Source organism: Terrapene carolina, unplaced genomic scaffold, assembly GCF_002925995.2.
Source record: "Terrapene carolina triunguis isolate 2854851 unplaced genomic scaffold, T_m_triunguis-2.0 Scaffold31, whole genome shotgun sequence".
Lineage (NCBI taxonomy): Eukaryota > Metazoa > Chordata > Testudines > Emydidae > Terrapene > Terrapene triunguis.
The window spans coordinates 9,187,964-9,305,292 of NW_020664382.1; the positions used below are offsets into that span (position 1 = coordinate 9,187,964).

General features: G+C 43.5%; 2 protein-coding genes across 3 annotated transcripts; one reads left to right on the top strand and one right to left on the bottom strand.

Annotated features, from left to right (window-relative positions):
* Positions 1 to 1,965: 1,965 nt before the first annotated feature.
* LOC113406609 (SR-related and CTD-associated factor 4-like) lies at positions 1,966 to 74,771 on the top strand. Of its 2 annotated transcripts, none has more exons than XM_026652247.1 (20): positions 1,966 to 2,190; positions 21,588 to 21,671; positions 22,273 to 22,317; positions 24,913 to 25,074; positions 26,183 to 26,318; positions 29,435 to 29,574; positions 30,837 to 31,013; positions 34,912 to 35,012; positions 36,694 to 36,802; positions 37,394 to 37,561; positions 42,334 to 42,419; positions 47,247 to 47,437; positions 50,151 to 50,251; positions 51,358 to 51,471; positions 52,158 to 52,314; positions 53,562 to 53,716; positions 63,186 to 63,351; positions 63,479 to 63,559; positions 63,669 to 63,857; positions 73,164 to 74,771. In XM_026652247.1, exons 1-20 carry the CDS (start codon positions 2,161 to 2,163, stop codon positions 73,997 to 73,999), a joined length of 3,228 nt encoding a protein of 1,075 aa, XP_026508032.1. In that variant the 5' UTR covers positions 1,966 to 2,160; the 3' UTR covers positions 74,000 to 74,771. The 2 variants fall into 2 exon arrangements, with proteins under 2 accessions (XP_026508032.1, XP_026508037.1); XM_026652252.1 differs by having other exon boundaries at positions 34,915 to 35,012.
* A 3,241-nt stretch (positions 74,772 to 78,012) lies between these two features.
* LOC112109125 (superoxide dismutase [Cu-Zn]) lies at positions 78,013 to 87,170 on the bottom strand. The gene is made up of 5 exons (XM_024203522.3): positions 86,990 to 87,170; positions 84,078 to 84,171; positions 83,269 to 83,338; positions 80,298 to 80,415; positions 78,013 to 78,331 (listed from the first exon to the last, which is right to left on the bottom strand). The coding sequence occupies exons 1-5, from the start codon at positions 87,062 to 87,064 to the stop codon at positions 78,221 to 78,223; spliced, it is 468 nt and encodes a 155-aa protein (XP_024059290.1). The 5' UTR covers positions 87,065 to 87,170; the 3' UTR covers positions 78,013 to 78,220.
* Positions 87,171 to 117,329: the final 30,159 nt, after the last annotated feature.

Below are 117,329 nucleotides of genomic sequence, written 5' to 3' on the forward strand. Positions count from 1 at the left end.
AAACAAAAGAAAGTATTTCTTTACACAATGCACAGTCAACCTATGAAACTCATTGCCAGGGGATGTTGTGAGGCCAAAAGTATAACTATTTAAAAAAGAATTAGATAAGTTCCTGGACAATAGGCTCATCAATGGCTATTAGCCAAGATGGTCAGGGACACAAACCCATGCTCCAGGAGTTCCTAAATCTCTGACTGCCAGAAGCTGGGACTGGATTTTAAATTGCCCTATTCTCTTTATTCCCTCTGAAGCATCTGGCATCATCCACTGTCAGAGATGGGATACTGAGATAGACAGACCACTGGTCTAACCCAGTATGGCCATTCAAATGTTATCATCCTTCCTTCACTCTCCCCAGACTGGTGGTGGCCTGCCTCCTTCACAATCCAAATCTGACCCAAGCCAAAGAATGTCAAGGTATTTTCATACCCGACCTGAACCCAATACCTGTAGTTGGGTTCTACAGGGTTTGGCACAGGTTGCAAACTTCTAGCACCCTGTTTTGATTTGAAAACTTCAAGAAATGGGAATCTACCATTTCCCTTGATAGTTTGTTCTAATTTTGAATCACCTTTCCCTTTGCCCTATGCCTTTCAAATGTACATTCCACACTTGCTGAATCTGTAGATGAACTACTATCCCTCAAGGTCTGTACAGACAAGGTGGATGAGGTAATACATTTTACCGGACCAACTTCTGTTGATGAAAGAGACAAGCTTTTGACCTTACACAGATCTCTTCTTCAAGTGTGGGAAAGATTTGTAGTCAGGGTATGACTTTACAATCCAAAATAGCAATGGGAACACAGGGGTCTCAGGGAATCACTACTGCTCAACCAAGCATTCAAAAAATCATAGGTCAGTCCCTCCACCTCCAAATGATGAGACTGGCTTAAAAATCATGAGTTAAAATAATTAATGTTGGGTTCTATTTATTTTCCTTCTGGCTGATGAGCTCTTAGGGTGCTCAGAGTCAGCTTTTCTCTTCAACTTTGAGGGCTAGAAAGTTGCTTAAAGAAAAAAAACTGAGCTTCTCCTGTAATCCACTGACTATTATGAGCTGGGGTGTTAAGAAAACACCAAATATCATGGAACTCACAATAAAAATCATGATATTTAGCAACACCAGAGCATCATGATAGGGGGGGGGAAGGCCCCCATTAAAAAGAATACTGTGGGGCCGGGAAGAACATCCCACTGTCTCTCTGAATAAACGCTGACTTCTCCAATACTCTGGCATCAGTACTTTCCTTGGTAACCCTACAAAGGTATCCAACAGAAAGTCACAATGGTCCCTCAAAGACTTACATCGCTATTGAAACACAGCCTTTGCTGACCACGTACTCAGTATGACTTAGGACAGAAAACGGGCCTCCAGCCTAGTTTGGGAAGCCCAAACGTACACATCTCTCTCTGTGACCCTAGGTACTTTGCTCACCTTACTCACAGCCCCCGCCGTACTTGGAGCTATTGCTATGCACGCCTCCAGACCAGCCCAGCAGCCCCCAGGGGCTCCCCAAATGCTAAACCCATTGGCCCATATTCATCTGGGTAGCCACCTTCCTCGGGACACCGGGGCCAGCTGCATGCACAGGCAGAGCTCCCTGTGCTTCGGGAGCGCTGGGCCATTGCTGGCCTTCTTGCACTGGGGCTCCCCTCCTCCCGGGGGCGGGGGGGGGAGCAGAGCGTGCGCTCTCTCTCTCTCTCCCCTTCCCTTTGGCTCGGTGAACCTGACCCCTTTCTCCGCCAGGCAAACACCCCCTCTGGGCGGGAAGCGAGGGATTTATCTCCCCCCGCCCCGCCCACTGCCCCCTCTCCCCGGGGGCGGGGCCGCTGCTGACATGGCGGGGCTCAGGATAGTAACAGTGGAGGGGGGTGGTCACGTGGCGTCCCCGCAACCGCGCCGCGCGCGCGCTCTCTCCTGTGGGTGGCGCGGGGCCGGGAGGCCTACGCGATCCCAGGGTGCTGTGCGCGGCGTGGGCTCCCTCCGCCATCCCGCTGGGAGAGACGATCTGTGCGGGGCCCTGCCAACGAGACGCCGCCTGCGCGCAAAGCTCCGCCGCCGAACGGACATGTTAGCGCGGAGCCCCTGAGCGGGACCGAGCCTCCCCCCCCCGCGCGCCTCACGCCGCCGCGGGCACCCGCACCAGCCGCCGCCAACATGGAGGCCGTGAACGCCTTCAACCAGGAGGTGGGAGCCGGGAAGCGCGGGGGGGAGGCCGGGCCCGGGAATCGGTTCTGGGGATCACGAAGCCGTTATCGCGGCCGCCTGCCCCGCTGCTTCCGGCCCCGGGGCGAGGGAGAGGCCCGGCCGAGGCCTCCGCGGAGCCGCAGGTAGCGGCCGGCCTGCGGCCTCCCCTCGCTCCCGAGGCTGTTCGGGCCCCCTGGGTCTGACGGAGGCCGGGCGGCCCAGGAGCGGCCAGCGCCGCGTTACTCCGGGAGAGGCCGGGGGCTCACCTCCCCCTCCCTGCCGCACGCACAGCGCGCGGGCCGCCCGGGAGCTGGGGAGCGCGGCCGGGCCCTCGCGCCCAGGCGTTACCCCGGGCGCGCTGCGCCCCGCGGGGGCCGGGCGGTTCACAGCCGAGGCGCCTTGTTCCCTGCCAGCGCTGGGGGAGGAAGCGACCACGTGAACGGGCGGCCGATAGCACTGGTTGGGCAGCCCCAAACGAAGGGGCTGCCTGCGATCGTGCAGGAACTTCTCCGTGTGTGGGTACGGAGCAGCGTCTGGGGAAAGGGTCAGGTGACAAGCCCCGAAATGAAGCATGTGGCGGGTGGGGAGAAGTAGGGAACGGTCTCCTTTCATGAGGCATGGAAGGCCCTTGTGCCATCTCCGTCACTCTTCTTTCGGCTGCTGCTGCTTGTTGCAACTCTGCCTGATCTGAAAACTCTCTAGCTAGGCAATAATATACCAGCGATTGTGTCTTCCAAATTGGACATCAAAATAGGCCGGATCCTGATGTCTAAATTTTTTTTCCCCACCTAAATTTAAAATGAATGTGTAGTTGGAGAGAACTTTAAATATAAGTTTTGGTGCATAGAATGTTCTTGCAAATCATTTTAGGGCTACACAAGGTGTTAATTGTAGTGTGTTTTCATTGCAAGTAACCTGCCAAATCTAATCCTATCTTAAATGTAAGGTTTGCAAGACTTATTCCAGAATGTGTAATGCATTTTGAAGCTTAGTGTGCTGTGAGTGGTTGCTGAACAGAAACAGTAAAAATGGCAGACTGCTCTCATGTGACAAAGTCATGCTGTGTAAAGTTCATTCCTTGCATCTGCTTGTCAGTTGCACTAGACTAGAGTATCATTATGAACACAATTACATACCTACATACCTTTACTCAATAACTGACTTTGTATTTTTCTCTTTATGGTATGATTTTTCTATTCTATTCGTGGGGTCTTTACATTTTGAAACAATACAGATAACTCCATAGCTAAGGAGTGAATTTTGAGTGTGAATTTTAACCATCACTTTTCATTTAAATTGTCACGTTCCTTATTTTGACACAGTTGGCAGTTTGATGGCTATCCATTTTCCACATTTCAGGCATTTCAGTGCTGGTGTTTTTAAACAGAAATCTACTAAATTAAATTAATTGGAGTTAGATTGCACATATGATGTGCTTTCTACTCTTATTAGCACGTAGGACAGAAATAGCTTTTACCTGTCTAAATATCAGTGGAGATACTAGCAGTGCTTGCCATTTCATTCATCTCATTATATTGCTTCCTTGTACGGCTTAACTTTGCTGATATTGGACAAAATGCCACTCATATAAGTATACAAATTTTATTTGCTGACCCAAATGATTTAGGGAAATGTGTTAATTTAGATAACCATCAGTATCTCTTGGTATTTTAAGTAATCTCATTCCGATGTATTCAAAATGGATATGTCTTAAATAACACATCTGGGTGCCCAAGAAATAGTAAATGTATGATGCCTGACTCTGTCAATATTTTACTTCTGGATACAGAATAAAAAAGAGTACTTGAACTTCTGGTAATTCTGCAGAATTTCAGTTTGATAACTTATGTGAAGACTAAATTTTATTAAAAAATGTATCCAGTTGAGATTTTAATATGATTTCCCTCACAAATGGCTTATTCTGTATGGTTCCAATTCTGCAGTCACTTGAGCAGTTGCTTAACTTTATGCTCAATGGGATTTACTCATCTGTTCAGTTCAACATTTAGTTTCCTGGCTTTCTTTTGATGCCCACAAGGAATTAGTTTATATATTTGAAAACTAAATAAAAAACTTGGCTCTTAATCCCTTCTCTGAACTTCCCAGTTTGTCCTTTCGTCTATATCTGTATGTTGGATTGTAAACTGATTTGGGAAAACACTAAATTTTCTACAGCAATAAGCACATCGTTTGTGCTAAACAAACAGTTATTCTGCCTATTATATTTTTACTCAAATTTTGAGCAGATATTGCCAACTGGTGGTATTTGGTAGCCCAGTAATGTAGTGTATTACCCTTCAGCTAACTAGTTTGAACCAGGTACTCCTGAAACAATGAATTAGAATTTGTGAATTTTGTTAAAGTATACAGTTTTGTAGTTAAACATATAGTGAGCATAACTAATGGGTAACATGTTGAAGTGCAAAATCTTACTAACACATTTCTTGAGAAAACTAGTATACGAAAAAGATGACCTTGACACCCATGTGAAAAAAGCATGTAATGTTTCTTTTCCAATGTTCAATTCGGTTATATTTTGGTTTGGCAGTGTAGGATTAGCTTTTGAATTTGAAAAAAAAATTGGTTAATTTAGCAATTATAAAAATTAGGGACCAGTACTGCTTATTATAGGCCTCTGCACAGTAAGGCCATGTCTGCACTAGAAATGCTGCAGTGGCAGTGCTGTAGCACTTCAGAGTAGACATGCTACACCGACAGGAGGGTTCTTCCGTAGCTGATCCACCTCCCCAGGAGGCAGTAGCTAGATCGATGGAAGAATTCTTCCATTGACCTAGCACTGTCTACACAGGGAGTTAGGTTGGCTTAATTACATCACTCGGGTGTGTATTTTTCACACCCCGAGTTACGTAGCTGGGTTGACCTGACCTTTTAATGTAGACTTGGCCTAAGCTTCTGTACTCAGCTTTGCCAATGAAAGTAATATAAGAGCCAACAGACTGATAATTGTGCATTGTTATAATTTTATGATTGTTAAGAACCAAGCGGTGTCATCACTCACTTCTACATGTGACTCAGGGTGGTGATAAAGACACTGTACTTCAAGTCAATAACTCCTCCTTCCCCCCCCCCCCCCCCCCCCAATCAAGAGAATGGATACTTGGGTGGGCATTTCTTCTTTGTCTACAACTGTAGCTTAGTTCTTTATTATTTATACCTGGGCAGTTGACCAGACAATTGAATATTTGATCTAGTATAGCAATCTTATGCTAATGATTGATCTCATTTTGCAATGTCAGTGTACCTCTATCTTCTCCTCCCAATCTTTTCCCTAGTCACTCACCTGTTATCACCTAGCATTATTTCCTTACATGAAGAGCGCAGTATTATAGTGCAATGCTAGCTCTGCTATAATTAAAGTTAGAACAGCTTTCTGTTTAAAGCCTGACTCTTTTAAATGCTCTAAAATCCTCATCGTTACTTGGATTGCCTCGAAATTTGGTTTGCTCTGTGGAGATACAGAGTAGAGTAAGTGATCCAAGTTTGGGGTAATTTGATCATGCGGGATACTGAGAGAAAATCTCTTCCCCCCCCCCCCCCCCCCCCCCAAAAAAAACAGCTTTTCTAAAGGTTGATGGAGTCTGCCAACATATTTTTGTTCAGAGCCAAGGAACTGATCGTGCCCAAAATGGTCTCCATTGCAGGATATGTACTCCAGCTATTGCAGGGAATCCACTGCCCCTTGAGGGGAGCAAATTGAAAATAATAGCAAGAGAGTTCAGCTCTCTAGTTAGGCATATGCCGAACATTCAGGCTTACTGGCCAGCAAGTTTTCGCTACAGCTGGGTAGCTAAAGGGGATATACAGTAGCCATTGAGCCAGAGCTACACCCAGCCAGTGTGAGTTCAAGTCTGAAACTAGAGCAGAAATCTGAAAAAGATTGGAGGCATGTTGCTAAAGTATGTCTGTCAGGTGTGTTTTTGGGGAAATGTATTGAACCAGAAAATAAATTCTGCATGCAAATGCTTGCTGGGATGGTAGTGGGGTTTGGGAGCGGAGGAGTGGGGGGGATAGGGGTGTGGAGCTGCATTGAGGGTGGCAGGAGGTCAGACACTGGGAGTGGTGACATGGAGGTGGGTGGCACAGCAAGAGAGAGGTTTGAGGGTTGGGGAGGTGTGGAGTATTGGTGCTCTACAGTTAAGATTGAGACGATTGAGTGCTATAAAATCCACATATGTACTTGTGTTGGCTTGACTTTTCCTGTGCTTCATGGGGATGTGAGGTGGGGACAGTGAATCAAATTGGGGTCATTTGAGCAAGAGGTTCCCAAGATACAGCATCCCTGAAAAATGTTTTTATTAAAGTTCACAGATTCTACCAGCATTTTTTGTGCATACCTGGCTTCTGAAGTTCTGATGGCTCGATGGGACAACAAGGGGAGGGTGAGCTGGAAATGATGGAGGGGGCTATATGTTGCTGGGGTGTTATCTATTCCCCCCCCCCACACACACACACACACATCAATTTTCTCACCGGTCCTTAAAGTTACTGTAACCACTGTGTAATAAAACTCAACTTTGGGGGGCATATAACATGTGTGAGACTTCTTTCACCGTCCCTGTTAGCAATTACACACTCCAAACATTTTAGAGCATGACCATTATTCCTATTCCACAATAACAAAGTGGTAGGGGTGATGTTGGCCAAGTCACGTAATTTCTCTGTGTGTCAGTTTCCCCATCTGTACAATGGGAATAATGACATTATCCTCTTAGGAAAGTGGTGTTGAGATCTACTGATGAAAAGTGCTATGTAAGAACTAGGTACTATCCTTACCTGGCCACAGTAGCATCCTTACAGCAAACCTACATGATAAATACAATTGCCTAAATGACCATCAACTCTTACCAATGACACATCTTTCTGTTTGTTTTTCTTTCTGTTGAAAAAACTAGAAAATTCACTGGCAAAAAAATTAATTAACATAGAGTTAAGGTTGCCCAGTGATGTATTGTGCCTTTCAAGAAAGTCAAGTTCAGCAAAACTCAAACATGTGAAAACCAAGTATTTCAAACTCAGACTTCTGAAAAGCAGGAAGTAAGTAAGGACTACCACAACTTTAACTCTCCCCTCCTTTGTGCTGGCAATAGCTTCTGGGAATTATCTGCATGCATTTCAGCTGCATTCATTGTGTTAGGTGTAGCTGTACTGAATAGTGGAGGGATTAACTGGAGTAGTTTGGAAGAGCTGTGATTGTGATATGAGAAGATCTGGAGGGCTGTGCCCTTGTAGTAGGGTGTCAGTGCAAAGGAAAGAGATGCATGTATACCCTGAGATCCAATATTCCTCCTTTCAAGTATTGAGTCATGTAGGTTCTGTCAGTAGCAGGGCACAGGCTGGTGGGAGATGAGTGTGATCTGTGGATTTAATTAAAGGAATGTTACATGGCATCTTGTGCATAAGGGAGAAGGGGTTATAGATTTTAGCAGATGAAGTGTTCTTTCTGTAGGGTAAGCTGTGTGTCTAAATGTAGAGCAGATGTACGTAGCTCCTGTTAGGTACCATGCAAAAGAGAATGCATGAATGTGTTATGGGCATATTGGGGCATCACTCAGAGAAAGCAGAGTTCAGGTTATGTAGGTGTGTGCCTAACCTCTGTATTTCCCACTTTTCAAAAGTTTGAGTTTGAAGCACCTTAATGCTTTATTTTCTGTTTTTTGCTGAACCTGGCATTCTGAAAAGGCATGATATACCACCAGGCAACCTTAGTTTCACGTTGACAAAGTTTTTGTCAGTGATTTATGTCTGCGTTCAAGGTTTTAAACTTGGTACAGAAACATGGGTTTCCTGTGTTCTGTTCCCCCCACTCCATACCCTGAGAGATCCTGCACAATATTTCCCCAGCTAGTGCAGTGGTATATGGAAACTGATGCAGTCCTAGTTATTTTATGCTTTGTTGTATGAAAGAGCAGGAGAGGCATAGTTACCAATCTCTGATGCTAGGAAAGACTAACATTGCTGTTTCTCTCTCCTGGCCATCTTGGTTCAAAAGGCAGTTGAAGGTCATGCCTTTGTTGCTCCTGCAGAAAGCATGTTTCCCATGTCTGCAGGGGCAGTAGAGTGAAACAGGCTAGGCGCTTGTCTACACTGCATCTCAATGCAGACTATAGCGGTGTGAATTGCAGAGTACACCAAAGAGTATCTTAATGTGAACTACTTTTTAGTTTGCAGCAGTAGCATCCACATGGGGCAGTTAAAGCACAACTCTGGTGCACTCTGCAGTTCATGCCTCTGTAGTCCGCACTATGGCACTGTGTAGGCATAGCCTGGGATCATGCCAGTGTTACTCTTCAGATATCCTTAGGGGTTATTCTGAGTGCATAAGCAGCAGCAGTGGATGTACATTGAGGGGAGAGGGGTGCAAGGAAGAGGAGGAGTAAATATATGCAGTTAGAAGGGTATGATAGTTGCAGTACATCAGAATTTGGGATTAAGCTTGGTCCTTCATTTACTGTACTACCAGGACTGAGATTATTGCAGCAGCAGCAGCAGCAAATTCATCTTCTGGGGTAAGGAAGGTGCTTTGCATTGCTTTAGTGGCCACTTCAGAGCAACTGAAGGAGCAGTATCAGTGTGATCCTGAAGGATCACATTCGTTCTGAACAAGAGACAGAGAACAAGAAAGGTGGAGGATCCTGTCAGAGACCAGCAGAAGTAAAAAAAAATGGGGAAATGAAGAGAAGCAACCTTCAAGGGGAGTAGGAAATTTATGAAGGTAGAAAGAAATTAATAAATTGATCTTAGTAGGCAGATAATGTTTCAGGTTTTGGGCTACTGAACTAAGTAGTTCATACCAAAACTAAATCCTCTCCCACATACTTTTTCGTTTCCATTTGAAAGTGTTTATAAAGAAGTTTGCTCCAAATGGACTCCTAACTTTGTGAGTTTATCCTTCTAGTCAGCAGGAATACTTTAGTGGACTAAGTCTCATGTATGCTAGACTGCCCTTGATTTATCTCTGGACAAATTAGGCTGTGGCTTCATCTTCCAAAGAACATAAACTGACAACTGTGCAGTTTATGATGGTCTCTTACCTTTGTCAGCAGCTAGTAGTTGCTAAGCTTCACAGTTCACATATCAGAGGCTGATACTAATGATGGATCCTCTGAGCCACAGCCCAAGAGCAGAAATTTTGTAGGAATTCCAACATTTCTCTTTTCTCAGTAGCTCTGGGGATTTGTGGTAGGGTAAGGACCAGGCTTCTAGCCAGCAGGTAGACCCTGGACCTATTCATTTTTTATGTCTATCTCTAGCTAGACCTTTTCAGTCTGATAATCCAGTAGTATTACTGGTGCTTTGTTAGCATAAGTATTTTGTTGTTTTCTTCTTTCCTTCCTCCTCCATCCCTTCCTGCAAATATTCCGTTAATTTTGCATAGGCATATGAGCAAATATCTAAAATTGTATTTGAATAACCTATAATATTGTCAGTGAAAAATATTTCTAACTGTAATTCAAATGTATTCAATACACTTGTAGAAAAAAAATCTGTTCTTGGATTCCTTATGTGCTAATTTTTATGAAGACTTCTTATTTATATGTTTAGAACAAGACTGTACAAGCAGTCAAGCAAGCAACAGCATAGTACTGTATAGGAACACATACTTTAATGCAGGGGTCGGCAACCTTTCAGAAGTGGTGTGCCGAGTCTTCATTTATTCACTCTGATTTAAGGTTTCGCGTACCAGTAATACATTTTAACGTTTTTAGAAGGTCTCTTTCTGTAAGTCTATAATATATAACTAAACTATTGTTGTATGTATAGTAAATAAGGTTTTTAAAATGTTTAAGAAGCTTCATTTAAAATTAAATTAAAATGCAGAGCCCTCCGGACCGGTGGCCAGGACCCGGGCAGTGTGAGTGCCACTGAAAATTAGCTCGCGTGCCGCCTTTGGCACGCGTTCCATAGGTTGCCTACCCCTGCTTTACATCTTATCAGGTGCTGAGACATTAATGTAGTAGGATGATTTTATTACTAAAGGTAAAGATTTTTCAGAGGTGCTCAATGCATATATTGCTCATTCGCTTCAGTGGAGTTGTGTGTGCTCAGTTCCTTTGAAAGTCAGGCCCTGGCTGTGTATGTAGAAAGACATTCTTCTTAGTCTTAGATGCCCAATTTTCAGCATTTGCTGCTGGCCAATTAAGTAACTGATATTGATGTGAAGAACTATTAACTCGGAAGTTTGAGACTTGTCACATCAGACACAGACCTCTTTTTCTAAAAAGTGGGTAATTGTTCGAGCTCCTTAAAGCAGTTTGCAAAGCTTCACAGCTTCATGTTTGTGTGCCATGGTATTTAATGCTGGTGGAAGCTACTGAACCTGAACAGGGTTCTGTTCAGTAGTATCGCAAAATGTATAATTATTTTTCACATTTGGTATTTCCCAAAAGATACAGGTGTATGTGGTACTTGTATTTTTTAAAGATCATGCCCAGCCCCAAATATATTTTTTTTCTTGTCTTTGCAAACTTCAATTTAAAAACTTTCAGTGTTTACCACTATCCTTTGCCCTAACTTCATATGGGGATTCTTGGTATTTCTGCCTCTGTTGTTCCTTGTCAAAATTTAAAAAAAGTGGTCTATCTTTATCATTGTTTCTGGAATTGTCCCCTACTTCCTTGCTCTTTGATATTACGTTGTAGTTGATGTACTTGTGTGTGTGTGAAAACGCTTTCAAAGTCTGCTTCATTATATTTCCTTGATGAGTTGCCTTAAATTAAAACTTCCTTGTGCTAGAGAAGGTGATTTGGAACTTGTGGGTAAGTGGCAGTATACATGGACTATGGAAGACCTGCTTTTGGAGAAATTTTCTTCAACGTGTTTGTTGGAAAACTTAGACTCACTTAGGAACATTCTTTGATAGTCTGCTGAAGATATCTATAATATGTTGGACTATTTTCTCTTGATCCTAAACAAGGCTTGAAAAAAATCACCAGAAACTTAGTAGCCAGTAGTCAATATCAAAGTTGGGGGTAGAGGGTTCAAAGGCAATATCTTGTTGACAAAGGTCAGCTGCTGGTGTTTAAGCCTTGTCTACACTGCGGAGTTATCAATAAAAGTTATGCTGCTTTAATTAAACCACTGTTGCGTGTCCACGCTATCTGTGCTCCTTATGTTGGCAGAGCGCATCCACACTAGCAGCTCTTAGAATCGTAGAACTGGAAGGGACCTCGAGAGGTCATCTAGTCCAGTCCCCTGCACTCAAGGCAGGACTAAGTATTATCTAGACCAGGGGTCTCAAACTCAAATGACCATGAGGGCCACATGAGGACTAGTACATTGGCCCGAGGGCCGCATTACTGACATCTCCGCCCTCGGTCCCGCCCCCATTCCACCCCTTCCATGAGGCCCCGCCCCTGTCCCGCCTCTTCCCACCCCTTCCCTGCCCCCATTCCAACCCCTTCCCCGAAATCCCCACCCCAACTCTGCCCCCTCCCTGTCCCCAGGGGGTGCAGGAGGGGTGTGGGGTGTGGTGGGGGCTCAGGGCAGGGAGTTGGGGTGTGGGGTGCAGGAGGAGTGAGGGGGGTACAGCAAGGGTGCAGGGTGCGGCAGGGGGCTCACGGCAGGGGGTCAGGGTGCAGGAGGGGTACAGGGTACGGCAGGGGGTCAGGGCGCAGGAGGGGTGCGGCATGGGGCTCAGGGCAGTGGATTGGGATGCAGGAAGGGTGCAGGGTGCGGCAGGGAGCTCAGGGCAGGGGGTCGGGGTGCAGGAGGGGTGCAGGGTATGGCAGGGGGTCGGGGAACAGGATGCGACGGGGGTTCGGCTGCAGGAGGGGTTCGGGGGGGCAGGATCTGGCCCGGCGCGTACCGGGGGCAGGGCAGGCTCCCTGCCTGCCTGCCCCGCCCCCGGAAAGGGCCGGGAAGGGGGGGAAGGGGGGGCGGAGGGGCTGTGTGTTTCTGTTGCTTGAGGCACCGCCTCCAGCAGCTCCCATTGGCCGCGGATCCCCGTTCCCGGCCAATGGGAGCTGCTGGGGGCGCTGCCTAAAGCAACAGAAACACACAGCCCCTCCGCCCCCCCTTCCCCACATTCCAGCCTCTTCCCGGAGCGGTGTGGGGGCAGGGCAGGCAGGCATGGAGCCTGCCCTGCTCCTGGTGCACGTCCGGCCGCCGCTCTGGTAAACACTGGGGGAGGGTGAGGAGGCTGTGAGGGGCTCGCGGGCCGCATGAACAGAACCGGACCCAGAACCGATCCCTGCAGGACCCCACTAGTTATGCCCTTCCAGCATGACTGTGAACCACTGATAACTACTCTCTGGGAACGATTTTCCAACCAGTTATGCACCTACCTTATAGTAGCTTCATCTAGGTTGTATTTCTCTAGTTTGTTTATGAGAAGGTCATGTGAGACAGTATCAAAAGCCTTTCTAAAGTCAAGATAATGTTTTCACCTCTCTCTACATCTACCGCTTCCCCCCATCTACAAGGCTTGTTACCCTGTCAAAGAAAGCTTTCAGGTTGGTTTGATATGATTTTTTTCTTGACAAATTCATGCAGACTGTTATTTATCACCTTATTATCTTCTAGGTGTTTGCAAATTGATTGCTTAATTATTTGCTTCATTATCTTTCTGGGTACAGAAATTAAGCTGATTGGTCTATAATTCCCCGGGTTGTCCTTATTTCCCTTTTTATAGATGGGCACTATATTTTCCCTTTTCCAGTCTTCTGGAATGTCTTCCGTCTTCCGTGACTTTTCAAAGATAATTGCTAATGGCTCAGGTGTCTCCTCAGTCAGCTCCTTGAGTATTCTAGGATGCATTTCATCAGGCCCTGTTGATTTGAAGACATCTAACTTGTCTAAGTAATTTTTGACTTGTTCTTTCCTTATTTTAGACTCTGATCCTACCTCATTTTCACTGACATTCACTGTTAGACGTCCAATTGCCACTAACCTTGGTGAAAACTGAAAGAAAGAAGTAATTAAGCACCTCTGCCATTTCCACATTTTCTGTTACTGTCTTTCCCCCCTCATTGAGTAACGGCCTACTCTGTCCTTGGTCTTCCTCTTGCTTCTAACATATTTGTAGAATGTTTTCTTGTTTCCTTTTATGTCCCTAGCTAGTTTGATCTTGTTTTGTGCCTTGGCTTTTCTAATTTTGTCCCTACATACTTGTATTATTTGTTTAAATTCATTCTTTGTAGTTTGACCGAGTTTCCACTTTTTGTAGGACTCCTTTTTGCGTTTTAGATCATTGAAGATCTCCTGGTTAAGCCAGTGTGGTCTCTTGCCATACTTCCTATCTTTCCTACGCAGTGAGATAGTTTGCTCTTGTGCCCTTAATAATGTCTCTTTGAAAAACTGCCAACTATCATCAGTTGTTTTTCCCCTTAGACTTGCTTCCCATGGGATTTTACCTACCTACTCCCTGAGTTTGCAAAAGTTTGCCTTCTTGAAATTCACTGTCTTTATTGTGCTGTTCTCCCTCCTACCATTCCTTAGAATCATGAACTCTACCATTTCATGATCACTTTCACCTAAGTTGCCTTCCACTTTCAAATTCTCAACCAGTTCCTCCCTATTTGTCAAAATCAAATCTAGAACAGCCTCTCCCCAGTAGCTTTCTCCATCTTTTGAAATAAAAAATTGTCTCCAATACCTTCCAAGAACTTACTGGATAATCTGTGCCCTGCTGTGTTATTTTCCCAACAGATGTTTGAGTAGTTGAAGTCCCCCATCACCAAGTCCTGTGCTTTGGATGATTGTGTTAGTTGTTTAAAAAAAGCTTCATCCACCTCTTCTTCCTGGTTTGGTGGTCTGTAGTAGACCCCTACCATGACAGCACCCTTGTTTTTTACCCCTTTTATCCTTACCCAGAGACTTTCAACAAGTCTGTCTCCTATTTCTATCTCAACCTCAGTCCAAGTGTATACATTTTTAATATATAAGACAACACGTCCTCCCTTTTTTCCCTGCATGTCCTTCCTGAGCAAGCTATACCAATATTCCAGTCATACATATTGTCCCACCGAGTCTCCTTGATGGTAACTATGTAATAGTTGTGTTTATTTAATAGCATTTTGAGTTCTTCCCCATACTTCTCGCATTAGTATACAGACATCTAAGATACCAATTTGATTTCCCCCAACCCGCAGTTCTGTCTTGCCTCTCCCTTATTTCTACTATAACAGCCCATGCTCCCCCCCAGATTCCGACCCTTCTCCCAGGTCTTCATGTTTTTGACTTAACTGTGGGCTTTGGTCACCTGTTTTTTCACACCCCTGAGACAGAAAGTTGCAGCGCTGTAAATTGCCAGTATAGACAAGCCCCACCATTCCACATTAATGGTTCTGATTCCTTCTTAGTTCTCCCACAGCCTCCTGAGCTGCTCTGTGAGCTCCCACACTGAGGAATGTCAAAGCTTCCAGAACTTTGAAAGAAGAGGGGCACATGTCTGCAGGGCAGCCGAGTTCAAAACAATGAGCAGAGCAGTCACGGCAGGCTTTGTGGGATACTGGGGGAGGCCAGTTATGTTGACATAATGGCAGCGTGTACACTGATGCTTTGTCACTTTAACTTTTCTGAAAAAAACTCTCTCTCATCGAGGTGGTTTTATTTTGTCGCCAAAACTGAAGAGTTTTGTCACCAAAAGTGGCATTGCGGTATGTATAGCTCCACAGTTTTGTCGGCAAAAGACAGTTTTTGGCAGAGGAAAGCTGACAGAATTCTTACATTTTGTTTTGCTGCTCTTTTTGGGATCTGCTATGTACAGAGTTGGACTTTTTCCTTGGGGTTCTGAGATCAGGCCATGGGTAAAAAAATTCTTTTTCATCCTTTGTCTCAGAACACTGCTCCTCTACTGCTTCCAAACATAGTAGGTCCTCAAAATAAGTTGCGGAATGAAATTAATGCAATTCTTGTATACTTTGTTATGAGGGAAAATTTGTCAGGTACTTTTTTCAAGCTTTGGATATGAGCCTGGACAGCTTTTACGCTGAGTTAGGAAAGACCTGGTAGGTCATCTAGTCCATTCTCCATTATTCCCTACATTATTTCCTCCTTTTGCACAGATATTGACATTTGTAAGTTAGTCAGTATGACTGTTGCCTGTTTGACATTACCTATTAAAAGTCCAGTAATGTTCATAAGTTTGGTTCCTCTTGTTTGGTTGTATTTATTAGCCTGGAAAATGAGGTGGTAACTCTTCTCCTTCTAAGCTTTGTGAGCATTGGTTTTGTGAATATTTTACCGAACACTTTATTTGCTAACAGTTTAAGGAAGAGTATGCAGGATTGCATATGAATTTAAGTACTTTACGTTCAGCTGGTTTAAGTTCAGTAAGCTATTTAAGTAATATTGCTTTCATTTTCATAGCACAGTAGGTTGCAGAAGTAGCAGTAAAAAAGAAAAGCAGGGCTTTAATTTCACTTGTCTGTAAAAAGGCTCTCATGCTTGCTGTACTCCCACCACACACTGACTTTCAAATTTAAATAAGTTTTGGAATTTCCTGTTAAACTCTAATTTGAGGATAGTATTTGAGACTGTGCAAAATAAAAATCACATTCTTTTCCTACTATTGTTACTAGTAACAATTAAGATTACTAATAAGTGAAAGGTTAGAGAAATTTTCTTTTCAGCTTTTTACTTCATGGATTTGACAGCATTTGTACATAGTCAGTTTTCCCTATTGTGCGAAACGCCCCCACAATAAAATGGGAGAGAGAAACATATATTTTAAAAACACTGAAATCAGCAGAATTCAGGAGCAGGGCTATAATACTTCAACCCTCCATAGTCTTCAGGCTGACAGTATCCCTTTTAAAATAAAGCAGCTTCATTTTACTTCTGTCTTAACCTTGACTTTTTTTTATTAACATCCTAGATGACGGGGGTATTTTTTTGTTACTTAGTTCCCTCCCCAGTGCCTCAGCTTGATTCGAGGTGTGGCTTTGATTTGTCAAACTGAGTATCTGTGGCTCCAAGCAACCATGGGGAGAGGGGAGGAAATGGAACATGCTGAGAGGAGTTTGGCTCCACCTTTCATTTCTTTAGTCCATGAGGCCAGTAGCTGTGGATGGGGTTGGGGAACAGCTATGAAACCTAAGGTGTGATCCACATGGAATATGATTGGCTCCACTGCAGAGTGAGGAAGGAGGAAAATCTACTGTTTTAGGTACAGTTGCCTGGGGGAGAGGATTATAGGGAAAGATCCCTGTTATGAAGTAGTCAACTTAAAGTACTCTCTAAAGCTTTAAATTGGTGTCTTTTTGGCTAATTTTATTAAATATTCATTGTCATAAAAAGTAAAAACTTCAGTTTTTACATGGTTATCCAAGTGCTGTTTCTTAAACTGATTAAGATGTTGAATTTTAAGACACTTTTCAGATTGAGAAATTTGACATTTCTTGTAGGTAATTTTGTTGGAATGATGCTCTTCTCTACTGATTTGTGACAATATAACTTTTCTGCATATACCCTGATTTGGGTTCAGTGTATATAACAAAAGATCCAAAGTTTAGCGGGACATTCCCACTCACATGTGTGGAAAGGACATAAACCTCATTGTAACATATCCCTGTTGTAACAGTGAGATTTTACGCCAAAACAAATTTAAGGGGTTGGTAAACACACAATTTGATTTTTTTTCTTTAAAACATGGTTTTGCCACATTTTTATTTAACTTCCATAGTTTAGCAATCACAATCAACTCTAAAATTGCAAATCACTGTGTTTATTTTAATGGGGTATGTGAAAATTATTAGGGAAGGAAACAGATTTTTGTTTATTCCATCCCATGGGCTAGTTACAAATTGTAGGTGCAGTTTTTTAAGTAGCTTGTCTTCATTAATTTAGACTTGCATTTAAATTTGATCCATATCTTTCCTTCCCCAATTTCCCCATGTATGCACTTTCAGAGTCCCCTTTGGGAATATTGCTTGTGGTATCCTCATCACTTTCACTCTGTTCATGCTGTTGTTGCTTGGGAAGTGCTATCTGCAGCAACACAGGCAGTATTCCCAAGTCCTCTGCCCAGCCCTGCTTTCCTCAAGGCCCTTGTTCATTTCTTTCTTTCTAGTGGATTATTTTACTAGGCCTCAATTCCTGCTTCTCTTGCTCCTTAGATAATGGCCCCACGTTATCAACTCCTACCACATACACTTCTTCATATTTGGTTTCCCACTTCCTACCTGCTGGGTGCTTGCCTGCTCCTTGGATCCTTCGCTGGTTCCTAGCTGTATCCTATCAGTCTCTAGAAGCAGTCTCCTGATCTTCAGGCCTGGCTCCTACCTCCTCCTGGGTCCATGGCTACCTTCTGCACTCCCCGAGTTCCTTGTTTTTTTATTACACTCCTGAAATAACTGCTGTTCCTGAGGACAGTGCCTTGAGACAGGCTTCTTTTGCACTCATGATGGGAGGTTGGTTGCTTTCTCGGCTGGAACAACTCCTCCTTGGTCTATGGGAAGAAAGAGGTGGCTCCTTTATACAACATGGCTCCTTGTACTCTTCTTTCCTTCTGTCAGCCTCCTGGCCACAGCTGCCTCAAGGGAGTAGAATCTGCTCTTATGTTCTACCAGGAAGGGCAGGTGTGAGGATCACAATTTAGAAATCTCTATGCTAATGGTTACTTTGTCTTTCAATATTTTTATGTTAATATTCAGGAGAATCAGTGTTGGCATTCTCTTTGTTCACCCAACAGTGACTTCAAAGAAGGAATGTGTAATAATTTAGCAAAAAAGCGACTGAGCTTCAAAATGATAAAGGAAAGGAACACATTCATTGTGTGAAGCTAACTAGCAGGTGACATGAAATGTTTTGTTAGCCATACTAATCCTTCCCGGCAGCCAGAGATGGATGCTAGCTTGGAATGTATCTATTGGTTTGAAATGTTGACTGGTTAAAGCCAATCTGGAGCTGGAATTTGCCTTGCGTGGAAGGGTTATCCAAACTCCTGGGTTAAAAATTATCTGTCTCAAAGGGTTGATGATAACACAGAGAGAATGGATTCAACAGCTGTATGTGGTGGCTGGCTCTTCTATGTTACTGGGCTACTAGCTCCTGAAGGAAGATGCTGTTGAAAGAAAAATACTTTCTGGACTAGGAATCTAGTTAAGGAAACAAGCATGTACTTGTTTATTCTTCCTGTATTTAATTACTGCCAATGTTGGTTTTTTTTGTTTTGGTAACTATGCTGGAAGCTTGGTGGTTGTTTTCTGAGACTACAAGTATTTAGTCCATAATTTTGTTATTTAACTAAACCTATTTACTTTTGTTTTTTCTTTCCCTTAGTAATTGAAAAGAGAGGAGAAATCTGTTTAATCTGACAGCCTCTGAAATGGGCTATTAAACATCTTACCAGGATCTCAGACTTTAACAATTATACTAGGAAAAAAGGGCTAATATGGTGGCTACAATTCTATTTTGGGTTAAACTGTCCAAAAGAGAATTCTCCGTTCCTTTGTTGTGTTTGGCTAATGGGTTCTTATTGGAGATGAGGATCCTGGTATTAGGCCTTTTTAACTGGTATTTCCTAGGTCCTGATGCCTGTATTACACAGCCCTGAGGAATAGAATCATTTTATATAATAGCTCATTTATTTTCTTTCTTTTTGAAATATAGCTGTATTTTTTACCTTGAACTCTCCCATGTGTATAGGATATTTTGAGAGTTGCAGGCTTTTCAATTACAAGAATCATGTCAATTACATACTTCTGCCCATAGTAAGCAGCAATTTAGGGCCTGTCTGCATTGCCCCACAGTTCATACTAAGGGGATGTGACTAGCAGGGCACACCAGAGTGCTGTGCTATAATTTCTCTGTGTGGACGTCCAAACTCAAGACCTTATAAGTTTGTGTACAGACGGGGGAGTTAGAGTGCAGCACTTTGGTGTGCTCTGACCTTCATATCCCCTTAGTCTGAACTCTGGGATACTGTAGACATGCCTTCAAATAGCAAGGGCAGTGTAGGGAAGGAGCAGCAAACATTCATTTTAATAGACTGGGAGATCTAGAAATAGACTTAATGACAGAGGGCAGGAGCTAAAAGGGGGAGGATAAAAAGTGGTGGTGCACCTCTTCTTAGGTTGGAGGGGGAGCAAGAGTGGCATTTCCTCAAAGGGTGCATCTATGCTCCAGTAAAAAACGCATGGCACAGCCTGTATTGGCTGACTCAGGCTCAGGCTGTGGGGCTGTAAAATTGCAGTGTAGATGTTCGGACTTGGGCTGGAGCTCAGGCTTTGAGACCCCACGAGGGGGAGGAACTGAGAGCTTGGGCTCCAGCAAGCCCAAACATCTACACTTCTATTTTTAGCCTGAGCCAGCTGACCTGGACTCAGACTCAGTACCATGATTTTTGCAGTGGGGCCTGGGCGAGGAGGACAGGCAGGAGGGAAGGAGCTTTTGGATCAGGGATGTGCTGTCAGAAGTGCTCAGTAGAAAATAGAAACTGTATCAGAGCCTGCCATCTCATAAGATATTGGGGCAACTTTGATGGTATAGTCTTTCTAGTGAATTATTCTTTGAGGTGACATAGATGATCTATGTGTATATAGACTTCAGTATAGTTATTAGCAAAAGCAACACAGTTTAGTGCTGGTGTGAAGTAGCTGTTGGTTGTTTCTCTTCTCTTCTGCACCTGTTTCTACCCACCTGAACAGTGGTTGTCTCTAGGGCTTCACTGTCTTCAGCAGTCTGAAGAGTCAGTGTTATAGACGCTGAAGTACTGCTGTGTGGGCATTGGGAGAATTCTACTGTGATTAGGTGGTGGGTGAGGGTGGGGAGGAGTGCTGCTTCACCCCTTCTGTGCCAACAAGGAGAGAAGATGCTTGAACTTCCTCTCCTGGATCTGTTACTTGCTTTATAGTCTTGTTCAAATCACTTAGGGCTTGTCTACGCTTACAGCGCTGCAGTGACATAGCTGTAGCGCTTATTGAAGATGCTACCTTCGTACAGCAACAGGAGAGTTTCTCCCATCGGCGCAGGTATTTCAGCTCCCCGAGAGGCAGTAACTGTATCAATGGTAGAAGCTCTCCCATCAACATAGCGCTGTCTACGCTGGGAGTTAGATTGGTATAACTGTGTTGCTCATGGGTGTGGATTTTCCACACCCATGAGCAATGTAGTTATACTGATATAAGTTTGTAGTGTAGACACAGGCTTAATCTGGGTTTATAAATTTCCCTCTATACAAAATGGAGATAATACTACTCTGCCTTTCAGGGTAATGCTCATCACCTTGAAGAGGTAGAGTACTGTGTGTGTGTTTGTTAAATACCTTGACTCTAAGAGAAAACGGTTCCATTAAGTTTTTAACCTTTCACACATCAGGTGCTGTTAAATTATAGAGGTGCCAGTTGTGGATCCACATTTTAAGGTTAAGTTGATTTTGTCCTTGTAGTAGTTTGAATCCCTGTTTTATTATGCATGGGGAATACAATATATCTTCCCCAAATTTACAGAACATTTTGGGTACTAATGCATTTTCTTAGAACTTACAAACCCATTACAGTTAAAATTAATTTTAAAATAGGTATTTAAAAAAATTTAACACTGTCAGGCCTTTTTTTGTCTTTAATGGTGGTGGTAATAGAATAACACTGACAACTTTTAATGTACTTAAAACAGAAATGTTGTGCTTAGATTATATTTGAAGAAATTAGTTAATCCTGAAAATCAGGCTCTCGAGATGCCTCACATTGGTCATTCAAAGTCAGTAATTACTTTTGAAAATCTTGGCCCTGATTTCTGAGGAACTTATAAATAACTTCCCCTCTGGGTAATATTAGCATGAAGAGTAGTTCAGTGTATGAAAATTTCCAAAGCAATTGATGCAGTTAGTTTCTGTGGTAGTATTTCACCCTTACTATTGCAGGAATGTTAAATGAAGGTATTTAGCATATATACTGCTATACCTATATGTAACAGGATGAATAAGAGATGGGATATTGGTTTGTGATGGTCTCAATGGTTAAAAGTTTGTGCTCATGGGAAAACCTTTTTTGGACTCCGGAGTAGTATAGAAGTATAAACTGCAAGATCAAGCTCAAACTGATGATGATCAGGTTCATTAACTTTAAGTCAAACTACAGTTCCCTGGGTTTCAGATTGTTTCCATGAAATAGTTTAGAATTTGGGAATTAATGTGTACCTAGTTTCATAACTGGTAAGTCAGACACAGATGAAATCTTCTGACAACAGCCGCTAAATCCATGGATGGGGCTTTTAAAAAAAAAAAAAAAAAAAAACTGACATTAATTGTACAATTTCAGACATTGGCTTTCAAGTCAGTAATTGCATTGTTGAAGTGGCTAATCTCTTGATTTCAGGCCTTGTTATAACACAATCTTGATTGCATGACCATTGCCAAGAACCTGCATTGATTGTTATGTTGACTGACTTGCTTGCTTCTTTCAGAATTTTTTTTAATGTTTATTTTCTCTGTTTAGCTCTTTTCACTCATGGAGATGAAACCTCCTATCTCCCGAGCAAAGATGATTCTCATTACTAAAGCTGCCATTAAAGCTATTAAGGTAAAGAAAAACAGAAAAAGACCACAAATTCAGACCATACCAGTAGCATTATTTTTGGATTGTACTTGATTTCTAAAAAATGCATATCTTTTACATGATTTCTAAAATTTTATAGCTTGGTAAAGATTTCTTTTATTTGACTTTTGGAGGGTTTTTTTCCCCAAAGGAAAGTGAGTGAACGTTCTTTATCTTGAGTTATGCTGCCAGTATCTCTGCAAAACCGTAACACCAACTTGTTTTTAAGAAAATGACATTTTCTGATGCTATGGTTTACAGTCTTGTTATGATTTGTATATGATAAAATCAAAATGTTGTGACATGTAACTACATCCCATCGCATCAAATTTAACAAAAAAATGTAAAAACAAAGGAAAAAGTACTTGTCACAATAGTACTGCCTTCATGTTATGTATGTGTGATGTGAGATGCTTCCAATGGCAAGGTCAGTTTTATCCATGAAAACTTTTTAAGGAATGTTTGAGATGAAGTGCATCACACACTAGAATATATTTGTTTTCCTAATTGTTAATATGTACAAAAAATTAAAATACCTCTGAAATCATACATCACTGATTAAATAGATCACATATCTCTTTTCCAGCTCTACAAGCATGTAGTACAGATAGTAGAGAAGTTTATCAAAAAGGTAAGTGCTTTTATAGTATTTTTAATATTTAATATTTACTTAATGGGATCCTGGGCACTTAAACATCCACAGCTCTATCACTGTTTTTTATTAGCTACAGTAACTCCTCACTTAGTCGTCCTGGTTAATGTTGTTTCGTTCTTACGTTGCTGATCAATTAGAGAACATGCTCGTTTAAAGTTGTGCAATGCTCCCTTCTAACGTCGTGTGGCAGCCGTCTGCTTTGTTCACTGCGTGCAGGAAGATCAGCCCATTGCAGCTAGCTGGTGGTGGCTTGGAACCAGGGTGGACCAGCAGCCCCCCTATCAGCTCCCCACTCTCCTAAGTTCCCTGTGCAGCAGCTGCCCAGCAAGCTATCAATTGCCAGCAGTTCAGCTGTCCCTCCCCCCATTGCCATGTGCCTCTCCTGCCCTCTGCCTTGGAGCTGCTCCCCGAGACTCCTCCTTGCTGTGCGGCGGGGAGAGGAGGAAGAGGGGGGCTGATTAGTGTCCCCCTCTCCCCTGCTCCTGCACCCTGCTTACCCCATCTTCCATAGAACAGGGGGGGACACACGACAGGGCTCAGGACGGAGGGAGCTTGCTGGAAGCAGCTGCGGTCTCAGCAAGCTGATCTAATTAACAAGGCAGTGTACTTAAGAGTATGGTCAGCATACTTAAAGGGGGTGTGTGTCTCTGTCTGTGATGCTGTCTCCCCTCCCTCCATCCCTGCTGCCTTGTAGAGTGTGGGAGTTAACCCTTGAGGGCTCAGCCAATTGCTAGTTCATCATTTAGCAGTAAGGCATTCCCTGGGAAATATCCCACCCTCTGATTCCTCCACCTCAACCAAGCTTCACAATCATCATCACTGTGTACCAGGATTAAATTGTTTGTTTAAAACTTATAGTGTGTGTGTGTGTGTGTGTATATATAATATAGTCTCTTGTCTGGTGAAAAAAATTTCCCTGCAATCTAACCCCCCCGTTTACATTAATTCTTATGGGGAAATTGGATTCACTTAACATCGTTTTGCTTAAAGTCCCATTTTTCAGGAACATAACTACAACGTTAAGTTAGGAGTTACTGTAGTAATACTACAAGTATTACCTAAGGCTGCTTACTGTACTGAAAAATCAGAAAAAAACTCTGTTTTTAGAGAGAACTTTTTTCAGCGTTTTTTTTCTTTGTGCATTTGACAGCAATTTGTATATAGTCAATCATTTCCCTCTGTTCATGTGAGTCTTTCATACAGCATCAGGAGATTGAAAAAAAAGTATGATTGTAAAAACCACAGAAATCATCAGTGGGATTTAAGGATAGATATAGTGCTTGAAATGCAAATTCTTCTAATTTTTCAAGTTGATTGTGTCTTTTTACTACTACTGTTATGATTGATGTTTCCAGAAAATGTAACTTACAGACCCTGGTGCCTGGAAACTTAGAAAAATAGGTTAAATACATCACCGTCCACAAAAGTAGACCAACAGGCATGTTAATTTAAGTTCCATTAGACAAACCTGAAGAAATAGCAATATATGCCAAATGAAAAAAGGCAACATCAGAAGGATAAATACTTTTTTTTTTTCAAGCATCTAATTAATTCTAAATTAGTGGAAGGAGACTGAAAAGTGAGTGAGAGCTAGCTTGATGTCCCAGTGGTGGTGGTCTATATTGGAAAGTAAGAGAGTTGTGTTCAGGTCCCAGACCCTGCTTCTTAAGGCAGCAAAGGAGACAGTGCATCTTTACTACATAAAGGCACACAAACATCTTTCCTCTATTCTGCCCTAGGTCCCAAAGTAACTCCTTCCTCCCTACCTCTGCCACCAATTAATTTTAGTTACATTTAGAAACATTACAGGACATAATGCTTATGTAGCACATGGAAGTCGTCTCTTTTTTACATTCTTGATTTCTACATTTGCTCATTTAAACAATTTTCATTTCACAGTATCTACTGTTTGTGGTCCTGCTTTCTCCAAGTTATTCCAACCTTTTTTATTACATTCAACAGAACTAGCTTTTTGCATTATTAAGATCAATATCTCATGCACTACTTCCTCTTACATATTTATCATCTTAACTCATTTCAGTCCTTACATTGTCCTCCCCCCCAAATTAATTAGTATAAAATTGATTTAAATAGTAAAACTTTTGCTGCATCATGTGTATAAATAGGCTTGCTGCAGTTCATTCTTTTTCCTGTAGGTTGTCTTTCAATTAGTGGGAAGGCCTAGATAGTTATTGTTCATGATTAATCATATTTTAAGTATTTGCTTTATGTAAGTGTTTTTATTCAAGTTTAAATTGTATTGCCATGCCAGTCTTTCTCAAAGATAAATATTTTAACTACTTTGTTTATCAGGGTACACATTACTAACACATTTTGCTATTAGATTTAGTAGTGTTAGACATAGCTCCTTGTACAGCCCTATAGTACTGGTAAAAAAGAGAACTGTAAATAGTAGAATTCAAGTTTTCTATTGGGACCTGCAGGAAAATATTAAGTACAAGGTGCAGGTTGCTTGTAGCGATTCTGAAACCTATTGGGGCATTAGGGGGGTTATGCTGTTAATACTATATATGCTACCCTGCAATAACTGGGAACAATCTATCTTTTCAGTGCAAACCAGAATATAAAGTCCCTGGATTATATGTTATTGACTCTATTGTTCGTCAGTCTCGTCACCAGTTTGGAACAGACAAGGATGTTTTTGGGCCAAGATTTTCTAAAAATATAACTGCCACATTCCAGTATTTATATCTCTGTCCATCTGAAGACAAGGTATAGCTAAAACTTCCTGAATGTTTTGAATTGCTGAATTCTTAATTGTGTGTTCCTGCTTATATGAAAGCTAATTTGGTGGTTCTCTGCCTTGACTGCAATGCCATAGTCGTCTTTGTGTGGGTAGTGGTAATATTAGAGGTAATACTTCAGAGGAGATCCTGATGATGATAAATTCTTTTTTAACTTATTCTCTGTTCTTTGTGTTCATGTCTTTGTCCAATTGGAGACCATGCCAAAACTATTTACTTTGCAGGGATCCTTCTCGTGAGGGACTTGTTGCAGTTGATTGGATTGGTAGCTGAAAGAAATGCAGATAGTCTTAGGCCTGGTCTACATTAACCCCCCAAGTCGAAGTAAGGTACGCAACTTCAGCTACGTGAATAACGTAGCTGAAGTCGACATACCTTACTTTGAACTTACCGCGGTTCAGACGCGGTCCACACGCGGCAGGCAGGCTCCCCGTCGACTCCGCGGTACTCCTCTCGCCGAGCTGGAGTACCGCAGTCGACGGCGAGCACTTCCTGGTTCGACTTATCGCGTCCAGACCAGAAGTGATAAGTCGAACCCAGAACTTCGATCCCCAGCCGCCGAACTAGCAGCTTGGTGTAGACCAGCCCTTACTCTTCCCCTCCCCCCCCCCTTTCAAAACTCTGTTCTAGTATTTTCTTTTCACTTCCTTTCACTCCCTTTTGTCAGACTTTCCTACTTCACTTCTGCATTTTTGTTGTCTTTTTCTCACCTTTTCTTGGCTCTTCTCTGCCTTCCCCTTCTGGGATTCTTCCAAAGGCCACATCAAACTCTCCTGAATGGCCGTATGACTGGATGCAACTCTTAATTTTCTATCACTGCTATTCTTTTGGTTTGCCAGAGGAGTTTGCTAGAGAGTGGCACAAGCTCTTAGTGTATCCAAAAAAAAAAGGGGGGGAGGTCCAGTAGTGTGGATCCTGCTAACCTGTGCAACAAGTAATCAAGCTGTGTCTAAAACTTGAACATGCTACAAGACCACTGATCCAGTCACCCAGTTCTTTATGTGCAAGAACTAAATTTAGAGCCTGTGCATTAGGAATATTTTGTTCTATATTAATACTTTCTTTTATTTGAACAGAGTAAGATAGTTCGTGTCCTGAACCTTTGGCAGAAAAATGGAGTGTTTAAAATAGAGATCATTCAGCCTCTCCTGGATATGGCAGCAGGAACTAGTAGCGCAGCCCCGATGGCAGAAAACGCTACAAATAATGAAGGTACGAATGTCAGTACAACTTGTAAATTAAAAGTTATGGAACCAATGACTTGTTACTGTTTGGTACACTAAGGTAAAAGTACCTCATGTTTGTAAACCAAGTTCACTAGCACACTTCAAAATTCACTTTTATCACAAAAATTATATAGAAGAATCTGAACACATTCTGAATAAATGTTGCTGCTGTATATTTATACATATGTTATTGGAAATTATTGAAATTTGAGCTAATATGGCTTTGAGTCTTTCCATACAACTAAGTATGTATAGACCTATTGGGTGTTGATAGTAATGTTCCCACTAAAAATGACTTCCTTCTTAATTTTCTTCTTGTATCTGTGAGACTTTTTATTATTTCCCAATGTGTAATTCTATGTTCCTTTTTAAGCATCTGGTTCAGTAAAGTATGGAACATCTTACAATGGAGAAACTTCATGCCTTAAAGTATATAAAAATATTATTACCTACACAGCATATTTTTAGTGACTAGTATTTGTTGCAACACAAAAATCTTGAGGCAAGGTTATTTAGACTGCATAACGCATTGGTGTAAGCCATAAAATGCAAGAAAATAATTGTCACTCAACACCCCACCTATTCTCCACTCTCTGGTTCCCCTTCTCAATTTTTTGCCTTCTCTGAACTATCTCCTTCCACCATCTGCAGCACACATCTCCATCCTCATCCTGAATAATCAGTTTGTACTTCTGACACCCCTGATACAGGGTTGGTGTTGAATGGTGTGCAGTAATTGTACATGGTTTAAATTGGTATAAGTGAGGCATGGTGTCAGCTCACAAGATTTCTGTGAAATGTTTTTCAATAATGTTTAGGAAGACATCACCTATTGTCACTTTTCCTAAACATACAGAAAAACAGAGCTCAGAGACATCACTTGCTATGCCTAGTAACTCACTGACAGCCTTGCAAAACTCACTCCGAGATGTGACCCTGATCTGTATTTTTTTCTTTTCCTGTACTGCCACTGGTAACTAGCAGACCAAACTCCTTTCCCTCAGATTTAGCTGTGCAATCTTACTGATTTCAGAGGGATTTCATAAGTGTAATAGAGGGAGTAATTTTGTCCCTACAGTAAACCGTTCTGTTAATGCATTACAGGGAATAGAATCCAGCTCAGTCAGAGCACTGCAGAGCCTATCCAGCAAAGAGTAAAAAGTAGTAAACTTACTTGTGTCCCCTAAGCAAGCCATGTAACTGAATACACACCATGAGCAAGTCTTGAGATGTAATTTTTCTGAGCAGAATCACACTCTTGGAAACATTACAAAACATTTAATCTTGCATTTGCCTTCTGGGAAAACAAATTTTTCAGAATGTTGTTTGCTTTCCCTTTCTGCAAGTCAACACTGCAGTTATTTAAACTGTCAACAGATCCACAGGTTCATAGAAATAAGTCCGGCATTGTGATATGCAATGTTGTTGTAGCTGTGTTGGTCCCAGGATATTAGAGAGATAAAGTGGTAATATCTTTTATTGGACCAAGTTCCGTTGGTGAGATAGAGAAGCTTTCAAGCTTACACAGAGCTCTTCTTCAGGTCTGGGAAACTTACCCAGGCCTTGTCTACACTACAAATTGAGTTGACCTAAGTTAGGTCGACATACTGTGGTGGTTCATGTCCACAGTATGCTACCTCTGTCAGAGGTGCGCGTCCTCACCCGGAGTGCTGTCACTGATTTAACTTTTTGGGGGCACTGACAGATGGAGCCCCCTTACCCGCCACGGGGCTAACAGCCCACAGGTGACGTCAGTAATGCGAGACCTGAAGAAGAGCTCTGTGTAAGATTGGAAGCTTGTCTCACCAATAGAAGTTGCTCCAATAAAAGATTATTACCTCACTCACCTTTTCTCTCAGATATTTTGAAGCAGGTGAATTTGCGTCATTTTCCCACTTACGAACAGTATAGTAATATCTTTACTGTTTTTAATTTTGTATTGAACCATAATAAGGAATCTACTAGAGTTCTCACTTTTTTTCCTGATACTTAGTGTTTAACCGTATCCATTACGTATAAAAGGGTTGAAGTTTATATTATTTCAATGGAAAAAAAAGCGCATTTCCCAATAAAATGTATTTATATATTTACAATGTATAGGAATTGTGGATGAAATGTATCTGTTAATTTATTTTCTACCACTAAAACATTTGTGTAAGAATTAAGTGCAGAGGGCAGGCACTAAAAAACCAAAGTCCTAAACATAGCTTTTGCTATTAGATTTTCCTTATATTCCTATGCATATATTAAAATATGTTGAACTGATCACATAGTTTTATTAAACCCATTGTGAATGTGTCCTTTCCTAGAAGTAGTAGTATGAGATGTTTTTGCATTAGAGAACTTAATCTTCTATATATGAAGTTTGGCTTGTACTACTGCTAGTTCCTTCTGAAGCAGTATAAGAAATATATACCAGGAAAGAGTTGCTCATAAGAAATAGATTAAATGAGATTTTTAAGAGAAACTAATCACTTGAACAAATGGCTGATAGCCATAACAGATCCTGTAATAGTTTCTGCATGGCTCTGTCTTAGATGGATGAATCATGAAAACTTTGTTTCTCCTTAAATAAACCATTGGATAGGAACCTAGAATAAATCATTGAATGAAAGAATTATTTAATAGTAAAAACTTAAACTTTGCAATTGGAACTTATTTTACAAGTGTATTGATATGCAATGTTTGGTGCTATTTCAGTAGGTAAGTTTTCACCTTCAACTCCTCTAAAAAAAATTGTAATACTATAAATGGAACATTGGGTCAAAGTTTCATGCATTGGACTCCCTCCTATGAGATCCAATATTCGTAGTTTTTTGTCATTGAATACAGAGCATGCAGGTGCTAGATAGTAAATGGGATATCTAAAGGAACGTTAGAGCATGTTGTCAGGGCTAGTTCACAGTGGTATAAACTGGAATACAGATGCATTGATTTGGCTGAATTTAATGTACATCAGCAATTCTTTTGAGCGGGATAGCTAAGTTTACAAAGTAATGAGTATTATCTCTTCATTGGAAGGTAAAATATTTTATATTACACACGTGGGCTGTTAGTACCTTAAATTGTAGTGGACTGGTTTTCAATGTAATTCTCTTGCAGGTTCACCACCCTCTCCAGCAAAGGTTCTATCTGAACCCACCCAAGTCACTTCTAATTCAGTACCTACTGTATCACAATTGCCTAGTTCAGATGCCTTTGCAGCTGTAGCTCAGTTATTTCAGACAACACAAGGACAACAGGTAAGCTATCTGTATTTCCGTTACAATTGTAATTTTAATTCTCTCACAAATCACCTAACTTAGTTACAGCCGTTGCTTCTACAGCCTTGATACAAAATCTATAATAATACTGTACCCCTCCCCTCCCCCAAATAAAACCCTTAAAAATACGGAATTTAAGAGTTAAGGTAACTTATTTGAACAGTCAATGGTCTTTATGGGTAAAACCCCCAGTAATGTCAATATTTTTGTGGAAAATTCACTGACACATTCCAATAACCCTCACTGTTAAATTATCAAGATAGTTAAATTATCAATGTAATGAACAGTGTATTGCACTTATTATCCAGAAACCCTTTCTCTTCTATATTTTACTTAGCACCCTTCATCAAACATTTGCAGAGTGAGCAGGATCACTCAATCTTCCATTTGCTTCTGAAGTACTAGAAGGTGGCCTGTGGATCATATAAACTTTCTCTACCTAGATCGTTGGATTAGATTTTGTATTCAAAACAAGCTCTCTGAATTCACTCCCAACATTCATTCTTTTTAACACTGATAGGTTTTTAGACTTAACCTGATTTTCCAAAGCATCTACGTTTTTCTTGATGACATATTTCCCTTAAGGGTAGAGACACCTTAATCCATTGAATTTGTTTTTGACCTGAATTACTCAATTTGTAAATCCTCCTCTGAATTAGAGCAAACAAAACTTCCAACCTGGATTTATGGAAATATTCACTCTGTTCATAATGTTCTCTCATATTTGTCATGACTGTGTATGTATGCTTTCATCTGTTCAGCTACAACAGACAACCCCTGTGACTAATAAATTGCATGTAGGGCATTGTTCACCTTCTGCACTTACAGCCATTTTACTAACTTTACTGGGGCTAGAGTGCAAAAACTAAACAAATGAGCTCTGGTGTGGCTCGTAGGGAGAATCTGTTTTTAGGAGGAACATAATTGATTGTCTCAGGGGAGGATGAGCAGGGCCACACATATCAAGAATGTCTGTATGAATCTCCTTCTGCTTCCTAGTGACTTCCCGCCCAACAAATCTATTGCTGGTACCCATCTAACTATCAAGAGTAAACAAATGAGTGCTATACCTGCACACAAGTATGTTGACCTCCTCTTAAAACTAACCACCTGTCTCGTGTACATTTTTATATCTGTATCTGTCTTACAAATATTGTGTAACTTATTCTGTTAACAAGAGTTCAGAAATATTTTTTTTGAAATAGAAAAACTCATTTTAATTTAATATCTATTCTGTTAAGCTTCAGCAGATCCTTCAGACTTTTCAGCAGCCTCCAAAACCCCAGTCTCCAGTCATAGATAATACTGTAATGGCTCAGGTTCAGGCTATTACTGCTCAATTGAAGACTACGACAACACAACCACCAGAACAAAAAGCTGCTTTCCCACCACCTGAGCAAAAAACTTCTTTTGATAAGGTAAGTCCTTTGTTGTTCTTTGCATTTATAAGGATCATTTTAACGTAGTAACTAATAGGAAGATGGAAATACAGGAATTTAAGTTCACCTTTGAGTGTTGTCAGTGCAGATCCCCAGTTTTGGGATGTGCCTGTGCCCTGCCCCAAAGCCAGGGACTCTCTGAAAAGCTCTGGTTGTTGGGGGCCACATGGACTTCACCTTGAGCTCTGAAATATTCCAAGTGATGTTTTGTGCAAAGAGGCGTGCAGCCACCCCCAAACGTCCAACTGCTAGAACAAAAAAATCAGAACTTCCTCTGGCCCCTTGACTTCCAAATCACTGGTTTTCTTGTTTTCCTGTATTAAGGATAGACTTTTTGCTTTCAAAAATTGAATAAAACTGGTTTTGAACAGTTAGATCTATTCTTTAAGTGAACTTTACTACTTCTTCAATGCTTGCTCATGTCTATTCCATTGTAGGTGTGTGTGCTCGCCACATGCGCTAGTGCCGGAAGTTTTTCCCTCTGTGGTATTCGTAGGGGACATGCTCTGGCGCCGTCTGGAGTGGCTCGTGTATGTCGCAGTATAAGGGGCGCTGCTGGCTCCCCCCCACCCTCAGTTGCTTCTTATCACCAGTGATGGTGCTGGAACATCTCCTTACCTCAGCAAGCTTACTCCTCTCAACTGCTCGTTGTAAACTTTGATGTATATAGTTGTTGAAAAGTTGTTAGTTTTTAGTTCCCTGACTGTAGTTTAGTGTTAGCTTGTAGTCTCTGACGGGACTCCAAAGCCTGTGACTGTTGCAGAAAACCTATGCCAGTCAATGACCACAACAGTAGCTGTTTGAAGTGCTTGGGGAAACCCACATTAGTGACAAGTGTTGCATTTGTAAAAGTTTTAAACCTTGGACCAAAAAAGGAGTGGGACATTCGCCTCCGAGCACTTCTCATGGAGTCAGCACTTACACCAGCACCAGAGCTGTCCAGATCAGACTCCGCTCCTAGCACCGTGGCCTCGGTGCAGAGCGTGCCACCGGCACTGACTGCGGACCGGCCTCTATCCCCCTCCCCAGTACCAGCTAGAAAGCAAAGAAAGGCCGGGAGTGGAGGTTCTCTTGCGTCCCGTAAAGGGAAGGAGAGGGCCAGAGGGGAGCAAAGACCCGTGAGGGGCAGCTTTTCACCTCCGGACGAAGGTCAGGCCCCTGCTCTCGCTGAGCGGGCTAGCCCACTACAGGATCAGCCCGCCACCCCAGGAAGCGGCAGAGGCATTTGACACCTGGCGGTGCCATCCACACCGGAGGCCTTTCAGGCCACGAAGGACGTTGTCCCTACTGGTGCCGGCCTCGGAGGTGCTCCGCTTCAGGAGAAAATCTGCCTTGAGACCCTTCCAACGGTCCCCATCAGTGTGACACCACTCCTCACCATAGGAAGTGTCCTGCCAGCGCTCGCCTGCGCAGAGCCACCACATCCCGGTCACGGGTCAGCCCCACCCATCAGAGTCCTGGATGTCAGTCCCTGGACTCCAGGCAGCGCTCCTCAGGCTCGAGGAGGCAATCGCTAGTGGAACAACGCAGACCTACAGAGGTGCGGCACCCGTTCCCGCAGCCCTGGTGCCGGGAATGCCTGAGCCGCTCTCCCAGTGTATGGCACCGCTGCAGCGGTTTGAGCCACCGGTCCAGGGAGCCATTACCGGTTGCTGGAATGACAGAGCCATCCGCCTAGCCTGTGGTGTCTTCCTGCTACAGTTGTCTGCTGGGGTAGTACAGGTGTTGACAGACAACGTGACCTCAATGTTCTGTGTCAACAGGCAAGAGGGAGTGCACTCGTCAACTCTCTGTCAGGAAGCACTCCGCCTGTGGGACTTTTGCATCCAGCACGCAATCCACCTGGAAGCTTCGCATCTTCCCGGCATCCAAAACATGCTGGTGGATCGCCTAGGCAGGTCCTTTTTCTCTCACCACGAGTGGTCACTCCACTTGGAGGTCGTCGGGATGCTCTTCCAGAAGTGGTGGGCTCCCTGAATGGATCTGTTTGCCACCAGACAGAACAGGAAGTGTCATCAGTTCTGCTTTCTCTAAGGCTTCGGCAGGGGCACCCTTTCCGATGCCTTTCTCCTGTCATGGGCGGGGGATCTGATGTATGCATTCCCGCCAATTCCGCTGATCAGCAGGGTCCTATCGAAAATCAAAAGGGACAAGGCGCGAGTCATTATGATCGCCCTGGTGTGGCCTCACCAGCTCTGGTTCGGCACACTCATGGATCTGGCTGTGGCTGCTCCATGGCCACTGCCCAGCTGCCCGGACCCACTCTCGCAGGACCCCGGTCGGCTTCTGCACCCGAACCTTCCCTCTCTTCACCTCACGGCTTGGCTGTTGCATGGCTGAACCCAGAGGAACAGGCCTGCTCTAGTCAGGTACAGCAGCTTCTCTTGGAAAGCAGAAAGCCCTCCCCAGAGCGACTTACCTGGCAAAGTGGAAGCGGTTCTTCTGCTGGGTGTCGGAGCATAGCATCTCCCCGACCCGGTTGTCTCTGCAGTCCATCCTGGATTACCTGCCCTACCTAAAGCACCACGGCCTCGCGCTTTCTTCCATCAAGGTGCACTTAGCAGCCATATCGGCCCTTCACCCATGTGTTCAGGGCAAATCCGTGTTCTCGCATGAGATGTCTGGTTCCTAAAGGGCCTTGAAAGGCTCTTCCAACCAATCTGGGACCTGGTTCCCCAATGAAACCTCAACCTTATCCTCTCTAGGCTCAAAGGCCCACCCTTTGAGCCTATGGCTTCTTGTTCCATTTCCCATCTGTCGTGAAAAGTTGCTTTCCTTGTAGCCATTACTGTGGCGAGGTGCATATCTGAGATTAAGGCCTTCTCTTCGGAGTCTCCGTATACGGTATTCTACAAGGACAAGGTCCAGCTGTGACCTCATCCGGCTTTCCTCCCTAAGGTGGTGTCCCCTTTTCATGTGAACCAGGATATCTTCCTCCCGGTGTTCTGTCTGAAGCCACACTCAACCAATCAGGAGAGGCGGCTACACGCTTTGGATGTCCGGCACACTCTAGCATTCTACCTGGAGCGCACCAAACCCTTCCATAGATCGACCCAGCTCTTTATCGCCACAGTGGACAGGATGAAGGGTCTCCCGGTGTCCTCGCAGAGGATCTCGAATTGGATCACCACCTGCATCCGGATCTGTTATGAGCTGGCTCAGGCCAAGCCACCACCTATAGTGAAGGCCCACTCGACCAGGGCTTAAGTGTCCTTGGCGGCCTTCCTGGCACATGTCCCTATCCAGGACATCTGCAGGGCTGCGATGTGGTCTTTGGTACACACGTTCATGACGCACTACGCCATCACCCAGCAAGCAAGAGGTGACTGGATTTGGCAGAGCTGTGTTGCTCCTCTGGTGGTACTGCTTGGGAGTTGCCTACAATGGAATGGACATGAACAAGCACTCGAGGAAAATACAGTTATCTTTTTTCTTAACTAGTGTTCTTCGAGATGTGTTGCTCATGTCCATTCCATGTCCCACTCTCCTTCTCTACTGTCAGAGTTTCCGGCAAGAAGGAACTGAGGGTGAGGGGAGCTGGCAGCGCCCCATATACTGCGACATGTGCGCGCCACTCCAGAGGCCACCAGAGCCGGTCCTTACGGATACCACTGAGGAAAAACTTCTGGCACTGGTGCACGTGGCGAGCACACACATCTACAATGGAATGGACATGAACAACACATCTCGAAGAGCACGAGTTACAAAAAAAGGTAACTGTCTTTTTCTTTGCTCCTTGGGTAAAATATCTTTCGCCTTTAGTTTCCAGAGTTGCTAAAATTTTATAGCAAGACATCCTTAATGTAATAGAAATATTTTAGCTGCTCATTATAAAATATTGAGGAAAGTGGAGTTGGCTCAATGTAACTTCTTTCAGAAGCTGCTAGATCGATTTGACTATGATGATGAGCCAGAAGCAGTAGAAGACTCAAAGAAAGAGGATTCAGCTCCGTCTCCTTCCATTTCTCAACCACCGTTGTAAGTTTTGTGATGCGTAGTAAAATCAAAATAATAAGATTCATATGAATACAAGAAAGCTTAAATTAAAATTCTAGGTTATGACAATATAGAAATAGAAAGTCTGCAAGTTTAGATATTGATAATTGTTTGACTACATTATTTTTATTTAAATGGTACTGTGTAAGAGTTTGGCATGTCACAGAATTGGGTGAAGAATCTGTTCTGTAGGTTATCTAACAGCTCATCTAGTTATAGGTGCAAGATTTCAGTTTTTGTATTTTTTTTTTTTTTTTTAAAGCTGGGTATTTCAAGGCATTTTTTTATTAATAAAATTAACACAGAATTGCTAAAAGAAAATTGAGTTTGCAACCTTAAGCACTCAGAGTTAAGTGCATCCTTAATTCATGTGCAACTTCAGTTTGGCCCCTTTGTGCGTACACATTGTGGTAGTCTTTAATTACGTGATTACATACTTTTGCCTGTAATGGCCCTGCCTCATTCAGTGCACAGGCTGGATGGTACTCAATGAATGGGTAGCTACTAAGCAGCTAAACAAAAATATTGAATATGTGGCCTCATGTCTTATTTGTCACACACGACCCAAACTCCGCACTTAATGCAGAACTGTTAATTTCCTCATAAGCTCTTTTTATGGTGCTCGTCTCCATAGCATCTGAATGTTTCACAAATATTAATGAACTTCGCTTCACAACACCCATGTGAAGTAAATTGGTGGTAATGTCCCCATTTTACAGGTGGGAACTAAGGCACATAAAGATTAAGACCAAAATTATCAAAAGTATCCACTAATATTGGGTGTACCTCTTGAGGCCATATTGGGCCTGATTTTTTTTCAGTGCACTTAATGTATTTATAGCACGTTAAATGTTTAATACACAGCTCCCATTGATTCCAGTTGCAGTTGAGTATGTAGCATTTCTGGAAATCAGGCCCCAGCTGTCTCAGGTTGGGCAGACAGAAAATGAGAACTCACACTGAAAAGTTTGGTTTAAGTGACTTGCCCTATATCACAAAGGAAATCTGTGGCAGAGTCATGGCTAGAGTCCAGTTTTTCACACTTCCATTCATTACACACCTTCCAACGACTGCAACAAAAGAGACAAGGGTTCTATAACACTCTTATTCACTATGAATATCTGGTTAATTTCCTGAGCACTGTCTGTTCTGTGCACTGAATAAGGCATCAAAAGGCACTTCTCTGATCCCAGTGTGACACACATCCCTCTTCTCTCCCCAACCTCCCTTGGCCAAACTTCAAGTCCTGCTCCAAAGTGTGAGAGTATTAGAGTTTCTCAACAAAACATTTGTAAGATTTTTTTTTTTTTTTTTTAACATGGGCAAAATGTTTCTCTAGCCTCATTCTCAAACAGCTGAACCTTTTTTGCTGAAACATGGGTGTAGCCTGAGACAGACACCTGGCATGAAAAATCTCAGCCTCGATGATTAAATTTTGGCAAAGTTATCATTGAAAATGGGATCTTGTAATGCAAAGTTTTAGGTAGCCTTAACTAAAGAAATCACTTCCAGCTCTACCTGTAATTGGATGATTGGTTTCTATGGAGTTTTCAGCTAAATTTTTATCTAAATTTGAAGCAGCAATGAGATTTTTAAATGTAAAAACAGAATGTTTACATATTAACATTGCCTTGCTGCTGCAGAGTAATTATCTGTTTTTTAGTGGATTTCCAGGAGAAGGTATGCAGCAGCCAGTATATCCACAGCTCCCAAATATAGACCCATTTCAACCACGACTGATGGGAATGCAGCAAGATCCAATGCACCACCAGGTAGCTTTGAATTACTTTTGAGATGAATTTCCTTTGGAATTCGTTACTTTTATTAAAACATGTTTAGAATGTCTGCTCTTCATATGGAATCATTTAATATTTTTGATTCATGGAACTGGAAGGAAATCTGTTAAAAATGAAGAAATAATGTTTGTATACACCATTAGCTTTGGTAAACAACTTATACACATCCATAATTTCATGTGTGGTACCATTGACTTCAGTTGCAGTACTTACATATAGAAAATTAAATGTGTTTGCAGCATCAGAGCCTTGTCAGTCCCCTAGAGTAGAAAATGTTTAGAACTAAGTTGCATTGTGAGTGCATGTTAATATATTTTACATATTCTAATGACATATTGCATGCTAAATTTTTCAGTTGAGTTTTGAAAGGGGCCACACAACTAGGGAGATATATAAATGCATGTATGAACACAAAGAGTTAATGTGTATATGTGCTTTTTTTCATATAAAACTTGCAATGCTGCTCTGAGCAAAATATGTGCAGCTTTCCATTAATCAAGCCAAGCTTATTGTTGAAGTAGCAATTTTTTCACTGAGACTGAAAACGAATGTTTTTCCCCCCTAAAGATCCCGCTCCCTCCTAATGGACAAATGCCAGGTTTTGGACTTCTACCTACCCCACAGTTTCCTCCCATGACTCAGCCTGTGATACCGCCAACACCAGCAGTGCAGCAAACTTTCCAGTCTCCTTTCCCAGTACAGAGTGAACCACACATACAGAAAACACATCAGCAGGTGAGGACTTTTGCCATCCAATACAATTTTAGGCTCCTAGTGGTTTAAAAGCACTAACAGGCAATCTGTCAGACTACTGAAAGCAACTATGCCCACAGACATTCATGGAGGCAGCTCACTTGATAGAAGTTTAGGTGCGAAAGTGCTTCAGTAGACACTGCACCACAAGTGTTCTGCCTCTGTGTAGCAGAAGCAATGCTTACTTTTTTCCTGATTCTCTTTGGGAAAAGCCTTGGATTTGGATCTTGCAGCCAGTCTATTTATCTCTTTTCATCTCTCCCTCCACCCCCATCAAGCTGCAGGAATATTCTCTCTCCTCAAAGTCCTTGCGGCAATATCAGTCTGACTCTAATTCTGGAGGTAAACTATATGAATGAGCTCATTTTAAAGATTAACAATATATTTGAAAAAGAGGCAGACCCAAAAATTCCAAGAAATTCCCCTTAAAATGAAAAATAGTAGGTAAGGGATAGTTCCCTTTTCTCAGAGGTTTTGGAGGATATTGTGGATTTAAAGTGACTGGCTCCTTCTACGAAGTGATCAGTGAGCAAATTCTGACTTATGAATGAGTATATACAGTAATTTAAGCCAAATATTTTTGGTAAAAAAAAGTGACGCATCAAAGAGCGGGGGTCTACACCAAAATTTGATTATTTTAAACTCTATGGAATCATTGAATTGAATATCTAATACTCTGTCGTTTTGTTTACCTGGAGTGTCTGCAGGCATGGAGCCCCGGGGCTCCGTGCCAGCAGACGCTCCAAGTAAACAAAATGTCCCGACCCGCCAGCGGCTTACCCTGACGGGCTGGGAGCCAAAGTTTGCCGACCCCTGAAATATAGGGTTGGCTTATGAAAGGGTCATACAGTTTTTGCTATTTTTACCTAACCATCTTGGGGGGTTGGCTTATAAACGAACGGGCTAATGAACGAGTATGTATGGTATATAAAGTTCCTAAACACAAGAAGTCAAAATTTGCCATCTCTAAAATGGATTCTAAGACTTTATCCGTGAAAGACTTTTGAGGGAGCAATTTCCCTGAAGAACGTAGGGATAAGACTTGAACATTCTCTGAAAGGAGATTGAGTGCATTCTCAGCAGCCTTGTGTACTTATAGCCTGTGTAGTCACATCCAGAGCTTCCCTTTTTTTTATTAAAGACAGTAAATCATCCAAATGGAGATCCAAAAAACAATGTGATTATAAAAAAGAGGCTCCGGAATCCGTACCAAGTTTTCTCAATTTATGATGCAGTCTGTGATATCACAAGATTTTCTTCATGCTCTTTATTCTGTTCCACCACAATAGCCAGGATATACATTCAGTTGCAGTCCTAGGACATATGCTATCTTCACAATCTATCTGATTCAGGCTCCCTTCATAATCACAAAAAAGTAAATTGTTGAGGCCTTGAATGTGAACAAGCTTTCTGTGCACAAAGACAAAAATGATTGCTTTCTTCAGGCTAAGAACTTTAGGGGTACTGGCAAATGCTAGAAACAATCCTTTCTTTCTGCTAGAGAGAGAAAGAGAGTGTACTTCTTAGGAGCCACTGAGCAGTCAGAGTGTTGATTCTGACTTTGCCTCCCTATCAGGGCTAGCTTGAGAAGGTTTCTTCCATCAGTTTGGGCTAAATCCACTTGGGACACCAGTGTGTTTTGGACATTGTGCAATGTGACTACCACATTTTTATCCCCTCTAACCAAATTTCATGTCCCTAATTTGCTTCCCTTCAGCCCAAGCAAATGGGAAGCTCTTTAGGACTTGGTTCATCACCAACTGTTCCTGTATGCAATTTCACCTGCCCCAACCTCTGAAGAGGCAGTTTGATATTTAAGATTTGCCTTGGTTCCCAAAAATAATGATGTGGGTCCGTCCCAATCCTGGTCCTGTTTCCTGTAAATTGTAAATTCTGGCAGTAAGATGCATGCTTGTGGATGGTGACCCTTTTTCTTCGTTCAGGACATCCAGCAAAGGAGTTGTTTATGTTGTGTAGATATAAAAATAATCCTGTATTTGCTTGTTTTCATTAATCTATCATGTTTCTAGTACCTGTGATTATTGAGATCATCACCATTTTCAGTATTTCTTCCCTCTCCCCCACCCTTGGCTTTTTTTGTCAGCTCCATGTTTGTTCCCAAGATTTTAGTGGCTGTATTTACCTTCCTCAAAGAAGAGGGTATATATATTTCAGTCCTTTGGATGAAAACCACCTCAGGTTTTGTAGCAGACAGAAGGTGATTCAGAACTCCTGGAGAATGGTCCATTTCTTCAACACAGTTTTGTGATCATCTGGGACAAATGCTCCTTATCATTTTTGTGGAACTTAACACACCTGAGGTTCAGGTTCTGCACACACTTTGAAAGGGTCATTCTTCCTGCAGACTTAGATTGTAAACTTTTTGGAGCAGGGTCTGTCTTTTTGTTCATTGTTTTTACAATGCCTAGTACAATGCCAGGACTGGGGCTCCTAGGTGCTACAATCATGTAAAATAATAAAAATACAGTAACAAATTGAACAGTTGGTTCAGAGACTACACAAACACCCTGCTGCAACTATTTGGCAAGCCATTCATCTGGAATTGATGATTTATTGCTCACCTACAGCTGAGTGAACGGTCCTTTACAGTAGGTTTTTCCAGGCATTTCTTCTGTCGATAAGATCAGTGCCCGGTCTCTCTTCAGAGATCACCTTCCTCACTGAAGTTTTTCAGTCCCTGAAAAAATGGAACAAATCTAGCAACATGAGTGAGGAAAACTTCTGTCTAAAATTCTTACCGTGTGGTTTACTAGGGTTGCCTGCCTGATCAAGTGCAAATGGGAAGAAAAATAGTTCCCATGAGAATTCAAGAGGAGCATCCATTATCTGGGATTGTAGGCAGTTGGGAAAGCCATGAGACACATGACTCCTCACAACTGCTTCCTCTGTGATTTAGGGTGAGATCTACCCCCTCTATTGTTGTGGAACACATTTTGAGTTAACTAGTTTCAGCTTCATATGTTCTGACAAAACTAAGGTTTCAGGCTGAGTGTTCAGGGGAGAGAAAACTGAGCTGCAGAATGATTCAGTCTTCCAAGAGTTGGGGACTCTGCTGATCGATTTATTTGCTTCAGGCATCAATAAGTTGGACCTTTGCTGCTCCTGTAGCTCTGAGAAAGGCAGGTGACTTCATTCAATTGGCCAGACTAGATGAACATAATTATATATTTTTGTACCCTTGAAAAATGAGAGACTGGGCCTGTGGTTGCTTGATAACATTTAATCTCCCAATTCATGGAAATGACACCTTGCCCTCCCTGTAGGGATCTCTGACCAGAGACCTGATAGTAGAAAAAGTCTGAGAAAAGGAATATGGAGAGGATGGTGGAAGATTGGGAGGCATGGGAAAGAGCGGGATGGAGTCATGCTCCCTGCTTTTGAATGGAGAGGGAGGAGAAACTGTTAAGCATTTAAACCTCAAGTTCTTAAAATATGGATGAGACTCCCCCTACTCTCCTGTCATTCCATTATATCATATACAATCCCCATAATCCACCTTGTATAACTTCCTCCAGTAGACTTTGCTTAAAGTCTGCAGGAAGGGGAGCCCCACATTGGGTCTCATAAGACATTTCAGAGCAGAGTTTCCTTGTTGCAGACTGTGGGGTAGGGGCTCCCTCCAGACCCCACTTCCAGTTGTTTGTCCTTCCCCCAGTTAGTAGCACACGAGGAGTTCTCTGAGTAAAACAGACAAAAGAAAGGTCCTCTCCCCTCTCTTTCCCTTATGAGAGAGGAGAATCTGTGTGAAAACAAAGGCAAAAGTAGCCTGGATATCAGGCAGTCTTTCTGGATTCAGCTTCAGATTCTGGGTGTTGTCTGTCAGCAGCTTTGTTGTCTTTCAATGGGGGCTACCTCCAGGTCCTCGTTTTGGGGGCGTGTGCTGCTTTGTAAGGGGGCAGTTTCACTGTCTCCCTTTCAGCTGGCCTGTCTCTGCTGTCAGCAGTCTCTGAGGTGGAACAGTCCTCCTGTTCACTGCCTCTTCCTGTGGCAGGTTTTCTCTTTTTTTAAGCTCACCCTTCCAGGCAGGACAAGCCTTGCAGGTGTGCCTCATTTGTGCTGAACAGGCCCGGAAGAGCTCGTTAGTCTCCTCCCACAAGAGTGAGGGCATGTCCCTTTGTGCACACCTTGTTTTGCCAGTGATTTAATCTTTTGGTGCTCAATTAAAAGAAAATGTTCAAACAAAAAGTTATAAGTGGAGAATTTGAATTGGCAGTTAGAGCAAATACCTTTTACTATTTATTAGGGCATACTGTTGTGGAACACATTGTTGAGACACAGACTAGGCGACTTTGGACATTACTTGTAACAACAGAAGGTTTTAAAAAAAAATCAACAAAGGTTTTTTTAGCTTGACTGTCATTAGTTATTCATACCCCTTTCTTACTATATAAACATTTATTATACCTAATAACATAACATGCTGAAATTAACTATGTGTGGAGAAAAATCAACAATTTAAAAATTGAAGATAAGTTTTGTATGTTATTTTTAAAATGTTGACATAGTAATAGTATTTATTACAAATGTATTGTGCTTATTATTTTTTGCACTGGTGAATAAAACAGTAAAATCTGTGTTTTGGACAAAATCATATCATGGTTTTGATTCTAGATATCTAATTATGAATTTAATTTCATATAACTTGTTTGGTAGACTAATTGAGTCTAGTCACAAACTGGAATAAAATTAATACTTGCAGTAATTACAGTAGTTTAACTTGTGGGGTATTTTAGGATATGGAGGTGGAACAGCCCTGTGTTCAGGAAGTTAAACGACATGTTTCTGATAACAGAAAATCAAGATCTAGATCGGCATCAAGGTAAGTTAATGTAATTTTTTCTAGCACTGGTAATATATGTATGATATGCTAAAGTTTATATATCTCTCTCATCAAAAGGATTCAAAGTGCTTTACTAAGTGTCTGTGTGTTGAGGAAGGATAGCGCTATGGTTAGTGTGGTAGCCAGGGACTTGGTGATCCTGGATTCAATTCCCTGCTCTTCCTGCATGACCTTGAGCAAGGCACTAAGGGCTTGTCTAAACTGGGAAATTTACGGGTATAATTTTACCAGTATAGAGATAGCAGGATAAATCCCTATGTGGACACACTTATTCAGGAATAAGAGTATGCACAAAGGATATATGGTATAACTATGTTAGTACGTTTCCTGGCGTAGACAAGTCCTTAGTATCTTTATGCCTCACTTTTCCATGGGTAAAATGACCTCCTTACTTTACAGCATGTGTTGTGTTGATAAATACATTTAAAGACTGTGAAGTACTTGGATACTACAATAATGGGGGGCCAAATAAGTAGCTGCAGTAGATACATAGGAATCACTCTTATATCTCTGAAATGCAGTTACTACTTGAGTGGACTGAGACAGTCCTTCAGAGCCATCAACATCACATTTCTCCTCTTCTGGTAGAAGTGAAGAATAACTTCTCCCTTTGCAGTTACTGGAGAAATCTTAAATAGACAGAATGTCATTATTTAATTTGTACCAGGATTCTAGAGTTCACAACACTATATTTGCAAAAAGATCCATAGGCTCTTGAATGATTTTGTGGGCTGTAGGTTTTGCCTATCAGAAAGACAGACAGCATATCCTAACAGAATCCTGGGATACTGGTTCCACGGTGGCTAAAAGCCACCAGTATTTATGTGGCAAATCTGCCTACTAAATTACCAGGGCCACTCCTTTGCAGCACTTTACTTGTTTTTTTTTTTTGGAGGATTACCTTGAAATACCTGTCAGGCCTTGGTTTGCTTAGCTTTAAATAATAGTGTAAAGTGCTTGTTCATGTCGATTCCAAGTAGGTGTGCGCATGCCGTGTGTACAGTCATTGGAAGGTTTTTCCGCTAATGGTACCTGTTGGGTCGGTGCCCCTTGGAGTTGCACCTTCATGGCGCTGCATATAGGGCCCTGCCGACCGCCACTTCAATTCCTTCTTACCACCCATGACGATCATTGGAGCTGCGTGTCTCTTCTCTTGCATTCCCCTAGTGGTTTCTATTATTGCATTTATAAATAGAGTAGAATTAGTGTTTTAGTAGTGGTTAGCTTAGTTAGTTTCTGTTTGGGGGAAACACCCCAGTTTGTTTCCCCCTTCCCAGGGATTGAAGCATGCCTCAATCCCAAGAATTCAAGCCGTGCGGGACCTGCCATAAACCTACGCCAAAGGGCGATCCCCACAAGTCCTGTTTGAAGTGCCTGGGGAATCCCATCAGACAAATTGGTGTGGGATTTGCAAGGGATTTCGTCCTAGCACTAAAAAAGAGAGGGACTTCATACTTAAACATCTCCTCGTGGAGGGAGCCCTTCGTCCCCAACTGGCTCTGGCAGTGGCAAGGACCCCGTTGAAGGCTGCCCTGGATGCAGCAGACTTGGCCACGCGAACAATGTTCTCCGCTATCTCCATGAAGAGGAATTCATGGCTGCAGGTGTCAGGCCTCCCTCCAGAGGCCCAACAAACAATACAGGACCTGCCCTTTGAAGACTTGGGGTTGTTTTCAGAGCAGATGGACTCCAAACTCCATAACCTGAAGGATTCATGGGCAACACTGAAGTCCTTGGGGCTGTGTGCACCAGCCACACAGAGAAAGCACTCTAAGCCCCAGCTTCCCGCGTGTTGTTATCCTACGCAGCCTAGGCAGGACTACTCCAGGAAGCAGGGCAGGAACAATAGACGTAGGCCTCCCCAGTCCCCACCCAACCAAGGCCAGGGTTCGGCGAGGCAGCCCTCCGGTTCCAAGCATGCCTTTTGAGGGTGCACCCGGGCGATGCACCAGACCACATCCTGGATCCTTCTCCCTGTTTCTTGAACCATCTATCCCACATCTATTGTGCGTGGACCCAGATAACTTCAGACTGCTGGATGCAGTGCACAGTAGAATTGGGATATTCTCTCCAATTCTGTTCCTCCCCTCCCTTCCATCCCCCTTCCCCGTCCCTCTTCAGGGACTGCGCTCACGAGCAACTTCTTATACAGGAGGTGCAAATGCTCCTAAGTGCAGGAGCAGTAGAGGAGGTTCCTCAGGAGCTAAGGGGAAAGGAATTCTACTCCCAATGGAAAGCCAAAGGGGGTCTCAGACCCATTCTCGACCGGCAAAACCTCAACAGGTTTCTGAAGTTTCTCATGGTATCTTTGCCGTCATCATTCCCTCCTTGGATCCTGGGGAACTTGTATGCTGCCCTCGACTTGAAGGACGCATACTTTCATATATTGACGGTCCTGTCCCATGGGAGGTTCCTCAGGTTCGTAGTGAACTGCACTCATCTTACAGTCCTCCCCTTCGGCCTGTCAGCACCCCTCGTGTGTTTACCAAGTGCATGGCAGTTGTCACTGTTTCCTGAGGAGATGGCAGGTGTTCCCGTACCTCGACAACTGGCTTGTCAGGGGCCACTCCAGGGTGCAGGTAGAGGCGTATGTAAACCTGACGTGGTCAACCTTTGACAGACAGGGTCTATTGCTGAACGTGCTGAAGTCAACCCTATCCCCTACCCAGAGGAGAGAGTTTATAGGAGCAATCCTGGACTCCACTCACGCAAGGGTATTCCTACTGGAGCCTCGCTTCCAAGCCATTTGCTCCATCATAGAGGACTTCGAGCATTTTCACACCGCGATGGCGCAGAGCTGCTTGAAGCTGCTAGGTCACATGGCCGCCTGCACATATGTAGTTCAGCATGCAAGACTGCGCCTCAGGCCTCTCTAGGCTTGGCTGGTGTTAGTGTACCAACCAAACAGAGACAATCTGGACAAGATAGTTTCGCTCCCACCTCTGGTTATAGAGTCCCTCCTATGCTGGCTCAATCCTCAAGTGGCATGCACAGGGGTGCCCTTCACGGACACGTCAGCGTTGGGGTGGGGAGAACATCTAGGGGCCCTCAGGACTCAAGGCTTCTGGTCCTAAGCAGAGCTCTTACTTCAAATCAATGTCAGGGAGCAGAGAGCGGTTTGCCTAGTCTGCCAGACTTTCCAATCCCATCTGGAAGGCAGATGCATATCAGTCATGATGGACAATACAACAGTGATGTTTTATATAAACAGACAAGGTGGAGCACGCTCCTCTCCCCTATACCAGGAAGCCCGCAAGCTGTGGGACTTCTGCATAGCCCACTCAATACACCTAGTGGCATCTTACTTCCAGGATCCTAGAATGAGCTGGAGGACCATCTCAGCAGGTCCTTCCACAACCACGAGTGGTCCATTAACCCGGACACCGTGAACAGCATCTTCCAACAGTGAGGGTTCCCCAGGTAGATCTGTTCATGACAAGACTCAACAGAAAGTGTCAGCAGTTTTGCTCCTTCCTGAACCACAGCCCTGACTCTATCACGGACGCATTTCTCCTTCCCTGGAAGGACCATGTGGTCTATGCGTTCCCACCCTTCTCGCTCATTCACAAGGTCCTGCTCAAGGTCAGAAGGGAAAGAGTGTCTATCATACTGATAGCTCCAGCCTAGCCCTGTCAACACAGGTATACCACGCTCCTGGAACTGTTGGTAGCCACTCCGATCGCCTTGCCTTTGGTGCCAAACCTAATCACCCAGGACCACAGATGCATCCAGCATCCCAACCTCATCTCTCTCCACCTCACGGCATGGAAGCTTCATAGCTAAACCCCATGGAGTTGACATGCTCAGAGCCTGTAAGAGAGGTCCTCCTCGGCAGCAGGAAACCATCCACTAGAGCTACATACGTGGTGAAGTGGAAGAGATTTTTGATTTTGGCGATGCAGAAGGGTACATCTGATGAAAGTATCAATACCCCTCATCTTGCATTTGAAGCAGCTAGGTCTAGCGGTTTCATCCTTAAAGTTCAACTGACGGTGAGCTCTGCGCTCTATCCAGGGGTTGACGGTTGATTGGTGTTCACTAGCCTGATGGTGGGCTGCTTCTTCAGGGACTAGACAGGTTATACTCTCAAGTTCACCATCCAATACCAGCATGGTACTCTCCAGGTTAATGGGGTCCCCCTTTGAGGCCATAGCAACATGCTTGCTCTTCTACCTTTCATGGAAGGTGGCATTCCTGGTCACGATAACTTCAGCCAGGAGGGTATCTGAGCTCAAGGCCTTGACATCCAGGGGGTTCCTGGACTGACCTGATAGATACCACTAGGGGAAAAACCTTCTGACGACTGTGCACGCAGCGCACACACACCTGCTTAGAATGGACATGAGCAACATATCTCAAAGAACAACAGTTACGAAAGGTAGGTAACCGTATTTTTCACTGACATTTCTATTAATTTTTTAGTTGTCATCTTGTAAGAAAAGTTTTCCTCACTTATAGCTGCAAGTACATTCTGTGATGTAATAGATATTTGAGTTAGTGCCATAATACAAGAGTAAAATAAAAGTGATAGAGGATATCAGAAGTTGAAAGAATAATAAATTACAATAAATTTGTAGTATAGATAAAGTATGTTTAGTTGCTTAAGTTTACAGTTGGTATAAATACTTATTTGGGATACACTATGTACTGTTAAGTATAAATGTCTAGTGTGTACATACTCTAATGCTTGATTTCAAAGTTTTTAAAAATGCAATTGTTGAACTTTCACTCCCGATGAGTCAAATAGATATTTATACTGTGTGTTTAGACAAAGCATTGTATGTTAATATTTTTATTTAAAATTAGATCTCCAAAAAGGAGACGATCAAGGTCTGGATCTCGATCTCGAAGGTCACGTCATCGTCGCTCTCGTTCCCGATCCCGGGATAGGCGCCGACACTCTCCTAGATCTCGGTCGCAGGAAAGGCGTGAACGAGAAAAAGAGAGAGAACGCAGATCAAAAGGCCTTCCTCAAATCAAACCAGAAACTGTTAGTGGTGAGTGCTCTCCTTCACTCATTTTACTTTCAAAGGAAAGGAAGCTTTAGTGCAAAATGGTTCTTATTATAGCGTCATTTCTCAGGTGCTCAAGATTTTCTCTGTAAACAGGTGACTTTTGTGAAAAGATGAGGAAATTTCTTTTAGCAGTTTGAGTTCTGTGAGGCTGAAGAAATTGCTACAATTCCAGACAAATTTTACACCTAAAACAGTTGAAATTTCAAACATAGAATTTGGCTTCTAAAACCCTTAACTAGGCACAATGCCTTTGATAGGTTTGAGAGATTTGTGGATGAATTATAAATGAGTGAAAAATCACTTTTGAGCATTCTCAGAAGACCCAAGTATTTTGCAATCTAATGATGCCTGCCACACTTGACCTCATTGCATGTTGTGTGGTCAATATGACAGACTCGGGGGGTGGGGGGGATGAGGGACTGCTGCTTTAACTGTTGCTGCCTTAGTCTGAATGAAATAACTCTTACAGAAACATGCCAAAATCAAGATTGGATGTTTTTCTAAGAGATGCTCTAGGAATTATTTTAGGGAAGTTCTATGGCCTGTGTTACACAGGAGGTCAGACTAGATGATCATGATGGTTCTCGTCTGGCCTTGAAATCTTTGACTGATGTGAAGCCTCAGACAATGCACTTTCAGTAAGTGCTGGTGTCAGATTGCTCTCAGTGCTGGAAAGTCATCCATGCTATTTGAAATTCTAATGTGTCAGCACCACGAGGGCTGACTTCTTAGTGCTGATGGTGGTCCTAGATTTGACGTGGTTGCTATTCCCTTTTGACAATGGTGCTGTGCCACTGTCTCATCTGTTGGTGCAGTTAGACCTGGGCTGTCAGATGACCTTGGGTTCCCTCTGATCTCTACCATCAAATATAAGAGGAACTTTGAGGTGAGGAAAAAAAACAAAAACAAAGACCTGGATCTGAGGGGGGGAAATGTCCTCAAACTGCAGTTGCATCTCCTGATGTTGCCAATTCCTCAGATGAAGACTGGGTCTCCTAAAGATCATGGGAACTCTCTTGTGCCAGGGTTGTTGCCTCTTCCTCTACAAGGGCCATCTAAAAGGCCAGACAAAGGGATGAATCTCCTCCATGTCGGTCTCAGTGCTAAGGATTGCCTGGGTTAAGCTTGGTGCCATCTGGGTTGGGCTTTGAGGTTTGCGTGGATGCATCCTGGGAAGAAACAATCCCAAACCATAGTGGGATTCGTCTCTCCTCCTATTCCAAAGCTGTTTGAGTGAATTCATGCCATCTCCCTTTTGTGGGTCCTATTATACTTTGATAGTGTAGCCTTATTTGAATACCTCTATACCTTGGGATTCCTCAGGCTGTGTAAAGAGGGAAGCCAAGTCTGCACCCAGTCTTGTTCTTTGGCTTCTCCCAAGAAATCTGCAATTCTCACACTGTCTGCCTTGACGAGTTGAGCAGCCTGGTTCCTCTTCTCTACTGTTCAGCACTGTAGATCTGTCTGAATCGGAAGGACTTTGGCGTGGAGGATGTGGGAGCTGATACTGAACCTTGTGTTGTCTACATTTCTAGATTAAAAAAATATGGAGGCTTTTTCTACATTTTCCCTGGGGATATGAAGTAGTTCCTGGAGTCAGTAGACAAAATAAGAGACCTTGAATTTAGTGTCGGTCCAGGAGAAGACCTATTCTCTTTGATATCTGTGGGTAAAGGCTGAAGCAGGGTTACTTTGCCTGTTAATGAGGGACTTCTTGACTAGCCAGACACATCTGGGCAGCGCACTTTCAAATGTTTTTATTATTAGAGGTGAAAAGACCTACCAAATGCCTCAGGTGTTTAGGTGCTGCTTTTCCAGTCTCTCTCCCAATTTCTTTGTCATGTCAGTTGCCACTGGGAGATCCAGGGTGTCTAGGGTTAGCCATTCTATACCTGTTTGCAGGGTAGTGGAAAAGGATAGATGCCATGAGTCAAATTCTGCCATACTTACTTTTGGAGTGGTGGTTGTAGAAGCTTGTATTTTGAACTACTTCTGTTCCACTTTCAACCTAAAGAACAAAGTTAAAAGTAATAAATTTAAACACACTAACCAGAGAAGGGAACCATTTAAGAGGAGGGATCTGTCATCCATTCTGATTGATTTATCCTATCTGCTGGAAGGGAGGCCTTTTATCTTGTGCCTGCCAGATACCACCTTGCTAGCAAGATCTTTCATATATGTATTGTCACCTATCTAGAATCTGTCACCCTGGCCTGCAATTGAAGTGTGAAACATTGGGAGTCAGTATTTGCCTTGTTGAGGTTTATTCACCATAATTTGTTGGGAAATCCACAGGTCTGCCCTGACACAGGAGTAGAAAAAGTTTTTCCCCTTTCTATCACGAATTTTAAATTCATGACTCTTTAAAATTCCAAGTCAATTAAGCATTTATTTATAATTTTGAAATCTGTGTATACATTCTAACAATGGTTGTATGTAGTCACGGCTAAACAGAACCCTGAATTCAGCTCCTGGCAGGTAAGAAAAAAGGAAATAACTTTCAAATGTTTTTGTTTTAAAAGATATTTATTTTGTAATATTATAAATACTTGAATTATAAACATTTTTCTTTAACAAAAAAAAAGCTTCAATTTATCTTTAATGGCCATTTTAACGCAAGCCTTTATATTGCAAAAGTAAAATTTAGAAGTGCTAATAGTAAAGTCCTAAGTGTCAGACTTTATTTTTCTTCTAGTTTGTAGTACTACACTCTGGGTAGGACAACTAGACAAAAGAACAACTCAGCAGGATGTTGGAAGTCTTTTAGAGGAGTTTGGCCCGATTGAATCTATAAATGTGAGTATAAATAGTGAACTACAAGCAAAGGTCATGAGAGGCCTTTGTTATAAAGAGGCCTTTTATTTATAAACAACTCATTTATTTAAAACAACTTTTTGTTTTAGTGTTCATTCCCAAGATCAACACTTACCTTTTTCTCTATACCATCATCTTTTTTGAACTATTGCCACTATTAGATTTGTGGAAAATATGAAGCGGTTGCTACAAGACACTTGCGTTTAAAAGCACCATTATTCTTGGGGTTAACCCAGAAGAGAACCCCAATTTCATGAGCACCATGCTTTGTCTTAGGAGACCCAAGTGAAAGATGGTGGATGAGGAGCTTGCTTTGATTGTGTGGAGACCCCTTGATTGCAGAACCTTGTTTATGTAATATTCTGCTAGTACACTTTTCTTCCCCTTCCTTTAAGCTTACAGCAGTCTCTCTTAATTTTTTTTTGTTATTTTGATACAGCTTATGGTCCTACTAGCAGTGAAACTTAAAAAAAAATAAAAAACAAAAATCCATAATTTGGCTGTAGTTTCTCTCTGCTACCTCTAATTCCTCAAAACAAATTAGAGGTAGCTTTGTAAAATTAGATTTTAAAAAATGACTATTCTTAAAACGATTACAACCATTTGAAGAGAGAACTGAAAACAGAGGTGTAGGTGGCAATTTGTAGTTTGTAGAAAAACAAAAACAGAGTGCTTATGTATTGGAGAAAAAAGTCTCCTGCAACCATTAAAAATGCCATGATCTTGGAGTTAACTTACGTATATGCTATTCTCAGCCATATTCAGGATGGAGTACTTTTCATCAGCATGTTCCCTCACATGGAATATCTACATTGTGGCATAAGCACTTGCCTCCTTGTTTACCAGGCTACATTCTCTTTAAACAGGAATTTTAGATGGATAAATATTAATGTCTGTCTTGATAGTAGATATCCTTTTAAACTAATAATAAGTATTAGATCTGTTTATGCCCTGTAACTCATCCAGAGGCCTTCCTGACATGCAAGACTGTTGTTTCAGCGTACTTCTGTTTAATAATACATTGGTTACCTTTTGTTTTACCAAGTGTAGCAGCTTAAATAATGTTGTTCCTGTACATGTTGTAACAGATGATACCGCCTAGAGGATGTGCCTATATTGTAATGGTTCACAGACAGGATGCTTACCGTGCCCTACAAAAACTGAGCCGAGGCAACTTCAAAGTCAATCAGAAATCTATAAAGGTACTACTTTGAAAACTTTTATAATAGATTCAAACAGTTTTAAAACTTACCGTAATCTTTAAATTTAATATTTTATATATAGCATGACGTTCAGTAACTTAGGTGAATGCCCTACTTAGTTTGGTTATTGGTGAGAATTTGGTATATGGAAATTGATGGAATTTGGATCCTTTCTTCTCTTCCAGGTCACTAACAAGGGTTTCTCTTAAGCTGATAAAAGGTGCCTGTCTTAAATTCCCTTTGTCTTGTAATCATTTTGGAGAAACCCTCAAAGAAAATAGAGTACTAAATAAAGTGAAGCTGATTCAGTAGTGGCATTCTTTCTTCTGAATCAATATTAAATCAGTGACCCAATATCGTTTTAGAGAGTTCGGTGCTGTCTTCTTGAATGACACCGAAATGAAGTGCTGACCATTTGGGATCATTTAAAATAAATCAAAATCTTATAGCATCTTTTACAAAATACATAGAAGAATTAGCCCAGACAGTCTGATTAAATTCCAGTATTTATAATTGCCTAAATTTCTCCTGCAGCTACGGTTGGACACAGTATCCTTCTGTTGCTTCCTGACCTATGTTGTGATGCTGAATGCTGTTTAATTTTAAGTGCATATTTTCTGAGTACTGAACAAAAAAGTTAAAATGCAGTTGGGCTCTGACCTTTTTTTTTTTTCCCCCCCCTTAAGATTGCGTGGGCTTTAAATAAAGGAATTAAACCAGACTATAAGCAGTATTGGGATGTAGAATTAGGTGTTACCTACGTACCGTGGGACAAAGTGAAGCCTGAAGACCTTGAAAGTTTTTGTGAAGGAGGAATGTTGGACAATGAAACTCTTAGCCCAGGTAAAATACACAGATTTTTTTAAATCATCTTCAAATGAATTATTTTGGGTTGATTTAACTAGAGCTGTGAATGGTTTGTTTCAATAGAAATCTGTTATTTACAAACATGTTAATATTGATTGTATAGAAATATTGTATTTGTCTTGACCTAAACTATACGCATAGACTTCTGTATGTATACACGTGTACTGAAAATGCAAGTTTTGTTAAGTTTATAATAAGAAAATAGTGATAGATATCGTGGTAAACCGCTTAATGGGAATTACCAAGTTCTGGCTCAACACAAGTGCTAATGATAGCTTTCAGTACTAACTGTTGTGTTTTAAGAAGTGCATAAAACAACCATGTGACCAAAACTTATTTTAAAGTTGGAAGTTATTGTGTCTGTATTTGTGAACTGGTGATATGGAACACTAGACTATTGTTGATTTTAACAGTTTAGCCATTGATGTGTGTGAGAAACTTCAGTGGCCGATCAGTGTTATTTCAACATTCTTCATTGTTCTATCCAATTTTTAGCTAGCTCTGGGTCATTTTTCTCCCAAATAAATGCTTTAATAAGCAAAAAAGCCAAGAATACATTAAAATGAGCGATAATATGTGAAAGCTTATTCAGAGATAATCTGGGATAGACTTCACATTGGGTTTACTCAAATTTTTTTACTTACAGTAGCCTAAGTGATTTCAGGCATTTTGCATCATCTCAGCCACTATTTCAGTCTCATCTCAGTGCAGCATTTCTGTTGATAGCAAATCAACACTTGTGTTCCATCATCAAGAATGGCATTCTAAATCTCTTGTCTTTTCTCTTGCTGTTTTATTCTTTTTTGGGTTTAATATCTGGACTGTTTCTCCAGGTATTTTTTTGCCTCATCCATCTTGCTTTTTTCTCTGCTGGTTTCTAAGGCCTTGGCTACACTTGCAGCTGTACAGCGCTGTGAGGTAAACCTGTCTTCGTACAGCTGAGTAGGGAAAAGCGCTGCAGTCTGTCCACACTGACAGCTGCCAGCGCAGTGGTGTGGCCACACTTGCAACATTTGCAACTGTGTTGGGAGCGGTGCATTATGGGCAGCTATCCCAGCATTCATGTGGCTGCAATGTGCTTTTCAAAACGGGTGGGGTGGGGTGGAGAGAGAGTGCTTTTTGGAGCATGGCTAATCTTCACATTGGCTTTACTTAGCAGCAGTCGATAGTGACTAAATATTCATACTCTTTCAACTGAACTGGCTTCTGTTTATTTCCTGTAGAGTGGAAAGGAATTTCTAAGAAATCTGAAAATGAAGTAGCTCAAAATGGAGGTGCAGAAACTACACATAATGAACCAGTGTCACCTATCCCTAAAGCATTGCCTGTTCCAATTCCTGTTCCCATACCGGCACCTATAACAGTACCTCCTCCACAGGTGAGATTGTTTACTCGTTTCTCTCCATTTGCTGCTGGATAGCTGCAACTAGAAACATATTTAAATCACAGTTCAACTTGTCAGTTCATGAATTAATCGTAGAGATGGAAGGATGGGGGAAACAGAAGTCACAGAGTATCTGAGGTAGTGTTTAGCCTTTTTTTATTCTGGTATGCCTGTCTAATAACTGGTAACCCTGGCAGTGTCTCTCACATATAATCTTCTTTTCCCACATCCAGCTTCTACCTGATACCAACTGCTTGAATCTTTTTTTACAAAAAAAAAAAAAGCAGTGCAACTTCAGCCTAGTCTCACTTCCCAGCTGAGCACACCTTAGCAAAAAGCAACTGGTCTGATCCTAGCTGCTGAACTAAGTCTCAATGATAGTTACAAAAGAACTTTAAAAATCACAGAAGATGGAGATGAGGTATATGTGACGGGTTGGATCACGGAAACCCCCTTGGGAACTGCCAACTGATGTGCCAAGACTACTACTGCCCCTGCTTTCCCTGTCAGCTCAGGACTCCAGCACTCTGTCTTGTTGAGCCAGACACATCCGTCTGCTCCAAAACCAACCCAGGGTCTGAATTATGTGCCCCAAAGCTGCAGACCTAACTGAAAGCAGCCTACAGAAGTGTTCCTGTCTTTAACACTCAGATGCCCAACTCCCAATGGGGTCTAAACTCAAATAAATCCATTTTACCCTGTATAAAGCTTATGCAGGGTAAACTCAAATTGTTTCCCCTCTATAACACTGATAGAGAGATATGCACAGCTGTTTGCCCCCTCTCCCCCCCAGGTATTAATACATATTCTGGGTTAATAAGTAAAAAGTGATTTTATTAAATACAGAAAGTAGGATTTAAGTGGTTCCAAGTAATAGCAGACAGAACAAAGTGAATTACCAAGCAAAATAAAATAGAACACGCAAGTCTGTCTAAGAAACTGAATACAGATAAAAACCTCACCCAGTAGAATTTGAACAAAAATTAGTGTTTTCGATACTTCACTGAGTTAGCCTTTGAGTACTTCACTAAAAGTTTAGAAAAATCTATTGTTATGGTGCAGTAATGCTGCTTCTTTGAGGAGTGTCCCTATGGGTGCTCTGCTTCAGGTGTGCATGCACTGCATATGCCTTCAATCCGAGACTTTCATTAGCTGTGTCAATTCAGCCCGTGCATGCACCCTACACAACCTCATGCCCCACCCCAAGGCTATAGAGGGCTGCCTAGGTGAACCAACCATACTTCCTTCTCAACTGCCTTGGCCTGAGATGGAGCTTTAGTATGTCCACCTTGAGCGTGCTTTGGCTGTTTTTTTCTCCCTGATTATTTAGTTTAGTTTTTTAGTTTAGTAATTGAAAGGATTCGTTTTGTTCCTCTGTCCTCCCTCTGGAGAGATTTCCTTTCCTTGGAAGGGCATGCCAGGCTCACCAGGGTTCAAAGTGTGCTTTCCTTGCTGGGAAGCCATCCCTGTTAGTGATCCTGACAGTCACTGTAACAGTGGATGCATCCCTGTTGGGAGGGAGAGCTCCAAGGCAAATGGTCACTTCAAGAAACCAGTCTTCACATCAACCTATTGGAACTCAGGGCAGTCAGGAGTTCCTGCCTCTCATCAGGGACAAGTCAATCTGTGTCATGCAACCTACAAGTAGGAATGAGATCTCCTCTCTCTGTGCGCTAAAGCAATACAGCTTATAAAAAGGCAGCCAGTCGTGAACCTAGGGAGCAATGAACCGAGAAGAAGCAAACACAAGGAGTTTGCCTTGGAGCTCTCCTAGGGAGAGAGCACAGAGTTTTTGCCTTTCAGGCTTCCGGAAACAATAAAAACATGGTCTGAAGAGGCTCTTGATACATTACAAGGAAGAAAATATGGGTAGTAAGGTATCAACTATTGTGACCTGCACAGGATATGTTTGGTTTTCTCCTGGAGGATAGAAGCGACTTCAACTGTATGAAGTGCAAGCCAGTCTCCTTACTGGAAGAAAAGGTTAAAGGACTGGAGGCCCAAGTAGCGATCCTGCTTTGCATCAGAGAAAATGAAGACTTCCGGAATAAAAGTCAGGATTTGGTTCTGTAGGCACAGCATTCTGAAGAATCAGAGAAGGCAGTGCAGGGGGGACTGAAGAGCAGTGAAGAAAATTGGCAGTGTGAGACCTCCAAAAGGAGGAGGGGAACTGGTATACCTCCAACACAGAGGTAAGCAACCATTTTCAAGCTCTCGGTACAGGTACCGCTGTTGAGAATGCCTTTGAGTAATCTGAGGGAATGGATCAGAAGGAGACCCCTCTTGACTGGAAGGCATGAGATACATTGTCCTAGGAATAGGGGTTCCACTACTATCCAAGTGGAGGAGAAAGGTGGTGGTGATCAGGGACTCCCTCCTAGGGGGAATGGAGACATTCATCAGCCATCTGGACTGGGAATCCCGAGAAGTGTGCTGCTTGCCTGGAACCTGAATTCAGGATGTGACAGAGTCTGCCGAGACACATCAAGGCCTCGGACTGCTACACCTTCCCATTTATCCGCATCAGTGATACCGCCAAAAATGACCTTGAGCAGATCACTGCAGACTACTTGTCTCTGGGAAGAAGGATAAAAGAGTTTGGAGGGCAAGTGGTGTTCTCGTCCATCCTCCCTGTCAAAGGAAAAGGCCCAGGCAGGCACCATCGAAACATGGAAGTAAATGCGTGGCTACACAAATGGTGTCAGCAAGAGAGCTTTGGTTTCTCCGACAATGAGCTGATGTTTCAGGAAAGAGGATTACTGTGCTGGGATGAGCTCCATCTATCAAATACTGGGAAGAGCATCTTTGGTCATTGTCTGGCTAATCTTATAGGGAGAGCTTTAAACTAGATCTCAAAAATCTGGCCAATGCGCATCTAGGCTCAAGTAATGAAGACAAGGGGAAGGGGCTAAATTCTGGAAAAGAGATCAGAAATGACAACTGCATTAGAGGGGCAAGAAGAAAAATAGGGCAGTCTGTGAAGTATCTTGTGATGCCTGTATATCAATGCAAGGAGTATGGGAAACAAGCAGGATGAACTGAAGTCATGGTATGTGAAGAAAATTATGACTTAATTGGCATCACAGGGACTTGGTGGAACAACTCCCATGATTGGAGTACCAGCATTGGGGGATATAGCTTGTTCCAGAAGGATAAGTATGGGAAAAAAGGAGGTGGTGTTGAACTGTACATCAAGAATGTATACACTTGCTCCAAGGGCCAAGAGGAAATGAGCAGCAGTCCTACTAGAGTATCTGGGTGAGGATAAAAAGTGAAAAGAATAGTAGTGATGTTACGGTGGGAGGTATTATGGACCACCAAATCAAGAGGAGAAAGTGGATGAGGCATTCTTCAAGCAGGTAATGAGATTAGCTAACAACATGAGCTAGTATTAATGGGGGATTTTAACTTCCCTTGTATCTGTTGGAAGACTAACAGAAAAACATGATATGTCCTGAAAGTTCTTAGCATGTATAGGGGACAACTTTCTGAATCAGAAAGTTGAGGAAACAACTAGGGGGTCATCCATTTTGGATCTGGTTTAGACCAACAGGGATGAATTAGTAATGAATGCAAAGGTGGTTGGAAACTTAGGAAGAAGTGATAATGATCTGATAGAATTCAAGATCTAATGGAAAGGAGGACATGAGAAGAGAAAAACAAGGACACTGGGCTTCAAAAAGGCAGATTTCAACCAACTCAGAGAAATAGTAGGCAAGGTCCCATGGAGAGACCAGTTAGGAAGAAAAGAAGTTGAAGAGGGCTGGCAGTTCCTTAAAGATGTAATACTAGAGCAAGGGTGGCCAAACCATGGCTCGCAAGCCACATGTAGCTCTTTTACAGTTGAAGTGCTGCTTGCGGAGGCTCCCCCCACCCCCCAATTCTTCACCTACCAGACATTGGTGGGGGGGAGCAAGGGGCCTTCTGCCCTGTGACAGGGTGGTGGGATTAGGGGCTTCCGCCCTGCAGGGCATGTCTGCCGGGGCTTGAGCTGGAGCCCCAGAAGGCGCCTCCCCACATGGCAGAAGCCCCAAGCCACGACAGGCACACCCAGCTCTCAAACTTCTGAAGATTATCATATGCGGCTTGGAGGGTCAGTAAGTTTGGCCACCCCCGTATTGGAGGCTCAACATCAAGCTATTCTAATGCAGAGGAAAAATAAGAGCACAAGAGACCAATGTGGCTGCACAAGAAGCTTTTCAGCTATCTAAAAACCAAAAAGGATGGATACAGAAAATGAAAGGAAGGGGTATGTCACTAAGGATGTATACATATAAATAGCACAAGCACATAGGGACAGAGTCAGGAAAGCCAACTCAAGAAATAAGTTACAACTGGCAGGAAATGTTACAGACAACAAGAAGGGGTCCTACAGATGTATCAGACAAAAAAGAAAAATCAGGGATGGTGCGGGCCCGTGAAGGTGGTGTGCTGGTAACAGATAAGAAGGCAGAGCTGTTCAATGCCTACTTTGCTCCAGTCTTCACACACACAATAACTTTGCTAGTCATCCAGTCACATGTTATCATAGACAATAAAGGGGAAGAGATGCAGATTGGGATAAGTAAAGAACATGGCAGAGATCTTCTGATTAAATTGAATGAATTCAAGTCAGCAGGGCCTGATGCTATTCACCCCAGGGTCTGAAGGAATTAGCTGAAGAAATCTTGGTGCCACTGGCGATAATATTTGCAAACTCATGGATGACAGGAGATGTCCCGGAAGACTGGAGAAGGGCTAATGTAGTGCCCATCCTTTTAAAAGGGGGAAAGGAAGAACTGGGGAACTATAGACCAGTCAGCCTGAGCTCGATACCTGGGAAGCTATTAGAGCAATGAATAAAGCATTCCATTTGCAAATACCTTGATGATGAAGGGGTGATCACTAGCAGCCAGCATGGATTTACCAAGAACAAATCATGCCAAACCAGCTTGATTTTCATCTTCGACATGGTAACTGATTTGGTGGATAGGGAGAATGCGGTGGACATAATATATCTGGAGTTCCTCAAGGCTTTTGACACAGTCCCAAATAACACTCTCATGAGTAAGCTGGAGAAATGCTGGCACTGTAGACCTACCATTAAATGGATACATAATTGGTTAAACAACTGCAAAGAGTAACCATTAATTGAATGATGCCAGATTGGAAGGAGGTCTCAAGTAGGGTTCTACAGGGATCTTTTCTGGGCCTGGTGTTATTTAGCATCTTTATTAATGACCTGGATATAGAAGCATATTGATCAAATTTACAGATGCGACAAAGATGGGGTGGTTGCAAACCCTTTGAAGGCAGAACTAAAATTCAAAGGGGTCTTGATAAATTGGAGAACTGGGCTATAAATAACAAAATAAAATTCAACAAAGACAAATGTAAGGTGCTACACTTAGGGAAGAACAGATCACAACCTCAACATGAGTCAAAAATGTGATGCTGTTGCAAAAACAGCTAATGCAATTTTGGGTTGCATTAACAGAGGCATAGCATGCAAGTCACAGGAGGAGATAGTACCACTCTATTTGGCACTAGTTAGGCCTCATCTGGAGTACTGTGTCCAATTTTGGTCACCGCTGTATAGAAAGGATGTAGAGAAACTGGAAAGGATCCAGAAGCAAGTGACAAAAATGACCAAAGAGATGGAATGCAAGCCATATGAGCAAAGGCTGAAGGAACTGGGTATGTTTAGTTTGGAAAAGAGGAGATTAAGGGGAGACATGATAGCAGTGTTATGCTATACAAAGCACATGGGATCTTTTATAGAGAAGAAGGCAAATACGCCGCATTTATTGAAAATACAACAGTTAGCATATGCTTTACACACACACTCACACTCCTGCCAGTTGATGTTTATAGTTACCAGTCTGTTGTAGCTCGAGTCAATCTAATGGCCTGTTAGATTGAGCACGAGTGTGGAGCTGGGCTGTATCGGTCGCGATCCGATGCTCCGCGGCTTTGCAGGACTGAACCCATAGTTCCATGGCAAAACACCCCAGCTTTATAGTTGTAAATTTCCATTTGAGTCCATGCATTTTTGCAATGTCATCCTGTCCTTAAGTGGTGGTAATCTTGGGGTTTTCTGCTGTTATCATTTGATGGTTATTGTCGAGCTTCCCATCGTTATCTCCTATTTGTTGTCTCACCTTCGGGGGTGCCTGCCTCACTTCTTGAGGTCATCAATGCTGCTAACATGTTTAGCATCGGATACAATGGATGTTTTCTGATTGTTTCCTGGTCTTTCCAAGTCTCTCACTTTTTCTTGATCATCTGGACATTTGTGATGGCATCCACACCTTAACTTTTCCTGAGGCATGCATTCCTCATTCACACAAACAATCTCTTACAGAAACCTTCAAAGGTATACAGACAGCAGTATTTTATATTCAGCAGAATACATTGTAAATCAAGCCTTGCTAAATCTTATAACTAAAACAATTCACATTGGGGCTTCAGTCCCTCAACATTCCTCTAATCTCCTTAACATAGATACAATACAAGATCCTGTCTCTTACTTACTAAAACCTTAAAACAAAGAAATATATATTTAACTAGAGTGCCTAATTTGTAATACATATAGGAAACCATAGTAGACATTATAACTTATCCTGGATTGTTCTGGTCTGTCATTCCTTTCTGCTATTCAAAAAGAGTGGCTGGGCAGGATGAAATCAAGTCATAAATTAATTCTCATAGTACAATTATAAAATCCTGCTCCTTACAGCAGTCTTCAAATACTTTAAAGGCTGCCATGTGAAAGATGGAGAAAAATTGTTCTGTCTTGCCACAGAGGGCAGGACAAGAGACAATAGGTTCAAACTACAACATGGCAGATTTAGATTAAATCTCAGAAAAAGCTTCCTAACTGTAAGAACAATATGTCAACGGAACAAACTGCCCGAGGGAAGTCATGGAATCTCTTTCGCTGGAGGTTTTCAAAAAGGGGCTGGATAGCCATCAGTTTAGACCTACAACAAATCCTGCATCTTGGCAGGGGGTTAGACTAGATCAGTGGTTTTCAAACTTTTTTTCTGGCGACCCAGTTGAAGAAAATTATTGATGCCCGTGACCCAACGGAGCTGGGGATAAGGGGTTTGGGAGAGGGCTCTGGGCTGGGGGTGCAGGCTCTGGGGTGGGGCTGGGGATGAGGGGTTTGGGGTGCAGGAGGGGGTCCGGGTTTGGGGGGTGCTCAGGGCTGGGGCAGGGGATTGGGACGTGGGCTTACCTCAGTTGGCTGTGGTGCAATGGGGATGCTAAGGCATGCTTCCTGCCTCTCCTGGCACAGCGGACTGTGCTGTGCTTTGCCCCGGAAGTGGACAGCAGCAGGTCTGGCTCCTAGGCAGAGGTGTGCTGCTCTCGCCTGCAGGCACCGCCCCTCCCTGCCCCCCAGCTCCAGAGTGCGGAGCCGGTGCTCAGGGCAGGGGCAACGTGCAGAGCCTCCCTACCTAGGAGCTGAACCTGCTGCTGGCTGCTTCCGAGGCACAGCAAGATGTCAGAACAGGTAGGGACTAGCCTGCCTTAGCTGGGCAGCACCGCCGACAGGACTTTTTAATAGCCTGGTCTGCAGGTCTGACCAGAGCCGCTGCGACACAGTGCCTTGCATTCCGTGACCCAGTACTAGGTCATGACCCGCAGTTTGAAAACCACTGGACTAGATGACCCTTGCGGTCTCTTCTAACCCTATGGTTCTGTGATTCAAATGTTCTTTTGTCAAGTTTTAAAGTACAAACTGTTTTAGTAGTTAGTGTCCACTAGTTAATAATAGTGGTATTTGGAAACTCATTGTTATGCAATGGACAACTTACCTTAGTTGAAATTTTTTTCTAAATCAATGGAGTCTAAACTTTCTTGTCTGAGTATCAAACATATTTAAAAAGGACTAGGGCTACAATCAGTACTTTGAAGCAGATTCTTTGCCTTTTTCCATTCCTTTCTAGCAGCGGCAGCTCCAGGGACCAGCGCAGCAAGTGTGTGCCTGGGGTGGCAAGCTGCTGGGGGGCGGCCTGGCGTTCGCTCCGAGGGCGGCAGTCAGGCCACCTTCGGCAGCATGCCTGCGGGAGGTCCGCCGGTCCTGCGGCTTCGGCAGCAATTCGGCGGCGGGTACGCCAAAGGCGCGGGACCGGCGGACCTCCCGCAGGCGCGCCGCCGAAGGCGGCCTGACTGCCGTGCTTGGGGCGGCAAAAAAGCTAGAGCCACCCCTGCTTTCTAGAAAGTAGATACCACCCAAAAATCCACCATTGGTCAGTAACTGCATGTAGTCTTCCAAATGACCCATTAGAGATCTTTTTAGGTCTCTCAATTAATGAGGCAGCCTTTTTAAAACTTAAATCTTCAGTATGTTTTAGTAGTATCATGGCTATTACTATTGGGAATTGGGAAAAGAAAATGCTCTCCCCTTATTACTTGGTGTAATATACTGAGAAAGTTTTGTTTCGCTTATGTTTGGGATCTAGTTTTAATAATGAAATTAATGCATTAAATTAAAACTCAACAAAGAGGACAAACCTCTATCATATGTAAACATCAGAAGTCCTTTTATTTTAATTTTCAGATAAAATACATTAACCAGATGTAATGAATGAGATGTTGATTTACACGAAAAATTCCAGTGAAAATGTCCATGTACACTAGCAGGAAATACAGAAAACTCTCATAACACCTTTATGAAAACTGACTAACAACTGTATCTAAGAAATATAACCAAAACAATACACACAGCAGGAAGGAAATGTAAATTAAAATTAACTTTATAACATTTTAAAATAGGAAATATTATGTTGAGTCATATTTCAGGCAGAGTCTACACTTAAATGAAAATAAATTCAAGTCCGCTCTGAAAAACAAAATTATATTTTAAAAAAAGTTGTTATGAGAATGGTGGGATTGGGTTGTATGTTCCTATCAATCTCCATATCAAATTTGCTTATTTTATGGCAAAAAGACATCATCTCTGATAGCTCATGCAAACTCAGCTTAGGATCTGAGAGTTGAGCTGGGTCTTCCCTTCTTGTCCAATTGCCCTGTTTCATTCATTCTCTCTGAAGCACCTGGCATTGGTCACTGTCGGAAGACAGGATGCTGTAGTAGATAGACCATTGGTCTGACCCAGTATGGTGGTTCTTATGTTCTAAGGAATACAGTTCAGTTAAATCAAGAGTTATCATGGGTCTCCAGTGCTATTAGGAGTAAAAAAATACCTACTCAGATGCGACGGAATCCGTGACCAAATCGTATCCGTATTTATAAGGTGCCATTTTTATCTAGTCACTTTTCAGAGCAGAACTGCAGTTTAATGTGATGGTGTTCTGTGTGTTCTCCAGTGTTTGAGTAAAATCACAGCCATCTGTGATCAGTTTCAGTTTTGACAGTAAATTTGTTACTTTGTCTTGTCTAACAAAGTAAGCACAGCAGACTATTTCTCACCAAATGCATGTGGTTTTGAGGCTAACTCTTCCTTCCTCCTCTGTAGGTTCCACCACATCCATCGGTTCCACCACATCCATCAGGTCCACCTGTAGTTGGTGCACTTCAGCCGCCTACTTTCACGGCTCCTTTAGGGATCCCTCCTCCTGGGTTTGGCCCACCACCACCTCCATTTTTGCGACCTGGATTCAATCCAATGCATTTGCCCCCAGGTATATTAAGTACTTCCAGAGAATATACTTTGATTTAAACTTATAACCATTAAAAGTGTCTGCACTAAAACATGATCTAAAAGTACACAGTGTTAAAATTTGTCAATTTTTGTGTTTGTTCATATAGGTTTTCTTCCTCCTGGACCGCCACCTCCTATAACCCCTCCAGTATCTGTTCCTCACACTCCAGGAATAAGCATCCCAAATTGTAAGTGTGTGTGTGTACATTGATTAAGGGGACTATAGAGAGAAGGAATTAGATGTATGCAGGAAAAATTACATCTAACTTTTCATATATTAATGTAATTGTTCCTCAGCTACTGTGGCTGGCATAAATGAAGACACTACAAAAGACTTATCTATTGGAAATCCCATTCCAACTGTGGTTTCTGGATCGAGAGGGAATGCTGAAACTAGTGATGGTTCCAAAATATTTGGGACTGTTCCACCACCTGTAGCACCTACTAACATACCTCCACCTGTCACCCAACCTATTTCACTTCTTGGTAAGTTCATTTTTTATTGTTTGCATATTTTTCAATTTATGCTCAGTTTGTTTAAGAAACAGGGTGGTGGTTGTTGGTTTTTTTTAAAGTAAACTAGGAGGTTTATGCTTCTTTCCTTGTTATCTATTTAAAATTTATGGGAAACTAAAACAGTTCAGAGCAAGCTGTGTACTGAAAGTTCTGTCTTGTTTATGTATGGCCAGTACTGGCCTTTTTATACATTTGGCTTGGTCTAGAACAAGCATTTAAACTTTAATTTTGTCTTCTGTTTCCTCATAAATGAAGACCCTATGTTGTTAATCTAATTCTAAATCTTGAATAAAGTTTGGGACTGACTGACTCAGTCTAATGTTTAGACTGTTCCAGCAAATATGTACACTCATCCAAATAAGACTTTTAATTTAGCAATTAGCTTTATGACATCCAGGTGTTTGGTCATATGGCATGATCTGTGCTCTAAGCTCGAATTTTGTGTGCATGGAGGAAATTGTACACATGCATTGAAAGAATGCTATTTTCCTGAAAATAAATTTTAAAAAATCTGAACAATTGGTATATTATTTTTGTCTACAAAAATGGTAATTTTATATATATTGTCTTGACCTAGCTCTGTTGTATGCAAAAGCTTTAGTAACTGCCTGTGGTACATGATCTCTTAAGTGTTAAATCTTAATAAATATTTACATTATAGAAGAAGAGATTTGAAAACATATTAGATTTGTACATACCAAAGTTGGTTTACTTGATTATTTATTTATTTTTTAAGTACATGTGAATACATGCAGATTGTAAAGGCAATTTAGTTTTCTACGGGTATGTTAAGAATGTCTTTCACATACCCCTTACTTGTTTCTTACCAGTATGGGTCATTTTATCACATATGCACTCAAAAGTCTGCTCTAATTTTCAGATTGATTATAATAAAATAAAATACTTATATTGCAGCAAACCATCTTTTAAATTTGGTTGTGGGAGTTTACAAAGAAGAGCTTGGCATGAATGATATAAAAGGATAACATTATTTAGTATAGTGTCCAGAAATTTGCTGAGTGCGTTACAGAAGTAGAAGGACATGGACCTTACCCTGAAAAATCTCATAGTGGACATGGTGGCCAAGATATTTAAAAGTGATTAGTGATTTTTTTTGGAGGCCCCCACTTGGAAACTCAAAAATTGAAATAACTTGAAGAGACCTGATTTTCAGAAAGTGCTGAGCACACACCCTCTGAAAATGAGGCTGCTTTAAGGTGCCTCTAAGTGGACATTCAAAATCAGCGTTCACTTGTGAAAATCTAGTCCAGTGTGACAAGTGGGGGGATAACAAACTGTAGGGAAGGTGTGGCTTGAGAGAGGATGGTGGTTATAGTGATAAGATCACTTGGTTATTCAGTCAGGCATGTGGACATCTTGATGTCTCGATTTTTTTTTTTTTTTAATAACTTGACTCAATATAAAAATGTGGGTTTTTTTAATCTGTTTGGTAATTGTACCATAATGTAACCTAGATCTTACTCAAAACAATTAAATTTATTAGAGTATTGTACTGTTTGCTGTTTGACTTTGTATATAAGGGATTTTATTTAGTGAGGTGAAAACCAACTTCATAAAGGAAAATAAATTCAAGTGACATTGTCAGCTTTTAAAAAAAATCAAAACATTTCTGAATCTTTTTAATTGCTGTGTTTACATGTGAAAGAGCTTAGAGAAATAGACTGAAAATTTTTTCTCCATTTTTATCAGTTTAACTTCATACATGGACAGTACTTGGCATACAGGAAAAACTGTGATGCTGATCTTACAGTCAGATTAGTTTATTCCAACATTCTGGATATTTACTGAGTGGGGTGGGGGGAGAAGCATTTTTTGAAAAGTGATTGTAAAAGCAGAATTTTTCAAGCAGGCTTGTTTCAAGTACTATACCTGTCCCTACTTTGCCACTACTAAAAATGATTATTTCAAGTTGATAGGTGTCCCTTTTACATTAGAGATTATATATACCAAGGAATTATGCAAGAACATGCAGATGAGACAAAAAACATCGCAGGAACAGTAGAAATAAATATATACAAAGAGATGCATGCATTTTACAAATTAAAAGTCAGAAATTAACATCCTTGTTGTATTTACTAACTGAAAATCAACTGAAATTCTCGCATCCTTAAAAAAGGAATATTCAAAGTGCATTACCCCTAGAGCAGGGGTGGCCAACCTGTGGCTCCGGAGCCACATGTGGCTCTTCAGAAGTTAATATGCGGCTCCTTGTATAGGCACCGACTCTGGGGCTGGAGCTACAGGCGCCAACATTCCAATGTGCTCACTGCTCAACCGCTGGCTCCACCCCTTCCTGCCCCCTAGCCTGAGCCTGCCATGCCCTTGCTCCTCTCCCCCCCCCCCCGAGCCTCCTGCGTGCCCCGGGACCGCTGATCGGGGGGGACGGGGGAGGCACTGATTGGGGCTGCCAGTGGGTGGGAGGCGCTGGGGGGTGGTGGGAGGGAGCTGATTGGGGTCTGCTGATGTATTACTTTGGCTCTTTGGCAATGTACATTGGTAAATTCTGGCTCCTTCTCAGGCTCAGGTTGGCCACCCCTGCCCTAGAGGGTTGAGTTCAGTACTGCTGTGTGAGAGAACCAGACCTGGTCTCTTGTTCACTAGACTAGCAAGAGACTGGGTGGGAAGCAGAAATTGTTCTCCTTCACTTAGGATAGTAAAGTAGAGTGCCTTGCATAACTCTTCTGAATTATTATCAAAATGGGAAGGGTATTAGAAGATAATACAACAGGCTGTAAACAGTTACCTGCAATTAGCTCTCCATTGCCATGGAGAGAAGCAAGCAAGGGGCATCAAACACCTTGGACAATAGAACCTTTCATTCTTGAATATGGGGTGTAGCTATTTGGAATAGACATTGACAAATTCTACATGAAGCCCCTGTCCAGCTTCTTCTGGGCCATGAGGTGGGCCTTCAAAATTGAGAGAAGTGGGGAAGCAAATAGATGGAAAGATTTTCAAATCTTTCAAGAGCATCATGAAGGTCCATCTGAGGAACTAGGGGTGATCTGGGGTGGGGGGGGTGGGAAGGAGGAGGGAAATGATCTTCAACGATGTGGACAACATAGAAGAACATATCTCAGCCAGTGGAATTTAAGGAAAGAAGATTGTTCTGACAAGATGTTCATAAAAGTCTAACCCTAATAATCTTGCCTGGGAATACTTTAAATGTAATCTGTATAAAGGCAGGGTCTTTCTTCTAATATTTTTGTAAATTAAAATGAAGCTTATTTATCTGTTTGGTTTACAAAAAACATGTATTATTGTATATAGAGTTCTAAATGGACTAATTACTGTAAGCTTCCTTATGCTGTTTTACAGTGATGTCATAGTTACGTTTTGTTCTGTCACTCCAGTCACCTATCCAGTTCACATCTGCAGTATAGTTCCCTTCTCAACAGACACAGTTTTGGTTCTGATTACCTTTACAGTCACATTGTGTCTGAATTTTATGTACAATATTAATTTCTGAAAGGACCTTTTTGTGCACTGTGAGTCTCCATAATGATTTGAACTACCTGAAGATCTTTGGTTTTAACCAAATAGTTCACCTTCAGATGCACAGATTATTTCATGTAGAAGATACAAAAAAGTAGTCTTGGAAGAAAAATTGATACACAGCCCTAATTCTAGTAGCAGTGTGTCATTGTACCACTGTGTTCAAGTGCTGATAACTCAGCTTCAAAATGAAAAAATACATTTTTTGGTGTGATGTCTACATATGAGAGCAGTTTTTTAATAATTTTAACAACCAATCACATTTAATATAATTCTTCAGTTTAAAACACCCTTGACTTTTTAGCCAATACAGTGGCTAAATATTTCCACCTTTTCAAAATATCTTTTTTGGAATGGAACATCCAAAGCACTGTTTATTTCCCCAACATTAAGTGAAGTTTTACAACCATGTCAGGGTGGCTTTAATTCAATGGATGCTCCTGATCATATCTACTTTCATGATAGTATTCTCAATCTGAGCAAGACTGTAGAAACACAACTTCACTTTGATGTTTTTGGTCTCATCCAAACTGCTCATAACATAACTTGGGATGTGATGTCATAAGTTCTCATATGCAAAGCAGATTTTTAGATCCTGCCAGAGATTATTGATCTGCCTCCTGCAAGAAGTGGTGGTCTTGACTCACTAGGTGGTACTTTATTATTGAACAAATGCTCTAGCTTTAGTAGGCATGTCACTATTGAATATATGTTTGAGATGGATGTTAAAAGGCTCTGACCTGGCTTTTTTTATGCTAATTGAGATACTGTGTCACACTTGGTATAAGTAGAAATCTTCTGGTGACCATCAAAATTCCAACTCTGGCACTTGCATTCTACCCTAAAACAAATTTTGCTATAATCAACTTCCTGATAATATTAAATGTGTGGTGCATATCTCTTCTCTCACCATCTGCCATCCTTCTGTGAGGTAACTGCATGTTAGTGTAATCTATGTTAATAGAGAAAAATAAAGTAAAACACTCTGAGAAAAGATAACACTCTATTTTGAGCTAAATCGAAGCAGTGAATGTGTATTACAAAGTGGCAATTAGGAAAGGAAGTTTATGGGCTATTTTTAAAATTTACACTGTGCTGGTGACATAACTGTACTGCTAGACTTTTTTTGTGATAACTCATTGTTACAAAAATACAATAAACATTTTATTTTTCTCCTTAATGTAGTAGCAATACCAACTCTCAAGACAAGTGACCAAATGAGAAGTCTAGTGGAATTCATAGAATATTAGGGTTGGAAGAGACTTCAGGAGGTCATTTAGTCCAATTCCCTGCTCAAAGCAGGACCAACACCAACTAAATCATCCCAGCCAGGGCTTTGTCAAGCTGGGCCTTAAAAACCTCTAAGGATGGAGATTCCATCACCTCCCTAGGTAACCCATTCCAGTAAGGGAGGGAGAGCTCTCAAACACCATTCCTGTAATTGAACTCTACCTTAAATCAGTCACATGACATGCTTTGATTTCACTAACAAATGTTTTATAAAATCAATAACATAATTTATATATTGGTAGCCAAAGCTTGATACGATAACCAAGATTTTTAAAAAATGATGCCTAAAGTTAGGCTCTGAAGTTTGTATTTGGGCACGTAAATAAGTACCATGATTTTCAAAAGTGCTGAACATTCAGCAACTCCCATTGGCTTCTGGGGAAGCTATTGAGTGCTTGGCACTATAGAAAATCAGACCAATTATTTTGGTGCCTAAATATGGACTTACAGCCTAAATTTAGACTTTAAATCTTGGCCTGTGTTAATGGATGCGATAGAAAACTGAGAGAAACAAAACTTCTTGGTTTCAGACATGAACTCAATCTTGAAAACACAAGAAGCTATGTCAAGTGAAATTGTGCATAAAATTATAATAAAGGAAATAGTGAAGTTGGGAGGAAATGACTGTTTACATCATTTAGAAATTTTTGCCGTGCAGCACCATTTTCATGGATTTCATGACAGTATTTAACTTTCCAATTTTATGGTGAGCAGTGTTAAGATCTTATCAGAGATTTGCAATGCAAAATCTGATAGTTGTTGGAAATTAAACATTTTGAAATCTTAGCAATAGCCTCCACCTTAAACATTTGACCAGCTGATGGTCTAACAATGTCCCAGAATTTTGAATCTCAATATTTATATGTCATCCTAACAGATCTCCAGAAGAGGGTGTGTTTTGGAGCAAAAATGGATAAAGTTACACTGGACTTTGGACTGAATATTGTCCAGAGTTTGGTTTTTAAAACAAATGTAATATTTTTCAGCTACTTCAGAGTTACAAATGCTAAACCTAACAAAAGAAACATGTGGATTTGTAAAAACTGCTGGGAGGAGATGAACAGAAGTGGAATTACATTGGCCTAGAACTCTAGCTTTATCATTCATTACAAGTATATTAAAATGACTATATTAACTGTTTTAGTATATTATATCTGACAAACCCTGGACTAAAGCTGCTTATACAAAACAAGGCAATTACAGCATTTTGAGGCATAGCTCATCTATGAATGAAGTCGAGTGTCACAAAAGCAGCTTTTGATACTACGTGTAACACTACTTTACTGAGGCAACATCCATGTTTCTTGTTGAAGAACATATTTCAAATACATTTTATTGCTGAGCTCTTTGTGTTGTATACTTTTAAAAGCTCCTGTCACCTTAGTATATATTGCTGGTAAAAGCTATGTAGGCCATTAATATTTTTTGTCCATATGTGTTGCATGAATGAAACCTGACTCTCACATATTCCTCATATAATAATGGCAATTAATGTCTGTTATGAGTACAAGCCATGTTCTAGCTAAGAGATGCAGAATGAAGCATGTAGTTAACCCATCTGGAGAGTTATAAATGGCTATATGTAATTTAAACCAATTATTAACAAAAAATTTACAATAAATTTGTGTAGTTAAGATGTAATTTATGGACTTTAGGCTTAGAGTAAAATTAGTCTAATGCTTGAGTCAATTCAGTAAAGAAATTCTATAGCCTAACCTTGTATGGTGCAAGGCTAAAACATCCAAGACGCTTCACTTACAGTGAAATCTATTCAACTACTCTGGGATGATGAGTTGGTCCAAGCTGGAAAGAAAGGAACTTGCTGACCGTTTTATGTTCTTACACCGTGAGAAGACTGAGGGTGGGATAGACACCACTGCATTTTCAGTGTGCGGAGGATGAGAAATTAATGAGCAACCAAGACTTCAAAAATGGAATTAATTTTTTTCTTGTCATATTAATGTTTCTAAAGTTTGTTTCAATGTACTCTCATCTGTCCTATGCCAAATATAAACCTAAGGCATCTACCTGCCTTTTTAAACTCATTACATCACAGATTTAGGTTGTTTTTTTATTTGTCACATTTATTCTCTATGCAGGAACTTTGCCTCACAATATAAACAACCAACCATAGACTACACAGAGATGCTGGTTTTATGGCTCATTACAATAATTTGTAGCACACACTACTGCCTGCTAACCCTGAATTGCGCACTTCATTTTAAGTGGTCCCAAAGAAGAGCTTAGTGAAACTCAAAAGCTTGTCCCTTCCACCAACAGAAGTTGGTCCAATAAAAGATATTACCTCACCTACTTTTGACTCTCAGGCATTCTTTGACATTTAAGAAGAATAAAATATGTATTAGCATGTATTGACTATGTGCTGAGCATTGTACAAATATGAGAAAATGGAGTCTCATGAGCTTAGTTTGTTCATAAACCAGATCATCATAGGCACAATTACAAGAATGATATGGTGAAGAGGTTATCAACGTACCCTTCTTTGGGAGACAAAAAAAAAAACACAACTCAAGCTAGCTTTTACTGGTGGATTCTTTATCAAGCATGTCACAGAATCAAACTCTGTAGTTAAAGTATCTGGTTGGAGAGGAAGGCAAGAAGATGGACGACCGTACCATGGACCAGTACAACAGCCAGCTTCTTTATCATTCCTGCAGTAGACTCTTGCTATCTAGAGCCTTTAATATCCATGCTATAAGCAAGGAAGATACCATAGTGCTAGGTGTCAGAGATGGATGACCCTAGTTCCAAGGAATTTAATCTAAATTTAGTTACCATAACTGGAAACAAGACTGTGGGTACTGTGAGATGAGAGATTGTACTTGGGAAAGCATTACACACTACTGATCATTAAACATGTCATGTTTACCTGGGGCAGGGGGAGAGGGCTAAATATAGTCAGATTCACACTGAATTGAGTTGATACTGTAGCTGAAATGGAGTTGAGGAATGTGAAACGGGGGAGAGGTCACTTGATGTGTCTTTTTCCCTCTGCTCACAACAGTGGCTTTAAAATTCAGGCCTTCTGTAGTGGTACTCTTAAGTAATTTAAAAATGTAATACATGGCTTTTGGTTAAGGTTTCTGGTTATTTGTCTCCCCTGGAAGAGCAATCTCAAAACATCTATAAGTTGCGTTGTTAGCTTTATGTTCACTTAGTCTAACTTTCCTGTGACTGTTTTTATGAATAAAATCTATTATCTTCATGATAAAAGTTTAAAAACAAAAGAATGAGACAGATTAAGATCAATTTACATGTGTTATGCTGAATGAAATCCTGCCAATATTCTGATTAAAGTTGAGTCCTGGAGGTTCCTTTCCCTTGAAGTAAAAATATTTTTGTAAAATATCTACATCAGTTTCTAGCTGTAAAGAAGTATTTTCAGACAAGCTTCTCAATGAGCAGAATACAGAAGTGACTGAAATGAGTCACAGGGCTGGGGTTGTAGATGCACTATAAAAGCTAAATAACAGGCCAGCCATGTTATCAACTGTAAACAAATGGAACTGTGCAAGATAAACTCCCACAGTACATGTTTTAAATACTTGGCTGTGACTGTTCTTGCAGTCTGCTCTCTTTTGGACTCCCAAGTACAGAGCGTATGGATGTAAAGAAGCTCAGGACTGAGCCTGCTCTAGGGGGGTGTTCTCAAGTTTTATACTTTTTCCTTATATCTGATCACAGCATTCAAATAGAGCCCAGATTTAAGAATGAAAAACAGTTGAGCGAGACTGCTATAAAGTAATTTAAAGGTTAAAATTTGGCCAACACCTGGCAGTTGCCACCTTAAACTACAAAGTAAAGTGAGTTGTATCTACTCTCACCACCTGCCCAGGTCCCCAGTTCTGGCCACACCCCCATCTCAGGAAGTTATTCTGCACCTGCTGCCCCTCCCCCATTCACTCAGACTCTCTCCCTCCTGCCTAAATTCTAATCTTAACTATTTTCAGTTGGGTATGAATTTAACTTTTCTCCTGCTACTTTAACTACACTTTGCAGGCTGGATAGTGGGGAAGGTGCTGCAGCAGTTGTGAAATATGTGGAATATAAATTGCTAGGAAGTTGGAGGTGTAGCCAGAGCAGTGCAGGGAGGTGGGGATAAACAGCCCACTTCAGTCTCTCTCCTGCACAGTAGCAGCTGCCAGGCTTTGAAAGTAGACTATGAAAAACAAAAATACTATTTAGTATTAACTATTTTTAATGCAAATGTATCAACACAATCTCTATTTAAAAAATGGTGTTTTCTTTTACAGTGTTCAGTATATAGCAGATGTGTATTTATGAGACAAACTACAAGGAGTAAATAAAATTCAAATAGTATGCAAGTAGTTCTGATTTGTCCAGACTTCCTAACCCTACTGTTTTTCATAAGCTTTAAGGGGGTAACTTTCATAAGAGACTCTGAGGTTATGGTCTTTTTATAACAGATTTACTTTTTTTGGTTTGCAGGTACTCAAGGGGTTACACCACCTGCTCCTGTGATCGGGCTACAGGCACCATCTACTGGCCTCCTTGGTGCACGGCCTGGTTTAATACCACTCCAGCGACCTCCAGGAATGCCACCACCTCATCTACAACGGTTTCCCTTGATGCCACCTCGGCACATGCCTCCCCATATGTTGCACAGAGGTCCACCTCCAGGACCAGGGAGCTTTGGAATGCCTCCACCACATGGAATGAAAAACCCTTTTCCACCACCTGGTCACTTTGTCAGGCCTGGTGGGATACCAGGAGTTGGAGGACCAGGTGGGCCTGAAGATAATAGAGATGGAAGGCAGTTTAGGAATGATAGGCAGACATTCACTCCTAATAGAGACCAGGAAAGGTTTGGAAGGAGGTCTTTTGGAAACCGGGTAGAAAATGAGCGTGAGCGCTATGGTAACCGCAACGATGATAGAGATCATGAGCGACTTGGTAATCGTGAAAGGAGAGAATGGGGAAGAAGAAGCCCTGAACGTGATAGACATAGAGACTTGGAGGAGAGAAATAGACGGTCCAGTGGACACCGAGACAGAGAGAGAGATTCTAGAGATAGGGAGTCTCGTAGAGACAAGGAAGAAAATCGAGGAAAGGAAAAACCTGAGCTGACAGACAGGGCAGATGGTGACAAAAACCATGAATCTCATAGTGGCAAAGTGGAAAATGCAGACGTTGTTTCAGAACTTAATAAAGGGGAGTCTGAACCTACAGGTGTAAAACCTGATGAAGAGTTAACATCTGAGGCTACCTCATCTGTTGAGCAAGCCGAAAAGGATACCGGCTCAGTTGTAGAGGCTCCTCGCTAGAGACTGGAATTTGTCAAAAACGTGACAGTGACATTTAATGGAGTGTAGAGCTTTAGAGTTGTACAGTACTGCTGTATTATATTTGCTTCTGCTATACCACAGCCCCTCAGTAGTTTGTGGGGAATTGTAAGCAATTTGATTGCTTCCCTTCTATTTAAAATAGTGTCAACATAACACAAAATACTGAAGATATGAATATTACCCATTTTTGCTGTAACTTTTTTAAAGTTTTGACTTTAAAAAGTTTACAAATCAGAAGTAGAAGTGCTTTCTATTTTTTTTTTTTTTTTTTTTAATTTAAGAAAAGGTAACGGTGAAAGCTCCTCAAAACAATAGGGATGTGTTTTTAATAAACTCTATTTTCGTAACAAACTTTAACGTGTGCTATTCTTCCTACACTGCACTGAAGTGGAAAAGGATTGTTCAACATCTTAAAGTTTGAACTGTTAATGCTGTACTGGAGTCTAAATTAGACTGTTTTGTTTATAATTGTTAAAAAGAAATACATCTGTTTGTGTAGCTATTCACAAAAGCAAATTTTTATTTGTAATAGTTATTTTGATTTTTAGATTGCTGCATTTTAATGATCTACTTGACCATACTAGGTAAAGGTTAGTGGTTTTAAAATGTTATTTGAAGAGGTAATTGTTTAAGTGTTTGCAATGCAATCAAGGTTTTATTTTTTCTCCAATTGGTTCTAGAATAAATGTTGCCCTAATTAACCTTTAAAAATACTTACTGACAAAGCAGACCACTTCAGAAAGTCTGCTCTGCTTGTAATGTTATATTAAAATTGTGTGTGGTGGGCTGGGGAAGCACCAGTTCAGCATCTTTTGTACTTGTAATTCATTAATGCTTTTTGGAAAGGCGGGGTGGGAGAGAAATCAGAGACACCAAATCACCAATTTAAAATGCTAACCTATTTTTTTTAAGTGGGGATGGGAAGTGGTGGTGGGGATATTCAAGGGTTTTATAAAATGCTGTCTGTTCCTTCACACAAGTCTAGCCAATTACTATTGTTTGTTTATATTAAAATTGCCTATCTCCTGTACTCTAGCAAGAGGTAGACTTAAACTTTTTGCCCATGTGGTCGTGTAACTATCAAACTAATGGAAGAATACACATTCCTGTATTTGTGTAAGTTTAACTGTTTTCTCCCTCTGACAAATTATTTTTTTGTAAAATAAACTACAAAAGGGCAAGTACTAATTCTAATAGCCCTTCTGCTGCAAACAATTTAGAGGCTGCCAACAATAATCTGAACCAAATCCCAAAGAATTCTACATCTGGAAGCTCTTTCTCCTTCATTATCCTGTGCACAAGAAAATGAGGCTTATGTTACACAGAGGTTCAACTGAAGCCTGTTGTACTATAAAATGTAGTGGGAGAAAAAAACTGTATGAATCTTGTCCATGTTCAAATGTTTTTCCCCTGGGGGTAGATGTGCTCTGCATTTTAAAGTTGATTTTTCTTCCTAAGTGAAGGGCAGCTGCTTTCTTACATCAATACTTTTTCATAGCTGGGATTTTTTGGGAGGGAGGTAACAGTTGGGGGAGGATATGGGGGGGAAGAGGACATATATTTTTTTGTTCTTGCAATAGCAGAATAAAGAAAAAAAAACCTGTTTACATACTTGCAGTGAACTCAAATTCCATGTGTTAAAACTTGTGTATCCTTAAGGTTTGTTCCATGGCAGGCCACTGGACCTAACCTTTTTTTATATATAAGAACATTTGTCTAAGTTTAAAATGGTCTTAACTGTCAATTCTCCCCCTCCCTTATAGGTCTTTGAGTGAATACATTTTATCAAGACATGGAAATAACCATTTATGTATTATAGGTTACATGAGTGTCACCCTACACTTCCATCTCCATTTAGAAATCAGATTTCAAACAGTCAACAACTTACTGTTTGCAATGCCATTTCTTAATGGTGTCCTGTACACAAACTTTTAAACATTAAAGGGTAAATATGGTTTAATTTGTGTGTCAGTAACATTGTGAAATAGTGCATATTTTAGGCTAGCCTACTTTCATTAATATTTAACTGTCCAGTTAACCTTTGAAATCTCCCCTTAGGCTGCCTGTAATATGAGTTGCACTCAAATCAATGCAACCAGGCACTGCTGAACTTTTTCCTTTTCATGAACTTAAGTAACTGGTGTGGGGCATTACTTTGGAAGAGTATTTTGATAGTAAATGGAACCTATGCCTGATAGTGCCCCATTTCCATATATACTATTCTGTTTGGTCATTTCACCTGAGGTTTTTTTTTTCATTATAGCAGAAATCTTTGTCATGCCATCTGATACTTAGTATAAGAAAATTTTGTTTTGAAAGTAAATACCTGCCCCAGTTGTATAAAAGCCAGTTATTCTATAAAAAGTAGGTTAGCTTGTAGTGAGTAGAACTAGTGGATGATGCTGTGCAAGTTTCCCTGCTACCATGGATCAATCCACATCTGCAACAGTACAGTGCCTAATACAGAGTTGACCTTTTTGGTAAGCCAATTTCAATTATTTTACAATTTAGACAAAACTGTCTTCTCCACTCCTGAAGTAAAATCAGACTTAGGCACATGTTGTCCAATAAGTTGATTTTAAAGGAAAGGGTTGTTGGGGGAAGATGGTGGTATTGGTACACACCTTGTTTCAAAGGTTCAGCTGCCTGTGGTTCCCCTACTAGTATCAGTACTACTGTCAGACAAGTCATGTGTAGACTAACACCATGGTAGAGTTCCCTAGAACCTGTACATGATTGTCACCTCTAAAGAATGACAGCATATACATTTTCTACAGTTTTATTGCTATTCAAAGAACCATTCCATTTGTAATTAGTTACATGAGAAGCTAGGTGGCTAGAAGTGCAACCAACTACTTCCACAGCTCACATTTTATATATTCAAAATATGAAGGACTGTTAAGATCTTTATTAAAATTCTTATGAAGAGAAATAAAATTGTGTTAAAGTAGTATATACACCAGGAATTACTGGGCCCTTGAAATGCCTAGTTACTATAATATACTGTATATATTATATCTGACACTACCTGGAGAAAAGCCTTACATGAACTTCATATGGATGGTGCCCTTAAGAAGTGCATGGTCATTTCACCAACATGACCTGGGCCAAGCCAGCTGGGTTGGTAATAGGTGAACTCTTCCCAAGCCATTCCAGCTAGTCAACCTAATTAGTTCAAGAAGTATGATATAGTTTTGGCAAATGCACTAAGTATCTTATGGATCTGTATCCAAAAGACAAGTAGTGCCACATAATACTACACTTTGATAAGCAGGTAAGGCTTCCAGCCTAGATGATTGCCCTTGTTCTCACCACCACCCCTGTAACTGAAGTAGCAAAATAAAGCCCTTCTTTGTGCTATGATAGTATTAGGTTTGTTTTACTTCCCTCCCATCCCAAGATGCTGTATAGCTACAGCTTGTAGAAGAAAAGATTCTGCTGAAATTACATATATAAAGGACAAGTTTTACCCTTAAGCAGTTAGAACTGAGCATGTTGTATGGCAGTTTTAATCATTTAGTATTGCTGCAAGTGAATAGTCAAAATGCTGTGCACAAGAAAGGTGTGCCCAGCATTTGATTCAATAATACCTTCTTTCAACAGCAGAGGCAGCAATTCTATAAAAAAAATTAGAATAGTAAGACAGTTTTGTTTTCAGATATTTCACTGAGATTTAGTGTTCTGGTCTTCCAGCCTGGACTAGAGAAGTGGATCCATATGGGGAACCCTGTTTACATGATCAATGATGCTAAGGGTTGAATGAAGGACTTCCAGTGCAGCTGTTACCCTGGTGTACAACTATGTCCCTCCATTATAGAAGGTTTTACTGGTAGTATTAGTGCTCACTCAGGCCTTAAGTAACTTCTGCACCTGTTGAGGGTTTAGGAACTGGAAGCCACTACATACATGCATGGTGATATTGACCCTATCCATCTTTAGGAGCATTTTAATCATACAGAGATGACTTTAGAACAGATTAACAGACAACTACATATATTTCCATCAAGATTTTAATTGCAGTACACATTGTACAAAATTAAGTCAATCTTTATACTGTTTTAGCCAATACATAGACTGAAAGTAGCAGTAAGATTAAAGAAAGCTTTTGCCAGAACAAGGCCAAAATATTGTTTTCAGTGAGATGTACATGGCTATATAGCCTACTTATTTCCACTTTAAGTGCTTCTAAGTAGTCAATATTTAGATCTTAGCTATTCCAATAACACCACAAGCCAGACGACTACCAGCATTGCCAGTTTTTAAACTCTCATCATTTCCTCCTTGACCCAAGTCATCTTCTTTCTCGTGGACCTAAAGAAAAAGCGGTGTTAATTCTTAATCCATTTAAAAGGGCAAGATATTAACATTTCAACCTTTAGCCATGCAACTTAAGTGGTAGTGGTTCCCTCTGAATTCTAGTTCATATCACCAAGGCAAGCTAAGTTTGTCATCTAGTTTTTATATATTAAGTGAGGAAAGATACTTCTACTTCCCTCATGTTGCTGGAAACAGTGTCTTAGAAGTTAAGCACTTCCAGATAAGAGTTTAGAGTGAGCAAGGTTCAAATAATTCTGTGCTGAATATTAAAGTGCACCTGACTGCTCGTAAGTACTCAGCATGAGTGTCAATAGTATTTCCTTAAGAACTGGAGGTTACTCTTATGGCCAAATCGAGACTTATTTGCAAGCTCAAGTTCCAATCAAGTTAAAATCCAAATTTAGAAAAAAAAAGAGTTAGGCTTAATATCTTGGCACCATTACCCAAAAAGGGAGTATTAAGCTATTTAAGATTTAAATTCATCCCTGCCACAGGGACCCAAGCCAACAGGAAGATTTCAATAGCCAGTAGTAGGTTAAAGTATTCATAGCCAGTGCCTGTGCTGTAAACCTAATGGATGGCACAAGTCATTTCTCTGCTTGGTCAAACACTAATGCAGGCCAATACAACAGTGGTGATTTTACAGTGCACTCACAATCCAGTGATGCAACAGCATCACACCAGTTACCTTGCACAGTATATCTCCTGAACAAGAACTTTGCGTTAAGTTATAGTAGTCTACAATAGAGATCCAGAGTGACTGAATACCCAACTAAAGTGTTATGCACTAATTAGGTTAGCAGTGTCAGCATTATGTCACTCTTTACATCCTGGTTGCTAGAGTGCCTCTTGTCAAATCCTTCACTGAATCAGGTTACCTGTACTCAAACCAGTTACCTGAAAACCATGCCTAAATACTAGAGGAAGCAACGCAGAGAGTTTCCTCTAGCCAACTTTTTTTTTTAGTATCTCACCTATTGAATGAGACTTGGCCGGAGAGAGTTGGAAAGAAGCAAAAATTAAGTGAAGGAGGAAGTGAGTGAGCTTCAGAATCTAGCCTGCCAGAAGCCATCTGCCAGCCAGGAAGACACCACTTGCAGAAATCAAGTAGTTGGAGTAGTCTGTGTGACAAGTGACACCAATTCATCATGAAATCCTTTAGGTGACATCAGAAATCAGGGAAGGACTACAAATATGTAGCTCAAGAGCTCCAACATGTTCAGCATCTTCCCACCTCTTCCTTTAAGGTGCATCAAGATTTTCCAATCCTTTGAAGTGCAAGTAGATTTTAACCTTCCACCTTGAAACTGGTATCTTCTCCCCTCACACACAAGCCTTCATTATGCAACTCATACATCAAGTTGGCCATGTCTCATTTTAAATGAGGCTTCAAGTTTTGGAACTACAGTTCATGCAAGAGAACTACTACACATGTTTTAAAGTCAATAATGCAGATCAGCTTAAAAGTTTGAGGCTGAAAAGTCATCCTTCAGCATGACTTGTACACAGCTATGGCTGCTGGTTATTAGCAGGTGTGTTCACACAAATTCTGCAAAGCTTCAGGTAACTTCATTAAACAAAAATACAATAACCTGCAGTCTGAAGTCATGACACTGTCCGTTTTTAGGGCACCACAGATTCATGCTGGCAAAAGCAGAATTGTTGCAGTAGTAATCTATAAAGAGATTCTGAAACCCCAAAAAGTTGTTTGAATTGAAGAATTAGTTAAGATATCCAGAAATGCTAGTGTTGACATTTAGCTTGTCCTTAGACACCTAATTTAGATTAATAGTGCTGTTCAGTTAATACTACAGGGTCCATTTACAAATGGTCACTGAATCAGCTTATTTGGTTCAGATTGTTCAGTCAAAGAATGATAGATTCTGTAATATGGGGCACTGTACCAAATGTCAGTGTCACAACAAGACTTTAGTACAGATACTAGTCAGCTGATACTTACCACCATGGTGCGTCCAATAACAGAAAACTGTCCCGTAAGAGAAATTAAAGAATCTTTAATTGACACTTCTGCCACACCGTCTTTATTAGCAATCACATTGCCAAGATCTCCAACATGCCTAGAATGCACAGAAATAGTTGTTTGAGTCTTGAGACATTAAGTATTAGTTTTTCCATGTAGTGACTGACATGGTGTTAGATTCCTGGTTTCTTGTTTAATACAAAAGTTGAGTTGTCATTTGTACCAGGTTTTGAACTGAAATAGTGAGTAAGGCATGCCACCTAACCCCATCTTCTCCAACTTAAGTCCTCACAATATTTAAAAGAATTAGATATTTAAGGATAAGGGAGATCCGCCAACATTTTGGCAGAGAAACTGTTCAGTTTGACTTCAAAACACTAGTTATGCTTTGTGGTCTCCAGAGCTCTGCCTGGGACTGAACATGCAGATGTTGAAACAAACAAACATGGCTTAACCAGGACAGATGGTAGTCCAGCCTACAAAAATCTTTGCAAAACACATCAAAACTCACCAGCTGGTAAAGTTGATCTGTCCCCATTTACTATACTAACATTTTCCACTTAAAAAGTTATTCATCTCAAGTAGGCAGAACTCTAAGCTGGCTTACATTTCTAGTGTCTGAGTCTTACTGACAAGGGCACAAGTAGACACTTTTAAAGCAGTACCACAATACTTGCTGTCAACAGCTATTTGAATCAAAGCAAGCTGCCAGCTGAGAGGAAAAAATTAGGTACCTCAATGATCTGGAATATAAAAATCAGTGACCATTTTTTCCTATTCTATTCTTATGAGAAGTGACCTTATCTGGCATTTTCCAGGGCTCTGGCCTACTGTGGAACATTCTCCCTAGCATGTGTTTCCCCATTATCTGATTCTCAATAATTAGGACATGCATCCATAAGCAGTGGGGGGGGGGAGGGGGGGGGAGAGGAACAGGTTAGATTTGTTTTTGTTCTTTAAAGTCCAGGATTTTCCAGAGGGAAAAAAAGGTGTGGAATACCCTTGGTGTACAATTTAAATTAGAAATGTACATAAGCTCACCATGTCCAAATATCAATTTGAGATTGTTAGTGTTTGGCTGTATTTTGCTTGTACTAGCATCATTGCCTGTACTATTTCTTTTCTGACATCTGTATTTTATGAATTGCAAAATAAACTATAGGCAAGACACTAAGACTTTGTGCTTGCTCTAGTTACCCAGGAATTTGAAAATCTAGAAGTCCATCTTGAGATATAAGTTGGAGACAGATGAATATCACTATTCTGACTAGTAATCAAAATACTAGACTAGACTAACAGCAACCAATACCAGAAGCTTTTAAAGAGAATGCTTAGGTCAATAGTCTCCCCACCCCCCACCCCCCCAATACTTTTTGCTAAATCCCCTGGAGTTTTAGTTGAGGCATACAATTTTCCTTTAGAATTGCTATGCTGTTTGTTGGGGGGGGGGGGGGGGGAACTTTTTACAAGTTTTTTAAATGGTCTAACTTGATATTGAAGGAATTTTTTTTTTTTTTTAAACAGTGAAGGCTCAGAAGTCTAATTTTCCAGACTCCTATTTTGTAACCTTTTCCAAAGATGCTTACAAAACTGACTACATAAGCAATAAAAGTTTATGCAGGCCACTACAGCCAACACCTAAATGCTGAAATTAATCACACCCACGTCTGCTAGAACTATGGCAGAAATTTTAAAGGGTTGGTAAAAGCTCTGCTCTAATGCAGAAGTGGAGTCAAATGAAAAATAGCTTGGCTAGTCTGACAATTATAGCCATGCTTATGGTGTGGCTAATTTTGCTAGAAGTTTATTTGGGACACTCCTAGAAGTTATGTTTAAACATTTGGAATGAGTGACCACATTTACTATAAACCCTAAATGAAGTATTTGATCAATAGGATTAACTGCACAAAAAAGTGCACATTCAGTTCCTATACAATAAATATTTATTGAATTAGATGCTTACAACACCTGCTACAGTGCTGTAGTCAAGTCACTTTTGTGAATGTTTACACAAGCCTAACTCCTTCACTTTTTTGGCCTCACTCCACTTGCCACCATTATAACAGATCTAGATGCAATTCTGTTCTCAACTCCACAGTGCCAGTTCTGATGAGAGGGTGGTCCTCTCAAGTACCAGACACACTGTCATTTGTCAATTATTCACAAGGGCATCATACAGGACAACACAATTGGGCCTCTGGAATTTCTAAGGAACAAAACCTGGCTCAACTTGGCAGTGTTAGGTACACAGAGCTATCAAGCCTCTACACTGATCCTTAACTTTTATAGCCCATAGCTAAACAGCAATTCCCACTTCACATATTGATGTGCTTTTCAGAATGGTATAGGAGTTCACTTAAGGCCTTTTCTAAACTAGAGATTGATATCAGCTAGTTCAAGTGCACCTTGTGGCTACACACAGTAATACTTAAATTGATTGACATGGAATATAGCCCTCAGCAAATTTGTACCAGTGCGAAACATCCATATAATTGTGTGGTCAACCCTGACAGCTGTCAAAGATCTCTATTCCTGTAGGTGAGCTCCCTTAGTCCCCACTATGCCACCTTCACCAGTATTCTCCCAGTACCGCTCTCCCCCAGACACTCCCATTCATGGTTCCCCACTCCCCTACTGTGCAGTTCCACTGCACATACAGCTCAAGACTGCAGTCTGCTCTACTCTCACAAACAGTTTCTCCCTCCTGTTTACTAGGGGCAGAGGGCATCTCCCAGCTCCTATCACAGGCACTGTGGGGAGGTGGAGCCAGATATTGCAGTTCCGAATCGCCAATGGACTGCAGTGGCTGAAGACTGAGGAAGGCCAACGGCATAGGGTGAACTTTACATTAGTTTCAGGGGGACAGTTGGTGATGGAGCAACTGGTGTTAAGACCAGCTTATCTCTAGTAGAGATCCATAGAATGCAAGAAGTTAAATACTGATGCTCACCTCTCTTTATCCTGTGGTCCACCATGGTTTTTGCCATTAGGGTTGAAGTGAGCACCTGCACTGGTACATCCTGTAACAAGTTACAGTCTTCAGTAAAAAAGTTAATGCAGAACAGAGTAGTCTTTCTGATGCATAAATTTACCTATTTCCCCAGCAAGATGTCTTATACAAGTTTAATAAAACTCAGTAACCATTTCCTCTAAGAATGATGTGACACTTTCCACTCAAATATGGTGGAATGACTATTGCCCTGAACACCCACTACAGTTTATTCACAAGAGATGCTTCGAGAACATCCAGAGTGCTTTATCCATGGTATCTCAAGAGTACTGTCAGGACAAGCTTCCTCAGATTGACCTTCATAGATATGGAAGGTTAAATCTCCAGTGAGTCAATCCTTGCTTCAGCCGAAAAGGATACTTTGAAAGTCTATCCACCCAGTTGTGGGCACAGACCAGTTAAACATTCAAATTTGAGCTAGCTGACCTCATGTTCCATTCCATTGCCTATTTGCTTTCAGATTTAAAACTACTGTGTTAGAATACTAGTAGCTCAGATGCCGTGGTCATATACCATCCGTTTCTTAAAGTGAGATACTGCTATCAACAACTAGCAGACAGACCATTTTATATTGCTTTCCTTTTATTTCAGTACACAGAAACTGAATTTATACAGGAGTTTGATTCCAGTACAAGTATCACTACAGTAGTTTTATAGGCCCACTAGACATGATATTAAGGACAATCATGTCAAGTGCCATAAACTTATAGCTAAAGGTGTCAGAATGCAGTTTAACAAAAGAACCCTACCATTTGTGTTGTCTCCAAATTCATGGACATGGAAGCCATGTTTTCCTTCAGTCAAACCTGTAATCCTTCCTGAGAGCGTTACTGGTCCATTATCCTTCAATTGGAAAAAGAGTTATTTCTTTGTTAGTCTAGAACAACAAAGAGTTGGACTTTTAGAGTTTTAAGGCAGCATATAAAGCTGTAACTGAGGCTTGCTAATCAATGAAGAGAATACCTCTTGCAGTCCTATAGTTTGTACAGCACTTTGTAGTTGTGATCAACTGATGCAGTAGTTATGAACAACTGTCATGAAATATAGTCAGTCCATCCAGCAATACAGGTGCTAAGACTTATTGATTCAAGCCTCAAATGAAGATACAAAGCAGTCTTTTGACCTGACCACTTATATATAAAGTAGAATTGGTTTCTATATTATAATCCCACAGCACAATCACTGTTCAAGAAAGTTATCTTGTTGGCATCCATATTTTAAGACCTTTGTCAAGAGGTATTTGCCTTTCCAAGGAAGTGTATACACTTTACCTTATTTTCATGCTTTAAGGTGTTCTTTTAAACTCTGTAGTATAAATACAGTGATTTTCCTTTATATGTTTAGCCTGGAAGTAATTTTAATTAGCTTCAGTTTATTCTGGAAACTTATGTAAAGGCTATTGTAACCTCTGGATCATCATCATCTGTTTTCAGCCCTCTTAGATAGGCAGTTTAGTAATTTCTATCTGCAGAAGAATTTAGGCTCCTGCAGGTGCTACTTTTGATCATTACGATTGAAGACAAGAGTTTAAGCAGTATGCTGTCCAAGAAAGGTTTTCCATGGTACTGAATACTGCTTAACTGCTTTAAACCTGCACAACACTTTCAAAAAGATGAGCCTGGGAGTTTAAAATCATTACTTTGCTAGACACGAAAAATCATGGACTGAACAGACACACCAGATAAGCACCCCGCCCCCTTTTGTCCTATAACTGCACAGGCATTAACAGGCCACTCTATCTTGAATGGTCCCTTACAATAGGTGCTCACTATTTATGCTAATCAAGCCGTTCCACCTTGCATTTTGCTAAAACAAGGAGTCTGGTGGCACCTTAAAGACTGGGTACCACCAGACTCCTTGTTGTTTTTGTAGATACAGACTAACACAGCTACCCCCTGATACTTGCATTTTGCTGTCACTCTTCCCAGACCTGCAGAAGAGCTGTGTGGCTCAAAAGTGTCTCTTACCAACTCCTGTTAGGCCAATGAAAGCTATTACCTCACCTGCCTTGTCTCTTTAGTTTAATATGTCAGTTATGAAACTACAGTTTGCATGCACTATTTTAAGTGGCCCTGTTTACCAGGAATCATTGTTACACACATTACTATTTGAGTAACATTTATGGATACATGCTCTCTTCAAGTAAGGAGCACTAGCACACAAAAGTCTTGCCAAGTACTGGTTGCGCGGAGGGGTGGCCAAGATGATCTCAGAGCAACACTGGCTCGGTGAGGTGGCATGGCTGCTCTTCTCCTCATTTACATCGGTGTCAACTGAAATAGCATCGTGCCAGCACAGATACAGGAGAGGGGGTGCCAGTGCCCAACTGCAGAGAACACTCAAAGCAAACTTGTTCCCAGTTTTCCATACTATTGCATAGTTCAGCCCATAAGACACTTCACATCCAGAGTGACTCTACGGCTTTGTCTATACTGTCACTTTCAGCACTAAAACTATAGTCATTCGGGGGTGTGAAAAAACACCCCCCACCCCAAGTGACATGTTTCAGTGCTGAAGAGCGCCAGTATAGACAGCTCCAGATGATAAACCTCCCCGAATGAGGGGTAGTAGCTTTTTTTTTTTTAAAACCAGAGCTCTCCCCCAATGATAAAGCGTGTCCTGCACTGCCCATGTCACAGCACAGCCGTGCTGTAATGTGGGCAGTGTAGACATACACTAAATGGTCTACAACTGGTGTAATAACTAGTTAAGAAGACAGCCTTTCAGCAGGTTTAGTAACTCAAAGCTTAAGTTCAACTGCTGTTTTGTCACAAATATGGATGCAGACAAACTGAAGTGATTCAGTCAGTCCTACCAATAATGTCCCCTATGCACTGGTGGCTTTGCTAAGTCTCCCAGAATGCACAGAGCCTACAGCAACCTAGATTTATGCAAGTGCTACTGAGAACATGGGCAGAACTTGAAGCTAGTTAGTAGAGCCAACGTAGACACTGAAGCACTTGCACTTTAGCCAGTTCAGTCACAAACGGTTCAATTCTCTAGTGCGACTCTGTCCCCACTGATCCCAAGTGGCTAGAGAGACTGGCTCTTGAAAGCCATTTCAAGCAGTACCATGGTTCGCTAGGTAGGTGGACGTTCAGCAGCCTGACTCAGAGAGCTTCCATCCCTACGCCACAGGCAGCAGCAAGGCTTATCAGAGCCCGTTTTCAAATCCAAGGCTCTGAAGCCATTAAAGGAGCGGGAAGAGCTCGTACTTTGGAACCACCTTTCTACACCGCCGCTCGCAGCCCAGCCACACCAGGGAGCCGGCGCGTGTCGACTGACCGCGCACGTCTCTTCGTAGCCGCTGCTTTCGAGGGTGTCTGCCCAGCGGGCTGCGGTTACCCGAGGACGGGCAACGGCTGGTTGCGGGGCAGCGCCCCGCTCTCCCCCAGGACAGCGGCGGCACCGCTTGTTCTGGCTCCCCGCATCCACACACCCGAGTAACCCCGGCAGCCTCTTAAACCCGCAGCTCAGCCCCGGCCCCGCACAGCCAGCGCGGCTCGCCCCCCCCCACCCCCGCAGTGACTCAGCACTTCCCACCCACCCCCCAGAGCCCCGCCGCCCCCGCGCCCTCCCCCCGAACACCCCGCGCCCTTCCCCCTGGGGATTACGCAAGCTCGCCCCAGGCCACGGACAACTCCCCTCCCTCGGGCCTGACCTGCTGCTCGAAGTTGATGACGCCCGTCACGGGGCTCTCTCCCTTCAGCACACACACGGCCTTCACCGGCGCCATGATCCCGCTGCTCAGTCGCGCGCCGCAACCTACCACGCACCAGACACAAGAGATAAGCACCACACCGACCGCTCACCAACGCCTGAGTCCCCTCCCTGACCCCTGCCGCGCCTCTTATAGCAGCCCCGCCGCCGCGTAGCCAATCACCACGCTCGCCTGCGCGGCTCTGCCCGCCTCGGGAGAGGCTCAACCAATCCAGGTGACCGAATCCGCCGCCCGAACCCACCAATCGGGAGCGGGAGCACTGTCGCCCTCCCCACTCTTAATCACTCTGCTCCTCTCATTACAGGTGAAGGGTGCAGGGAAGCCCTGGGGCCATGCAGAAGGAGCGGAAGAGGCCAATGTGGAGGCAGGGCTAACGGGGCATGTACCTCTGCGTAGTCCAGCCTCCATCAATGGCTAGATTCTCACTTACCTCAGTGTGTGTCCCTCAGTCCCTTCTGCCCTTGGGGAGGAGGCAGTTCTTTTTCTTAGCTACGTTTGGCTGGGTCCAAGGCTGTGATCCTACAAAGTTACAAATGGCTGGAACGTGTTGCACACAGCAAGCTGAGCTTTCTGAAGGGTCAGCAAAGAGAATGGCAGAGCCTCAGGGCTTGTTACATAAAAAAGGTTACAAGCTTGATTACAGGGTCTTTTATAAAAAAAATTACCTCATCACTACACTTGCATTCTTCCACCCCCTCAGCCTGTGGAGATAGGCCTAAATTGCAATTATCCCATTTAGATTAGGATAAAACAAGAACTCTGTTTGCTGATACTTTCACAATTTGAATCTCTTAGTCAGACAGCAGCTAGTTAGGCCCATCTACCCCTAGTTGGAGATGGATTTTATTATTGTTCTTAGCTGGGCACATCTCATCGAGCTTCTAGGCTCATCTGCTTGCTAATAACCCAGCTGACACATATCTCCAACTCTCATGGAACCTTTTGGTCCCTTCATTCCATCTCAGCCAGATAGTCAAAGCAACCCTCCTCTATATCAGTTTCACCATGAATACACATGAGATGTAAAATCATGCTCATACTATTTTGAAAATCTCTTACCTCCTTAAAATTGTCAAAGAGAAATGGGACAGAGAGGATGTGATCCAGCCAACTTAGGAGGGAGGCAAACCAGCTTAAGTTTCCTTGAGTTTTGAAAAAAAGAAAGGTATTGTATTGGATGAGGGGTAGCAAGTAAGGCCTGAAGATGACAGAGGACAGGGAAGACAGGGTCTGGTCCTACAGTCCCATGTCAGCAAGCATTGAGGTTGATAAGTGTGCACTCAATCTCACAGGAGACGTTGAAGAGCATAGAAAGTAGTCTGGCTACATCCAGGCAGAAATTGTGAAACGTAGAGAAAGGGGTTTACAAACACCATCAGAATGCAAGGGCACTTGCCACTGCACAGTACCCTGGTGTGAACAGCACTGAAATGATCTGATTCTCCCTTGCCCTGCGCTTTCTGTAGTCATTTACACCAGAGGTTCTCAACCTTTCTCTTTCTGAGGCCCCCCAACATGATATAAAAATTCCCTGGTCTACCTGTGCCACAACAACTGTTTTTCTCCATATCCAGTAGATTAAAAGCCAGGGCTGGCATTAGGGGGTAGCAAGCAGGGCAGTGGCGTGGGGCCCAGTGCCAAAGGTGGCCCTGCAAAGCTAAGTTGCTCAGGCTTTAGCTTTAATCCTAAGCGGTGGGGCTTAGGCTTTGGTTTTCTGCCCTGGGCCCCAGCAGGTCTAACACTGGCCCCGCTTTCTGGTTTATTTTAGCAGACCCTCTGAAACCTGCTCATGGCCCCACAGGAGGCCCCGGGCCCCTGATTGAGAGACCTGATTTACACCAATGCAATGTAGGTATACAATACACTGGGGCCAGGATTTTACCCATAGAATTCAATGACATAACTGCCACTGACTAGAAGGGGGCGAGGATTTCATACTACCATTTTTCCAAATATTTCTTGCCAGAAAGGTAATAGATACTGACTGTTACCACTCTAATACTGAATTAATAGTGTTTTATAATGAGCATACAGTCAAAGAACCATTATATTTAGCAACACAAAACATTGGAACTTGCCAATCATTTTGGAGCTTGTTCAGTTGCTTGTCAAGTGCTTCTTTTACAGCCCTATGGCCTTGCCTTGCAGAACTCAGACACCTCATGGGCTTTTAATGTGACATGGGGGTACTGATTTAACAAAGAGGTCTTTTCAGGGCTGGCTCCAGGGTTTTTGCCGCCCCAAGCAGCAAAAAAAAAAAAAAAAAAAGAGCCGCGATTGCGATCTGCGGCACTTCGGCTCTACCACCGCCGCTTCAGTCTTTGGCGGCAATTCGGCAGCTGGTCCTTCGCTCCGAGAGGGAGTGAGGGACCCGCTGCCGAATTGCTGGACGTGCCGCCCCTCTCCATTGGCCGCCCCAAGCACCTGCTTGCTGGGCTGGTGCCTGGAGCTGGCCCTGGGTCCTTTATCTCACACCCTCTTACACATAGGTAAATACACGTGAACAAGAACAAATAAAAAACACAGAGTTTAAAACAGTCTGATTAAAAATGCCTTCCTCATTCAAGCCTCAGCTTTCAGTCCCTTGTGTTTTGTAATGTCACAATTTCATGCTGCCATAAAATCTTCCAGGGTAGACAAGACTTGAATGTCTACTGTTAAAAACAAGCTGAACCCCTCGTTTCTGCTTCATTTTACAAACATTTCTACATCATGAGCCTAGAAGCCTGTTCGTTTTTTCTCTTTGAAGGCCACCTTTAAATGACTCTGTGACAGCGTGGGATATATCTGTATCTAATTATGATTTTCATTTTGCATTATGAGTTGAACACGTTTAAGCTTGCCTGAGGGCAGCCTTGTACTGCATTCCAGACAATTGCCCTGCCCATGAAAGGCATTTTCCAATTCATTGATAAGCCATCAATACCACAATCTAAGGCCAGTTACTCTGATTTTGTTTCCCAACTGCTGGACCAGCCAGCCATGGAATAATGTTATTACTACACAGGGGCCCACAGGTGAGGCAAACGTGACAAAGGAGAGATGGGGGCTTCCCAGCTCTGCTGAAGCACATGGATCAGAGACAGAGGCTGTACATAAGAGCTGGGTTAGCTCTGTGCAGAGGGTCAACCATTGCCACATGTAAGAGAAACATGCAGGAAACAGGCCAATCCTTGCTTACAAACAACCTGAAGCAAATACTCACCAGCAATTACACACCACACAACAGAAACACTAACCCAGGAATCAATCCCTGCAACAAACCGCGTTGCCAACTCTGTCCACATATCTATTCAAGGGACACAATCATAGGACCTAACCACATCAGCCACACTATCGGGCTCGTTCACCTGCACATCTACCAATGTGATATATGCCATCATGTGCCAGCAATGCCCCTCTGCCTTGTACATTGTCCAAACTGGGCAGTCTCTACGCAAAAGAATAAATGGACACAAATCAGACATCAAGAATTGTAACATTCAAAAACCAGTAGGAGAGCACTTCAGTCTCCCTGGAGACTCAATAACAGACTTAAAAGTGGCCATTCTTCAACAAAAAAACTTCAAAAACAGACTTCAACGAGAAACTGCAGAACTGGAATTAATTTGCAAACTTGACACCATCAAATTAGGCCTGAATAAAGTCTGGGAGTGGCTGGGTCACTACAAAAAATCAATTTTCCCTCTGTTGATACTCACACCTTCTTGTCAACTATTGGGAATAGGCCACATCCACCATGATTGAATTGGCCTTGTTAGCACTGACCCCCCACTTGGTAAGGCAATTCCCATCTTTTCATGTGCTGTATATTTATACCTGCCTACTGTATTTTCCACTCCATGCATCTGATGAAGTGGGTTATAGCCCACGAAAGCTTATGCCCAAATAAATGTTAGTCTTTAAGGTGCCACAAGGACTCCTCGTTGTTTATGCAGGAGAGAGCGGGCAGAACAGACTCTGGCCAGCCTGAAATGATGGCAAGATTGAGATCAGACCAGGCGAAGTCTATCTCAGCCTCAGGATTGCTGTTGTTTTCAAAGATTTGTAAGGCCATGTCTACAATACCAAGTTTTGTTGACAAAAGTGATGTCGACATCCAAAAGTCAACATAATAAAAATGGGAATCTCATGTTCACACTCGCTCCCTCTGTCGGCAGAGCGCGTCCACAGTGGGAGCACCATCATCAACAGTGTGAGCAATGCATGGTGGGTACCTATCCCACAGTCTAGCTTGACATCTTCTGTCGCTAGGTGTTGTGAGAAGGCAGAGTAGATCACGGCGCATCCTGGGACTGGGCTCAATGTCCCGTGATGCATTGCTTTTTGTCTCAGTACTCCATGGACTTCCGGCTTTCTTTCGCAGCATTTTTGCAATGGCCCTTCTTTGCTGTGCACCCGGCATCTTTGTGAGAAGGGATGTATCCTGCACTGCTCTTCTATACTATGTTAACTGTCATGAAGACATCGCGGAGGGCCGTGCAGTTTATCGTGAAGTTCCTAACTGAAGAAGACTCGCAGGTGCCCAACGTTCTGCATGATATGGATAGGAGCAACTTTAGATTGCTTTTGGCATTCACAGAACAGCTGCATACGGTAGACCATCACTTTTGGGCTCGGGAAACAAGCACTGAATGATGGGATCATATCATCATGCAGGTGTGGGATGACAAGCAGTGGCTAAAGAACTTTCGGATGTGGAAAGTCACCTTCCTGGAACTGTGTGCGGAGCTCGCCTCAGCACTACAGCGCAAGGACACCATAATGACAGCTGCCTTATCAGTAGAAAAGCATGTGGCAATAGCTATGTGGAAGCTGGTGACTCCAGACTGCTACTGTTCAGTCGCGAATCAATTTGGAGTAGGGAAGTCGACCGATGGGGCTGCGTTAATGCAAGTGTGCAGGGCAATAAATCGCATCCTGCTATCAAGGACCATGACTCTGGAAAATGTGCGTGAAATAGTAGACCGTTTTGCACAAATGGGTTTCCCTAACTGTGGAGGGGCAATAGATGGCACACATATTGCAATTTTGGCACCAGATGGAGCACCTTGCAACTGAGTACATCAATAGGAAGGGGTACTTCTCCATGGTATTGCAGGCACTTGTGGATCACTGTGGGCATTTCACTGATATCAACACCGGGTGGTCTGGGAAGGTGCATGTCACATGCATCTTCAGGAACACTGGCCTGCACAGAAAGCTACAATCGGGGACTTTCTTTCCAAACCAAAAGATTACAGTGGGGAATGTTGAAATGTCATAGTGATCCTGGGAGACCCAGCATACCCCTTGAAGCAATGGCTCATGAAACCTTACACGGGACACCTGGACAGCAGTAAGGAGCGGTTCAACAACAGGCTGAGTAGGTGCCGGATGACAGTTGAATGTGCATTTGGCAGATTAAAAGCTCGCTGGCGATGTCTTTATGGCAGGTTAGACCTTAATGAAGATAATGTTCCCATGGTCATAGCTGCGTGCTGTACGTTGCATAATCTCTGTGAAGCTAAAGGTGAAAGGTTTGCTTGGGGGTGGAGTGCTGAGGCAGACCGCTTGGCTGCTGATTTTGAGCAGCCAGATACCTGGGCTATCAGGGGAGCAATCTGAATCAGGGAAGCTTTGAGGCAACATTTTGAAAATGAGAACCAGTAATGCATATCTCTGTGATTGGTGCTGCAATGTTACATTACATGTAGTTTTCCTAGGAAGCAATGGTGACATTTGGGGCCTTATATTCCAGTAAGCAAATGATTAAAATACCTTTGCGTGTATTGATAGTGCCTGCAATCTCAATTTGTAGAAAACAAATAAAGTTGAGTTACCGTTTGAAAACTTTGCTTTTATTGCACAAAAAACAGCACACACAAACGCACAAAGATGCTTGCTGGGAAAAGAGGAACCAGGGAAGGGCAAACTTTCACAGCTGTGTTTAGGTCCAGTTATCGTTGTGAAAGTTGTCAGAGGGTGTGGAGTAAATGGGAAACTGAGAAGTTCCAGAAAGTGGAAAGGAATGTACAGGCAGAGTTGGGAGGTGGGCATAGAAAAGTGTTCTGAATGTGCTGCAATCTGCAGCATTATCAAGGACTTCAGCATCTGCGATTGCCCCTCCATTACTTTAATCATCCGCTCATTTGCTTCCTTAACAAACTCCTGATTCTCTTTTTTGTCCTGCCATTCAGCTTCCCAGCACTTCTTGTGTTCCCTTTTCTCTGCAGTACCTCCCGGAACATGTCTTCTTTGCTGTGTCTTGGGTGCTTTCTTATCTGGCAGAGACACTCAGCTGGGGTGCGTGGGATGTTCCTGAAGGCCACATCTGGTGAAGCACAGGGGACAATGCACAGAAGCAGGATTGCTAAAGTCACACACAGCATTGAAACATTTCAGTTAAATACACCTTTTGCAACATTGCAATCACTTTCTCACTGACCCTTGCCAGGCACATATCTCTGCGAACACCCAAAGCATGGTGAGTGTTGGCGGGGGTGGGGGGCGCTCCACATGGAGAAAAAAGCACACACTCTTTGCAAGGGTTGTGGTGCAGCATACTAGGAAAAAATTCTAAAATTCTCCCACACTTTTCCACAGGCAGGGGTCATTCTAGCAGACATCTCACTGCTAAGGGTAAGTAGGGAAACAAGGGTATATCTACTCCATGCTTGTAGCTTCCGCCCTGCTCCCTATGCTGCTCACCTATGTGCCGCTTTGGTCCCTGCACAAGTGATTGCTGAATGGTGCAGGAAAGTTTCCTACAATGGGGAAAGGAACAAAGCTGCTCTGCCACGGAACCTTCAACAGAGGATTACTGAGTACCTACAGGAAATTTTCGTGAAGATCTCTCTGGAGGATTCCATGAGATCTCGGTGTGCATAACACTCTGTTCTGCTATACCAATCAGCTACACAGGGAAATGTGCCGCTCACAGAAACACAGCCAGCCTTTCACATTTCTACACCCTGAACCCACCTCCTGCACTACACAAACCACAACCACTTACCAGGCATCTCCTCTCCTGCTTCTTGCTCGCCGGAGAGCAACTGCTGAGACTGGCTAGACCTCTCTGAATTTGAGAACAGTTCCTGGCTGCCTGCCCCACCGGGTGACCCCACCGGGAGCTGCACATCATCATCTAACTCCACCTCTTCATCAATAACTTCGTCTTCTAGGTTAGGTCCTCTTTCCACCGCCTCCAGGCCCATCAAAGTATCCACAGGGCACCCGGTGGTGGAGGTGGGGTTGCCACCAAGGATAGCATCCAGCTCCGTATAGAACCGGCAGGTCTTAAGTGAAGCACCAGAGCAATGGTTTACCTCCCTTGCCTTATGGTACGCCTGCCTCTGCTCCTTTATCTTCGCTCTGCACTGCAGCGTGTCCTGATCATAGCCCTTTTCGCACAAGCCTCGAGAAATCTGCCCATAGGCATCAAAATTCCTACGGCTCAAGTGCAGCTGTGGCTGCGCCGCCTCCTCTCCCCATATACTGATCAGATCCAACAGCTCACCAGTGGTCCAAGCGGGAGAGCGTTTCATGCGATAACCCGCCATGGTCACCTGGGAAGATGCAATGAGACCTCCATGCTGAGCCAACAGGAAAGGGAATTAAAAAAATTCCCGGGGCTTCTAAAGGGGAGGAGCGGATGGTTGTTTGGCTGCGGGGCAGTGGAGTTCAAACTGCTGACATGAGCGGTCACAATGGGCATTGTGGGACACCTCCTGGAGGCCAATTAAAATGATGAATCAAGCGTGGTGTCTTATCTACACTAGCACTTTGTTGAGAAAAATTTAGAGGAAAAAGACGTATGTCTCTCATTGGGATGGTTGCATTTTGTCACCAAAAATGGACATTTTTTATCAACAAAAGGCAGTTTTTGTCGACAAAACTTGGTAGTGTAGACAAGGCCTAACTCTCAAGTGCTTAAGAGTAAAGTGACTGTGGTTAAAGAAGTTCCTCTGCTCAAACTGTGCTCCTGGCTTTCCTGCTACATTGTCCCAGAAGGAGTTAAACTAGAAACAAGAGCACCACAGCCTACGTGGGATACAGCACCACAACTCTGGGGGATTGTTTGTAAGGCTATTTCTACACTAGCACTTTTGTCAGTAAAACTTTTGTTGATCAGGGGTGTACAAGAGTTTGCCGGGGCTCGACCCTCTCCGGGACGACGGGGAGCCACACCGACTCACTACACACCGGGGCTGGGCACTCTGGCGGCAGGGTTTCCCCGGTGGTCCTTGCTGTCCTGAGAGACACAATAAGCCCGACCCTAGCTTCGGGCGGACACCAACGTTATGTCCGGGCTCAGACCCTCAGTCGGGGCTGAGCAACAGTAAAAAGGTATTTAGGCCCAGGCCCTAGGTCAGGGCGGGGCAACAAACGCTGGGACAGGCGCTCAGGCCCTCAGTCAGGACTGAGCAACAGTATAAAGTATTTAGGCCCAGGCCCTAGGTCAGGGCAGGGCAACAAACGCTGGGACAGGCGCTCAGGCCCTCAGTCAGGGCTGAGCAACAGTATAAAGTATTTAGGCCCAGGCCCTAGGTCAGGGCGGGGCAACAAACACTGGGACAGGCGGTCAGGCCCTCAGTCAGGGCTGAGCAACAGTATAACCTAAGCCTCAACAGGCCTGGGAGAGGGGGAGACTGCCACCCACGGGTTGGGTGGTAGGGGGGACGCAGGCCTTCCCACTCCACTGCGTCCCAGCCTGGGGCCCTAGCAGCGGCGGAAACGCGCTGCTGTCAGTGGGGATCCTGGCCGCAACACACTGACATAGGCTCTGGCAATGCTGTAGCCATACTGGGGTCTGCTGCCCCCGGGCTACTTCCACACTCCCCCTCTGGGCCTACCTGGGGGCTGGTGTCGGCCTCGGGGGGATCCTGAACCATGGGTTCGTCAGGCCAGGCGTCGTTCGGCAAGTCCGGCAACTCCTCCGGGTAGTGGGCGCAGGGCAGGCCCGGCGGCTCCTCTGGGTAGCGGGCGCAGGGCAGGCCCGGCGGCTCCTCTGGGTAGCGGGCGCAGGGCAGGCCCGGTGGCTCCTGGCGGCCGCCCCGGGCTGCGGAGGTTTCCCAGTCCCGAGCTAGGCAGGAGACGTCTGGTCTCTTCGGCGGCTGGGGCCTGACTGAGTTCTGAGGGCCCGGCTTCATACTTCCGGGTCGCCGCCTGACCCCCTGAGGGGCAGGCTCAGAGCTCCCTGGCTCCGCCCACTGCGGCCTCCGGATGGGCTCTTCCCCATCCGGGGCGACGGGGAGCCACACCGACTCACTACACACCCCCCCCCTCAAGTCTGGCTCCCGTTCTTCGGGGCCAGACCCTTCTGTCCCCCCTAGGCGGGACAGGAAGTCTGCGTTTGCATGTTCCTTGCCAGCCCTATGCTGGATGGTGAACGCGTAGGGTTGCAAGGCCAGATACCACCACAGTAGTCGGTCATTGTTATTTTTCATTCTCGTTAACCATCGGAGGGGGGCATGGTCTGTGACTAGTAAGAACGGTGCCCCAAGGAGGTAGTATCGTAGGGCGTCACAGGCCCATTTTATGGCGAGTGCCTCTTTCTCGACCACAGCGTAGTTCTTTTCATGGGGGAACAACTTTCGGCTCAGGTATAGAACCAGGTGGTCCTCTCCATCAATTCCTTGGGATAGGACAGCCCCCAGCCCTACCTCTGAGGCATCTGTTTGCAGGATGAACCCCCGGTGGAAGTCTGAGCTATATAGGACCGGCTCCTGGCAAAGACACGTCTGGAGTGTCTGGAAAGCATTTTCACAATCTGGGGACCACCGCACCTGCCGGGGGCTTTCCTTTGTCAACAGTCCGGTTAAGGGAGCTGCGATGGATGCAAACTGGGGACTGAATCGTCGATAGTACCCGACGAGCCCCAGGAACTGTCAGACTTAGCGTTTCGTGGTGGGGGTCGGGCAGGCTGCCAGGGCTTGTACTTTCCTGATGAGGGGCTTCACTCGTCCTCCCCCTATAGTGTACCCCAAGTATGTGGTCTCCTGCCATCCTATGCGGCATTTCTTCGGGTTGGCTGTCAGTCCCGCCTGCCGCAGGGCTCTCAGGACCGCTGCCACCCATTCCAGGTGATCTTCCCAGTGCCGGCTATAGATCACGACATCATCCAGGTAAGCGGCCGCACAGTCATGATGGGGTCGTAGAAGGCGATCCATTAGCCACTGGAACGTCGCTGGGGCCCCATGGAGGCCAAAAGGCATCCGGGTGAACTGGTACAGTCCCGTAGGAGTGGTGAATGCGGTCTTTTCCTTAGAGGGGTCATCGAGCGGGATCTGCCAATACCCCTTACTGAGGTCGAGGGTGGTGATGAACCGGGCCTCGCCTAGGCAGCCCAGCAACTCGTCCAGCCGGGGCATCGGATAGGCGTCGAACCGTGAGATGGCGTTCACCTGTCGGAAGTCTATACAGAAGCGTCGGGTGCCGTCAGGCTTGGGCACCAAGACCACCGGGCTACGCCACTCACTCTGAGATGGCTCGATGACTCCTAAGGCCAGCATGGCCTGTACCTCTTCCTCCACCTCCTGACGCATCCGGTATGACAAGGGTCTGGTCGTTTCACGGATTACCTTCCCTGGCTCGGTCTGGACCGAGTGATAGACCAGGGTCGTGTACCCGGGTAGGGCCGTGAAGGTTCTTGGGAAGGCCTGCAGGAGACACTTGGCCTGCTTGCGCTGCTCCTCCGTAAGAGTGTCGCCGAGCAGGGGGGTCCTCGGTCCGGCGTGCGTGGGGGCCAAACTCCGGCTCTGGTGGGTAAGGATTAATCAGCAGGCCCTCCCACTCCTGCCATGGTTTCAACAAGTTTACATGGTACCGCTGCGTCTTCTTGCGTCGGTCGGGCTGGCGGATCTTGTAGGTGACGGGCCCCACCTTCCGAGCTACCTTGTAGGGTCCCTGCCAACGGGCCAGTAGCTTCGACTCGCTGGAGGGCAGGAGGAGCAGGACCCGATCACCGGGTTCAAAGTCACGCACCTGCGCCTCCCGGTTATAAGTCCATTCCTGCCTGTCCTGGGCAGCTTTTAAGTTTTCACGGGCCAGGGCCCCAGCCTGAGCAACGTACTCCTGCAGCTGGAGGACGTAGTGCAGGAGGCCCTGAGTTGGAGAAGGGGACTGCTCCCATGTTTCACGCATTAAGTCCAACGGGCCCCGCGGACGGCGCCCGTACAGCAGTTCAAATGGGGAGAACTTGGTTGAGGACTGGGGTACCTCGCAGATAGCTAACAGCAGGGGAGGGAGCAACTGATCCCACCAGCGTAGCTCCTCTGGGGGGAATTTCCGCAACATTTCTTTGAGAGTCCGGTTAAATCGTTCCACCAGCCCGTCTGTCTGCGGGTGGTAGATGGAAGTCCGTAATTGTTTGATCCCCAGGAGCTTGCAGACCTGCTGCAGCAGGCAGGAGGTGAAATTAGTGCCTTGGTCCATGAGGATTTCTCGGGGCAACCCCACCCGAGCGAAGACCTTCACCAGTTCTCCGGCGATGGTCCGGGCCGTGGTGTTCCGCAACGGAATGGCCTCCGGGAAACGGGTGGCGTAGTCCACAATAACCAGGACATACTGGAACCCCGACGCACTCTTTGGGAGAGGTCCCACCAGGTCCATGGCCACCCGTTCGAATGGTGTTTCCACTATAGGCATGGGGACAAGGGGGGCCCTGGGTAACCTTTGCGGAGCGGCTCCTGGCACTCCGGGCAGGAGCTACAATAGTTCCTCACCTCCTGGTTGACACCGGGCCAGAAGAACCGTATTAGAATCCAGGCAAGGGTCTTCTCCTGGCCCAGATGCCCAGCCGCCGGGATGTCGTGCGCCAGCTTCATCACGGCACGCCGGTGACACCGCGGAACCAGCAGCTGTGTTTGGGGCTCCTTCGTATGGGCGTCACGGTCTACCCGGTAAAGACGGTCCTGGCGTAATTCGAAGTGGGGCCACTGGGTCGCCCGCTGGGGGTCGATGATGGTCCCATCAACTGCCGCTAGTTGTTCATAGTCCCCACTAAGGATGGGGTCAGCTCTCTGATCACGGCAGAAATAGGTATGGAGGAGGGGCTCAACCTCAGGCCCAGGCCGGGGGTTGTTGGCCTCTCCGGTTCCTGCCTCGGGTTCTGGGTCCTCGGGCTCCTCTTCCGGTAGTGCCCCCTGGGACTCCCCCTCCAAGGCTGGGGTTGACCGGAGGATCTCCTCAAAGGCGGGCCAGTCCCGCCCCAGGATCACTGGGTACGCCAGTCGAGGGGCTAAGCCCACCACGATTCGGCGGGTGACGCCAGCCACTGTCAACCAGACCCAGGCACTAGGGTATGGCAGGACCTCCCCATGGATGCATTGCAGGTGGATTGTCCCCAAGTGGGGGTCCGCCTGGGGTCCTAAAGCCTGGCGAACCAGGGTCTGGCCGCAGCCTGAGTCGATCAAGGCCTGAGTGGAGTGGTCACCGACAACTACCGGGACTGTGATCTTGGGGGCCTGTGGTAGCCGGGCCCTGGTGTCCCCTGCGCAGACCTGGCCGAAGCTACAGTCCATGTCCGTGCAGTCCCGTTGCAAGTGTCCCGACTTCCCACAACGGAAGCAGGGCCCGAGTTCAGGGCAACCGCCGTGGGAGGGGGCTCCCCTCAGACTCTTAGGGGGGCTCCGGGGAACCCTCGTGACACTCGGCACGGGGGTGAACAGTCCAGGCCGCGGGGAAGGTTCCGGGCGTCTGAGCCAAGATCCCGGGCAGGCCTCTTGCCCGCGGCCCAGGTTCCGCGGTCCGGTCGGGGCGTCCCCTCTCCGTTCGGTGTTCAGGCGTTCCGGTCCGGGGTTCTGAGCTCGGAAGCTGGGTCCCACAGGTGATTCGGCCACGAGGAAGTCTTCCATTAGTGCGACGGCTGCAGCTAACGTCGCCGGCCGGTGGCGGAGCACCCAGGTCCGTCCTCGCGTCGGGAGGATGTGTACAAATTGTTCGAGGACGACTTGTTCTGTAACCTCCTCCGCTGTCCTCGCTTCAGGCTGAAGCCACCGCCTACACGCCTCCTTCAGGGCTTGGGCCACCAGCCTGGGTCTGGTGCCCGTGGAGTATGTTTGGCTCCGGAACCGCTGCCGAAACATCTCTGGGCTGACGTCTAAGGCATCCAAGATTGCGAGCTTCACCCGGCTGTAATCCCTTGCGTCTTCCGTAGCCAGCCCCCTATATGCCGTCTGGGCGGTTCCTGTGAGGTAGGGGGCCAGAAGGGTGGCCCATTGGACCTGGGGCCACCCCGCAACCAGCACCACCCATTCAAACGTAACCAAGAACGCCTCAGGGTCATCGTCGGGACCCATCTTGGTTAGTCGAACTGGGACGGCGGTGCGGGGCGACTCCGCCCCGTCCCCTGGCTGCAGGTCCACGGGGTGCGGCACTGCGGTCACAAGTTGCTGCAGCCGGTGCCCCAGCTGCTGAATGAGCTGCTGCTGCTGCTGCTGGAGTTGAGCTGCCTGCTGTTGTTGATGTTCAAGCTGGGCAGCTGCCTGCTGCTGCTGAACGTGGGCGGCCTGCTGTCGCTCCTGGCTCTCAGCCAGCAGTTGAAACAGTTGCTCCATCTCCATGGTTCTTGGGGGGAATCTCCCCCCTCAGGCCCTTCTCACAGGGCCAAGGGATCACCTCCCCACTTCTGGTACCACGTGTACAAGAGTTGGCCGGGGCTCGACCCTCTCCGGGGCGACGGGGAGCCACACCGACTCACTACACACCGGGGCTGGGCACTCTGTCCGGCGGCAGGGTTTCCCCGGTGGTCCTTGCTGTCCTGAGAGACACGATAAGCCCGACCCTAGCTTCGGGCGGACACCAACGTTATGTCCGGGCTCAGACCCTCAGTCGGGGCTGAGCAACAGTAAAAAGGTATTTAGGCCCAGGCCCTAGGTCAGGGCGGGGCAACAAACCCGGGGCCCGTTCGGCAAGTCCGGCAACTCCTCCGGGTAGTGGGCGCAGGGCAGGCCCGGCGGCTCCTCTGGATACTAGGCGCAGGGCAGGCTCGTGGGCGGCCTGCAGGCTCGTGGGCGGGTGGTGGGTGCAGGGCAGGCCCGGCGGCTCCTCTGGGTAGCGGGCGCAGGGCAGGCCCGGTGGCTCCTCTGGGTAGCGGGCGCAGGGCAGGCCCGGTGGCTCCTGGCGGCCGCGCCGGGCTGCGGAGGTTTCCCAGTCCCGAGCTAGGCGGGAGACGTCTGGTCTCTTCGGCGGCTGGGGCCTGACTGAGTTCTGAGGGCCCGGCTTCATACTTCCGGGTCGCCGCCTGACCCCCTGAGGGGCGGGCTCACAGCTCCCTGGCTCTGCCCACTGCGGCCTCCGGATGGGCTCTTCCCCATCCAGGGCGACGGGAAGCCACACCGACTCACTACAAGGGTTGTAAAAAAACACTCCCCTGACCTCTTAGGGGAGGCTATCCCCGGCTCTGCCTCTTTCACCCGCCCCTCTCCCACTGCCGGGGCCACAAGTCCCCTGTTGGCCGGAGGAGTCCCAGGCCAGCCGTAGCCCTGAGCCTCCCCCCGCCCCCACCCACCCAGAGTTGCCCCAACGCCCCCCCATACCTACCCGGAGCTGCCCCGGGTCAGCCGCAGCCATGCCGCACCTTCCCTCCCCAGACCCCAAACTGCTGCAGGGAAAAAGCCTCTCACTGTTGCCAAAAGAAGCTTTTGATATACCCATGCAGCTTCCGGGGCTGCTGAGGAGGTGGTATGTGCTACTCAGCTTCCTGGATCCATCAGTAATCTCCCTGAAATCCAGAAAGATTACTGATGAACCCAGAAAGCTGAATAGCACATACCACCTCGTCAGCCGCCCCAGAACCTGCACGGAGCATAATAAAGTAAAAATTCCCCCCAAAACCCCGCAAGTGGGGGTCCAGCGGCAGCACCAGGGGAGGCACAGTCTCTCCTGGCCTATTATACCTGCCACCTATGCTCCTTAGTATTCCCTGTGTCTCATTATCAAACTTGTGACGTATAGCCTGTTTCAATACCATCTCCCTTAATGCCCACTCCTGCATAAAATTGCTGCCTCCTTTCGGAGTGTGTGTCAACCAACCTCTTTTATACCCCTCCTTAAAAATCACTTTTTTCCCTTACCCTTCCACTGATGATCACTTTGCCAGTTCTGTCTCTTACAACTTAATCTTTTTTCTAATTTACATTTCAAGTCCCTCAGGACAAGGGCCTTGTCTTCCTAGATGTATGCAAATTGTCATTCACACCTATTTTGCTATATAAATTTTAAACAATAATTACTTTATAGTATGTGGCAAATGGCCTAGTGTGTCTGACTCTTATCTTTGATAATGTTGTCAGTTTGTCTCGTGTGTTAGAGGATGGACAAGGGCAGATTTTGATAAGTCAGGTAATTACAGGGAAAAATTATGTAACCCTGTTTGACAATATCATAGGCAGATTTGGAGTCAGGCCTACAAATTATGTAAACATATAGCAAAGCTCTCAAGATATTCCTTCTTATGAAGGAATACATTGAAAATAAATAGTGGCACACTGCTTGTGGGGGAGTGGTTTAAAATAGTTTGTCTGCAAAGTTATTAGCTTGTTATTATGGTAAATATCTGTGGCTTCAGTGCCCTTATGCAACTAATCAGAGGTTAGATATGCAGGGCTCTAGAATGTTATATCATTCAGTTTCTTCTAGTTCTAATTACAATGTCTTTGGTTGCAATAGGCTTGATGTGCATAAAGCATGCATAGTTTTGAAACTAAATTATTGTTACCCCTTTTGACGTGAGTGGTTAGCAAATATTTGGAGTCTTGTGGGTTATTCGTGTGAAGACAGTGTTTTCCTCAAAGTGCCAAAGCCTCTTTTCAGCTAACACTATACCTAAAAGCACTCTCGCAGCTTTTCCTCAGGGTCACACTACAAGTGCTTCTCTGACATCCTCTCTTCCTTCATTTTGGGTTTCTGTGGTCTTCCTACTACTTGCATGTGGTCTAGTCCTTGGACAGGGGTTTTCCACTGTTTCAGCTATCACCAAATAAAGGAACATTTAATTGTTCCCCCATTTAGCCATGGGCTAGCCTCTCCCAGCCAGCGGTTCACCCACTGCCCATGTTTGCAAACATAGTTGCAGACAGCTGCCTTCCAGAAAAACTTCCTACAGTGTAACAGCACACAAGAATGCCGCCAGTCACATCCAGGTTAAAATATCTCAACCCTCTCCAGCAAAAAAACTAACATTAACTCAATTTTTACAGCCCTAGACCATACCTCTGCCATGAGCTAATATTCTGTCAACTCTATCTAGGTGTTTATGCCACATTCATGACTGAGGCGTCTTAAGTGCTTTATTATACCATAGTATCAAACCTATTCAAACAGATTTAGTCTGTTATTCCCCTTCACTTGGTTATGGACATAGGCTAAAGGCCAGATCCTGTTATGAAAGGAGTTGTTCTGGATTTATTCCAACATAACTGAGCTCAGAATCTAGCTAAGTGCCTAAACAGATCTGATTATGCAACACAGGCAAGCGTGGATGGGACATACAATCTCACTAAGCTGTAGGCATAACAGAACGATTTACTTTTAATATGCAGTTACTTATTAAATATTGTAGTGGGGCTCACTCACTCTTGGAGCGCCACTTTGCATCAGGGGCAACATCCTATGCCATCTTTGGCGCCAGCACCCCCTGCCGCCGCCTGCCTCTGGCCCCAGGTCTTCTGAGTCTCAGCCCTCCCACCAAGTCATCTAAGTTCAGACCCCTTCCTGGGTATCATAAACCAGTCACAACAAAAGTTCCAAATGAAACTGAATAGTTGTTGTTCTCCCCTCTTGGACTACTGAAGTCTTTTCTTCTTTACTGACAGACCCTATCTGAGGACTTCCCTTGAGGAAGCCTTCACTGCCCCTGTTGTCTCTGTCTACGTACCCTAATGTTGGGCTTCTCTCATCCAGAGAGACCTGTCTCCTCTGCCATCTCCCTCAAGTGAGCTCCTTCAATCTACTTACTATGGATTAGCTCTGCCCCCTCTGACCAAGAGCAAATTAGCTACTCACCTCCTCAGGGGCAAAGCATAAATAATGGGGTGCATTGGCTAGCCTTGTAGGTGATGGGGGTTAAGCTCCATTTCATCCCCTTCCCCCCCCCAAGGTAGTATCCATCAGGGTACTCTCTCCCCACCACTGTACAAGGCCCTATAGTTGCTCCAGCTCTTCTCTAAGTCATGTACTTGGGTAAACAAACAATTTTTGTCCTCCTGCACATCTTCATAACATTTCTTCCAGTATTCTCTATTTTGGACTTGCATTTGTAGGGCCTCCACTGCAACAGTTAATCTTTCTCAAAGTTCCTGGATCTCTCCATGCATGGTCTGGCTTCCCTCAGTTGCCCTTGGGGTGATGGGTCAGGGTCCACAGTCGAGGCAGCTTCTCCCATATCCTCATTCAAGATGTTCATTCTCCACGAACTCACCCAATCAGCTTCCTTTTCTGCAGGGGCCTGTTCTTGGCTTCTAGAGGCTGGGGCTCACTTGTCACATGTTTCCCTGGCTTGCAGTCTAGCTAGCACCTGCTCAAGCTGCTGCCGACAATTATTTTCATATGCCAAGTCTAGTGTTGTCTGAATCAGTTCTTGCTCTTGTTTTGTGGCCTCCTCTGTTATTTTCTGTCATGAGAATTTCACCTCCTCCAGCTCTTGGTTTATCATGTGTAACTGTGTCTCCTGGGCCTGTAGTCAACTTGGCGTCTCTTGTTCGACTCTCTTGACTAACTTCCCCAGAAACACACCACCACGTTTTCCTGACCAGTTCTCAGGTGCCTGTCTCAGGTATCTAGTGACGACTGAGGCACCACTCCCTCTTCTCGTTTCTTAGGTACTAGATAGCCCAAGAACTTCTTTCCCTCTATGTCCCCCTTGCCATCCCAGGGTCGGGGTTCTCGGTCACATTGCTTCCCTCTGAATAAAATAGCCCCTTGAACTAACTCTTCATTTGGGTGGTTCAGTATTATCAGTAGAAGTCAGTTGAAATCTCCAGATACAGCTGTGGGCTCCAGCAGGCAAAACCTTTAGGAATTGTTCTAATATTACAAGGTCCACCAACTTGTCTAATGAGTTCATGAGGGGCTGTAACCACTGCATGGCCGGGTGCTGTAACATTGTGCTGCCACTCCAGGGTGTGTGGCACACACAGAGGAAAGGATCCATCCTAAACTGATGCTGGTATGCTTCCAGGGTCAATCCCGGCCTATCCAGAATGGCTTCATTCACAATTCTGTAGGGCCGTGCCTGCTCATCGGACAAAGCTTGGTAGCCTGCTTGAGGTTCTCCTGAGAGGAATGTGGCCACTTGAGCTGCTTTGGAGGATTTGCCCCACCCTGCTGCTGTTGCTACCTTCCAAAAAGTGCGCAAGAATGCCTCTGGCTGATCACCTGGACCCAATTTTGCCAGACTGGGTACTGGTCTGGCAGAATTGTCTTCTCCTGAAACTACCTAGGGCTCTGGGGTCCACTTTTCTAGGCATTGCTGGAAACATTTTTGCTGAGCCTGTTGAGGCTCTTGCTGTTGTTACTGCCCTTGTAATAGATGCAACAAAAGAGCATATGTGTTTGCTCCTGTAGGACTGCCAGTGTGCAGACTATATCCTCCATATTCCCCAGACGGAAAGGAAAAAAAAGGTCTTAATCTGTTCGTCTGCTTCTCACCTTTAAGGTAGTTGGTATCTTCTTCTAAGGTGAGATCCCCACAACCCCAATATGTGGCAAGCCTCTCTCACCCCCTTGCTTTGGTGTGGGATGTTGCCACTATCTTCAGCTCCAGCACCACCTCCGGCTGCCTGTCTCTGACCCCAGGTCTTCTGTGTCTTAGCCCTCTGGACAAGTCTCCTAAGTTCAGACCCCTTCCGGGGCATCATAAACAACTCCAAACAAATGTTCAAATGAACCCGAATAGTTCTTCTGCCCTCTTGGGTTATTGAAGTCTTCTCTTCTCTACTGACAGACCCTATCTCAGGGCTTCCCTTGCAGGAGCCTAAGCTGCCCCGTTGTCTCTGTCTCTAACCCATGGCTTCTCTTAGCCAGAGAGACTGATCTCACCTGCCATCTCTCCCCTGAGTTCCTTCAGTCTACTTATTATGGCTTAGCTCCACCCCCTCTGACTATGAGCCAATTAGCTACTCACCTCCCTAGGTGCACAGCATAACTAACTGGATGCATTCACTAGCCTTGCAGATGATGGTAGTTAAGCCCCATCACAAATATCAAAAGATCCTTTCTGGAAGACAGATAAGAAAAATCAATGGTGCTAATCATATTTCAGCATGTAAGGTCATTGCCATACTGTTTACTGTTTTTTCTATCAGTGTTTGTTTTTCATGCATTACACAAGAAACACAAAAGTGTTGGCTTACATAAGTACTCTTTTATAGGAATCTTATACAAGATGCTGAGAACAAAAGAAATGTTCTTTCTTCCTTCCTATAGATTTCTTATTCACTTTGTTAACTCTTGCTAATACAAAGCAGCCTTTATGAAAATAACCAAAGAACAGGCAGAGTAATTAGCAGCAACTTCATTACTGAACATATCTTTGGAAATTTTGCAGTTGGTGCCATAGTCAAAGCCAGAAAGATAAAGAATGAAACAAGAAAAGGTCAGTCAGATGGGCACTGCTAACTACGACGATAAAAGCTACAATAAGAGAGAAGTGTGACAGGTAGATATTGACGGGGAAATACAATGCTTCCTCTGATGATTCAGGTACCAGAGCCTGACAATTGAAGCCACTTTCATCAGGGGTCAGCAACCTTTCAGAAGTGGTGTGCCGAGTCTTCATTTAGTCACTGTAATTTAAGGTTTTGTGTGCCAGTAATACATGTTAACGTTTTTAGAAGGTCTCTTTCTATAAGTCTATAATATATAACTAAACTATTGTTGTATGTAAAGTAAATAAGGTTTTTAAAATGTTTAAGAAGCTTAATTTAAAATTAAATTAAAATGCAGAGCCCCCCGGACCTGTGGCCAGGACCCGGGCAGTGTGAGTGCCACTGAAAATCAGCTCGCGTGCCGAGATTGCCTACCCTGCTCTACAGCCTCTTTGTTACAGCTGGACTCAGAGGGCTCTGCATAATCTCTGTAGGAACCCTGGCCACAAGGAAGCATTTCAGAGTGAGCTAGAGGCAGGATAAGATTGAAGCAAAGGTACGAAGGATTAGATCAGGGGTGTGAGGAGGCAAGGCCAGGGCAGACCTGTGTTCCCACTACTTTGTGCCCCTGCAGAGGCCTATATTGTGCCCATTGCAGTAGGGGTTCAAGTTAGGGCGGCCTTTAGTGTTGATCAGTGGGACTACTCACACTACATAAAGGCAAACACAGATGTAAGGCTTTGAGGGAGTGGGATTCAAGTTAGCCCTTGCTGTTTCTTCACTTGTCTGTTTGAATGGCTAATTTCTACAAATTAAATTGTTAATGTCTGATGTAAATACACAGAACTCTTGCTAATAAGTTTCTAGACATGTGCAAAATGTCACGCAAAACAAAACAAAGAGCCCTCTAACTTCTGTGAAAATACATGATATATCAAAAATAAAAACCTGCAGCACATGAACGTGAGATTTTGGTTGAGATTTGACATGAACAAGAAATTAACAAGTTCAAAGTTACGGTTCCCACAATGACCATAACTCTGCCCCTAGTGCAAATGTGTAGTATTTTCTATCTGTGACAACTCTTTTGGCTGAATATATAAGTGTAATGTGGCTGAGTAATGGCTGCTGTGGGAAACCATAATTTTAAACTTCCTGAATTTGTGTATATATACTCTTCATCATCAGTATTATGGTCCATAATACTGAATTAACATAGCATTTTATACTTAATTTCTTTACATTATGTAAGAAAAAAACAAAACAATGATCTCAGTGAATAACAATCCTTTGTATAGGATCATATTTCATTAAACCTACATCTCTCTTTGAATGTTTGATTACTGTAATAAACACCGGCATGCTTATTACACTGTGCAGGAACTTAGGCAATCACACTTTGGGCCCAATCTTCTTCAAATAACAGGAGATCTCTGTAAGGTAAGCAGAATCCCACTCCCAGGCCACAGTGCAGGAATGGAGTCAGTCTATGCTCACTGCTTAGGGCTGTAGTGAGCTCCAGAGACCTAGAGTCCCTGTTCTGCAGGTGGCAATGGTCAGATCAACTAGTCCCACTTCCTTCCCACCTCAGTCTTCTGTGCAGGGAGGCCCTTAGGAAGCTGGACTCCAAAGCACAGGCACCGGCTTCCTCATTTCCCCGGGGATGCTCGACCCCCACTCCGCCCCAGCCTCCACCCCCACTCTACCCCTTCCCCCAAGGCCCCACCCCGCCTCTTTCCACCCCCGCCCTGCACGTACCCCCCTTTGCTCCGCCCCCTCCCCCCCCAGCGCCTCCTGCACACCTCTCAACAGCTGATCCACAGAGGGTGGGAAGTGCTCGGAGGGAGGGGAAGAAGCTGATTGGCAGGGCCGCTGGCGGGTGGGAGGTGGAGGAGATGATTGGCGGGGCTATTTTTTTTTTATTGTGGGTGCTCCAGCCCCAGAGCACCCACGGAGTCGGTGCCTATGCTCCACAGCATCCCTCCCTATACTGCACAGAGGAATCACACCAATTTTCCTGCACTGCAAGCCACCATATATGCAGAGAAGGTAGGATTTACTTTTTAGTTCATGTGCTAATCTGTATGGAGAACAATGCGCTGCACATAAATCATCACACTATGATCAATGTTCTTCCCCCACATGGTCCTGTGATCGATCACAGAACCCTCTGAATCTCGTCATACGTAACGGCTGCTCTGTCTCTGAGTCCTTTTGTTGCTTTGAATATGTCATTTGCCCTCCCTACTCCAGCCTTCCTCATCTGTTAAATGTGGGTAACAACCCTTTCTTACCTCACAGGGGGTGTCATGAGGGGTTATTAACTCAGTTCATGTTTGTCAGCATTTTCAAGATGCGAAGAGCTGTACATCTATTAAGTGTGATTACAGTAGGAACTTGGTGATTGGGACTCCTTAGTGAACTGCCTGTCACTCTAATTGTGCTGATAATAACCAACATATCCATTTAATTAAAATAATAACAGACTGAAAGACTTTACATGAAATAAAATACCAGATTAAAAACAATATTCACTGCAGTACGTCTTTATTTCTCCTTTTAATGACTGAGCTGAGCAAAGAGTGAATCTGTCTGCTTTCAGTCCCTTGCCCCTCAGTACACTGCAAGCTGAGCAAACTCAGCACCTTGAATCGTGATATGCAACAGAGAAGTGTGCAAATTTTAATGAAGATCTTAGTGTGCAGTATGGGAGTGGCAGTTGTAAGTTATAAAACAACCCTCCTGGGTCACTGCTGCCATTCACAATATGAGCGAGTTTGTTACAGATTAACATTCAAAAGAGCTGGAGGATAAACACTTCACGTAAGGCCAAATCCTGCTCATTTTACTCCTGCAAGTAGTTCCAGTGAAGTCAATGGGATTTTCTGCAGGAGTCATTTGAGCAGGATTTAGCCACAGTAGCAAAACTCTTGCAGCTAGATTAAGAGTGGCACATGCATGTCGACACAGGGGCAAACAAGTAACATCCCCTTTGAACTGCTTACAGTAGAGTATAGGGACTGGCCATTTTTGCTTTTTCCTTTCACAGCAAGAAGGGTGGGGAGGAGGTGGGGCCATGGTCTTGACCACACCAGCCCATGGTGTGCAGTCTACACACCAGCAGAGTAATCTACTCTATCCTATTATTATTATTTTCATTTGCCCCAACTGAGATCGGAGCTACATTGTGCTAGGCACTGTAAAACAGATAGTATGAGACATCCCCTGCCCCCAAAGAGTTTATAATCTGCACAAAGGGTGGGAGGAGAAACAGGCACAGAGAAGTGAAAAGACTTGCCCATGGGCACACAGCAGGTCCAGTAGAAGAGCTGGAAATAGAACCAAATTCATCTGGATCTCAACCCAGTGCTCTTTCCACTAGATTGTCCCTGGTGTGCCTCCTGGGATAGTTGAGCTCTGCACAGCCCCCACTCAGGCTTGTGGCATAAAAGTCTCAATCTAACCTATTTATATGTTGACACGTGCTTGTAGTAAACTCTACATTGGTCTAACATAAAGAGATTTTAAAGATTGAAACTGAAACAGTTATCAGAGTTATGACTTTTATTACTAAACGCTGTAATTAAGATTACGTGGCTCACATGCTCACAAGGGATCAGGATTCTATGATTTCTCTGGAGTTTGGGGGAAAAGTCATGGTCCTAACCTAATTTAAGAGGCCTTTTCAGAAAGCTGCTTCCTTGGAAAAGAGGGTTTCTTTTATCCTGCTGCTATAGATTGAACTGGCAGACATAACTGCAGTTTTAAATGGCTTTAAATTATGAACTGCATGTTATTTCATGATTTTAAAGTTTTTAATCCCCAAAATAAAGAATATTTGTATTAAAATAAGGCAAGCCTTGACTTTAGGCTATTCTTTTTACTCTAAATGTGTGATTTTTGTCTTTTTTTCTTCCCGATTTGACAGTGGCTTTTTGTATAATTTACCATGACAAACTACTAATTGTGACTCTAGTGAATCTTCCTGTAACTCACCTCTACCACTGACACAGTTTGGCTTGGAAGAAGCAAGAAGTCTCCCAAGACAAAGAAGATCATTATAACAAAGAGAATTGTTAAGTGCTGCTGTCAGGGTTCCCTCCCCACTCTGAACTTTAGGGTACAGATGTGGGGGGCCCCATGAAAGACCCCCTAAGCTTATTTCTACCAGCTTAGGTTAAAACTTCCCCAAGGCACAAATTCTCCCTTGTACCTTGGATTAGGTAAACGCTGCCACCAGCAAGTGATTCAAACAAACATTTAGGGAAGGCCACTTGGAGCCCTATCTCCCCTCTAATATCCCCCCAAACCCTACACCCCCTTTCCTGGGGAGGCTTGAGAATAAACAAGATGAGCACAGACCAACCTTGGGTTTTTTAGGACACTAAAAAAACCAATCAGATTCTTAAAAAAACAGAACTTTATTAGAAAGAAAAAAGGTAAAAGAAGCACCTCTGTAAAGTTAGAATGGAAGATAATCTCACAGGGCAATCAGATTCAAAACACAGAGGATTTCCCTCTAGGCAAAACCTTAAAGTTACAAAAAGAAAAAAAACCAGGAATACACCTTCCTCTCAGCACAGAGAAAATCACAAGCCAAAACAAAAGATAATCTAATGCATTCCCTTTCTAGTATTTACTAATTCTATAGGATTTGGATTGTTGGCTTTCTTGATCTGTCTCCGGCAAGAGCCACACGGAACAGACAGAACAAAGCCTCCCCACCCCCCAGATTTGGAAGTATCTTGTTCCCTTATTGGTCCTTTGGGTCAGGTGCTAGCCAGGTTACTTGAGCTTCTTAACCCTTTACAGGTAAGAGGATTTTGTGCCTCTGGCCAGGAGGGATTTAATAGTACTGTATACAGAAAGGTGGTTACTCTTCCCTTTATATTTATAACAGCTGTATTGCCACCCCAAACTTTCAAAAATCATGAGATTTAAAAAAATATATATATTCTGGATTCTTTTTATTTGCCTTCGAGACTTTAGGGTAAACTGGGGCTTGAAAGCACTTTCATGCTTTTCTCTGTAACCATGTGGGGCTGAAACCTTACTTTTTTTAAAATGGAAAGCTAGGATTCTCAGATATTCACACGAACACAGGAGCTGGGGCCTAAAGACCTTATATATTATCAGGAGTCTCACAATAAAATGGTGAGAGTTAGTACTACAGTGGACTTGACTCAGCAAAACCAGATTGAAAACGACACATATTTCTGAGTTTGCTCTCTGTGGAGGGGTTGAGTCTCTATTCTTAGCTCTGTAATTTGCTCTTATTTTTCTCCCTCTCTCCCTTGGTGTGGATTATCATTGGCATGAGGCTTCCCTGCTAGCTCACTATAATGAGTCATAACCCAAGAAAGCATAACTGGTTCATCCCTCCATTCTGCACAGCCAAAGTCCTGTCCAGCTTCTCACAATGTCACCCCCACATGCCATCCGTAGCCTTCCTCCCCAACTGGCTTCTAGAACTCTCTGTCTAAGGGCTGGCTTCAGCACACATGTCCCAGGAGCACAGCACTAAGACACAGTACATGCAAATGGAAGGAAAAGAGACTCAGGAAGTGAGAGACAATGGTGGCTGGGGGGAAGCTTCAGAAGAGGAAGGGGAAAGTAGACTCAAGATGAAGATGTAAGGAGTGAATTCAGGAAGGAGAGGAGCAGCACAGGAAAAAAAGAACTGGGATGAAAAACAGGAGACGAAAAGGAACAAACTGGGGAAAAGGAACAAGAATTAAAAGCAATTCATTATAAAAAATAAATGATACAGTAGTCACCCCAAATGCTGTAGTATCACCACTGTGAGCTAATGAGCTTCTAATTTCCCTCTCACACCAGTTCTACATTAGTGTAACTCCATTGACTTCAGTGGAGGTATTCCTTATGAACTCTAGTGTAAGTGAGAGGAGAATCCCGTAGAATCAGATTTTCAAAAGAGCTCAGCTCCCATTTAGGAACACAAGCATTGCTATACTGGATCAGACCCAAGGTCCATCTAGTCCAATGTCCTGTCTCTGACAGTGGCCAGTACCAGATGCTTCAGAGGAAGGTGTCAGAACCCTGCTGTAGGCAGTTGTATAGTAATCTACCTTTGCCATACTAGGTCTCAGCCTAATCTCTAGCAGTTCAAGACTGGCTTAAGCTCTGAAACATGAAGTTTAATACCCTGTCCACAATTTTATCGATAATTCTGGATATTCTTAGAATCCATATAAAAGTCCAGTCCCTGTTTGAATCCTGCTAAGTACTTGTCCTCACTGAGTTCCTGAGGGTATGCCTATATTACAAGCGCTACAGCTGCACTGCTGCAGCTATGCCATGGTAGCGCTGTCAAGTAGACACTTATTACAGCGACAGAAGGGGTTCTCCCATCACTGTAGTTAATCCACCCCCTCGAGAGGCAGTAGCGAGGTTGACAGAAGAATTCTTCTATCAACCTAGCGCTGTTTACATGGGGGCTTAGGTCGATTTAACTACATCTCTCAGGGGGGTGAATTTTTCACACCCCTGAATGAGGTAGCTAGGGCGACCTAAGTTTTAGGGGTAGACTAGGCCTGAGACAATGAGTTCCACAGTCTAATTACACATTGTGTGAAAAAGTATTTCCTTTTATCAGTTTTGAATTTGCCACTGTATAATTTCATTGAATTTAGGCATCAAAATAAGCATTGAGATTTTCAAAAATGCTCAGTGTGCTGGATCCTGAACTCTTTGGGAAATCTGGCCATAAGTGGCAATGAAGCTGCTGAGCACTTTAGAAAATCTGGCTCTTATTTAGGTGCTGTGAGAGGGGTGTAAAAACCCCACATGAGAAAGGCAGGTGTGAAATAGCAGACATGGGTTCACTTAGTCCTACCCCACTACATCTGGGCTTTGTGAGGCCTGCGAGGTTGACTTAAAAGGAGGGAAAGGGCTGATGGGGAAGAAGAGTAGACAGGCAGCTCCTGTGTGGGGCAAGAAGCTGGGCTGGGGGCAGGAGCTGTCTGGTGACTGCAGCCTGTTTGAACCCTTTGGTAGGAGGGTGAACTGGATTGTTGGTTTGATTGAAGCCCAAGAACCTGTTGTTGGTTGTTGCTGCTTACCCCACCCCTGGAACGTTCCTCCATGCTCCCCTAAGGGGGCACACCTCACAGTTTGAAAACCTTTGTGTTACGGTTTCTGAGCTGTACCTGTTGTCTTTTTTCCCCTGCTATTTCTTTCATCTTCCGTCACTTGTCTCTTCTTCTAACTTGAGCTCTCGGTCTTTAAAGCCTTGTCTACAGTCACGATTTGCCCTGATTACAGCCATCAGAGGCCAGCTATTAGGGTAGCTACAACTGCACAATCCCTTGGCAGAGACAGTAAGACATTAGCAATTCTGTCCTGTCTACACAAATTGTTTGCACTGGTGCAGCTACACTGGTGGCTGCATCACTGATGGCTGTATCTAGGGAAAATCCCAGTGCAGACAAGTCCTAAATGAAGGTCTGTTGTTGTCAACGAAGAGAGGGCAGGCAGCCATTATCATTCTGCTGGACTTCTCTGCAGCATTTGACACGGTGTACCAAAAGAGATTGCTGCCTCACCTAGATAGCAGGGATCCAGGGTAATGTGCTAAAATGGTATGAGCTCTTCCTGGAGGGACACACTCAGTGGGCAGTGATGGGGAAACTACACTTTCATTACTAGACCCCTCACATGTGAAGTCCCATGAGGATCAGTTTTCTCTCAAGACCTATTCAACATCTATGTGCAACCAGTAGGTGAACTAATACGACAACACGGATTCAAGTGCCAGCAATATGCAGATGACACACAGTTCTTACCTAACCTTTACCACGTATGACTATGCCACTTCTACCAATATGGCTCAGTGCTTGGATGAGATCAGTTCATGGATGAGGAACAGCTGGTTGAAGCTGAACCCAAGAAAGACAGAGGTTATGCTGGTGGGCAGAGGAAAGCACTTTGAGGAGTTTAGAAGATATAGTGCAATCTCTTTTGGTTGAAGGTACACACCAGCAGTTGGTCAATTCAGTCTGTAGTTTAGGTGTGCTCTTGGACTAGAAGACTGGAGTAACAGAAATGGGATGAAATTCAATAGTATAAAGTGTAAGGTCATGCACATAGGGTCTAATAAAAAGAATTTCTGCTATAGCTGGGGGCTCATGATTTGGAAGTGACAGAGGAGGAGAGAGACCTGGATGTGTAGGTTGATCACAGGATGACTATGAGCCACTAATGTGATGTGACTGTGAAAAAGGCAAATGTGATCCTAGGATGCATCAGGTAAGGCATTTCCAGTAGAGATAGACCCATTAATGCCATTGCATAAGGCCCCGGTAAGAGCTCCTTTGGAATACTATGTACAATTCTGATCACCCATGTTCAAGAAAGATGAATTTAAACTGGAACAGGTGCAGAGAAGAGCTACTATGATGCTCAGGGGAATGGAGGGCCTAACTTATGAGAGAAGAGTGGAAGAGCTTGGCTTGTTTAATCTAGCAAAAAGAAGGTTGAGAGAGGGTAGGATTGCTCTCTCTCTAAATACATAAGGGGGGTATATACCACGGAGGGTGAAGAGCTATTTAAGCTAATAGACAATATTGGCACAAGAACAAATGGAAATTCACTGGCTATGAACAAATTCAGGCTGAAAATTAGAAGAGGTTTCTAACCATCAGAGGAGTGAGATTCTGGAACAGCCTCCCAATAGGAGTTTTGGGGGCAAAAAAACTTAATTAGTTTTAAAAGAGAGATGGATAAATTTAGGAGTGCAATTGTGTGACGAGGTGGCTTGTGGTGGTAGGGTGCAGGGCTCAACAGCCCGGGGCCTCACTTTTGGTTTATATCTTATGTTCCTAAAAACTAATGCTTCAGGGTTTCAGTCAGCCACTTGCAAAGGTCAGGAAGGGATTCTCTCCCCTGCCCCCACAGTGTATTTCAGAGTTGTTTTATCTCCTTCCTCTGAAGCATCAGGGATGGCCACCAAGCATTCTCTCTGTCTCTCAGGTACTTGGCTGGCTGGTTCTTACTCACATGCTCAGGGTCTAACTGATTGCCATATGTGGGGTCAGGAAGGAATTTTACCCAGGTCAGTTTGGCAATGACCTGGGGAGGGGGGGTTAACTTCCTCTGCAACATGTAGGTGCAGGTCACTTGCAAGTTTTATCTGGGTACATCTCCCTTAATCATTTCCCTGTCTTTGCAGGGGGCCTCGAGCACTGGTGTACCTCAGTCCCTCCTAATTATGTGCCTGTGGCACATAATAGTCTAGTCTCTGTCTTGTGGGCTATAATAGTTTAGTCTAATTTCAGTTGTTGGGTTTAGTGTGCAAGTGGCGTTGGTGGCCTGTGATATATAGGAGGTCAGACTAGATGATCTGATGGCTCCTTCTGGCTGTAAACTCTACGATGCCTCACTGACATTAAGATTTCACATAGCAGCCTCCATCAGTAATGCTTTCGACCATCTCCAGTTGGCTAGCAGACTTTGTCCCATCCTGGCAGACAATGACCTCACCTAATATATTCACACCTTTGTCATCTCTTGGCTGGACTACAGTAATGCACTATACAGGGACAAGAAGCCTTCAAAGATTTGGAAACTCCAGTTGGAACCAAACACTGAAGTGCATATCTTCAGCAATACAGGCTGTGGCAAACATCAAACCTATCCTCCACTCTCTACATTGGTTTCCCATAGAACACAGAATCAAACTCAAGATCTAGGTCCTTATCTTCAAGGCACTAAATGGCATGGGGTCAGCATATCCAAAACACCACCTAAAGCTCCCTATCAAGGTCGACAGTTCCACTCCTCTGGCACAATGGAACTTGCTACAATAAGGTAAAGCTTGTCTGTACAGGAGACAGCACTTTGTGTGTGTGTTGGGGGGGAAATATATATATTTGACCACTCCACGAGCTGGTCAAAAATCAGTACATTTTTTCTATTGTCAAGAATTTCTGAAGTTTTCACACAAAAATTGTTGAAACTTTGAATATTTTCAAGCAACTCTGCTCACAGGTATTACTGTGGTTATTGGAGGCACTCAGAGTTAAACAAATGTAACCAAAACAGTTGGAGGGATGATATTTGCTATCAGAATGTAAAATGGAATGAGAGCTATAAAGTTCAAACAAAGCTTGTGCCCGATTTCATACAAAGACCTACATGTGACTTCATTTACTATAAGTAAAAAGAGAAGCGAATGTTCTTATATTTTAGCTAAATATTTCTCCATAAATAGAGATCCTGAGTCATAAAAATAGCAGATGTGCTCTTTATGCAACTTGACATATTTTGTAAGAATGGTAGTACCCTAGTATTTTACATGCAGTGTCAACTAGATACACTTTTCTTTGATTCCGGACATAATTGCTGTTGCATTATTGCTATTAAACAGTTGCCACATTCTACCCTGTAGCTGGCTGCATTTCAGTAGTGGGTGAGGTGATCCCTACTTATCTCTTAATTACCTCTGCTGTGTTTGGGTAGTCCATGGGATTATAGACCCATCAGACATTTCAGTACCTGGCAAACTGGCTGAAAGGATAATTACAATTATAAAATACCTAGATGAACACAAACCAGCACACATCTGCAAAGCAAAATCAATCCTCCCAGTGTTTTTTAAACTTTTTAGACTCTGTACCCCTTTCCAAATAATGTAGTCTACTGCATACTGAAGGGTTAAAATCCATGTGCATGTTATATAACAACCTGGTATA

Coding starts and splice junctions, on each gene's coding strand:
- LOC113406609 (XM_026652247.1), top strand. CDS start 2,161: ATGGAGGCCGTGAACGCCTTCAACCAGGAG. Junction 36,803..37,393: donor AAGATCCAATGCACCACCAG/GTAGCTTTGAAT, acceptor TCCCCCCTAAAG/ATCCCGCTCCCTCCTAATGG. Junction 51,472..52,157: donor TCAATCAGAAATCTATAAAG/GTACTACTTTGA, acceptor CCCCCCCTTAAG/ATTGCGTGGGCTTTAAATAA.
- LOC112109125 (XM_024203522.3), bottom strand. CDS start 87,064: ATGGCGCCGGTGAAGGCCGTGTGTGTGCTGAAGGGAGAGAGCCCCGTG. Junction 84,172..86,989: donor TCATCAACTTCGAGCAGCAG/GTCAGGCCCGAG, acceptor TTCCAATTGAAG/GATAATGGACCAGTAACGCT. Junction 80,416..83,268: donor GGACCACAGGATAAAGAGAG/GTGAGCATCAGT, acceptor TGTGCATTCTAG/GCATGTTGGAGATCTTGGCA.